This window comes from Stenella coeruleoalba, assembly GCF_951394435.1.
Source record: "Stenella coeruleoalba genome assembly, chromosome: 7".
NCBI classification, from domain to species: domain Eukaryota; kingdom Metazoa; phylum Chordata; class Mammalia; order Artiodactyla; family Delphinidae; genus Stenella; species Stenella coeruleoalba.
In genome coordinates, this window is record NC_137153.1 from 19,138,372 (window position 1) to 19,240,148 (window position 101,777).

Consider the following 101,777-nt stretch of genomic DNA (forward strand, 5'->3'; position numbering starts at 1 on the left):
TTTTAGTGACTGGAGACCTACAGGTAAGATCTTCCTAGTAGCGGACCCAGAGACACCCCTTCTAACTGTGAAACCTACCTCTGTGGAGAGATCTCTTCCCTCTCGGCACTGCCCCTCCTCCAGGGCGTCCCTCGGGGTTTGCTCCCTTCTCTGAGGCTTTCCTGGTCGCTTTAGGGTTTGGGACTAGCCAGCCTCTTGCCTGTAGGTCAGAGGGGGACGCTTTGCCCCGCCTGCGCCCGCACCTCGAAGGATCCCGACAGCTGCCACCAGGGGGCGGCATGAATCCCTGTTCCGGGGCTGACAGCGGACGCGGACCTTGAGAGAAGGACCAGAGTTGCGCTCCGGCTCCGCTGATGGCTGGGCTTCGCTGCCCTCTCTCCCTCCAGTCAGGTGACGCACCCACCTCCCCGTATCTTTCCTCTGGGCCCAGCCCCTGCAGGTGGCCAAGTTGACTCTGCTGATTTGGGGTTATCCCCATGCAGAGACACCTACAATTGAAGGGAGGGGGCATCTGGCTTGGCTTTTCAATGTCCCACATCTTTGCATTTGGGGAGGCTTTCTGAGCGGTGGTGCATCCTTCTGGGACCCTCAGAGCTCACCCGGAGCCCTCCCGTTCTCAGCTGTGAATTTGTGGGGTGCTGGGGCCAGGCGGCCGCCCTGAGGGGAGGAGCTGTCCAGAGTTCACTCAGTCGGCTTCGTGAGATTTATACGGTTCCTTCTGGCCGGTGACCACTCACCGCAAATTCAACTTTGAGAGCCGCTCACGGCCCAACAGCTCTGATGCTGTACTATGATTTAGTTTCACACTGGCCCAGGGGGACCGCCTTCCTCATCCTGCCAGCCGATTCCTTAGCTGAAGCCGGCAATCATTGTTCACTGTTAGAAGTACAGGCTCTGAGCCTCAGCGCCCACGATTTTTCCGAGTCCCCTGAGATGAGTTGAGTGTGTGCCAGCGGGGCTCATGCTACCTGAGGCTTGGACGTGAGGGCAGTGCTGGGAGAGGCGAGAAGCCAGTCAGTGGGAACCTGGACCAGCAGTGGCCAGGAGGAGACGAGGGAGGAGGGAAAAGTGGATCTGCATTGGCAATGCCTTCAGAAGCGCAATTTATGGCTTCAGTACACAGCTGGTACCAAAAGGACTCGGCAAGGAGAATTTTGGGGGGGGGGACCTTCAGGCATCAAAAGGTCTCAAATCAAAGGAAGAGTAAATTATATTCATCAAAAGCCTGATCCAGAAAGGGGATCCGGGTTCTCTGGTAATTAGAACGTCTATTTCCAGAACATTCTTTGGCCTCAGCATTCCAGGAATTGAAGTTTTACTGAACCTCAGGGTTTGGGGCTTAAGTCATTGCACTGTGTGTTCCTTAATGTCTGTACTTCTCCCCCTGGGGTAGATGTGAGGTGCGATAAAAGCACACAACAAACATGGCACTCCTGCATTGAGCGGAAATGTCATTTAAAGATTTAGAAAATAGCTCAAAAGTTTAAAACACAATTACATAATGAAATAGAATGCAAAATTCATAGATTTTATTTATTTATTTTTAAAATTACTTAATTTATTTATTTATGGCTGTGTTGGGTCTTCGTTTCTGTGTGCGGGCTTTCTCTAGATGCGGCGAGTGGGGGCCAATCTTTATCGCGGTGCGCGGGCCTCTCACTGTCGCAGCCTCTCTTGTTGCGGAGCACAAGCTCCAGACGCGCAGGCTCAGCAGTTGTGGCTCACGGGGCTCGTTGCTCCGCGGCATGTGGGATCCTCCCAGACCAGGGCTCGAACCCGTGTCCCCTGCATTGGCAGGCAGATTCTCAACCACTGCGCGACCAGGGAAGCCCCCAAATTCATAGACTTTAAAAATTAAATTCCAGCTATTGAAAATACAGGGCCTCAGGATGTACTTTGGTTTACTGGCACTGCCTTTCCTAACGTGCTATGCGACATTGGCCAAGTATCGTGACCTCTCTGAGCCTCTCTTTCCTCATCTGTAGAACATGGGAGTGACTCGGACTCCGCCATTTCCCAAGCCTCAGGATTTAGCCTGCCATGCTTTTCTTTGTATTAACTTCACCAATCCATCTCTTTCCTTATGTATCAGTCAGGGTCCTCCAGAGAAATAGAACCAATGTATATGTTTATGTCAGACTGATTTCAAGGAGTTGGCTCAAGCCTGAAATCTGTAGGGCAGCCCCACAGGCTGGAAACTCAGCCAGGAGCTCTTGAGACAGAACTTATTCTCCCAGAAACCTCAAGTGTTTGTTTTTAAGGCCTTTCAGTTGATTGCATGAGGCCCACGTACATTTTGGAGGGTAATTTCCTTTAGTTAAAGTCAACTCATGGTAGATGTTAAGTGTATCCACAAAATACCTCTTTCACAACAACACCTAAGTCGGTGTTTGATGAAACAATTCAGACTGTAGCCCAGTAAGTTGACACATACCTACTGTCCACACCTGGTGGCGGTGAGTGGGGCTGGTTTCATGGGTGCTTGGCCTGTGCAGTGCTCAGAAGGCCCCCATGCTTGTTTTAATGCTCTGCTATCACCCTCTTGAAATGCTCTTTTTTTTTCAGTTGAAGTATAGTTGCCCTCGTGAAATTCTTAATCGTTTTGTGCTGGGCCCTGTGAATTACACAGCTGGTCCTGCTGAAGGGGTAGCTCTTGGCCTCGAGGCCGTGGACTTAGGTCTTGAGCCAGCCTCTCTGGGGAAGTTGAGTCCAAGTGGACTGGCCAGGTCTCTGTGGCTGTACCATTTCCCTGACACTCCATTACACACTCCCTGGTATTGCTATTTAACGCCCTATGCACATAAGTCTTGTTTCCCTGAATTCGAATATACATTTCTTTACTTTTATTGGGGTAAAAATATATATAACATAAAATGTACCATTTTAACTATTTTTCAGGGTACAGTTCAGTGACATTAAGTACATTCACTTTATTGTGAAACCATCAGTACCAACCGTCCCCAGAATTTTTCATCTTCCCCAACTGAAACCCTGTACCAGTTAAACACTATCTCCTGCTCTCCCTCCCTCCCAGCCCCTGGCACCCACTGTTCTACCTTCTGTCTCTGCGAAGCTGACTACTGTAGGTACCTCATGTAATTGGAATTGTACAGCATTTCTCTTTGTGTGACTGTCTAATTTCACATAGCAGAATATTCTCAAGGCTCATTAATTGTAGCATATATCAAAGTTTCCTTCCTTCTTAAGGCTGAGTGATAGTCCATTGTATGTATATTCCACAATTTATGCAGTCATCCATCAGTGGACCTTTGGGTTGCTTCTACATTTTGGCAACTGTGAATAATGCTGCTATGAACATGGGTGTGCAAATATCTCTTTTGAGTCCCTGCTTTCAGTTCTTCTGGGTATGTGCCCAGACGTGGAATTGCTGGATCATGTGGTAATTCTATGTTTAGCTTTCTGAGGAACTTCCATACCATTTTCTACGGCAGCGGCACCATTTCATTACATTTCCACCAGCCATGCACAAGGATTCCAATTTCTCCAGGTCCTCGACAACACTTGTTATTTTCTGTTGTTATTATTGTTTTGATAATAGTGATCCTAATGGGTGTAAAGTGATATCTCATGGTGATTTCATTTTCTTTTCCCTAGTGATTAGTGATGTGGGGCATCTTTTCATGTGCTTGCTGATCATTTGTGTATCTTCTTTGGAGAAATGTGTATTCAAGTCCTTTGTCCATTTTTTTTTTAAAGGAAGTTTACCTTTTTTTAAAAAATTTTATTTATTTATTTATGGCTGTGTTGGGTCTTCGTTTCTGTGCTAGGGCTTTCTCTAGTTGTGGTGAGCGGGGGCCACTCTTCATCGCGGTGCGCGGGCCTCTCACTGTTGCGGCCTCTCTTGTTGCGGAGCACAGGCTCCAGAGGCGCAGGCTCAGTAGTTGTGGCTCATGGGGCCAGTTGCTCTGCGGCATGTGGGATCCTCCTAGACCAAGGCTCGAACCCGTGTCCCCTGCATCGGCAGGCAGATTGTCAACCACTGCACCACCAGGGAGGCCCGTTTGTCTATTTTTTTTTTTTTCTTTTTTTTTTTTGTGGTACGCGGGCCTCTCACCGCTGTGGCCTCTCCGGCCGCAGGGCAACAGGCTCCAGATGCGCAGGCCCAGCGGCCATGGCTCACGGGCCTAGGCACTCCGCGGCATGTGGGATCCTCCCGGACCGGGGCACGAACCCATGTCCCCTGCATCGGCAGGCAGACTCCCAACCAGTGCCCTTTGTCCATTTTTGATCAGCTGTTTGTTTTTGTGTTGTTGAGGAGTTCCTATATAGTCTGCGTATTAACCTCTTATGAAACATATGATTAAAATATACATTTCTGGATGCCAGGAACCTGTCTTAAGGTTCTTTTTTTAAAAGAGTAAATTTAGTTATTTAATTTTTGGCTGCATTGGGTCCTTGTTGCCACGCACGGGCTTTTAGTTGCAGTGAGCCAGGGCTACTCTTTGTTGTGGTGCGTGGGCTTCTCACTGTGGTGGCTTCTCTTGTTGTGAGCATGGGCTCTAGGCGCGTGGGGTTCAGTAACTGTGGCACTTGGGCTCAGTACTTGTGGCTTATGGGCTCAGTTGCTCCGAGGCATGTGGGATCTTCCTGAACCAGGGCTCGAACCTGTGTCCCCTGCATTGGCAGGCGGATTCTTAACCACTGCACCACCAGGGAAGCCCCTTAAGGTCCTTTTAATTCCCCCAAAGCACTTGGCACCTTGTAGATGTTCAACAAGAGCCTGGTGAAAGAATAGCCACAAAGTGTGGTAGGTCAGAGAAAGCTTGAAACTAAGTTTGCAGGAGGGATATGAAGAGCATTTTCCAGGCAAGTCCGAGACCCGTTACCTCTGGAAGGCAGTCGGGGAATCAGGGAGCCCCCTGCTCCCAAAGGATTACCTTGGAGATGAAGAGGAGGGAGCAGAGAGTGAATGAACTCTTGGCCTTTATTAAAAAGAAGGCAAGGAGAGTCCCACTCCCCAAACATCCCCTGGAATAGACACACTGTAGGTCGGGCTATGGGAGGTCAGATGAACAGGTGGACCCTCTGGACGAGGGCAGTCCCAGGGCAGGGGGCACGCACCTGAGCATCTGAAAGACCCTCGAGAGTGAAAGAAAGCAGAGCACAGAACACACGACCTCTGTGCCCAAACACATGCCAGGGGGACCCCTCCCTGAAAGGGTGGGCGAGGGATCCCTGGAGCTCCGGACACCCAACCAGCGGGTGGAACCTGTGAAAGGCTGAATCCTGACCTCCTAGACACACAACATTTGGGGGCTTCTCTGTCTTCTGGGAAACAGGATGTGGTGATTGCAGGCTTGGGCTGAAAGGATGCGGCTGAAGAGGTAAATGGGGATTTGGTGCTCTTCCTTACATGGGGTTCCTGTGAGGATGAGGGAAGTGGGAGCTGCCCGGATCCAGACTCCTTACTCTGGGTTAGAGCAGCTGTGGGCACCGTGGCAGAGCGCCCGGGGGAAGAGGTCTGTTCCCCATCAGGCCGGAGGGACGCTGAGCCTTCAACCTCATGGGAAGTGGGCCTGGGGAATGGGATGGGGTGGGCTCGACGTGTTTTCTGTTTGGGCTTCAGTAGAACACCTTCTCCAGATATGCATTCAGGAACATCCCCGAGGGGTCCAGCTTTTCTCGGATGGCACAGAACTTCGGAAAGGCAGGATACATTTTCTCGAAGTCCTTCCGGGTGCAGTTGTGGGCCTGAGGAAGCAACCAGATACAACAGGCCTCGTTCCCTGGAACCAGCATTGCAGCGGGGCTGCAAACAGGCCCCCACGTCTGGATGCCTGCATGTGTGACGCTGCTACCCCCAGGCACACACAAGCACATACGTGCACGCATTCATTCACATGCACCTATAATGTAGAGACCCAAAGAGGAGGGAGGAAGTTCTTGGAAAGTAAAGAAGGAAGGTGTTAAAATGCAGCATTAAACTTCCCATTCCCTTTGCCACCTGGCAGTGTGTGAGTGGAGAGGGCTCTGGCCCCAATTCAACTGCTACTTAGTAAGTAAGTCCCGTCACCTCTGAGAGACCCCTAGTTTCCTGTCTGTTAAATAGACCCACTGCCTTATCCTGCTCGTAGGGTTACTATGAGAATTAAATAAAATGAAAGGTGAGGAAGTTTTCTGAAAACTCAGAGAATTAGTCACTGGGCTGTTGGAACATGAATGCAGAGGGAAGATGGGTCTGGTTAGGGTCGTGGGGGCCCTCCTTCCTGTCACTTGCTCAGCCCAAGTTTCCCCACATCTAAGCCTTGGGCAGGCAGGGCAACTGGGAGGAGAGGCGCCCTCTGGTGGAAGCCTCCGCTCACAGCAGCTGCCCAGCTGACAACCCCCATGAAACATCCTACCTTGGCCCAGTGGGGCCTGCCCCCCACCTTCTTCATGATGGTCTCGTAGGCCAGCCAGTAGTCCAGCCGCGGCACGTCCTTGCCGTAGGGCCTGGGGAGGGGGCAGAAGGAGGTGAGGCCCTGTCTCTGCTTTGCAGGGTCCCACCCACTGTTACCAGGCACCTTGCCTGTGCCCTCAGGACATGGACAGCAGCGACCCAGCACCTTGAGGGCTTCTGCTCAGAAGGATTTGGAAAAGGTTTACATCCTCTTGCATATTTTTTAACTGGCCCCTGAAAGTTGTCATGAGTTTAAATAATTTTAAAGATTTGTGTGTGTGTATATATATATATATATATATATACACACACACACACACACACATATATATATGTATGTATATTTATACACTCATGTAGCTTGAAGATTTCAATTTTAAATCTAAATATTTTAAAATGTAAATTAAAAAAAATTAATGTAAAGATTACTTTAAGGATATATATATCTATATATATATATACACACACAGACACACACACACACACACAAACCTTAAAAATAAACCTTTATATCAGAATCCCCTCATTGATGTATGGAAAGCATGGCCATATAACCTAGTTGGTCAGTCCTGCAAAGTCAGATTTACTGACAGAAAAAATCGAAGTCAGAGCTTTAAACAATTCAAATGTTATGATGCAGCCTCATGGCAACTTTCTCACTTCTGAATTGACGTGCACAGGTAGGGATAAGATAGACAGACAGATGTGGATGAGGCCGGCTGCAAGTTTGTCCCTACATGAAATAAGCCGCCTCTCATTCAGTACGTGTTTCAGAAACTCTCTTCTGGCTTCGGGGACTCCCGCCAGGACAGCGCCTTCTTGAATTGGCCCTTGGGATCCCTTGAGTCTGGGGTTTTTTACATGCTGGAGAAATACAGCATAGTAAGATTCAGGCTGGGAGAGCGTATATTTGTCTTTTGCAAAGTCAGAGAAGGGCTATTATCAATGGGGGATGGGAAGGAAGGAAGACATGTCTTAGGCAGGAAGTTTTAGAAAAGAGGAGCTTCTTAAACCGTCCACGTCCATAAGCCTCATACAAGAGATTACTGCGCAACTAATCAGGAAAAAACGCAGTCGTGAGCTTAAAGTATCGGCACAGGGCCTGGTGGAGCCGGTTAAGATGGGCAAACGCATCCAGGCCTGATTCTCTTTTTGGTTGAACTGAAACCTGGCCTCAGAATCCTTCTCGACACAGTTCCAGGCTCTCGGAATCACTGACTAGGGCAGGCACATGAGATAGCATAGACTTGTCATTCAGTAATATCATCTTCACAAGTAGTAGCTACGCATATTCACATGAACATTAATATTACATATTCATTAATATTAATGACCACATTAACATAACATAGGCTAGAAAGGGTGGTCGTAGGAACTCGAAGGAGAGAAAGACGATTTTCCGCGGCCAGGATCAGGGAAGTCTCCCGGGAGAGGGTGGCATTTGAACCGGCCTTGAAAGCTGGGGAAGGAGAGGGGTCCCTTCGAAGCAGGGTGGCAGGGTGGGGGTAGGGAGCCCAGCCCCACCCTGCCCCCTCCGCGAGCTGCTCACCTGTACATGATGATGTTCATGTAGCAACTGTCGCGCTGGAAGCAGGGGCTCAGCAGGATGTCGTCCCCCCGGGTGAAGCGCACCTCCACGGGGTAGTGGGCCACCACCTTGGGGTGTGCCTCCAGCATGGCCTTCAGCTCCAGCAGGGCCTCCTTGGTCTTCTCTCTGCACTCGGCCCAGGGGGATGGAACCCAGACCTCAAGAAGGGGCCTCCTGAGCTCCCGTGAGGCTCTGCACGGCTTCCCAGCCTTGGGGGCCTCGGGGATCCCGGTCCCCAGGAGGCCCCTTCCTCATGGCTGCTCTCAAAGTCCTCCTCACAGAAGAGGAGACCTACCAACCGCTCCCAGCTCAGATCCCAGGGCCCCCGCCCAATCGGGGGCTCCCCTTGGGTCTCTGACCACAGCTGTCCCATGCCCCGGCCTCCTCTTCTTCAGACAGAGTCAGGTCACTCTGATTCCAAGACTTCTACTTTTTCTAATAGTCCTACCCCAAGAGTGTGGTGGTCTCAGCCCCTGAACATGGTAACAGAGGCATCCCTTAAGCCCTGGGCACCAACTCCCCCACCCCAACCTTTTCTTGGAGAGGGACAAAGAGGGGCAATTCAGAGAGAAAGCTGCAGTGATCTGGGCTACAGACCTAGCCTCAGTCCCGAGGGGGGTGTGTCCCTCGGAACTGAGATGCAGAGTACCAGCCCCCAGCCTGCTCCATGGACTCTGCCGACCGAGGGACAACGCAGGTGACAGTCTTTCAGAAAAACCAGATGCTGGCCAGCCTGCTGTTACCCGGCCGCATGGCTGGAGAGGAGCTGATGGGGAAAGCGGAGGGGATCCCCTGGCTGGTCTCCCTGAGAGTCACAATGGTGCAAGGGCACAGGATGGGGATTCAGAGCCTCCAGTTTGCCCCCCGCTAATAACAGGTAGAACGGGGAGCCTGGTTGGCAGTGTACGTGCTAGGGCAGATCCCAAGGGAATCTGTTTGTTGCCGACCCGCCCGCAGGCTGGCCCACACAGCCCCTACCTGGGGATGGCCCAGTCCTGCACGTGTTGCTTGAAGCGGCACTCGTAGGTGAAGATCTTGTGGCTGCGGTTGCAGTTTTCCTTCTTCCCATTGAACAGGAGCCAGAAGAAAAAGCGGTTGATCCAGCCCACGAGGCCTGGGAGGAAGGTGCTGGGGGCGCAGGGCAGAGGGGCCTGTGATCATCGTATTATCCAGCAGTGAGTGAGCGCCGGCTGTTTGCTGGGCGCCGGGTCGAGTCCTTTACAAACCAGGACTTCATTCTCCAAATACTCTGCCACGTACGCTTACCTACAGCCTGGAAATCCCTCCAGGGAATGTGCATATCGCCCCTCCATCACTCTCTCCATGGCTGCCCCGTGATCCAGTTATGGATTTTATCTCACATTTTATCCCTCTCTTCCCCTTTAATGACTAGGTTATTTTCAGGGTTTGGGTTTGGTGAAAAACCCAAACTGTGATTAAAAAAAAAAAAAACACGTAACATAAAATTTACCACCTTAACCATTGTTTAAGTGTACAGTTCAGTAGTGTTAAGTATATTCACATCGCTGTGTGGTGCATCTCCAGAATCTTGCAAAACTGAAGCTCTGTCCCCACTAAACAACAGCTCCCCATTGCGCCCTCCCTCCAGCCCCTGGCAACCCCCATTCTACTTCCTGTCTCGATGAATTCGACTACTCTGGGTGCCTCATAAAAGTGGAATCACACAACATTTGTCCTTTTATGTGTCTGGCTTATTTCACTTAGCATAATGTTTTCAAGATTCATCCACATTGTAGCATGTGTCAGGATTTCCTCCCTTTTTAAGGCTGGATCGTATTCCGGTGTACGGACATACCCCATCTTGTTTATCCAGTCATCCATCGGATACCTGTGTTGCTTCCACCCTTTGGCTGTTGCAATAATGCTGCTGTGAGCACAAGTGTGCAAATATCTCTTTGAAATCGTGCTTTCAGTTCTTTCTGATATATCCTCAGAAGTGGAATTGCTGGGTCATACGGAAATTCTATTTTTAACTTTTTGAGAAACCTCCATACTGTCTTCCCCAGCGGTTGCACCATTTTACATTCCCACCAACAGCGCAAAAGGGTCCAATTTCTCCACATCCTCGCCCAAACCTGTCATTTTCGGTGTAGTACCACCACATGCCACACCATCACAAAGGTCTTTGTACTTATATCCTTACCAGATTGCTGGGGCAAAGGGCAGGCAGATTTTAATTTCAGCAGGTTGCTGCCAGTTTAATTTCCATAAGGGCTGTAGTAATTCACCCTCCTTCCACACCTGGCCATCCTGGGAGGACTTGATTGCTGTAAGCGGCCAGTGGGGGCCAGTGGCCTAGCATGGGGGCTGGGCTTACGGATTCTTGTGTTTGGAAATGAGCTGCCCAAGGAATTGCAAAGGGAAGGCTCTGCGCTTCTTGGGCCACGAAGGAGCTGTCACCTGGTTTTCTGCTCTGGGAAACTCATTCACCAAGTCACATTCTTCCAAATGTATACTTACACACACACACAGATTAAAGTTCATTTTTTTTGTCTTTATAAAAGAAATCCATTTTCACTGTAGATGTGTTGGGAAGCCAAGAAAGCAAAATCAGCCTTCTCCTTGCTTCTCCTTCTCCTGCAGGGGTTGGGAGGGTGAAGGGTACACGCTGCAGGGGTTGGAAGGGGAGGAGAATGCTGTCTCTCTCAAGGCAGATGCTCTCTAGTGTCCCGGGCCAGCATGGCCATGGGGCAGCTCCCACCGGCCCCAGGGCACCAGGCTGTTCTCAGCACAGGAGCTGAGCTTGGCCCTGGTCCTGGCTGACGCTCCAGGGATCTGTTCCCGAGAAAGCCTGTCTCTCTGTCCTGGTCAGCCAGGGCCAACACCATCACCCCTACAGTTGACCGCTACTGAACACCTCAAGGACAGAGACCAAGCTTTTCGTTAGCATTTCCTACACAAATACTATGAGCCTCCCCTAGGTGCCAGGCGTTCTCTGGGGCTCTGAAGATTGACAGTGACAGGACAGACAGCATCCCTGCCCTCATGGGGCTACAGTGAGTCTGATCGCAAAGCAGCCATTAAGTCACCAGGTACCCAATCCATTATGTTAGTTTTCATTCCTGCATCCTTGGGCACATAGTTCAGCGAGAGGCCCAGAGCTGCAGGGATGAGGCTGAGCGGATGCAGTTTCCAGAAGACATGAAAAGGGGGGCCACATGGGCTGTGCTCAGAGGTCACGGAGCTCCCTCAGAGCATCCGCCCTGGCTGGGATGTGCCAACTGTGATTTACAGCCCAATTTATTTAGGTGCTCCCTGGGCCCGGACTCCACAGACACAAGCACATAAAGCTGCCAGGCTGCTGTGATGGAAGGGGAGAGAAGCTGGCTGGGCATTTTCCACTCTCACCCCCGATCCGTTATCTGATGGAGCGATGGCCTCTAGGTTGGACTCACCGTCTTTAAAAAGACACCAAAATCCTCAAGATAAAAGACTAGATGGCTACATTTGATAAAATTAAATACAGCTACACATCATAAAACACCATGAAAGTGAAAGATAAGACACCAACAGGGAGACCAACACACATAACCAACACACAAGGGAGACACCAACACACATAACCAGCAAAGGACTGGTGCTCAAGATACATGTAACTAAAGCTGTACAAAACACTAAGAAAAAAACAAGCCAATTTTTTAAAAGAACAAAGTGCGTAAATGGGCACCTCACAGAAGAGAAATCTGAAAGACCAATAAACTGAAAAGCTGGGCAGCCTTATTAATAATCAGGGAAATAAGAATTAAAAACCATAATGAGGTACCATAGCACACAAAAATTTAAAAGCCTGACAGGTCCAATTTTGTCCAGCTTATGGAGGACAGAGAATCTTACAGGGCTTGGCAGGTAACTTGGTATTACTACTTAGGAGAACAACTTGATCTTATAAAACTGAAGATGCTTATACTTGGTGACCCAGGAATTCCACTCATGATTATATACTCAAGACATCAGAAGCAAATTTCCAGAATGCTCACAGGAACGTTGTTTGTAATGGACAAAAAAATTCCTGGAGACAACCCAAATATCCATCAACAAGAACATGGATACATACATTGTGGTAAATGCGTACGGTGAAAAATGAATAATTACAGCTATTCATATCAACATGGAAAAATACCACTATCAAAGCTGAATTACCAATTTTTTCTTTCAGGATTCAGAAAACTACAGTATCAATAAAAGCAAGAGAATGATAAGCATAAAGTTTGGGGGGGTGGTTTACCTTTTGGGGGAGATACTGTGATCTGGGAGTTCCACCAAGAGGACTCCAATTTTACTAGTGTTGTCTCACTTCTTAATACGGTAGCAACAACAAGATGTGGGTGCTTACTATATTAGTCTTTATATTTTAAATTTGTGTTGCCTATATTATTTCCATGTATGAAACATGTCAAAAATCTTTATCTGATGCCATTCCATGTCTTGGCTGGATACAGAGTCACCACTCAAGGCCCCATAAAACCTTCCCCATCACTCATAGTTACGTGTTTGGTGGCAGACGTGGGGCCTGAGCCTGAGCACAGACTTCAGGCTGGGAAGGAGGTAAGAAACAGGACAATACGAAGCTTCATGACACCTGTGAGCCAGGGAGTGAGGCTTGGGCACTGGTATTTTTTAAAAAGCTCCCCAGGGTTGAAAACCCCTGCTCTGGACCCAGGAGACAGACCCAGTTTGCACAACTAAGTAGGATGTTGTTGTTCTGATGGACCACATCTGCAACAGTATATGGCAGGTGCTGGGAAAAGAGACACTTGCATTCCTACCTGATCCAGAGCAGGAACTCCAGTAAATAGAATCCAACAGCATAGTCCCAAAACCAGTTGGCTGAAGAGGAGGGAGGCTGGGAAGCAGAATTTGTGGTCAGTTTGGGGCCAGAGCTGAGTGTCTCCTTAGAAGGAGATGTGTCCCAGGAGAGGCTGTGTGTGTGTCCTGGGGGAAGGGTGACCCACCTGCCAGGATGATTGAACGCCTCACTTCCTACCGCTGATTCCCATGCCCTATCCCCTCGGTTTCATGCTTTTTGATATGTTCAGGTATTCGTGTATTTTGCACAAGACAAAACTGTGCATCTGTCCCCTCCTCTTCAGAGCCCACGGGCCGGGTGTCCAGCAATCATCCTTTATGAGCCCTACACCAGCCCCTTACACACAGTAGGTGTCCTGGCTTTTGCCTGACTTGTTCAATCAACATCATCCTAAGTGATGGTTTTGTTTTCTTCTGCTGAGAAGGTCACGGTGGGGAGAAAAAACCAAGGGTTTCTTCACCTGTACGGTTGGGGGTGGGAAAGATGGGGGTGCTGGAGGGAAGGTGGGATGTATTAGCTGGCTTCTGAGGTCTAGCCCAGCTTCCTAGGACTCAGCCTATCCTGTCCTGCCCACACCTCTGTCCCCTGTTCCCCTGCCCCACATCTAGATTGTCTCTTGACCTCACCCCTACGCATCCCTCCCCGCAGACACATGGACCCTTACTGGGCCCACCTTCCTTCTTCCTTCCACCCTCTGGCCTTTTGTGCTTCTCTCCTCAGGCTCAGTGATGCTCACCCTTGCTTTTCCTCTCACCTCTCACGGCTCATCAGCACGATAACAGGCGTCAGGCGCCCTGGGAGCTGGCGGGGGTGGGGGGTGGGGACGTGTGGGAATGGCGGGCTGTGTGTGAGGAGCGGAAGATGCCCCGGCTACCTTGTCGGTGTGGTCCTGGTAGATGACGCTGACATTCTCGCTGTGTGGGAACCAGAGGAAGCGGAAGTATTCGGATTTTTTCAGGTGGCTGTCCAGGTTGTCAAGAACCTGTCCAAGGCAGGAGGGAGGAACAGAGATTATATTGGTCACAGGACGACGGTGGGGATGCTGGGAGCCAGAGCCCACCATCAAAAGAAAATACCTGAACTTGTCCTAACATTGCCAAATAGCACAGAATGTGTCTTATAAGATGCTGGACGTTAACAATACCCACTTACAGGTGGACTTCCTTTAGTAACTTAGAGGACAAAAATGACCTCTCATTTGTTCTGGCTTGAGTAATTACTATCTAAAGTTTGGGCAAGTGCCTCAGTTTCCTTATCTGTAAAGTGGGATTAATAACAGTACCCATGTCAGGATTGTTATGAAGATTAAATGCATTCATGCTTAGAAAGTGCTTAAAACGGTGTCACAAGCTTGGCGAGCCCTGTACAGGTACAGGCTGCTGCTGCTGCTACTGTTACATTGTCATTGTCATCATCGCTCATCCCCACAAGGCCTGACATGTCGGGGGCCCTCAATGGAATGGACAGGAGAGCCTTGCTCGAATACGGCTCATCGTTTGCACACGTGGAAATAACATCACAGAGCAAATCACGTCTCCTTGACATCCATCAAGCTGATACAGGACAAGTTCTGAGCCAAAGCAGAGACGGATTTGGGGTTTGACAGGCAGCCGGGAGGGAGGGGAGGAGCAGTGGTCTTGGAGTAAGTTCTGGATTCAAGTCCTGGCTCCGCAGCTGCACGACCTTGCAGGAACCCCATCCCCTGAGCCTTGGTTTTCCCACCAATAACATGTGGGCACTTGTGCCGATGAAATGAAATAACCTATGCTGAAGCTTCCGAGTCGAGTGCCTGCCACGTGGCCTGTGCCCAGTGGAGAGTCTTGTTTCTGAATGTGAGCAATGCTGCCACACATTTAGGGCCCCGGCCCTATTCCCCACCCCCCGAGTTCTCAGCTGTGAGTCTCAGGAAGCCCTCTGAGGCCTCTGGGCAGCGTGTCTTCATCTGTAGAAACAAGACCTTAATAGTTTTCCTTCCTTCCTCCCTTCCTCCCTTCCTTCCTTCCTTCCTTCCTTCCTTCCTTCCTTCCTTCCTCCCTCCCTCCCTCCCTCCCTCCCTCCCTTGACTGTTGTGAGAACCAAGGGAGTTGATGGATGTGAAAGCAGTTGATAAGCCGTTAAACACAGCTTGTGATTTCCACATCTGATCAGGAAGGGAGGTGAAGCCAAGGTGAAGCGCTGAGATGAGCCCACCTAAAACTTCAGTTTGGAGCATCTGGGAGCAGTGGGGGAACTTTAGAATTCTAGATCCTTGTCATCACTTCAGGGAGGCCCCCTAACTTGTTAACCGATGCTTGATGGGGCCTGGGGGATACAGGAATGGGTTGCCTTCCAGTGACCCGGCTGCCATGCTAAACCTCCCCCGGCCCATGCCAGGCCCAGGCTGCCGGTCACCCTATTGCATCTCCGCATGTGTCTCTCCAGTCTTCCCTATAATCCGCTCCTGCTGCCAAGGACGGTGGCTGACTTAGCTGCCTTCTTCGCTCTCACCGGCCCTCTCGTACTAGCCTCATAATTTGCTCCATTTTTCATCTCTCCAGACAATGTCACAGGGAAGCATCCCAAAACACAGCTCAAAAATCCCCAGCAGCGCTCCATTTCCTACGGAATCGAGCCCAAACAGTTCAGGACTAAGAAGCCTCCTTCTACAGACACTGTCCGGTACCTTCACCACTGGCCACAAGAGACAGTGGAGCACCTGGAAAGTGTGGGATCTGAACTGAGATGTATTGTAATTTTAAAGCTCCATGTAAATCCGCCCCCCCCACCCCCGCCCCAAAGCTCTCTCTTTCCATTCTATTTATATCACATCCATCCCAGAAGTATATTACAGGTATTGAAGCATACATCTGTCTCTGAAATTCATCAAGCGTCTCCTACAGGTCAGTGACGATTTCATTCATATTTAGTTTTTCCCCAAGGGCAGAGATCAGCAAATTTTCTTTCTGTAAAGGTCCAGATAGTAAATATTTTAGGCTTTATCGTCTCTGTTCCAGCTACACAACTCTACCATGGTAGCGTGAAAGCAGCCACAGAGGATACATTAACAAGGAGTGTGGCCGTGTGCCAATAAAACTTTATTTACAAAAGCAGGCAGTAAGCCAGCTCTTCTCTGCGGGCCGTAGTTTCCCAACCCCCTGCGCTAGAGCTGCTAGCGTAGCTCCTTGGACACAATAAATGCGGGAGGGCCCTATGATTCCTTATTTGAAGAGGAGGGCCTTTTCTGCTGGGCTATAGACCTGGGGAAAGTTCAGGAAGAAACTCCAGAACCCTGTTACTATCACTTCCCTCCTGACTGGGTGGTGGACCCCTGACCCATCACCTGCGGGCAGAGCTGATTTTCTCCTGGGAGAGCAGGGAACACAGTCTGGGGCTTGGATGGAGGATGGGGCTAGGACACGAGAGAGCAGAAAATCCCCCATTTCCTCGTGTCCCAGCATCCAAGGCCACCCTATATTGCCCGGAATCTTAGCAGTAAATGTAGTGGTGCCCCTTTCTCAGCTCTGGAGACTGAGAGATGCGTGCCCAGATTTCCACCCCAAATGGAGTGATGAGAGCCACTGTCACATCACATTTTGTGCCTCTCTCCTGACCTCTGTCATTTCTTTTCCTCCCTGAATTAGAGGGACAAGGCATATCTTTTTCCCCGACACTAAACTCTAAGTTCCTGGAGACATGCACCACGCACACTCCAGCTCTGTACCCTCTGTGCTCCCTAACTTAGCGTGGAGTGGTGGCTGAAGGCTGGAGCCCATCCAAGGCCCATCCCATTGTGAGCTTAACTCTCTCCCTTCAGGGCCTACACACAATCCTATCTGGAGGAGGAGGGTCCCTAGGATCATGGATTTCCTCGGTCTGACCTGTGGTTCCTGGGAGCACCATCAAAGGGGTTTGGGCCCCAGAGGAAGTCTTCCTTGGCATGTTATTGGCATGAAGGGCTCTAGAGGATTCATTCCCCCAAAATTAGTGCCACTACTGAGTTGGTTCTTGGGACCTGGTTACCAGGCTCAAGAGCAGAAGCTGAGAGCTCCATGTCCCATGGCTGGGGGTTACCCAGTCATCAGCGAACGACCACCCAAGATAGTGGCAGGCATTGGGATGCTGCTGACAAGGCTGGTGTGTCCCTGGGACCAAACCTGCTTCCCAGAGTGTAGCGGGAGCGGGTGATGCAGGCAGCCAGCTGTACCCCTCACATCTCATTATGGTTGCATGGCATAAAGGGCAAAAGGCTGACAGCTATTTCCAAAATCCTCATGTCTTCCCACGGGCTGTGATTTCATACCAATCAGACTGCAAAGAGTCAGAAATGCTGAGACTGTCACGAAAAGCCATGAAGGCTGCCCTTTTCTTGGCCTCACTGCCCAGAAGCACTGATTCCGAACTCCCCCTTCCCCTCATATGGCTTTGAGCAACCTTCAGAAACCGTGTTGGGATGTAGTTAAGGACATCAGTCACGGGAAGCACGGAATTGCACCTGAGATGGACCACACACAGCATGGGTGGGAGGAGATGCGGAAAATCCCAGAAAGGGATGGATTTTCAATAAATTCTTGACCCACTGACCTTGAGTTACCTGGTATTGAGGTCTGTATTTTGTGGACCCTGGGGAGGTAAAAAGACCTCAGATAACATCCCTGCTCTCCAGAAACTGACCACCAAGCAGGAAGGAGGAGGGAAAACAAATGTTAAGAGGCTGAGCAAATCAGGGCAACCAGCATGTGTGGCCTGGAAAGTGCAGTGTCAGATTCAGAGTCTAGAATCTACCCACAGAGCAGGGATCAGTAGGTAGTGTTCTCTTCGAATAAAGCCAGAGGGAGGACGGACTGAGGGTCCCTCTCTCGGAGGCTATAAAGGGCAGTGGACTCAAGTGCTGTGTGTCCTTGAGTCCTGACAGCAACCCTGTGGGGACAGTGGTGCTCCTATCCCTACTGTATCGGTGAGGAATCCAAGCTGGGGCTGCGGGAGGGAGGAACTGTGCAAAGTCACAGCGGGTCAGTGGAGAGGGCGGTCTGACTCAGAGAGGTGTCACAGGCTCTACACTGCACCCTCGTGGTAGTGGTAGCTTTCCTGGGACTCTTCTAGAGCTCAGGCTGGAAGCCCCAGGATAGATACACGTGCTGGATGGGAAGAAGGAAATAGGAAAGGAAAGACACACAAGGGAAGGAAAAGTGGCCGAGAAGCTGAATCTTCAAACCCGCCTTTACATGCAGGAAGCCATCGTCACAGTCCTTTGTCCTGGCTTCCGGTCCTCTCCTCCAATGCCCTCCTGTGGCTCACGGCCAGCCCACCTGGAGTGCTTGGCCATCAGGGAGCCCACCCTCGTCTAGAGGGGACATGAGGCTGGGGGGCTGTGTGCATCTCGGAGCAGCTGCTACTTAGAGGCAAACGCTCGGGGCAGCGTGGTCTGCAGCCCCAGGGGAGGTGGGACAGCTTCCTAGACACCTGAATGGCAAGAAACTGGGAGCCGATGTCAACATATGAACCCAGGAAGGTTTACTGTCTTCCTATCGGTTCTCAGGAAGCTGCGTGCTCCTGGAAGTGAGGCCCCGTTATTTTTCCTTTTGGATTAGAAGGAAAACCTCCATGCAACTCAAGAGTGAGGAACAACTGGTCTAGTGACGGTTCTCCGATTGGTCCTCCTTCCTTCCTCTATGGGCTGTTTCCTCTTATACGGAAGCAGCCTGGGTCTTGGATCCCACCTCCATCTTACACTTCTTCCCAAGCATTCCCAGCCCCTTGAAGGGGCCCCTTAAAGACTGCTCTGAGTGGAGAGAGGGCAAAAGTGAACTGAATGTGGGCCGATTGACTGTACATACTGCCGGCAGTAAATGCCAGGGCTGTAAATGACACCCACCCTCTGTGCAGTCCTTATCTGTGGCCGGCGACTGGGGGCAGGGAAGGCTGTCCGTGAGCGTCCTGCATATGCTGATGCCGGGCCCGACAGAGACCTAAGCTGGGTGTGGGGCGCGGGGCGGCATAGCAGCAGGAGCCGCTAGTGGGTAGGGAGAGAATCCACGGGGGATCTGCTGACTCGTGGAAGAAGGGGAAGAGCAGGGTCTAGCCCCTGGAGGCCTTGCAGGATGGGCTGGGGTCCCAGGGGAAGGACGGGGCCTTCCCACCAGGGTTCACGCCCCTCCTTGGGGATAAGGGCCGAGAACGTCACCAGATGCTCCAGGGGAAAGAAAGAATAACGTAAGAGAGGACCCTCTGTCTCCAGGGCTGGGTGACGAGGTGCGGGCAGTTTTGTATCGAAGTGTCGCACTGTTTACAGAACGTCCGCACTGAAAAGGACCTCGGGGTTCACCTAATCTGACCCCACTTTTAAAAGACAAAGAAACCGGGGCTCCAGAAGTTTGAAGGACTTGGTCAAGGTCACACAGACTGAGCTGCACAGTCAGGCTTGGGGCCCTGCCTGCTTCCCCAGAGCCCTTACAATACACTCGTTGAGTGTTATTGTTGTGTAACTCTGTGTGTGTGTGTGCGCCCGGGGGCCAGTCCTACTTGCAAAAAAGAAGCAATCTCTTTATCTCTGGGTCAAAGTATTCAGCTTCGAAATGAACAAGTTCTGACCTAAGTGAGAGGCAGGAGAATAGATTCAACAACTAAGCACGTTAGCGCCCCTTTCTGGTTGAAGGGGGTCTCTGCCCAGCTCCCTTCTTTGCCTGAGATGCCCACCCACGCTTTAACCTGTCCACTGCTCCAGAGACCATTCTCACCGAGGTCAGCAACGGCTCCTGATGACCAGACCCTCGTGTTGATCCCTGATTCCCCACAGCGTTGGACTCCTGGCTGCTCTGTCCCGGACACTAAGTACTAAGGCTCCCTTCTCTCCTCCCCCAGACCCTCTCTCCGTGGGTGATCTCATCCACTGCCATGGTCAACCGCCCAGGGGGCTGTTGATCTCTGCTTTGGGCTGAAACGCACCTACCCCAAATTCATATATTGAAGCCCTCATCCTCAGAATGGGACTATATTTGAAGCTAGGGCCTGCCTGGAGTGAAAAAGAGGCCTAGATCTGCCCCTTAACGCTGGTCTGGGGAGGCAGACTGGAGGTGGCCCCCAAGAGCTCAGAGCCCGGGGTGGTGCCAGGCAGTCACATGGACCAGCCCCACCCGCATGGGGCTCCCTGGCTCAGCCATGCATCGTCATTGCCAAGCAATTCCTTCTGGGGCCAAAGCATCAGGCAGCTCATTTGCCAATACAGGTCCATGCAGGCTCAGCATTGATATTCTAGGGATGAATGCTGCGTCCCCTACAGGCATCCCCAGAATCACTTTCTCAGCCACCAACTGGGATTAAAGTTTCTGGGGTTAAAGTTTCACCAAACACCATGCCTCTGAGTAAAGGGCCTTGTGGATCTAAATCCTTTGCCTTGAGGTTTAATGCATTAGAAATTCCAGTGGTAAGGATTTTTAGACCAGATTCTAGGTAACAGTATTTTCCATTTGTCACTGACTAGGTACCATGGGGAACATGTTTTAATACTGAACTAGACACTTTGCAGGTGTTATCTGATTTAATCCTCAGATTCCATACTTTAAGGTAGACATGATTTACTGTGCTTTTAGATGAGGAAACTGAGGCTCAGCAAGGTTCAGTGGCTGGCTCAGGGTCACAGCGTGGAAGTGGTACTGCCAGCATTCAAGGCCAGGTCAATGTGGTCCCCAATCCCACCATAACCATGTGGGGCCAGTAGTGCTTGCATCACTGCCGACTCCATCTGCACAGAGGGTCTACCTGTATTGAGTGGTGAGGTGATTACGGAGGAACTCAAATGCCAAGGAACTTGGAACCATAGATTTGAGTCCTATAGCTTAGTGATCACCAGGGATAGGTCGATGCTTGCCAGGCATTTCAGGCCTACTCCATGCTACCCATCCATCCATCCAGTCATTCATCTCATTCATCCATCCATCCGTCATCCATCCATCCATCCATAATCCATTCATCCATCCATTCATTCATGCATCCATCCATCCATCATCCATCCATGTATCCATTCATTCATCCATTCATTCATGCATCCATCCATCCATCATCCATCCATGTATCCATTCATTCATCCATCCATCCATCCAGCTAACCAACATGGGTTTTCATTCATTCAGAAAAACACTGCTATCAATCAGAAGCTATCCTTTCTGCCCCCCATCATCCAGTTCCTCTGAGCTCCCCTGACCTGCTCACAAAGGGATACTGCTACAGTAACCTAGGGCCAACGAAGGTCTGGTGAGGTCAGCCCACTGCCCCATGCAGGGGGCCTACAGAGCCGCGGGGGCTCTCAGTGGTGCATGACTTACTAATACCCTCCATTTATTTTCTGAGGCTGAGCGGTGATGAAGGAGAGACAGTACCTCTGTCAAGGTTGAGGGAAAGGAAGTCTCCTGCAAGTAGAACTGGGGCACGCACTGCAGGGTGATGGTGAGGACGACTCCAAGGCTGCCCAGGTGCACCCGTGCCGCCTGGAACACCTCTGCGTTGCTGGACTCCGAGCACAAGAGAATGGTCCCGTCGGCCGTCAGGAGGGTCAGCGCCACCACCTGGCAGTGGGAGAAGAGCCACATTTCAGAACCCCTAGACTTTGCGTGATGCCCTCACTTCCCCGTTTGTCCTTGGAAGTGAGGCCAGGTGTCTCCTAGTCCCAGAAGCCCACCGTCATCTGGTCACAGGGAACTTTCCCAGCTGGGTCTCCAGTCACAGCCTGAGGGAGCCTCAGTCTTGGGGGAGGGAGGAAGGGGAAATGGGGAGAAGGAGGCTGTGTCTGGGTGGCATTGGCCCTCAGCCGATGTGGTTCCGTGGGACCCCAGTGGCTTGTCCTCCCACCACTGCCTTGGTCATTCTGTGGACTTCACACTCGGGACGCAGCGAGCTTGTCCTCTGCCGGAAGAAGTCTAAGATGACACAGGCTCCAAAGAGCCCTGAGGCCCTGGGTACAGGGGGCTTGTGAAGGCAAAGGGAGGGTGTGTGTGCATCCGGGGGAGAGCCGGCCCTGCTGTCCCAACACGCAGCCCGGGGACCAGGGTCCCCTGCAGGCTCTCTCTGCCTGTTGCCCCCCTGGGCACCGACTCGAGTCCAGCTTCTCATTTGGGGACCTCTCACTTGCCTCAGGAACTAGATTCCCCTACTTGGCCACACACAACTGGAAACCTCTGGTCTCTGCAAAGAGTGGGCTGCGCAGTTGAAGACAGGCGGTTATCATCAGTATCCCTGCCCTTGGCCCCCATTTCCAGAGGAATCCTCTTGCATTGCCTGTGGAAGTACTTTTCCACACTCTGCTACCTGCTCGTTTGGATGCAAATTGCTTTCGACATGTGCAGTTGGCGCCTGGGTGCTCAGGGTGAGAGAACAGATACAGCTGAACTAATTCTAATTAACGAAAGAGGAGACATTGGCAGAAATGGGGCACGGTGGCCCTCTGTGGGAGTGAGGGTGTCAGAATGATTTTTATAAAAATCAGACTTTGGGGCTTCCCTGGTGGCGCAGTGGTTGAGAGTCCGCCTGCCGATGCAGGGGACACGGGTTCGTGCCCCGGTCTGGGAAGATCCCACATGCTGCGGAGCGGCTGGGCCCGTGAGCCATGGCCACTGAGCCTGCGCGTCTGGAGCCTGTGCTCCGCAACGGGAGAGGCCACAGCAGTGAGAGGCCCGCGTACCCCCCCAAAAAAAAAAAAAAAAAAATCAGACTTTGTCTGAGATCCAGGGCAAAGCATGAGAGCTGCCAGTGAAACACTGCAGCTGGGTCCAGTGACAATAAAGGTGGACAGTGGTTCACCAGCTGTGTGACCTTGGGCATGTGACTTAACCTCTCTGTTCCCTCATCTGTGAAATGAGGAGAATAACCAACTCAGAGAGAGTATGTGACGCACCCAGCTAACTGCCTGGGATACAGTGGATATTAAATATGCCAGTCCCCTCCCGTCTCCTGCGTGCAGGGGCCCATGCTGCTCAGCTGAGCCTCCTCAGGGAAGTGGCCAGTAAATCTCATGTGCATTTTGATTTCTGGCCACTCAGAATTCTTTTCCATACTCTGCTGATCATTTTGTAGAAACTGAGGCAACCAGCTTGACCTCAGCCCTGGAGAGCAGACTAGGACTGTGGCCAAATCTTGGGAGGGGTGGTTTATTATCCTTCAGCCCCAGTTACCACTGGGCTCTCCTGGACGGTGAACCCCGCTCTGAGAGGGTAACGACAAGTCTACGCAGGGCTCTGAGTGCCTGAGAATCAGGTGCCACAAAACCTACCTTGCTTTGCTTCGTGGTCGAATGCCCTGGGCCTTTCCCCTTCCCTGGCTCACGGCATCCCCTCAGGATGCCTCTCCCTTGCCTGGTGATTCTCTGAGGCTTTTGTGCTTGAAAGAGGGGGGAGGAAAAGGACAAGGGCCACCAGTGTGAGTGCATAAGGTTGATGAGAAAGCAAAGTGCGGATTTAAGGGACAGTAACTCTGAAGTGGCTCCCCCTCGTGGTGTGTGAGAAAACAAAGTGAATCCTTGGAAAGTGCTGTTGGTCATTTCCTTTCCACCCCATGCAGCTCTGGACTGGAGCACGTGGGACCAGCTCCCAGAAGCCACAGTCGGACAGCACCTGCCGGGGTGTCCGTCTTCCTTAGAACAGAGGAGCCGTGCTCCTGGCTGGCTGACTGGGGAACACGTGAGCCATCAGTGCGGTCACGATGCTGAAATTTCTTTGACAGTGTAGTGTGGGCTCTGGAAAGGGCCTTGTCCTACATACAAACCCATCACAAACATGTACTGAGCACTAACTGTGTACACTCAGCTAAGCACCTGCACGCACTGCTGTTGCGATCATCCCCATTCTCCAGGGGAGCAAACTGAGGCAGCCAGAGGGAAGAGACCTGTCCCCTCCCTGGTCACACAGACAGTAGTCAAAGCGCTGAGAGGCAAAAGCCAAACCCCAGCACTTAGCAGTGATGTTCCGATGGCCAGAGGCCACATGGCCCAGAGTGTAGGTGGACTTTGGCAGGGAGGCACGCGGTGAGTTACGGCCAGCATGAGGGTCTCTCTCTCTCCCCCGAGGGTGAGCGGCCAGCCTCCACGGGTACCCCCCAGCAGCCTGCTTCACGGAGCCATAGCCTGGCCTGTTAGAAGCTCCTCCTAAAACTGAAAGTTAAAGGAGTTTGCCCCCCAAAGGGGTGGCTCCTGACGCAGGCGTCGTGAACTGTCATCCAGCCCCCTGGCATTGACACATGCTGTCTCATTGAACACTCTCCCTGGGTTGAGGAGTATTCTCCCCAGGTGACAGCTGAAAACAGGGATGTCCAGAGGAGTTAAAAATCTGCCTACGTGCTGCACACAGCACACATCAGGCTTAGGTCTGGGGCGCAGGTCTGAGCCCCAAACTTGTGCCCCAAACTGGGCTCTCGTGAAGTTTAAGAAATGCTTTTTGGTGAAGGTCAGGTGCGGCTCCCAGGCCCGCCTGTGCTGGGCTCCTTCCTGGCTCCTCCCCGACTTGCTAATCTGGAAAGTCCCCTCGCTTTGCCTGGCTCCTGCCTAAGACCTTTCAATGGGGATGGACCACTTTGCTCTGCTTGCCCTTTTCCCCAGGGTGGCCAGGAGGCTCCTGAGAGGCAGGGCTGCGTCAACATGCACGAGGGCGCCTTCGTCACTTATGTCTGCTGGAAACGGATGAGGGTTAGGGGAGACGATGTTTCTGAAGGAGCCCTGCCGAGTCTCCGTCAGAGGCAAGACTGGGTGGGTTTGAGGCCCTCATGGAGCTGTGCCGACACTGCCCCGGACTACCTGCTTGTCCAGCAGCCACGGTGCAAGGGGTGAAAGGGGCTCCGTCCCAACCTCCCCTCTCCCTGGCAGTCAGTGGCGAAGCAGATAGACTCACCTGGGTGGCTAGGATGCCGTGCTTGATCCCCGTGTTGTGTGTTCCGGACCCGATGACGCCAGCTGCAGTCACGTCTGACACGGCTCCCAGGCTGCAGGGAGGGGGAGGGACGAAGGGACCAGTTAGGCTTCCTGTGACAATGCCCCCTAGGGTTTCGGTGGGAGGCCCCTCAGAGCAGAATAGTTGACCCATCTCCTGCCTGGGAATCTCATCCCCAACTTACCACATCTTAGATCGTCTGACTCAAGCCAGCCCTTGTCTGTGGGCCGCGTGGCCCGTCAGATGAGCTAGTGGGGATACGGCTCAGCTCCGAGGGGAGGCCTGCCTGCCTGCCTCGGGCTTTCTGCGGCCTAGAACATCCCTTTCCTCCGACCCCCATCTGCCAGCAATATCTTCTCCACCAACCACAGGCCAAACGCTCCTACTAAGACTTCTCCAGCCCCAGCCTGTTGAGGCCTGTAGAGTCCCCATGTCAGAACTGTACACACAGCCATCCCAGGATGGTAGGAGGACGCAGGAGAAGGAGACCACGTCACCCCCTGCTCAGAAACCTCCAGGGTCCCCCGGGGCCTCCAGGATCAAGCCCGCACCCCTCAGCCTGGTGTTCCAGGCCCTGGAACAAATAATAAGAGGGTGCTGTGTGCACGAGGACCAGATTCCCAAAGGGGAATAAGACGCCTCCACCGGCGTGGGCTCTGAGGACAGGAATTAGCAAGATGTGCTCAGGTCTCAGGGTCCAGGAAAGACGGTGGGTCAGGAGTTTTTCAGAAATCTTACTTCTCAGGAGCTTTCTCTGAGACATCCCAGCCCCGTCTGAAAGGAGAAAGGAACCAGTGTTTACAGAAGGCCCACTGGGAGCCAAGGAGATTGGAGCCTTGCACGCTACACGACAGCTTCACGATAGCCCAGTTGCCTTGGTTCACACTTGAGAAATGGGCCCGGCCGGCAGGGCAGGGATCGGACCCAACCTGGCCCTCAGCACAGACCCAGGGCCCCAGAGGCAGGAGGGCCCTGGCTTCCAAAGAGGCAGATTGACAAGGATGAGAAAATCTAGCCTCGTACCCTCCTGCAATGGGACCTGGGGCGGCCCTGGTGAAACAGGAAGAGGAGGAAAGGAACCGAAGCCTCTTCCTTCCTCTGCCCTCACCCTTGCGTCACTCTTACCTTTTTGTCCACATTAGTTGGGTGACTTGGTGATATCACCCCTTGTGAAAATACCAGAATGTTAAAAGAAGACCACAGAAATCCTGTCGCAGGGAATGCCCCAGCGTGTGGACAGGCAGATGCGCGAAGACGTTCATCACAGCGTCATGAACGATAGTGAAGAACTGAGGACGACCACGTGCCCATGACAGGGCAGGGGATGGTTCACCAACCTGCAGTAAGTCTACCCTTGTCCATGAAGCTCACAGAGACTAACGAGCAACACGGAAATGGGCTTGGGACCACGTTAAAAGAAAGAGCTGATCTAAGTGTCCATTGACAGATAAATGGATAAGGATGTGGTACGTATATACAATGGAATATTACTCAGCCATAAAAAAGAATGAAATAATGCCATTTGCAGCAACATGGATGGACCTCAAGATTATCATACTAAGTGAAGTAAGTCAGACAGAGAAAGACTAATACCATATGCTATCACTTATATGTGGAATCTAAAATACAACACAAATGAACTTATTTACAGACCACAAGTGGACTCACAGACATAGAAAACAAACTTACGGTTACCAAAGGGGAAAGAGAGGGATAAATTAGGAGTTTGGGATTAACAGATACACACTACTATATATAATATAGATAACCAACAAGGACCTACTGTATAGCACAGGAAACTATATTCAATATCGTGGAATAACCTATAATGGAAAAGAATCTGAAAAAGAATACACGCACACACATATATGAAACTGAATCACTTTCCTGTATACCTGAAACAAACACATCACTGTAAATCAACTATGCTTCAATAAAAATAAATAAATAAGTAAAAGAAATAAGCTGGACAAACGTGAGGCCCTCAGGGAGGAAGAACTAGGAAGGAAGGATTAGACTTTAGTCCCCCGAGGGGTGGAGAGAACAAGGGGAAAGGTCACTTCCAGAGTCTGTGGAGCGAGACAGAGCCAGGAAAATGAAGGGGGAACCGACACTTACTTAGTAATTACTATGCGGGGCACCTTTGACTCACGCAGGCCTCTGAGCGCCCCTATTTCACAGCCCCATTTTCTAGATGAGAACTCTGAGGCCCAGAAGGGTCAAGGAACTTGAGTGACAGCTGGTACGAGGTAGAAGCAGGATTGCACCCAGGCCTGCTTCTGGAGCTGGGGTCTTCACCAAGCTGCTGTCCTCCCTCTTAGGAATAGCGCCTGTGTCCTGCTCCCTCTGGCTCACCACACAGTGGAAGCTCCGGAGCTTTCCAGCTGCGTGACTTTGAGAAGCACCTTTGCCTCAAGACCCTGCTTTCTGCATCCTTAAATGGGGCCTTCCTCCCAGGGACGATGATAGGATGAGAGAGGGCATCAAGCCACCGGCATGCGGCCTGACACAGCTCTGTGCTTCCCCCCAAGCCCCCAGCCACTCCCGAGGTCCCCACAGCATCCTTGGAGCTGCAGACCTAGGTGGCCCCTGGGATACACAGGACAGGACATCCAAACTCCCTTTGAGAGGCAGATGAGCCCTGTGCAGGCAGGTACTTGAGGAGGACTGGGTCCCCAGGGAGGACAGAGATACATCATGAACAGGGCACAGAGATGCTCCAGGGCCCAGAAGCTAAAGCCTGTGATTAACAGAACGTATCTCCTGCTGGTCCTGGAGATGTGTCCGCTAGCTGCGTACAGACCCCTGCACACTCCCACACCTTCCCTCTCCTGGGCTTTCACTCACGCTGCTCTCTCTGCCTGAATCCCTTCTCTCCTCTCGTTTTTCTGGTTCACATCAGGTCATCCTTTAGGGCTCAACCAAGGGGCCCCTCCTGCAGGAAGCCTGCCCTGATTCCCATCCATTCACACATTCCCCTGCCTGCCAAGGCTGAACACGGGCCCCCAAGAACACCACGGTGCCCTGAACACTTCTCTGGCATTGAGCCTCTTGCTTTGTGTCACGCTTGTCACTTCGTGGGTTTGTCTCCCCGCCTTGCAGGGAGCTCCTTGTGAGTGGGTCTGGGTTTTATTCATCCTGGCCTCTTCTGGGCCTGAACAAAGCCTGCACTTGGTAGACACTCCATAAATGTTTGAGTTGCCATGACCCTTGGAGAGGCAGAAACAGAATGGTTTTCAGAGTGAAAAAGTATAGTGATGCCTCAGGGCCTGCAATGAGAAAGCTAGGTGAATGGACCACCCACACTTGAAGACCAACCACAGGCTTCTATGGTGGCAATTTCCAGCTGTGAAGAGATTGCTACCCCAATATCCAAAATAATTCTGTCACTTGTTTCTAGTGGTTGAAGCCCCACAGTTAGACATTCACTCCTTTGGCTGCATTCAGCCAAATTCATTTCCTATTTCAGTGGAAACCTCCTGATATTAAACTTGAGCATTCACTGATACCATGTTTGGAAGGAAAAACAAGTGAAGCCACATATAGGTAAACCAGGAAGCCCTGTGTCTCAATCAGCATATGCTCTTCTGCTTCTCTGAGTGCTTACTTTGTATATCTTTCGGTTTGGGTTCATATAGTTTTATTCCAAGTTTTAAGAAAGGCTTAATGCATGGTTTTCCCATCCCTGTACTAGACTTTTTTAAATGCTAGCCTGTTTCTTTCTACTCTCACACAATAGCCCCTGAACACAGAGGATGGGGAGATGGGTACTCTGTGGGGGAGGAACAGGGGTCCAGAGAAACAGGTGCATCCTAAGAAGTGCTTCTCTTTGGCTCCTGACAGATGCTTGAGTGTCCAGCCAAGGCCAGGGCAGGGATCAGGGGCCATCACTGGCCCACCTGGGAATCAGGGAGGTGGCTCTTACTTGGACAAGGCCAGGCCGTGCTTGTCCAGCTGTGGGTGCAGGTCAGCCAGGAGGATGCCGGCCTCCACGGTCACCTGCTTCTTCTCCATGTCCACCTGCAAGAGACCAGCAGAGATTGGGATGAGCTAGGCCGTCGCTCAGTCCTTGTCCTGCAGTCCCGCAGGGCTGTGAGTACAAGCGTGTCTCCCGCTGCAGGCAGCCAAAGGGGTGCAGACAGAGCCCTAGAGTGCTGGGGCTTTGGGACTACTCTGCGTAACCCTTCTTTTCCCAGGGGAAAGAAATAAGAAGCAGGGAAGAGAAGGGATTTGCCCAAGTCACTGCGGGACTGGGAGAACTGTGCTGTGTCCTGAGACCCACCGCCCCCAACCATGGCTGCCCCGGGGGCTGGGGGAGGAGAAGTCTCCCTCCATTTCACAGCGAGGAGACTCAAGTTCAGGGACTTGGAGTCACTTGCCCAAGGTCACACAAACATCGGTGGCGGAACGGAGATGAGAATCCCATCTGTGCGACTCCAAAACACGCGTTCCATTGACCCCGGGCGCAGAGCCTGGCAAAATCAATTACTGGAGCGCAGTCCTCACTAATTAGCGATCAGAGTTAATTTCTGCCATGACTGATGTCTTGACTGGAACATTTTCTACGGGGTGGTGACCGTCAGCCTGAGCAAATCAGGAAATAAATAGTAGAGAGAAACCCAGAACCTCTGCTAGCACGGCTGGAGGGGAGGGTACCTGGCAAAAATTACAGCTCGGGGGAGCTGGCCCCGTCAGGTCAGGTGAGAACAGGAGCCCTCCTAACGGGCGGCACGCCTGCCAGTACTCTCACTCCCAGGCAGGCACCTGAGGTGGTGGTGGTGGGGCCTGAATTCATGGCTGAATTGCATGGACAGTATCCCAGCACAGGGCTGATGTCAGACCCCTGAGTTTGCGGCCCGCTCAGCTGCTGATCGGCTGTGTGACCTTAGGCAAATCACTCTCCCTCTCTGATCTTCAGTTTCCCCATACGTAAAACAAGTTAAGTGCAAAGGCTTCTGGATTTGTCATTGTGAGTCCACCTCTGGGGGCCTGACTTGCCATTCTTGTTCTAGAGAAGTGGAGAGGAGGCTCTGGCCGGAGGGGAGGAAGGACATCCTCTCCGTGGCCACAAGGGGGCGCACAGACCAGACGAGAGGCCTGAGCAAGCCCAGGCAGGACCCCGGGGAGGGGCGATCACTGGGGACCAGGAATTGGGGGGTCACCTTGGGACTCAGAGGTGGGGAGGGGATAAGGCCCAAGGGAAAAGGCTAAGGAGTCTCCGCCTGGACTCTGAGACGGAGACCATGGCTGCCCGGCATGGGGCCCAGCAGCGGTGGGGAGCCCAGGGCTCCTGGTACCTTGAGGACGCGGTTCATCTTGCCCATGTGGATCATGAAGCCGTCGGTGCAGGCGATGTCTGAAGGTGAGTGGCCACCGCCCACCACCTTCACCCGCTTGTTCTGCTGCCTGGCCAGGGCCAGCACCTGCTGAGGCAACGCCTGCGTCAGCCCCGGCCCAGGCCTTTCCCTGTGAGGCCGTGGGGCCACCCAGGCTCTGGGCCCCCAGCCCCCCAAGGCCCTGCCTGGCTGGAGGCCGCTGTGCAGGCCACTCCGGGAAAGAGCCAGAGAGACGGGCCGGAGAGCGAGTGGGAGGGAGAACCAAGGAAGCACCCCAAAGTGGGGCTCCTGGGTGTGCTCCCCGAGGCAGCTGGCAAACCTGATCACATTCTTCTCCTGGGCAAAACCTTTCAAAGGCACCCGGCACCTTCAGAAGAAGGCCCGTCTCCTCGTGTTGGCCCACATGGGCCTCAGCTGCCTCCCAGGGTGGATGAAGGCTCCCGGGGGCAGGGGCGGTGGCTTAATTTGACACCGTAGCCCCCCCGTGTCTACCCCGGGCCTGACGGGAATAGGCCGTCTCTAGTGACCTTGAATGAATAAAGAAATGAATGCATGGTGTCACTCAAAGGAATCCATACTCTTTCACCCTTGTGTCTGGGCGTGGAACAGCAGTCTCAGGATTTATACCTCGAGGGGTTCCGGGGTCAAGGAAGATTGGGAAATGCCCCATAGCACTTGTCTTCCACGCCCACCCCCACGCGCGAAGCACGTTTAAGGCTGCAGGTTCTACTGAATGTCGATACAATGAAGACATCTGTTTAACACCATCTCCCTCGCACTCCCTTGACCACACAACTATTTTTATTTCCCCCCCCCGCCCCCCACCAACCCTAACAGCTCTCCAGGGAAACACAGGCCTGCAGTAGCCTCCTCCTATTTGTAATTCACAGTCGTGCAGGCTAGCATGGCTAGAAACAGCCTTCACACGCAGGACATCAGCACCCCTCCACCCTCTCCCCTCAGCTCAGAATGAAGCATATTGCCTCGGCATTCAAGGCCCTCAGATCTGTTCAAAGCCACTTTGCCTCCCAGCCTTCCTCTTCTGCCCTCCCCTTCCCCCATGCACCCTCCGGCAGCCATGTCTGACGACTCTCCAGGTGTCCTCCTCACCTTCCTTCACCTCACACTGCCCTTGCCCAGCTCCCTGTGGAGCTCCTGTGCATCCTCCAGGGCCCGGCTCAGCGACCACCTCCCTTCATTCTCATGCATGAGAGGTTGGGGGTTTTGAATCCTGGTTTGGATCCTGGCTCTGACACTTACTAATATGGGAAAATTACAAAGCCTCTCTGAGCCTCAGTTTGCTCATCTGGAAAATGGGGGTAATAATCACTACCTCACAGGGGGTTGTGGGGATGGATGAGACCACAGATATGAAGCAGTGGTGCTGATCACTCAGTGGTGACAGTGCCGTTCCCACCACTCTCCTCCAAGTGCCCTCACACACACCTGTGCACAGACTCACACCCATGCACACACACACAGCATGAATTTCTCCCTTCTCTGTTCTCTGCTGGTGCTCGTGAAACGTCTGCATCCTCTGGGGTTAGTCACATGCAGCCTGTCTTAGGGGCAAGTCTTTTAAGGGCAGAAGTCGGGTCATGTCCATTCATTCATTCATTCATTCACTCATTCAACAAATATTCAGTAAGTGCTTCCTGTGTACAGGTCACAGGGCTGGGTGCTGAGGATAAAATGGAAAAGAAGACAAGCATGGTCTTAAATCCTTATGAGGGAGAGAGACAAAAGCATGCAAATGTTCATGTCAATGAAATCAGCGCAGGTTTTGAACATGCAATGAAAGAAATAAGCAAGGAGCTGAGATACAGAAGATGGGGAAATACTCAGATAAGATGGTCTGGGAAGCCTCTGAGGAGGTGATTTACTTTGAGACCTAAAGGATGAAAAGGAGTCAGTCTCATTAAAAGTGATGGGACAGGCATCCCAGGCAGTGGGAACAGCAAGTACTAAGGTACGGAGGTAGCGAGCCAGGGAGAGAGGGACCTTAGGGAGGCCGGAGAGACAGGCCCAGAGGATGCATGGCCTTGGGGTCAGGAGTTGGGGTTTTATTCCACAAACAATGAAAGCTTCTGAAGAGCAAGGAAGTAGCCCAATTCAACTTAGATTTTAAGAAAATTACTTTTGCTGATTGTGGAAAGTGCATTTGAGGGAGGTAAGAACTGAAGCTGGGAGATCAGGGGTGAGGCCATCACAGGCCACGGCATGTGAGGAAGCGATGGTGGCCTGGGCTTAGTGACAACAGTGCCGGAGAGAGGGAGGTGGGTTCTAGAAACTTCTGAGGCAGGACTTGCTGAGGTCCGATAAGGGACAGTGACCTACTTCCTGGCTTCTAGTCTGAGCAATCCGTGGTTGGTATAGAGTCAGGGAAGACTACACGAGGACAGGTTGAAAGCAAACATCAAAAACATCATTTGGGGCATGTAAGTTTGTGATGTCTTTGATGAAAGAAGTCAAAACGAATCTGAAGCTCAGAGAAGAGACCTGAGCCGGAAATAAAAATCTGGCGGTCATGGGCAGACAGCACAAGTGGTCACGCAGCAGCAGCGTTCAGCTGCCGCCGACCCCGTGGAGCTGTCACCCCACCGGCAGTTCTGGGCTGGGGATGAGGGTCTTAGCTGGGAAGCCCACCTCCTCTCTGGGGCTGGCCTGGTCCGCAGGGCCCAGATGGAGCTGGAGGTCCAGCGGCTCGACCGCTGTGCGCCGTGCTGAGATGGACACTCACCTCTCTGATCTCCTCCACGGACGTGGGCTGGTAGTACATCTCCGGGTAACAGCCATAGGTCCTCGCCCAGTTTTGGAATTTGACTCCTTTGTACCCATGGACCTGTGATAGGACAAAACCCGGGTCACCACCAGTAAGTGGTCTAGGGCTGCCCTGACCCCCATCCCACTGTCCCAACATTGTAGAGATGGGAGGCTGGGGCCACGGCGCTGAGCCACTGGGAAGCTCAAACCCACAGTGGAAGCTCTAAAGCCGTGCAGCCACGTGCGGGCTTCCTGCTACGATCTCCCTTGACCCCCATGGTCAGCGCAGCAGATCACGCAGAAAACTCGGCCCCTCCTTCGGAGAAGGGGGCCTACATGAGATCAGGGGTGCAGCCCTGGGAGACAGCACAGCAGCGTTTCCTGGCCTGGAGGCCACAGCAGAGAGCCTTGGGGAAAAGACTCCCGTTTGTGGGATCCCCGCTGTGGGCTGGGCACTGTTCCGGGGTCCTCCACATGTCATATCTCTCCGCATGTCACACCTTATTTAGGCCTTACAATAAAGCCACGAAATAGGTAATATTACTCTCATTTTCAGGAGCAGAAACTGAGGCCCAGAGAGGTAGAGTAACCTCCCCGAGATCACAGAGCAACCAACGAAAGACACAGGAGTCCAACCCCGGCCTTCCTCTTCCATCCCTTCCCCAGCACCCCAGTGGCTCCCCAGAGCCGCGAGTCCATTCAAGAGCTTCCCCGTGGCCTCCCAGTAGCGCCACACCTGCCCTCATTTTGCCCCCCCAAGCCGGGTTCACAGGCCCAGCCTGGATGCGGACCGGCAGGGCTGAACGGCTGGCCACGTGGACCTACCATGGCTCCAGCGGTGGGTCAGTGGCCTTGGCGGACTCCGGACTCCTCGTGGAGCAGAGCACAGGGCAGCGGGGTGCGGAGGCCAGGCGGAGCGGGGGGCTGGAACCAGCAGCGCGGTGACGGTGACCGCGGGAGCTCAGGGCCGACTCTGCAGCTGCAGCACACAGAGGGGCTTGGGGCCCGGCAGAGGTGGATAAACAGTGTGACGACAGGCTCCACCCAGACAAACAGCAGTTTGGCCTGCCCCCTGCCCCGGGGCTCCTCTCAGGCCGCAGGGTGGGCAGGCAGCGTTTACAAGGCGGCTGCTCTCTTCCCGAAAGCTGTTGAGCTCTGACACCAAGTACAGCATTCTGGAGCCGGAGGACCCCCGGCCTCGAAACTGGGTCCTTAATGCCGCAGGTCAGGGGAGGCTGTGACATGGGGGCCCGCGTGTTAGTTCATTTGTCAGAGCTGGGGGAGGGATGCACCAGGCTGCCCATCGCTATAGGGAGACAGAACGGGATGCTGGTGGCTGTAGCACGGGGGCGCGGGGGACGGGGTATGGGGGGGGCGGACGAGTGACACTCGGACCAGGCAGTCTTCTAGCTGAGGTCTTCCTTCCCCAGGCCTTAAGGCAGGCAGACCTGGGTTCCTCTTCCATGCCTTGCGGGTTAACCTCTGTGAAGCTCGGTTTTCTCTCCAATAAAGTGGTGGCACTTTTGCCTAATCCTCTGGGTGGACATAAAGGTTAGAGCAGACGTCTGAGGAGCCCCGGGACACCATCAGCGCTGGAAAAGGTTTCAAGCTCTTGCATCTGCCCCCAGCGTTGAGCTTTCGGTGGCAGGCTCCTTGGGACGTCCCTGTCCACGTCACCACCCCTTGGCTCAGTGCCTGGCACCGCACCAGCCTCTGAGGCACGTTTGTGCAATGAACAGATTAATCAGTCACTGAGCATCTTGGCATTCGATCTCTCCAAGCCAAGAGCTGGGGTCTAGCGGGAAGCGTGAGCAACAGCTCCAGCGTTTTGGAGGCGAGGCCGGGCTGGAGGATCGGAGCTTGGGGTCAGATATACACAGAAGAAGTTCTGGAATGGGGGTTGGGGGACACCTGTGTCCCCCAAACGAGGATCTTCTCCAGCTGCCGGGTGCATATGTGTGTGCGTGTGTATGTGTGTGTGTGCGTGATCACACTCCCCAACTGCAAGGTTGTGTGCTGAGGGGGAGTGGTAGCCATGTGCTCCCCACAGGGAGATCCCAGCTAGTGGAGATGCTGTTGTTTATGATCGCTTAGCAGCAGCTCAACAGCAGAGAGGGAAGTCCCAGGTACGGGTGAGGAATCTGCAGAGCTCAGGGCCACAGAAAGGAGCCGATGTGGCACAAGAGCTGGGACCTGTGTTACGGGCTGAATCGTGTTCCCCCCACCAAGTTCCTAGGTTGAAGCCTTAACCCCCAGGACCTCAGAATGTGACTGTATTTGGAGATAGGATTTTTAGGGGTAAAGTTAAAATGAGGTCATTGGAATGGGCCCTGATCCAATATGACTGTGTCTAAATAAGAGATTAGGACACAGACACAAACGGAAGGCCAAGTGAGGACGCAGGGAGAAGGCGGCTGTCTACACGCCAAGGAGAGAGGCCTCAGGAGAAACCAACCCTGCGACTGCTTGGCCTTAGACTTCCACCCTCCAGAGCTGTGAGACCACGAGTGTCCGTTGTTGAAGCCACTCAGTCTGTGGTTCTCTGCTGTGGCTTCCTGCAAGCCCCTGTGCTAGGGTCTCCACCAAGGACTTCATGCGGGAGAAGAACAAGCCCTCTCGCCTCTGCGCTGCTTCCCTCGGGCTTCCCTGGTGGAAGTCAGGGCCAGGGTGCTCCAAGGCTGCCAGCTCCACCACCCGAGGGCACCTCCCCACAGACTCCCTGCCTGGGAGAGGCAGGCCTTGGTAGGGGTGCAGTGGGGAGGCCCAAGGGCTGAGGGGTCCCTCCTCCGAGTTGGAAGGGGGTCCAGGGGCTGTGGCCACCAGATGGGGTGGGGTACGCATCATGCCAGGAGGGCAAAGAGGCCCCTGGCAAGGAGGGGAGGGGACAGCCCGATGCCACCCCAAATAAATAGCTTGCTTCCCGCTCACCCTCAAGCCCTGTCCGACAGCTTCAGGCGAAATGTACCCCGTGCCCACCCACAGATGTTCCTCTGCAACTACAGAGGAAGCCAGTTTTTCTCCTTTGGGTGAATGCATTCTGAGGCAGGACATTCCAGAAGCTGGATGCCATGGGTGTCGGTGGGCCTGGACTGTGCCCCCAGCCTGCCTGCAGGCTCCCTTCCCTCCTCTGCTGAGATTTCCTGAAGCCTGGAGTCACCCAGCAGGCTTGCTTTCTTCACCCTGTGCTACCACCCTTGCATGGAACGCTTCCTCTCTCACCCCCAAGCCAGTCGTATCACTTTTATGAATCGCCTTTATGGAAAAAAAAAATAAAATGACATGAAAAGAAATATAAAGATCAGCAAAAATGATGTCTATCAGTTAATTGAATCTGCCTCGCCACCACCTCGTGGTTGAGGTCAATGGTATATTGCTCATTTCTTCTTGTCTGAAGGACTCAGCTTGTTCTATACTTGCTGAGTCTTAACTTTTTCAAACATTTGTTGGCAAGGGAAATTAATGTTACCATCTCGATGGCCGCTGAAGCTTCTTTTAAAAATCATTTCCCCTCCTGTGCTTATTAATCAGTGAAAACGAGTCCTTAATATACAATTCGTACATGGTAACTTAACACAGTTAAGTTACCTGAAACACTGTGAACATTTAGAAGAGTGTTTAATGTTTTCTGATCAGTAGATATACTTCCTAGTCCCACTCAGCCAGCTCATTCTCTTTAAAAAGGCTGATGGGGCTTCCCTGGTGGCGCAGTGGTTGAGAATCTGCCTGCCAATGCAGGGGACACGGGTTCAAGCCCTGGTCCGGGAAGATCCCACATGCCGCAGAGCAACTAGCCCCGTGAGCCACAATTACTGAGCCTGCGTGTCTGGAGCCTGTGCTCTGCAACGAGAGGCCGCGATAGTGAGAGGCCCGCGCACCGCGATGAAGAGTGGCCCCCGCTTGCCACAACTAGAGAAAGCCTCGCACAGAAACGAAGACCCAACACAGCCATAAATAAATTAATTAAATTAATTAAATTAAAAAAAAAGGCTGATGGACATATATACACTACCAAACTTAAGGTAGATAGCTAGTGGGAAGCAGCTGCATAGCACAGGGATATCAGCTCAGTGCTTTGTGACCACCTGAAGGGGTGGGATAGGGAGGGTGGGAGGGAGGGAGCCGCAAGAGGGAGGAGATATGGGGACATATGCATATGTATAACTGATTCACTTTGTTATGAAGCAGAAACTAACACACCATTGTAAAGCAATTATACTCTAATAAAGATGTAAAAATAAATAAATAATAAATAAATAAAAATAAAAAGGCTGCTGTACTGAATGTAAAATAGTTGGCTGGTGGGAAGCAGCAGCACAGAACGGGGAGAGCTACTCGGTGCTTTGCGATGACCTCGAGGAGGGGATGGGGGGGGAGGGAGGGAGGCTCAAGAGGGAGGGGATATGGGGACATGTGTATGCAGATGGCTGATTCGCTCTGTCGGGCGACAGAAACTAACACAGTATTGTGAAGCAATTATACTCCAATAAAGATCTATTAAAAATAAATAAATAAAAAGGCTTCTGTAAGGCATAAAGTTCATTTGTTGTCATTCAACAAATGACAAAGCTGGATGGCAAGGTTTAAAGCATCCCCTGCTTCTTAGGGTTCCCTTCCATCTCAATCCAGGATAACTGATGGAGACACTGACCAAATAATACATCTCCTCAATCTATTCCAATGGCAACCAAGACCACTGTTTGGGGCTTTCTCTGGATTCTTCTTACCTTGATTTGCATAAACAAAGACTCGTTTTTGTCTTCCAAATTCTGATACAAGCCAAACAGTCACACAAGCTCCCCAGTGCTGAGGCGTTCCGCCCATCCATCTTGGCAGCAACTTTATGCAAAACAGTAAAGGAACTACATACAAAACAGAGGTTAGGTCCTAACCCAGGTCCTTTTAAAATTGGAAGTAAATTTCTACTTGATTAAAAAGTGAGTTTATGACCTGCAGAATGGGAGAAAATATTTGCAAATCATATAATGGATTAATATCCAGAGTGTATAAAGAACTCCTACAACAACCAAAGCCCAACCCTGATTTAAAAACGGGCAAAGAATGCCCACTTCTCCAAAGAAGATATACAAATGGTGAATAGCGCATGAAAAGATGCTGGTCACTTAGTACTAGGGAAATGCAAATCCAAACCACAAAGAGATGCCCCTTCAAACCCATTAGGATGGCTATTACCCAAAACTCAGAAAACAACGAGCGACAGTGATGATGCGGAGAAACGGAAACCCTCGGCATTGCTGATGGGAATGTAAAATGCTTCAGTCCGTGTGGAAAACCCTACCGTGGAGAGAATTCCCGTACGATCCAGCAATCCCACCTCTGGGTACGTACACAGAAGAACTGAAAGCAGGGCCTTTAAGAGATACTTACTTGTACACCCAAGTCTCAACTGATGTATGATTGGATCAACAAAATGTGGAATATACATACAACGCAATATTATTCAGCCTTAAAAAGGAAGGAAATTCTGACACAGGCCACAACATGGACGAGCCTTGAGGATTTCAGGGGCTCAGAACGAGCCTCCCCAGAGTGTGTTACTTTTGCACGAGGAGCTAAAGGCAATAGAGCTCCTGTGGGTTCAAGAGAAACTACTGCTCCTTCCTCAACTACCTACAAGAAGTTAAATTGGGGATTTTTCCCAGAAAAGAGTTATTACCGGAGATAAATTCTGTCTGAGTGGCACCATGTATATGGCAGGGCAAATACCTAAGTACCCAGCATCTGCTCTTCCTTTTATCATCCTGTGAATGACCCTCCTGTCCTTGGAAGCCCCAGGCTCCTATCCCATTCCTTAGCTCAGGGGGGCACATATACCTCATTTTACTTTTCTCTCTCTGACCCTCTCACGTATGTAGGGTTCCCGTTATGTGTAAAATTAAATTTGATCTTTCCTGTTACTCTATCTCATGTCAATTTAATTCTTAGACCAGCCAGAAGAACATAGAAGGTAGAGGAAAGTTTTCTTCCTCCCTGACAGGATCTTACACTAAGTGAAATAAAGCCAGTTACAAAAAGACAAATACGGTATGAATCCACTTATATGAAGTAACTAGAGGAGCCAGATTTATAGAGACGGAAACTAGAATGGGGGTTTCCAGGAACTGGGGGATGGAGAAAAGAGAGTTAGTGTTTCATGGGGACAGGGTTGCTTGGGAAGATGAAAATGTTGTGGAGATGGATGGTGGTGACGGCTACACAGCCATGTGAACGTACTTAACGCCACTGAGCTGTGCACTGAAAAATGGTAAATTTTAAGTTACGCAAGTTTGACCACAACTTTTAAAAAAGTGAATTTACAGGCATAGGGGTATCACTGGTATTCTTTCTAAAGCAGGTACCAGCCTCAAAATCCAGGAAATATGTATGGAAATAAGACAAAATGTATTTAGGTAAACTGCCAAAATGACTACCCATACCTTATCAATATGAAAGCTGTAAAAACCTACAGTATCTTTAAATGCTTCAACTGTGTTATTAAAACAATTATCGCATTTGTCTCATGAAGCAGAAGCGCAGTGACATACCCTCGTGGTTTATCCAACGGATCCTAGGGAAGACGTGCAGATGTCTAGAATCTGGATGTCTTCTCCTGAATTCAGTGGTATCGGCACACACGCCAACAGTCAGAGAGCTACCGACGCTTGGGACGGTGAAAAGACTCAGACCGTTGGCCATCCATCTCATGAAGCAGGACATCAAATACTAAGCATTTGAAACTAACTCATTTACCCATTCAAAACACCAGGCATGCGCTGGGCTAGGGTCAAGGATGAATCACCTAGACAGGCAGGCTCCAATCCCAAGAAGCTGACAGTCTGGCAGAAGAAACAATTAACAATTGGGTGCAGCGGCCAACACTGGGGAGAAACTTCCACAAGTGCCAAGAAAGTATTTTATGTGTGGCCAGATGGATTCCTTTGAACTGCGAGGCATGACATTTCCCACCCAATTCTTGTTGCCAAAACCTTTGAGCTTCTGACCTACATATTTTAACCATTGTTTAGTTTTAATTTGTGCTCATGGTAATGTCAGTGTGAACAGTGGGCCTTAGAGTCACTTCCAGGCCTAAAACCGTGGGTTCGTTATACCCCAAGAGAGACAGGAATAGCTTTTTGTCGCATGTTCTAAATAGATGCATTTTTAGAAGATATTTCTCCTGGAAACCTTGGACCCTGCTAGTTGACAGCCACCGGGTGTGAGGACAGAACCTGGGAATGATCTCAGCTCCCTGGAGGGAGCTCTATGATCTCACTGATATGTGGGTGGGGTCTTCCATGCCTCTTTTAAAAAGCTATTTCCCTCTGCAGAGGTAAATACACTTGTTATTTATGCCCTTTGTAGTCTGAAATAAAAATAACATTTTAAAATCAAATCAATTTGAACATACTTCAAACAACTTGTAGTTAACAAGGCATCTGAAAAGTATTTTCGGGAATGACCTAAAGACCTTTTCCAAAGGAGCGTTTTTTTTATGACCCTTAATCTTGTATGACTGGTGATATTTGTGTTGCAATGCTACGAACTAGATTCGTCCGGCCCTTATTTGCCGAAAGAGTAGAATTTCTGAACATTTTGAATGGTTTACAGAGATTACTGGGTAGAATACTGGAAATGGAGACAGGCCGAATAGGTTTGCCTACTTGTGCTTCTTCAGATGAGAGATGTTCTAAGATTCTTGTTTCCTCCAAACAGTTCTGGACAAATAAGTCTGGACACACGCAGTTAGTGAAATAATGTTAGCTGGCTCCTGTAGTCATTCCCCCAGAGCACACATTTGCTTTTTAAATGAGTCCTTTAATTCTCTGATCCAAAAGGGAGGAGGTGGTGGTGGGCTGGCTGGAAGTTTAAAGCCCTCAGAAGCCTCATCCTGGGATAAACCGGAAATTTTATGGCTAATACTTCAGTAGCACTTCCTGTGTGCCAGGCACCGTTCTAGGGCCCTGTATGTATTCAATCATTTAATACTCACGACCACCTATGAGTTTGGTACTATTAATGTCCTTTTCTAATAGAGGAAACTGAAGCACAGTGACCTCTTTCTCGAGGTCACTCTGTGGTCAGTGGCCGAGCAGGGATTTGATCTGGGTAGTCTCACCACAGATTTAGGAAAGAAAAGAGCTTTTGGTAGAAGGAGCTCAGCCTGCAGAACCAGACAGCATGCATCTGAATCTAGGCTCTGCCCCGCACTAGCCAAGTGACCTTGGGCAAATTATCTGAACCTCAGTTTTCCCATCTGTTAAATGGGAAGGATAAGAGTTGGTCAGTGTGGGGCTCCAGGCACACAGGGGTATTTAAGAATGATCGCTGTTAACATTTCTAAGCTGCCCCTTGCTTTCTGCACATACCCGGACATACGTACCCTTTTCTGCCTGGTTAATTTACATTCATCCTAATTCAGAATTCAGCCTGGAGACACCACCTTGTCCACAAGCTTGCCCTGCAGAAAGAGCAGCGAGGGAGGTGAACATAGATTGGTGAGCACACCATGCCAACAGAGCAGGGAGACAGGGCACATGGCCACGCGTGGCTCGTGGCCACTCTATCCGGTAGCACAGAACCAACCATTTCAATCGTGTCAGAAAGTTGCACGGGAATATAAATTGGTGCAGCCACTATGAAAACAGTATGGAGGTTCCCCAAAAAGCTAAAAATAGAGTTGCCATCTGAGCCTGTTATCCCACTTCTGGGCATATATCTGGAGAAAACTATAGTTTGAAAAGACACATGCACCCTATGTTTGTTCCGACACTATTTACAATAGCCAAGACATGGAAGCAACCTAAGTGTCCATCAACAGATGAATGGATAACGAAGATGTGGAATATTAGCCATAAAAAAGAATGAAATACTGCCATTTGCAGCAACATGGATGGACCTAGAAGTTGTCATACTAAGTGAAGTAAGTCAGAGAAAGACAAAAACCATATGATATCACTTACATGTGGAATCTGCAATATGATACAAATGAACTTATCTACAAAACAGAAACAGACTCGCAGACATAGAGAACAGGCTTGTGGTTGTCAAGGGGGAGGGGGGTGGGGGAGGGATGGATTAGTAGTTTGGGATTAGCAGATGCGAACTACTACATATAGAATGTATAAACAACAAAGTCCTACTGTATAGCACAGAGAACTATATTCAATATCCCGTGATAAACCATCACGGAAAAGAATATGAAAAAGAATGGATACACATATGTACCTGAATCACTTTGCTCTACAGCAGAAATTAACACGACATTGTAAATCAACTATACTTCAATAAAATAAATTAATAAAAAAAGAAAGTTCTACCAGACAGCACTGTCCCAGATCATGCAGACTCGTAGAGAGTCAGAGCAGAGGAAACAGTGTTCACCCAAACGCGATACTTTCTTAGAACAATCACTCTGCTTTTCTCCCAAGAACTCAAACAGCACTAAGCCAGTTTTCTTCATTTTATTGCATAAAGGAGTTCCCGTCTCTGCTGAAAAGCTTCTAAATTGCTGATTTTGCATCATCAAAACGCTGACTTGATTATCAAAGAGAAATCACCCCCTGGCCATCCCATTCTGTCCCCCACAGAACACTAACCATCCTTAGACATAAAGCGATACGTTTATACCCAGAGGATTAATCACATGTGATTATTCCTATATCTAAAATTATGTCAAATCTGACTCATTTCATTTAGAGAAAATCACTCTTTGCTGCAAACCCCTTGAGAACAACGCTGCTGGTTTTGAGAGATGCGGGTAAGGCCCCATCCGGGTACCAGAGAAGCGCCCCAGCAGATGCAGCGGTTGGACTGCCTGCTGGCGGCTGACACACGTCACACCCTAAAGCTTCGACACCCCCGGTGGGTCGCTGGCGTCGGTCTCCAGCCACTCAATGAGGATCTGATTCAACTCTGTGGGCCTGGAACGGGAACAGAAGGCAATTCGCATCTGTCTGGACGCACTCCCTCACTCAGGCCAAGGCAGGGGTGGTAAAGCAAGCGGCTTATTGGAGGCGAACGGGGAGCCCTGACGTCCCCCACCCAGGGACCGCCATCTCCTTACTTCTCCATCTGTGTCCAGTGTCCACAGTCCTTAATATGACCCCTTTTCAGGTGAGGGATCTGGAAAAAAACCCCACCCGAAAAAGTAAATGGCAGAAGGCAAGTTCTCTGCTCCCGGTGGGCCGCCCCCCTGAAAACCCCGCGTGATTTAGGAAGGGAATGACCACTGATCAAGCTCCTACTGTGTGCTGGGTGCTCCACATGCGCTGCCTTATTTATCTTTTCATTATATACATTTATTTATTTCATTTATTTATTTTTGGCTGCATTGGGTCTTCGTTGCTGCGTGCGGGCTTTCTCTAGTTGTGGCGAGCAGGGACTACTCTTCGTTGCGATGCGCGGGCTTCTCATTGCGGTGGCTTCTCTTGTTGCGGAGCACGGGTTCTAGGCACGTGGGCTTCAGTCGTTCTGGCACGCGGGCTCTAGAGCACAGGCTCAGTAGTTGTGGCTCACGGGCTTAGTTGCTCTGCAGCATGTGGAGTCTTCCTGGACCAGGGCTCGAACCCATGTCCCCTGCACTGGCAGGCGGATTCTTAACCACTGCGCCGCCAGGGAAGTCCTGCCTTATTTATCTTTGACCATGATCCTTTGGGTAATATGAAGGCTCAGAGAGGTTAGGTAACTGGCCCAAGGCCACACAGAGAGTGGCTGAGCTAAGATTCAAATTCAGGCTGACCCATACTCATCACAACAGACTGTCTCCCTCCAGAACCATTAGGACTTGGCCCGTTCACAGCCTGGAAAATGGCGGGTCGAGCTTGGCTCTTGCCCTGTAGCCATGACTGCGTCCCCTTCCCACGTCGCCTCCCTCCTCCCTGGTGGTCTGCACGCAGGGCTGTTCAGTCTCGCTTTTGGCGCCTGAATCCCCAAAGTGGGTCACAGCCCTCCCCGGACTGGCTCCACCACCCACACAGGGCGTCCTTGGCAACGTGCCTTGAATCACGCTCTCTCCACCGCACTGGATGATGCTAACTAACAAAGCCACGGCCAAGGGCAGGCGAACGCTCTCAGCAACCAGCCAGGATACGCGAGCCGTCACGGGGACCCCACCTGCAGGCCTCCCAATCCCTACCAAGCCCCACGCTTTCAGCAGAGTGTGCTTCCAAAACACAGGCTTGATACCCATCTCTCCACCTCAACGGTCCCCTCACCCATAGGTCCACACAGCTCAGCCTGGCCCAGTGGGCTCAGGATAGCCTCCCAGCCGCACCCTCTGACCTCTCTCATCCATCCTCACCTCTCAACACCCTGTCTCCTCTCCCGTTCTCTCTCTGCCGGGCAAGGCTTAGGAGTTCCTCAAGGCCAGAGGCAGTGGTCAGCACCTCTGTGAAGCCCTCGCTCCCAGCTGGGCCCTTGTCCACACAAGCCTCCTGCATATGGGGTGAACTGCTGGACATGACCTCCTGTGGGGTGGGGTCTGCACCTCATTCATCTTTACCGCCCTGGTATCTAGCACTGTCCCAACTCATCTAAGTGCACAGGAAAAGCCCATGAAATGAAAGAATGAGTGAGTGATGAGAGATTGCATCAGTGAAGGGGAAAGGAAGCAGCAGTCTTTTTTCGTTTTCTTTTGGCCACACCGTGTGGCATGTGGGATCTTAGTTCCCTGAAGTGTGGAGTCTTAACCACTGGACCACCAGGGAAGTCCAGGAAGGAGTGGTCTTTTTTTTTTTTTGCAGTACGCGGGCCTCTCACTGCTGTGGCCTCTCCCGTTGCAGAGCACAGGCTCCGGACGTGCAGGCTCAGTGGCCATGGCTCACGGGCCCAGCCGCTCCGCGGCATGTGGGATCTTCCCGGACCGGGGCACGAACCCACGTCCCCCGCATCAGCAGGCGGACTCTCAACCACTGCGCCACCAGAGAAGCCCCCGAGGAGCAGTCTTAATCGCTGCTCCCAACAAGGCGACAGTGATGCTGCTGAGGAAGCCCTCGTCAAGCGAGCGGTTCCCCCGAACATCCCACTCTTCATCCTCTGGGACGCCTGCGCCCTCCTCCAAGAAGCCCCGATGGCCCCGAGCAGGACCATCGCCTTACCCAGTCCTCCATATGCTTGGACATCTCAGGAACGAGCACGAAGTCCTTCTCCGCGGTGACCATCAGGGCCGGCACCAGGATCTGGGGAGGGATAACGGGAAGGAGAAGCAGCCTCCACGCTCAGGCCCTCCCTCACCCGGGCGAGGAGATGTTATTTTGACACCGCGGGGCCTCCTCCACTATCAACTCCCCCGCAGAAGACCCCTCAGCACCACTGTGGTCTGGCTTTGTTTCCGCCACGTGCTTTGCGTGAAGGAGGCACCAGTATTACTAAAGATCTGAAAGGATGGCGTGCGAGATTAGAAGGTGTGTATCTTGCTCTCTGCCCCTGGTTCCCGGCATAGAGCCCCTGAAACCCTTGTAAATCCCTAAGTGATGAGAGCACTCCTGTTCCAATGAGGTGACTCTGGCTGGGCTCCTGGATGGGGGCTGGTCACCAGGAAGACAAAGCCATGATTAGACACTTGGGATTTTCAGCTCCCTCCTTCCCCCCACGTCTGGAAGGCGAAAGGGATGAAATGGAGTTAATAATTGATCGCGTCTACGTGAGGAAGTCTCCATAAACATCCACATAACCCCAGTAGCAAGGAGTTCGGAGAGCTTCTCGGTTGGTGAAATCCACACCAAAAGGATGACACACCTCAGCTCCACAGGGTCAGAGGCTCCTGGGCGTGGGACCCTCCCAGACCTCACCCTGTGGATTCCTTCGTCTGGCGGTTCATCTGTGTCCTTTACCAAATCCTTTAATAAACTAGTAAACGTGAGTAAGTGTTTCCCAGAGTTCTGTGAGCCACTCTAGAAAATTAATAGACCCAAGGAGGAGGTCCTGGGAGCCTCCAATTTACAGCCAATCAGTTGGAAGCACAGGTAACAACCTGGACTTGGGGTTGGCGTCTGAAGCGGGGAGCAGTCTTGTGGGACTGAGCCCCTAACCTGTGGGCTCTGACGCCGTCTCCAGGTAGCTGGTGCCAAAACTGAGTTAAACTGCAGGCCACCCAGCTGGTGTTGCAGAGAACTGCTTGGTGTGGGGAAAACGCCCACACATTTGGAGACCAGAAGTGCCAGAAAGAAAGCGATTTGTGTGAAAGTAAAGGAGACACACAGGAGGAAAAAAATGGGTTTTTCTCATACAGATGGATTCAGCCACGTATTGACCACACAGGTTGTGTGTGTGGGTGTGTGTGGGTGTGTATAAGTAAGAACACGCGTGTGGTCCACTCTGTGTGACTGATATTCCTGACACCAAACAGGTGGCACTGGGAAGGAGGAAAGATGCCCTTAGATGGAGATCAATATTCCTTTTCTATGAACTGAATAGAATATTCAATTGAATAGAATATTCACACTCTGCCCTTCACAGGGGCAGCCAGAGTGTGACTGGGCCAGCCTGACATTACAGGCAGGAAAGGGACTTCACTTTTTGTCTACTGATGCATGGGGCACCGCAAGGTCGAGAGAACCTCCTTTTACTCTGTGTTCTCAAGCTACCATGACAATTTCCAAATGTCCTTCACTGTCCCTGGGTAAGGAATGCTCACCGTTTTTTACCTACAACACAGAACTGTGCGCTTCTCACTGCGCCCCGTTCACCAAGGGGTGAAGACCCAGTGGTGGTTTTGTGGCTGAAATGAATCCTGAGGCTGCTGTGGGGGTGGGATGGACACTCTAGAATGTTGCAGGTGAAAACGTAAAGCGGTGGCAGAGGCAATGGGAGGAGGTGGGAGAGGAGGAAGATCTGGAAGGAAACTGCAGAAGTGGGGGGTCCCCAAACCTACTGCCACCGGGGCTCACCTCTCCGAAGACTTCAATCTCGTCCCTCATGCTTTGAGAGAGTCTGCCAATCAAACTGCAGTTTTGTCATTTTTGTCCATCAGATTAGAGTGATGATAGGCTAAAGAGCATTAATTAAACCATTACTACGTACTAGGCACTGTTCTAACTCAGCATCTGATGTGCGTCAACCCACTTTATCCTTACACAGCTCCTGCCTGAGGTAGGCACCATTCTTGTCACTTCCATATTAGCGGCCATGGAGAACAGAGTGGTTAAGTGCCTTGCCCAAGGTCACACAGGGCACAGGTCCCACATCCCAGGCCGACTCTCTGCCCAGCCTGCTCTGAACCACTGTTTTTATGCTCTACTGCCTCAAGACCTAACCCTGTGAGGTCAGGACCTCGCCTGTGTCATCTGCACCATTCCTGGCATATAGAGGGCCGATCATTTTTGACTGAATCAAGAAGATGGCCAGGGCTACCAAGTGAGCTGAGGAACGTGAAAATGCAATTTCCCTTACGTTTTTAATGTTCTGAATGTAAACCAGGGACCCCATGACTCCCTTTGCAGACCCAGGGGTTGGAAACCTGTCTTCTGCTTGACAAACAAGGAAACTGAGACTTGGACTGACTTGGTTGAGGTGAAACAGAGGTTACAGCCCCATCTCTCTGAGAGCACGTAATGTTCCTCTGTGAGCCAGGAGCTTCATCCTTGTTACCTCTGGGAGTTAACTGGACCACCTGCGCCCGGAGCCAGGGCACCGCCGGGAGACCTAGGCGGTCCAGACCGCTGCTGCAGTCACCTGGCAGACCCCTGTCCCCACCCTCTCCCCACCCTCTGCCGTTCCAGGAGAAGCAGCAGCAAAAGAGGTCCTAAGAGGAAACCCTGCAGCGCAGGCACCTCCAAAAGCAGCCGGCCTGTCTGTCCACCCCTGGCTCTGACCCAGCGGCCTATCCGTTGGGTCCATGGATGCCCGAAGGGTGACTCGTTGGGGAGGAGAACAGCGCTGAACTCACCTTCCTTCCCAAGCCTTTGCAGCCCCACTGCCAGTTCCTTTCCATGTTTCGGTACCAGTTTAGAGGTCCCCTGGGAGGGGCGGACGAAGGAATAAAACAAGGAAAGCTTTTAGTAGACGCTTGTGCTACAGACCCCACCAGCAACCCGCTCGGCATAGAGCCAGTCTTCCCAGGAAGAGCAAAGGCTCCTGCAGGGCGAAGAGAACAGAGCCCAGGATTCACACCCCGGTGCCCTGCGTGCCTGCCAGGCTTTATCGAGCACGGCCTGGTGCAGGCAGAGCGCTGGGCTGAGGGCTGATGTTCTCTGAAGTGGGCATCCAGGGACACACAGAAATCGGCCCCACAGGACTCTCCATTTTCTCCGGGGACTGTCTCAGAAGACGGGGGTGGGGGAGCTTGGTTTAGTGCCCTCACCAACCAGGGCCACTCCCCTGTCCCAGGGAGCCCGCAGAAAAGGGCCACCGGGAGGTGCTTCCTCCTAATGTGACATCAGGAAGTGATGCCGAGGTGTCTCCTCCGGACAGGTAGGGTGGCTCCAGGGCTGTACCTGGAGCACTGTCCCAATCCTCAGGTGTGGAATGGGTTGGTGCTGTCCAGCCCTTGAGGCTTCCTGTGAAAGGGAGGGCCCGGAGAGACCTTGGACACGTCACGTGCCCTTTGGGACTTCTGATTTTCCCTCCTTTGCAAGGAGGGGTCGGATCGGATTGCCTATATGTTCCCTTCCAGAGAACCTCTGTCCCCCAGTCTAAGACTCTTAAATTGTCCCCCACTTCGGGTGGGGAGGGGGGAAGAAAGGAGATGGAGACACTGGGGTCTAAAGGCCACCACGGGTGTTCACGGCCAAGGTCGCCACACTGTGAACTTGTGGGCTGGGCTGACGAAGGCGGTCCTGCTGTTGGGCTCCTTCTGCGCCCCTGGGTCTGAGTGAGGGATGGGGGCGTGAGGAGAGAGGAGGAAGATGGAAACGTGGTGACCTGCAGCGCCCCTGAAGGACTCACGAGCTTCGAAGATTTGCAATACCCAAATACGTGAAGGGACACGCAGAAAAGGGGCTGTTAAGAGGGACTCTCAGTGATCTCAGGGCAGGGCCCTGAACCGCAGCATAGAAACAGACCTGAGAAAAAGGAACGGAGTCTGGCAGAGACTGCAACATGGGCGGACCAGAGTGAAAGGAGCCACACACGAAGGACCACACAGCGTACGACTCCGTGTGCATGAAACATCTGGAAGAGGCAGCTCCAGGGGGACGGAGAGCAGATGGGTGAGTGATCAGACCTGGGGGCCCAGGGGAAGTGGGGGTGACCGCGACAGGGAACAGAGCTGCTTTCTGGGAGATGAAAACACTTTAAAACGGATCGTGGCGATCCATAAAATGTGTCGTGACGGCGCAGCTCCATGAAATGACTAAAAACCATTGAACTGTACACTCTCAGAGGGTGAATTCTGTGGTATGTGAGTTAGAGCTCAGTAAAGCTGAGCCTATAACCACCGCCCCCCCACCGAATATGTATGCAGTTTTTGAGGTGACGTGGGGTTTTTGTGTTTTTCTGAAGTAAGAACTCAGAGCTGTCATCTGATCCTCACAGAGGTCACCACTGAAAAAAAGTTGAAAACATCTGCTCTGAAGGGGCCCCTAAGCATAAGGGAGAACAAGCTGAACTCTCCAAACTAGAGCAGGCTGAGCATCGTCAGATAGTGAGCCTCCCGGCACTGGAGGCATTCAAGCAGAGGCTGGCCAGGCTTTCACTGGGACTGAGCTGGCACTGGGCCTCACCCTGCACTGCGAGAGCAGAAGAGCCCCTGTCTGCCCACCTTCTCTCTCCTGTGTTCTCCTGGGGTGCTGTTCTCTTTACCTGAAACCAGACTTCTTGAACTGCTGAACGTAGAACTGGATGTCCTCCTCGGTGACCATCTTGCTGAGGCTGGGCTCCCCTGGCGTACTCACAAAGAGTCCTCCTACAAAAAGCCACTTGTTTCCTCTCCCACCCCCTGGGTCAGGTGTCCAAGTTCCAATACCTGAGACCCTTCACCACCTCTGCTTCTTTTATTACTGCTCTCTGTCTCCCCAAGAGACTTGGGCTCCCGGAGGGCAGTGACTCTGACTCGTGCTTGTGGATACCTGCCCCTGCCTCACACCAAGTGTGCGCTCAAAACTTTTGAGGAATGAAGGACTGAACGATTGACTACGTGAATAAGTAAAGAGGTGGAAGGAGGGAAGGGGGAGGTGTTCCTGACCAGTGAGAGGAGTGTGGTCTTTAGGCTTGGAGGAGTTTAACTCCAGCCTGGCCACTCTGGACAAATTCTGTAACTCTTCTGAGACCCATTTTCCTCATCTGTAGAATAGAGATAATAGTGAGAGTTCTTACGGATGTCACGAGAAATATAAACTATATTACTAAAGGGGGCTAACCCAGTGTCTGATGCACACAGTAGGTGCTCAAACAAGTGATAGCAATCATCATTATTAATAAAAATACAAGGGAATGATGGCAAAGTCACAGGCTTGGGGTCAAGCAAGGTTCTGTGGGAACAGTGCCGGATCCAGGAGTCAAGGGGATGAGCGCCAGTCTGCTCCCGGCTCTGGCTCCTCACTTATATCCAAACTGGGAGGGAGAACAGGGGCTGTCTTCATGGGATGGAACTGAGCCTGATGGAGGGGAGGCCAGGGCACTAAGACAGAGGAGACCTGGCTGGGGGTCTGGCCTAATTTCCACTCTGCCTGCACCAGGTGACCCTGCAGAGGTCAGTTCCTCTCCTGGGTCTCTGTCCTAATCAGTAGAGGGTGGATCTGCCCTGAAGAGCTCTGAGAGTCCTCCAGGCTCTGACTGTTTAAGATCTTGAATCCAAAACGTCATGGGGGAGAGGAAGCCAAGGCTGTGTGGTCAGCCCAGGGTTAGGGTGAGTGCGATTCACCAGCGGGGACCTACGTTAAGCAAGTCAGGGCTTAACTAGTTCAGGGCGGGCAGGTGGCTGCTTCTGCCCACAGCTGGCAGATGGAGAAACACTCGTTTAACGTTCGGCTGGTTCCCGTCATGGCCCTCCTGTCTCCATTCCCTCCTGAGAATGTCTCTTACCCATTTCACAGACTCTGTTCGTGGTGAGGAAAGTCTGGAGGGAGAAAAGTTAGAAGGGATGTCATGGGTCAAGCAAAGGAAACATGCAGGAACGGGGCATCTAAAAGCCCTACAAGTGCCAGCAGACTATACAGACATGCTAAATGCCCAAGAGAGCTAGGCGGGTCCTGAGCGGTCAGAGCAGAGGCAGCTCGCAGCCAAGGTCCAAGGCCAAGCCTGCTCCTGGGTGCTGGCGGGTCTTGGGAATGTAAGGACTTGGGTGTATCAACCAGTGGGAACAGGAGATGAGACCTCAGGTCAGATGCGAAGGTAAAAGTGAGATCCTCCCCACCCCTCCACGGTGAATCCGCTCAATCTGGGGTCCTCAGTTAAAGGGTGGACTAGAGAGAACCCACCCACCACGACAGACGGATGTCAAAGGAGGTGGTCCATTCAGTTTGGTACTAAGAGGAGACCAAAAAAAAGCTCCCCTGGGGATTCACAGCCACAAGCCTGCCTTCACACGTGTTTCTGTTTGAATCCACACTACGAGATCTGGAAACCCCCACTAAGTGAAGTAAACAACAGCAAAAGTGAGCTTGGGCTGGCAATGCCACCAGAAGGCCTGGCAGGAGAAGCAAAAGCTAAACCGCCCAGAAGGGCCATCTCCTCCATCTCAGCTGGAGCAGGTTGGAGCAGAGTAAGCTCTGCTAAAGAGGAGCTCACAAACCCAAATTACAGAGCTCGCTCCCTACCCTGCCCCACCCCCGGCACATATACACTGAAGCCCCATTGCAGGAGACAGCAAACAGTAAAACGAGACTCTCCAGGAAGACCAAATAATAGAACTTGCACAGAGAGAGAATGAAAAATGAGTCTGCTTCAAATGACTAAAGACCAAAGAAGGAACTGAACAACAAGAATAGAACAAGACTCTATTGAAAGAGATCAGAAGGCTTTGAAAAAGAACCAAATGTAACTTTCAAAATTAAAGATGGGCTGAACTGCAGATGAGACATGACTAAAAGACGAATGATACACCAGAAGGTAGACCTGAGACCAATTTCTTACAAGCAATGACAGAAGCTTCTAGAAGAAAATAATTGTCAACCTAGAATGCTATAGTCAGATAAACTGTTCTTTGGGATTGAAAGCAAAATAAAGATATTTTCAGGCCAAAAAATTATGAGTTTACTGCTAACAGACTCTTACTGAGAAAACTACAAAAGAAGGTACTTCAGTAAGAAAGAAATTTGAACTTAGTATAAAAGAGTGAGGTGACAGAAGTGGTCAGCAAAGAAACTGGCAAAAATCAGGCCAGCTAAGTAGGCACTGACCAGATACAGCAACAGCAACAGTGACTCCTAACACGTAAGACAGGAGGGTGGGGTTACCGCGTTAAAGCATTCTAGGCTCCTGTGGTTGTTCAAGAAAAGGGTTAGAAGCATCAATTAATTCTGCACTTTGATAAGCAATTATCCATATGAAAATGGTAATAACAGCAGAATTTCTAAACTGTCACCATTATAATCCTTCTTTGATCTGGGTTTCATAGCCCTACTGGTGTGTGACAGAGAGGACAGGACCTTTCCTCATTAATGAAGGGACCAGTGGAGTGAGGACCCTAACTACAGAAGTCAAAGAAAAGAAGGCAAGTTGCTTATTCCCAGACCCTGACATCCCCTATCCCCCCATCCTCCCAGGGAAGCCATCTGGGGATCTGCACCCCTGCAGCTCCCCCTTCCTGCTTACCCCCCACCCTGCCTCCCACACCCCTCACCTCATCACTTGCTCTGAAGAAGCTTCTGAAAGTCCGATTCAGGTTCTGTTCCAGTTCAACCTCCGCCACTCCCTAGAACAACCAAGAAAGCAAAATGAAGGACTCAGCAGAGATCTTGGAAACTGATCTGACCCAAAGCCAGAAGCTCCCAACCTCTGTCCCATCCAGCCCAAGTTTCATTAGAAGTGCATGAATTTGAATTTTCATATTGAAACACGTTTTTTTTTTAAAAGGTTTGAATAAAATATGAGATGCTCACAGTGGTCCCGTCCACCCCGCCCCACACCGGGGAGGTGGGTTTATGGCTGCTGCTTTCTTTTCTGTTTATCTAAATCCCTACAGTGGGAATGTATTACTTATAATAATCACTTTATTATTATAGGCTGGGGAGCCTATAATAATAAGAGTATGGCAGTGTATGGTGGTCCATTCTGGCTGCTATAACACAATACCATAGATCGGGTGGTTTACAAACTCAGACATTTATCTCTCACAGTTCTGTAGGCTGGGCAGTCCAAGATCAAGGCATCAGCAGATTCAGTATCTAGCGACAGTTTGTTTCTTGGTTCATAGATGGTCATCTTCTCACTGTGTCCTCACATGGAGGAAAGCACATGGAGGAGAGCTCTCTGGAGTTTCTTCTAAAGGGCACTAATCCCATTCATGAGGGCTCCACCCTCAAGAACTAATCATCTCCTCAAGGGCCCACCTCCTAATACCATCACATCAGGGTTAGGATTTCAACACACGAATTTGGGGGACTCACAAACACTCAGTCTAGAGCACAGTGCTGGCCTACTTTCTTCTCCTTTCCAACTGCTCACCTGAACCAGCTAAACTGAGTTGCAGGATGTTTTCTGAAGGGGCGCCCTACTTTCTCAGCTCTGTGGTTTAACGTATTGTAACTTCCACCAAGAGCACCTACTTCCCTCAGCTTGGCCTTCAAGAAGCCTTCAACACCTGTGCCAAATACTCTCTTCTCCATGAAGCCCTACCCTCCCCCATCACAGTAAAACAGCTCAGCTCTTCCTGGATCTCACAGAGCCTTTCATGTCCTCTCCATGGTCCACCCTGAGAGCAGGCAAGCTCCTACTCATCTTCTTCCCCAGGGCATCTGCGACTGGTCCTGGATGGAGCAGAGGCTGAATGTATGTTTGTTCCTTTCCTCCGAGGAATGTTCCCGCAGAGAAGGGTCCTGTAAGCCAGGTCAGCAAAGTGTTCTGGTGGCCAGCGGCCCTCAGACCCTGCACACTTTAAGAGGTCCTGCTACCCTGCACTCATTTGTTCTGCACATGGCACGTCATGAGAGCTCTGGATCTACGAGACAGCAGCACTGCAGGCAAGGAAACATTTATCATCAAGCAGCGCTGGATCTGCAGTTCGAGATTTTCTGAAGCAAGCAATGCTGGCATGTGAATTACAATCCCCTCACATGTGTAAGATTCCATTATGACAGAGAATCAATCGTGGCCTTCAGTTACGTGATGAATGTCGAGGCGAGAAACAGCCGTGGAAGGCAGTGCATTTTACGTGCTCCATAAACGCCCGGCGCGTTGCCACGGGTCATCGTTCTTATTTATTGAGAGCACTCCCTAGCTGCTGTTCATGAGCTTGTGATGTGTCTCAGTGTGTGGAGGAATCTCCACGAGTCCAGAGGTCTGGACTGGCTGCAGAGCTCAAATAGTACTTAGAAGAGCAAATGAATGTCAAAAGGGTCAATAAAAAATCAAAGAGAGCCCAAAGGTAGATAAGTCTCTCTCCCCACGTGAAAGCATGTCAGATCGACAGGGATGAAGAGGACAAAGGTGAGGGCCAGAAAGCGGAGAAGATAAGAGCATTTCTACTCTGGTTGTGTGCCCTGCCGATACCATCGGACGCTCTGTAATTCATAGAAGGTGATACCCTATTTTTAAGTCCCACAGACCAATGACAAGCCTCCCACCAGTCCAGCTGGATAGGGTTCCTCCCTTTGTGCTCCTGATCACAGGAATTAAAGGATGAACTTTGGAATCCAACAAACAAGGCTCCAAGCCCCACCACTACTACTTATTAACTGGGCAACTTAATCTTCCAGAGCCTCAGTTTCCTCATCTATAAAATGGGAGTTTTGTAAGGATGATAGGAGATAATGCCTGTTTCTGACCATGCCTGGTAGATACATAGGAGGGAGGCCAATAAATGGTGATCATTGTTATTATTATTATCTCCATCGTTAAAGTTATCTAGTTGCATGAGAACTGTCTATTTTGGGATCTGGTCCCCTCACGAGCCTGTGAATTTCTTAGGGACACACACTGTATCTTACGCATATTTTTATTCCCACTGTGATAGCACGGTAATTGCAGGTACCCAACACAGGCTAGAAGGTTGGGAAGAAGAGAGGGGAAAAAAGGAAAGAATGTGAGATAAAGACTTTGGTGGGGGGTGACTTCTAAGCGATCACGTGCATTGTGGCTTTTATTTTCTTGCCCTCCATTGCAAGCTCACACTCATCAAAGAGGGGTGAAATAAAATGCATATTTTGTGGCAGGACAAGAAAAATTTAAACATAAAAAAAATCTTCTCTGCCCTCTGGCCTCCTCTCTCCCCTCCACTGCGCACTGCGTACCTGCATTATGCATCGACCAAACCTCCCCCATCAGCAGAAATACCTGCTCAACCGTAAAGAGCAACATTCTCCCAGCATCGACAAGACAACTCCTTAAAAGATAACATTCCTTCCTGATGTCGTAAGGGGCCACGATGAGCCATGACCCACTACTTGTCAGATTGTGTAAATTGTCAATAATACATCATGTAATACACAGCCCTCTGTCTCAAAACATGTAACTGCGTTTTGACCTCGAACAGGCAGAACAGCTCTCAGAACCTTCTGAGAGGCTGTCCCCGGGTTATAGCCCTCAATTCGGCTCGAACAAAATTTTCCATTTCTGTCTTAGATCGATGGATTAAGTTTTTTGTCGCAAAGGTAATTCTCCTCCGGCTTGAGGTGGAGGGGAGCAGTAAGCCTACAGAACTCTGCTCAATGTTACGTGGCAGCCTGGATGGGAGGGGAGTCGGGGGGAGAATAGATACACGTATATGTATAGCTGAGTAGCTTTGCTGTGCACCTGAAACTATCACAACATTGTTAATGGGCTATACGCCAATATAAAATAAAAAGTTAAAAAAAAAATGAACGAGTCTGCTCTACTCTTACCCCAAAGCTATCACCTGGGCAGGCAGCTCTAGGTTCTAAGGAAAAACTCCTAGAACAAAGCCTTTGGAATTCCATGAATCCTGGAGCTTTGTCTCAGAAGACTCTGGGGCTGTTTAAGGAGAAAGACTTCCTAAGAGTCAACACGGAGCTCATGAAGGATTTGAAGTATAAGAAACCAACCTTGGAGCTTCCCTGGTGGTGCAGTGGTTGAGAGTACGCCTGCCGATGCAGGGGACGCGGGTTTGTGCCCCGGTCCGGGAAGATCCCACGTGAGCCATGGCCGCTGAGCCTGCGCGTCCGGAGCCTGTACTCCGCAACAGGAGAGGCCACAACAGTGAGAGGCTCGCGTACGGCAAAAAAATGGAGCAGGTGGTGCTGAAATTATCCAGCTGATTCTATTTGTCTTTGCTGCCCAGAGCTGCCTCCTCTTCCCTTTCTTACTACACAAATGCAAAGGCCATGATCCCTTCTCTGAGAAGAAAAACACAGCTTTTGATCTGAGTTTCCACCAGACTCGGCAAATTCACAGGACAGGAGAGTAAACGTTGGCCAAGAGTTCAAAGAGCTCAAGGAGCTGGATCTTAACCTGCAGTTTGTCTAAGCCGCACCTTGAGGTGCTCAGCAAACTTGAGCAACAGTTGGAAGGGCTGGGGGCGGGCTTCTGGACCCCTGAGTGTTCCTGGACACGGCCTCCAGGCTGGAGAGCGGTGCGGAAGACGGGGTGGGGTGGGAGGAGGGACGGGAAGGAGGGGCTCCCAGGGCCCACCCCTGATCAAAGAGTTGCTCTATGTTATGTTTTATTCATTGGCTTGAATTCAGCTAACGTTTAAAGCTATCATCCCTGTGAAAACCATCCAACGAGACCATCCTTTTTCTGATGAGGAAACTGAGGGCCATAGATAGGAAGGGACTTGGCCAGTCCGTTTCCTCACCAAGAGGGAGCAGACAGGCTGGCGGGACACCCCCCCCACGCCCCCCGCATGGTTTCTCCTTAAGACCCAGCTTGATGCCCATCCGGACCAGCCCCAGTTGCTGGATTCACCCAACCACTTCCTGGGAGCCTTTTAGTGGCCAGATGACTAATTTGAATATCGAACATTTCCCTGCCAAGAGGCTTTGTTCTAAGAACAAAACCATCCGCCAACAGCTACCACAGACCAATAAAGGTACCGATTTTTCCACAAAGACTGTAACAACCTTTGAAATGAAAATCCTTGCTCTACTAGGACTGCAATTAAGTAAGCATCTTTCCCCTGAGGTCCCTCCTTCCATCAAGACCTTGAGCTTATCCTGGTTTGCTCCTCCCCTCTCTGCTTCGATGCACAGAGCACACAAAGAAAGTCCAAACTCCCTCCAAAGTGTGGCTTAAGAGGAGGTGTGTGGGCTTTGAAGTCAAACAAGGCGAGGTCAACATCCTGACCCAGTCACGTACCTGATCTCAGGCGAGTGAGGGAGGCTCCCAGAGCCTCGGCCCGCTCAGCTGAAAAGATGGGAAAGAACGCCACATACTGTTGCGAACAGAACCACCTGGCCCAACAGGCACTCAAAAAGCAGTAGTTGCAACCCAAGTGTCCACCAAGGGGAGAATGGATGAACTAAAAACTCACACAACGGGATATTATTCAGCCTTAAAAAAAAAAAAAAAAAGGAAATTGATACACGCTCCAACATGGATGAATCTGAGGACGTCCTGCTGACTGAAATAAGCTAGACACAAAAGAAAAAAATACTATATGATTCCACTTATATGAGGTACCTGCAGTAGTCAGATTCATAGAGACAGAAAGTAGGTGGGTGGGTGCCAGGGGCTGAGGGAGGGGAGGATGGGGCGTTAGTGTTTAATGAATAGAGTTTCAGCTCTGCAGGATGAAAAGAGTTCTAGAGATGGATGGGGTGATGGCTGTACAGCAGTATGAATGGACTTAATGCCACTGAACTGTACACTTAAAAATGGTTAAGATGGTACGTTTTGTGTGATGTGTATTTTACCGTAACTTAAAAAATAATGAAGAAAAATAATTTTTAATGAGCTGAATTCTGTTGATACATACCCTAAATGTAGTTTGATCAAAGGTAATACATAGTGAAACCACTACTTCCCTTTTTCTATCTCCTATAACTAATACAGCCTAAAAGAAATAAAAAGCAGTAATTCTCAAAGTATATTGTCTGGAGACCTTTGGGGGGCCCTGAGGCCCTTTCAGGGAATCCATGACGAAAAACTTTTGTAACAATACTAACATGTTACATATCCTCTTTATTCTCATAAGCGTACAGTGGAGTTTTCCAGAGGCTCCAAAAACATGTGACATCCCAACAGACTGAACGCAGAAGCAGGTAGGAGAATCCATCTGTCTCTATTAAGCCAGACATAAAAGAGGTTCGAAAAATGTAAAACAATGCTATACTTCTCACCAAATTTTTAAGGAAAATAAAGATTAAAAAAAAAATAAAAAGATGTTATTTATATCAACATGGGCACATTATCCTTTTTTAACGAATCGACAGTTTTAAATTTCAGTATCTCGTATGGTAAATACCAGTAGATATAACCCACGTGAACTAAAGCTCTTTGAGGTCCCTAATAATTTGTAAGAGTGCAGAGGGGGCCTGGGATCAGAAAATCGCAGAATCACTGTTAAAAGGGAACCTGAGCGAGATAGTCAATGCCCTGCGCGATCCCCTCCAGCCACTCTTGAGTGGAGCCAGCTGCCCAGAGGTCTCTAATTCACCGAGAAGGACGGCTGCCCGCCCATCACTACCTGGGAGGTGGCTGGATCACCCCCCTCCTCGGGGCTATGGTCGTTGTTCTCGAGGTGTGGCTCCAGGACCTCACCAAAGAACTGTGACTCCTTTGGCCCCATCAAAAACCTACTGACTCTGAACTCTGGAGGGGGCGTCCAGGGATCTATGTCATAATTAGCCTTCCAGGTGATTCTGAAGCACACTGACATTTGAGGTTCATCGGACTAGACGGTCACAGAAATTGACTGAGAATCACAGAAGACAGCTGTCAGAGCTGGGAGGTTATGCGCACGGGGGTCACCTGGGGGACCTGGTTAAAAACGCATATTCTCATTGGGCAGATCACAAAGGGGGCCGGTGAGTTTGCATTTCTAGCAAACTCCCAGGTGACACTGATGCTGCTGCCCGCCCCCTCCCCGACTCCGCACCTCACCTGAAAGCCCAGGGCCATCCAGTTCAGCAGCTCTTAGCCTTTACCGAACTGCTAAGGTTCTGATGAAAGTTAGGGGCTCTTCCTGGAAAAATGCACGCGCCTATTAAACTCTGGGGGCAGTTTCCAGATGTTCCAGACCTTCTGAAGTTCACCTAAAGGATCACTGACTCTTTTGTTACCCTCTCTTTCTCATCTCATGACATTTAACCCTGAGTTAAGGGGTTTCATAAGCATCTTCAGTCACTCGTCCCCTCAGGCTGGCAGCCCCTTCTCTCTCAGATCCCCCCACCCAAATCCTACTCACCTCCCTGGGTCCAGTTCAAATGCTCCTTCCTTTGCTGAAAGGTAACTGTGTTTTCTTGTGGGCTCCCAGAGTAAGCTGGACCTCCATTACAGTCCTTTCTGCTGCCTTGTTCCCTGGGTGTCTCTTACGTGCCTGTCTCCCCAAGAGCTGTTTAAGCCCTCAAAAGTTGTCACTCATCTCTAGATGTCCCCCGAAACTGGCACACAATAGATGGTGCAGAGCTACCTGCTGGATGAACCAGTTCTTTACAATTGACACTGGTCGAAACATTTCTGACATTTCAACAGGTTTGTCAGGCTCCAGCCCTCCCCCCAGTTGCGGGCCACCTGTGTTTTGCAGCAGTTAGGAGTCTTCTTACGAATGTCCAATTCAAAAAGATAAGAAAGAAAATGGAAAAAAGAGGTGGAAGAGAAAGAAACGGGCACACAACCCCACGCCCTCCCTCTCCCTCTGCTGCATGTGTGGTACCACAGCAGTGGGAGCCAGAGTGTCAAGGGCCCGTCGTAACCTATCCACAGGGCCTGGGGGCTGGGCCAGGGGAGGAGGCAGACAGGTGAGAGCAACTCTGACGCATGGGGCACTCGAGGTGATGGCACAGCTGGGCGGGGTCGCGTCCTCTGGGCACACAGAGGGCAGTGGGAGGGGGTTGGGTTTTGGGGGCTGGGGACCAAGCAGAGCCAGAGATTGAGAAAGGGTCAGCTAAGAGGTGACAGGGACCCAAACACCTGCTTCACAGTTTTATTTGGGGCTGTTTCCTTCCCAATCCCTAAAGGCTGAGGCAGCTGCCACTCAAGAACCTAGAACCAGCACTTCATTTCTCTCCCACCACCAGATGCTTCTCACCAGTCTGAGATGCACCTGAGTGATTCAAACACCTGGGAAAGGGTGACAGGCAGTGCATCGCACCTTGGTCTGGGATGCTGACTTCTAGTCCAGCCGAAAGAATGAGATGGGGGCCCCCTACGATAAGCGTTAAACCTACAACAACTCTTTATTAATTCCGACATCGACTACAAACTTGGGGCTGCTTTCCGGGCCTTGCACAAGGACACGTCCTCCTTCCTGTCCCATGAGCCCGGGTCTCCTTCCAAATAAGTCAGTTTCTCACAGTCCCCACCCTTCACCCTCATGGTCCCCACCTGTTCCAAGCTGAACTGTGTCTCCCCCAAATTCCTATGAAGTCCTAACTCCTAGTACCTCAGAACGTGACTGTATTTGGAGGTAAGGTCTTTAAAGAGGTAATTAAAGTAAAATGAGGTAATTAGGGTGGGCCTGATCCAATGTGACTGGTGTCCTGATAAGAAGAGGAAATCTGGACAGGGACACACACATACAGAGGAAATGCCATGGTGAAGACACAGTAAGAAGAGGGCCATGTACAAAGCAAGGAGAACCGCTTTAGAAGAAACCAACTGTGTAGACACCTCGATCTCGGATTTCTGGCCCCTAGAACAGTGAGATAATACATTTTGCTGTTTAAGCCCCCCAGGCTGTGGCACTGGGTTATGGCAGCCCTAGCTGACTAATGTACCATCTAAATCATCTTTCTCTCTCAAGATCAAGGTTACTTCAAACTAATTCAAGACACTGTGGTTCAATTCAAGCCAGAGGAAGCTCTTTCGCTGTCCACACTCTGGGCTGTGGCAGTGGGGCTCTGGCCTCAGTGGAGGGTGTGATACCCAAGCATCTTGTCATGACGTTGCCGGAGGCGCCTGGTGTCTTACTGAATGAGTCAGATTATTGCTTGCATCAAGAAGTTCCTCTTCCAAGCCACCATCTTACTAATTAAAATCATTCTTGGAGAAGAGTTACTCGCCAAATCAAAACTGGGATGGCTGTGACCCTCGCTGGCAATGGTACCTCCTATGAGCAGCAGACGAGCTAGGGCTGGATGAGGGGTGTGATGAGATGCTCTCGTGCTCTTTGTCAATTAATCTGATCTATTCTTCTCTCTTTGGAGTGTTAGGAAACATCTTTTATCCTCTTTGGAATTGCCCAGACATAGCTGGGCGTCGGGGTCCAGGGCCCACGAACAGAGGAGCAGGTACCCTCCACAGATGAGGGCAGCTATGGGGGGTGCAGCCAGGCCAGATGCTGCTGTTTCAGTGAATCCAGTGAAAGGAGGCAGCCACACCCATCACACATCATCCAAACCCCAGTGGGCATCTTTGAAAGGCATCTTGAGCTGTGGCACATGGGTGACACCTAGAAACCTTGAACGCCTCTCAAAGGATGCTTGGGGCCTGATGCAGGGCTTTTAGGCTCTGCCACTCTCTGTAATCACAGATGTCACTCCTCAGCAGAGATATCAAATCCCTGGCGGGAGGCCAGGAGCTGTCACCACCAAGAGGTGGGTTTCACCAGCCTCTCAGCCAGAGAATTGAGAAGAAGCGGCTCCAAAATAGAGTTCAGCCCCCATTTCCCAATTTCAGAGAAGCAGGGGAGCCCCACGCGCCAGCCCCACCCCCCAATCCCCTTATCACCCCAAATACACACACAGAGAAATGCACCGTCAGCCGGGAAGGACCAGCCCCGCTCTGGCGCCAGCTTCACCTGAACCCATCGGTGAACTCACTTCTCATTCAAGCCACAGAAAATTCAAGGGGACAGAGATAAGTCCGATCAATGGGAAGAAGGAACGAGGAAGGCAAAAGAAGAACAAAAACCTTGCTGGGATCATTGCCCCAAACTTACTGGTTCCTGGAAGTAGAGCTGGTAATCAAAGGCAGGATTGGCTTTGATTCTCTCCATTGGGGACACTTTGGGATTTGCTGGTATGAAGGGAGTATTCAAGCTGGCCACTGCCCTGTGGAAAGAAGAGGTGTCAAGACACAGACCCCATAAGAAGACAGTCTGTAAGGACCAGAAAGGACCTCACGTGTCAGAACCCAAGCTCAGAGTGGGAGAGTGCTACACACAAGATCTCACACCAGCAGTGCAGGGAGAACGGGACCTGAAACCATACTTCTTGACTCTCCAGCCCAGTGTGTGTGTTTTGTTTTGTTTTTTTTTGCCACTAAACTGCAGTATTTCTCACCTACTTGCCTTCAACAAAGACACACGCACGTTACGTGCAGTATATCCACCTTGATTACAATACGTGAACAGTACAATCTTTCTCTGGTTTGTAAAAACACAGTCATTTCTTCCTTCCTTCACTCTGTGTTGAGTGTAATTCCACGCCACATACTAGGGGAGAGAAAATATAAAACCAATACTCCAAGAGCTTATAGTCTAATAAGGAAGGCTAGTCAAATACACCCATGACTATATTATGAGATAGACTGCAAAATGAGGCATAGGAATTCCTACAAAATACCACAGGAATTCAAGGAGATAAAGGATTTCTAGGTTTGGGCATCACGGAAGACCTTATGGAAGAGATAGCATTTGAACTTGACTTTTACAGGTGGGGGAGAGGTGGGGAGGGGAACCAATACCTGCAAGGGAAACATCATGAGGTCGCCTGAGCCAGTTCTAGAATAAGGCAAAGCTTGGGGTTGAGTTTGATGGAGCGAGGAGTCTACAGGGCCAGAAGCCAAGTGGTTAATGGGGCATCTTGGGAAATGAAGCCAGAAAGGCTCGTGGGACCGGGAACATGAAGGGCCCTGAGTCTGGACTTGAAGCTGCAGAAAACCAAGAAAGCCATGAGGGCTTCTGGGAAGAGGTGAGAGTGGATGGAAGCTGCAGTCAGGAAGTGATGTATCAAGCAGCGATCCATCACGTGGATGCACAGAGGGGGAGAAGCCAGCAGACGACTAGTCATCCTGAGGGGAAGAGGATGGCAGCAAAAGGAATAGAAGAGAGGGTGAATTGGAGAGACCACACAAAGGCAGAACTGATAGAAGTTAGCCAGGACTACATTGAGCCTGGCTGGTCGGCAAAGAATTCCGTATCCCACGCTTACCCTGTGGAAACTTGTTCCCAGAAAAGAAACAGATATATAAAATAGGAGCAATGGGATAATTAGGGCAAATAAAACAATCAGTGGAAGGACTGGTGAGGCTTAACCAGCACCAACCAATAGAAATATAATGCAAAATAAATATATATATATATATATATAAAATGCAAGCCATATATATAATTAAAATTTTTCCAGTAGCCAAATTAAAACCAGTAAAAAGGAACATTTAAGATTAATTTTAAATATTATTTAATATTAATTAACTTAATATTAATTTTAAATTTAATGTTAATTTAATATTTAATCCAATATATCTAAAGTATTAATAATTTCAACATGTAATCAATATTAAGAATTCCTAATAAGATATTTTACATTCTTTCTTTCATACTAAGTCTTTGGAATCTGGAAGGTATTTTCTACTTACAGCAATCTCAATTCAAACGGGCCACATTTCAAAAGTTCAACAGCCACGATTAGACAGTGCAGGTTAGGGTACAAAATAAGTTATACTGATGCCTGTAAGTTCCTAATGCTACCACAGGGAACCTATTTTAAGCATTACTTAAATCACACGTCAAGAAATTCTAGCTTTTACTAAATATTCTGAACAGAATGGGGTTTTCTTTTTAATCGCTTTGACATATCATTTATCCCATATATAAAAAAATCATCACTAAACAAGATGATAATATATAAATGCTGCTGCCAACTGCATTAAGATGAAGAAAAAGCTGAACCACAGCCTCCTTCTGGCAGCAGCGTCTCCAGGTGATTGTTAAAGAAAGGATATAAAACAAACAAGTGAATAGACCCTGATTTTAAATAGGTTCCCAAAGCTTATTTCAGTAGAAAGGCAAAACCAAGGATTCAAAGAAATATTCCACATTAAATGTGGGCTTTTTTTTTTTCTTTCATTCATTGTCTGGCTAGAAAGGCAGAGATTTGTGCTGTTAGCAATATCCTTAAATAAAACATGCTCCCAGACCCAGAGATGCGGGGTCCCATCCTGGACAGCCCTGCGAGAGGGTCTCAGCTCCCTCCCGCCCTCCCAGAAAGGAGGTAACAGGGCTGCTTTGATGAGAGCAGGCGTAGAATGAGCAACTACTCCAGAATCAACAGCAGGCAGGGTGGAAACAGCACAGGAGAAGAGGAACGGGAAACCAGAGCACGCCCGCATCTCGGATCTGATGTTACTCTGCACAAAACCTCATTTGGCTCACGTTAAATCTTTTAAAATTCTCACAGGAGAACTAGATTAAGTTTAATAAAACAACAACAAGTGGAGACCATATGTTGTTGCTCTATTTCTTTTTGTTCCCTTCAAGGAGCATCTAACACAGCCTGCAGGGTAACTTTTTGGTGAACTTGATTCTTAAGAGCTTTCTTATCTCACTTTTGAATGACAGAGAGGACAGAGAGAGAAGCTAAAGAGATCAAAACAGCGTGCAAAAACTTTAAAAATACTTTAGGAAATGTGTGATTCTTTCTGGTCTTTGAGATCATCCAACCATTTGAGCTGGGCTTGAGCTGAACAAAGTTTCTCCAGCGTTTCCATTCCTATAACCTCAGCCAAATAAAAAGTAACTGGATTAGTTAGGGAAACACAGATGGCTGCTAAGGATGTCGTTTTAATTAATTTGCTAAGATCCGAGGCTGAAATGGGAGGTCAGACAGGCTTTAACTGCAGTTACCAGCTCAAATGGCGTGTGGCCACAAAGACCACCTGACTCTCCAGGTTCAAAACCCATCACCTGAAAGCTCCCACTTGTGCCCTGAAATGTCATTCTGAGAATGATTATGAGTGATGTGATGGCGATCATGACATATCATTCCAACCTGACATCTGTTTTACTGTATTTTGCAGGTTGAAGAGTCGGGTAGGAGTGACCATTACCACTTTGTGGTTGAAGATACCAGGGCCTAACGGGTGAAGTGATTTGTCACGTAGCCGGTTCAGGGTAAAAGTGAAAGCCACATTTTCTGACTCTGACCAGGGCTAAAGTGTCTCCTGGCACTCAGTTCTATGACTCTGACATCCCCTGCTGCCTCACTTCCTCCCTTCAAAGCCCACCCTCATTCTCCTGCATTCCCACTGGCTACACAGGCCCTGAATTATTCGTTGCATTACTGGTGATTGGGACAGGCCTTGTGCCCAAGACATTAGCTCATTAAACCCTCCCTACTTATACACCAATGAGCTAAGGAGCTACGGTGTCACCTTCCCAGGTAATAACCTATTGTTTTCAAGAAGTTTTCTGGAATTCAAGACCTGAGGAAGGAGTCTAGGGAATTCAAGTCCAGTCTGACCCAAATTCTTGATGTCCGAGGTCTAATTACCTCACTCTCTTGGGGTAGAAAAGAGCCATATTCCACACCAGCATGCCACCCCAGTCGTGGCCAATGAACACAGCTTGAGCGATGCCCTAGGAGGACAAAGAAGGGGGCCGAGTGTGAGTAGCTTTCCGGGACAGGAGAGGGGATGCTGAGAGCCGGAGGCCTGGGGGCTCCCCTTAGGCCTAACCGCAGCAGCAACGCCCAACACCCGCCCTCTTGAAGCCTCTGGTCCCATGTACGGGCCCCGCCGACCCTGCACACAAATGGCTGGCCTCTTAAATCTTCTCAGAAGACTGAGGCCATTGGCCATGAATTCCCTCTCTACCTTCCCACAAATCAAACTTTGTTTCACTTCCATTCCTCCCTTCTGTCTTCACGTTAGAATGACACCGCCCCTGCCCTCCGTGCTCATCTTTCACTGAGTGGTTATTAATCTGTTCCCCATTCTTTCGGATCTTTTCTACACGCCTCAGAAGCATCCTTTACCTCCCAATTTCTCCCTGCGCCTTCCTCTCCTCTGCTGCTGTAACCACGAGCGACCACAGCTCCTTTCATGCAGGATCTTCTGTGTCACAGGCCCTTTATCTGGAATCCTCCCAGTAACCTTCGAACTCACATTTTACAAATGAAAAGATGGCTCACAGGGGGTGGGTGACTTGCCCAGGCTGCACGGATGGTAAATGGGGGAACCGCCATTCAGACCCAGGTCTCCTAACCTAAACTAGGGCTCCCTCCTCTATGCCACCCGCTGGGCGCTTTAGGGCCTCCGATCCGCCCCGGCCCCACCACCAGCTGGAAAGGAGCTGGCAAGGTGGTTCCTTGCCTCAGCTCTCTGCCACACTCCGTCTCCTGTGTTCTCCCGCTTTTCACAATGGTTTATATCAGGTGCCTCCCTAACAACCTTCCTAAGTCCCTCCAGTGGCTTCTTCCCTGCTACGCCCAAGTCCACTGAAACGTCTCTCTTTAAGGCTACTAATCACTAATAATTTTGTTCCCCTCCTGGTTCTCATTCTTCCGATTGTTCTGCAGTGTGAGTGAAAAAAATGCTGCCTGGCGTATCAGTAAACAAAGGATGTTGCAGCCACCAAGTCACTGCAGTCACCCCGCTGGTGAACCCTCAGGGAACTCAGGATGGAGACAAACAGGCTGCCCACTGCCAAGCCCTCAGTCACTGCAGCCACCCTCAATGGGGCACCCGGAGGGGATTCAGGATGGAGAAAAGCAGGATACCGGCCCCAGCTAGCAGAGGTGCATGTCGAAGGAATGATTTCTATGAGCCCAGACTCTTGCACCTTCCAATACAGAGAAAAATGCTAAATTCCTTAACTTGAGATACGTGGTTTTCTTTAATTAAGAGTAATCTTTTGATGTTCCGACTACCTAGACTTTGTTGCAGAAACTACTATATATCCTGCCTCCTCTCTTACCTCTCTGGAAGCAGTCTCAGAGCTATCTGAGATGCTGTATCGGGCTTACGTCCTCAGTTTGTCCACCAAATAAAACACAATTCTCAACTTTTAGGGTGTGCTTTTTTTTTTAGTCAACAGCAGCATGAGGCATTTCCTTTGAAACATTCTTCCCTGGGCTTCTGTGAAACTCTGCTTTCCAGACTCTTCTTACTTCCCTGAGTCTACGACTCCCTCTCTCTACCTCTCACTTGGGACTATTCCATGGCTCAGCCTTCAGGCCTGTCGTTGGGGAGCTCATCTCCTCCAAAGGCTTCAGGCACCACCTCCAGGTGGCAAATGACCACCTCATCTGGTCACCCAGGTCATCCAGGTTGGCCCAGTCTCCTTCCCACATATCCTAGTCATGACTGGGCCGGGGACAGACACCTGACCCAGCTGGCCAGCAACCACAGAGACTCCCTCTCAACCATCAGAATAAGAGACGTTCCCAGCCAGTTGGAAATCTTCTAGAAAAAGTCAGGAGTGGGGCGGCCACACTGGGCCTTAGCTATCCCCATCACACTCAAAAGTTCCAAAGCCAGTTCCACAGGACTGAGAATCTGCAGAGGATGGGACATGACATTGTTACCGCACGTCCTACACCAGGCCCTGCTGTAGATCTGGAACTCCTTCGTCATCTCAGCCCCCCTGTACTGTCACTGTCCTGGCTGGGCCCTCTGCCCCCTCAGCCATGCTGCGGTGTCTCCCTTCTGCCACGTGACCTGACTGAAGGTGGCAGAGGATGTACCTGAGTCTCAGAAGAGTGTGTGTGCTCTGCGGCAGTGTATTCTCAGATGACCCCTGTTGATCGTTTTCATTGAGTTTGACATTCCAAACCATGTTAAACGAAGACATTAGATTTTAAATATGTCAAAAGGGATGGAAGTTTTAAGAAGCTGGGAAGTATTAGCCTATCGGATGTTTCCCAACCTTCTTCAGCTGGCACTAAGGCTCTTCATCTGGCTTAAAGCCAACAGAGACATTCTATCCCCTGGAAGATGCTTTTCATGAAACAAGAACCAAACCAATCTCACCTCTATATTCTCCAAACCTGTCTTTATAATCCCTTCCGGCCCACCACCCCACCTTCCCCCTCCCATACCACTCCCTTCAGGGCTCTAACAGCTGACACCTTCAAAGGTCACAGCTTTTCTTTAATTGCCCACTTCCAAACAGAATTCTCCAAAGAGATGAGTTCAAAATAATTACTTACCAACTTATCCAGGAAGGTGACCATGTCCTAAGAAAGAAAACACACACACAAAATCAGAACTGTATCCATCACCTCAGCGGCTTCGAGGTTAGAATTACTGTGTTTGCCTTGGTTACAGTCTGAATTGTGTCCCCCACCTTCCCCACCCCACCCCCCCACGAAATTCATATGCTGAAGCCCAAACCCTAACCCCTGGTACTTCAGAATGTGACTCTATTTGGAGATAGGATCTTAAGTAAAGATGTGATTAAGTTAAATGGGGTCATTAGGGTGGGTCCTGATCCAATATAAGACAGAAGATTTGGACACAGACACAGAGGAAAGACAAGAACAACAAGAGAAGCCACCACAATGAGAAGCCTGTGCACCGCAACGAAGAGTAGCCCCTGCTCGCCACAACTAGAGGAAGCTGGCACGCAGCAACAAAGACCCAACTCAGCCAAAAATAAATAAATAAACTAATTAATTAATTTAAAAAAAAAAGGCAACAGCAGATATGTCCAGAGGGCCAGACTGCACGTCCCTCCTGGCAGCAGTGGCATGAGAGCAGAGTACGAACTGCAGTGGCTGGAGTCATGGCGGGACAGGCATTTAGAAAGTTTCTTCCCTTCTTTGGCCAAGCATTAGTTGAAAGAAGTGCAGCCAAACCTGTATCCAAAGGAAGCATTATGCTTCCAGAAAATACTCAAGGAAAAGTATTGCAAGCAACAGTAGTTGCTGTTGAATCGGGCTCTAAAGGAAAAGTTGGAGAGATTCAACTAGTTAGCATGAAAGTTGGAGATGAAGTTCTTTTCCCAGAATATGGGTGCACCAAAGTCGTTCTAGATGACAAGGATTACTTCTTATTTAGAGATGGTGACATTCTTGGAAAATACATAGACTGAAATAAGTCACTATTGAAATGGCATCACCGAGGCTGCCCATTCCACTGAAGTTCTGAAATCTTTTCATCATGTAAATAATTTCCATGTTTCTCTTTTATAATAAACTAAGGGGAAAAAAAAAAGCAAGCACAGATGACAGGTTCCATTGGTGAAATTACACACATATTTTTTTAGAAGGAGGCTCACAGTATTGGTGTAATTCACTTCAATCATTTATTTTCATCTTCCCCCCCGAAGAGAGGGGAACAATTATTGAATGGTGTCAGGAGGTCTTTTGAACCCTCTGTTATATGGACTGAATGTCTGTGTCCCCTCAAAATTCCTATGTTGAAGCCCTAATTCCCAGTGTGACTGTATTTGAAGACAGGGTCTTTACAGAAGTAATTACAGTTAAATGAGGTCATGAGGGTGTGGCCCTGACCTGATAAGATTAGCGTTCTTATAAGAAGAGTCCCAGAGAGCCGGCTCTCTCTCCCTGCCATGTGAAGACAGTGAGAAGGTGGTCACCCGCAGGCCAGGAGAGGGTGCTCACCAGAACCTGACCCTGCTGGCACCCAGATCTCGGAACTGTGAGAAACACATTTCTGTTGTTTAAACCACCTGGTCTGTGGTGTCTTGTTATGTCAGCTTGTTATGTGTACATTAGTCAGCTTGTTATGTCAGCCCAAGCTGACTAATGTACTCACTAATGGGGAATTTAGCTGAGGGTTTCCCAGAAATCCTATAATGTGCAAAGTGAGGTTCCCGATAAGGAACCAACAGACTGATGTAAGAGGGTCTCTAAGGGATGAAGGGTGCAGAATTGTGGTCCAGCTACAGTGGTTGAGGTGAGCTGGGACCCCCATCAGTGAGAGAAGCGATTAAGGAGGAATGGGGGAAATTAAATAGGTGCAGGGACGTCTTTACCTTCTCCTTCTAGGACCCCCAGCTGATGTTGTCCAAACCACTCCCTCAGCACTACAGTTTTATTCATAGCATCTCTCTGCTTTCTTCTTTCTTTATTATTCCTTTAACTTTGGGGTTCTCAGACTGGCTCCTCAGACTTGTCCGAGCACGGACAAGCTCCCCTTATGAGACATCAAGCCTGCATGTGGGGCCTGATGGGGTGCTCCAGGCAGAGATGTGACCCTCCTAGATGAAGGCTTTCTGTAATTTTAGCATAATCACTGGCATCGCCAGTTTTCTGGCCAAGCGGGAGGCTGTTTCTTCCTCTCGGTCCCTCCAGCCTTTGCTTTTGCTCCAGGGCTGATGGAGGTTTGGGTGACAGTCTCTCCTCACCTCAGCCTTGGCCTTCCCCTGCAAGCTCTAAGGTGAGGGTCCCTCTCCCCGATGGTGCGCATGCCTATCTTAGAACAGGAATGCCTCTGCAGTCCCCAGTCCACACACTAACTCCCTAGGTCTGGCCAACAATGTGTTTACCACAATAAAGTGATTTTTTTTAATTCTCAGAAGGGAAAGGTGATATGGTGGGGTAGCTAAGAGCAGGAGCATGGGAGCTACTACAGGGTTTAAACCTGGCTCTACAAGCTGTTGACCTCAGGCAATTACTTAACCTCCCCGTGACTCAGTTTCCTCTTCCATCAAATACTTAGAAAAGTACTTGATATACAGTCAACAACGGCTATTATTTCAAAATACTTCGACTTTCAGAAAGAATTTGTACCCAAATGTTGTGAAATGCTGCTTTCCTGGGATTTAAATGAACACCCACACTTCTGTCTTATATCAATGAAAACACAAGGATGGAGAAGAAGTTACAGATGTTACCCAAAAATCCTTCTTACGTTGCATAACACTTCCATGGAATATTCTTCTATTTCTGCAATTAAAAATAAAAGAAATACACTTAATTTGCATGTTTAAAAATTACCAGAAAACTAAAAGAGCCCCTTTGGCAAAAAAAAAATATCTTATAAAATTCTTAGGTTGATATAGTCTGCTTGTTTATTTTTGTTGTTGTTGCCTGTGCTTTTGGTGTCATATCCATGAAACCATTGCTAATACCAACATCATGAAGCTTTTCCACTATGTTTTCATTTAGGAATTTTAGTGTCAGGTCTTCAGTTTAAGCCTGTAATCCACTTTGAGTTGTTTTTTGTGGATGGTGTAAGGTAAGGGTACAATTTCATTATCTTGCATATGGATATTCAGTTTTTACAACACTATTTGTTGAACAGACTGTCCTTTCCCCATTGAGTGGCCTTGGCACCCTTCTTGAAGGTTATCTGACCAGATACACAAGGGTTCATTTCTGGACTCTCTATTCCATCGGCGTGTATGTCTGTCTTTATACCAATACCATACTGTATTGATTACTGTAGCCTTGTAATGTATTTTGAAATCAAGAAGTATGAGTCCTCCAGCTTTGTTCTTTCTTAAGATTGATTTGACTATTTGTAGTCTTTTGTGGACCCATATGAATTGTAGAATTGTTTTTTCTATTTTTGTAAAAAATGTCATTGGGATTTTGATAGGGATTGCGTGGACTCTGTAGATTGCTTTGGGCAGTATGGACGTTTTACCAATAATAGCAATTCCAGAAAAGAAAAAGAAAGAAAAACAGAGAAAACAGGAGAAAAAAATTTTCAAAGAAATAATTCAAGAAAATTTCCAAGAACTGAAAGTTAAATGTACCCAGAAAAGTAGATGAAAAAGACCCATATCATAGCACAATATCATAACATTTTAGAACACAACAGATAAAGATCCTAAAAGTCTCAAGGGTAAGGAAAAAAGGTACCATGGCACTGGAATGCTGTATAGCAACAAGGGAAGCTAGAAAATACTAGGACAAAGGCTTCATAATTTTAAGGGAAAATAATTTGTTACTTAAAATCTACTGCCAAATGATCTGAAATTTATATACAAATGATCTGAAATGTACATATATGCATTCCAAATCATTGCACTTGGCTTTAGAATTAATGTTATGTATAATCTTTGACAACAGTTAACATGTAAATTATGTTTTTATTTAAAAAAAAGAGTCATAATTAGGGTATGACCATAAGTCCCAGTTTGTCCAGGACAGTTTTAGTTTATGTGTTATTATTAATAGTTTCTCTTTTAATAGTGTTGTAGTTTGAATGATAAATTATATTACTAAGTAATGCCCAGGGGATTCAGGGAAGATTGCAGTTTAGATAAATAAAAATAAACATTTAAATAATGAAATTAAAAAAAAAATACCTTAGATGTCTTTCCTGAATATTTGGACTGAAGTCCTTCCTTTTGTCTAAAATGCTTCTGCATTGTTCAAGAGGCAGTGAGGAGCAGCTGAGTCGACACCATGACATTTAGGGAACAACCATGGAAGCACATCTCTGTCATGACAGGCTGAGTGGCCTGGTGGTGGCCTCCTGAGCGACTGAGAGCCCCAGCCCACGTCAGCGGGCTTCAAACTCAACACGACAGGCCTGACATGCATGCAGCCGAAGCAGCTCAGAAAAGGGGTGGTGATGCTGCTGCTTGGCTTGCTAAGCTGCTAAGAGCATCACTGGCCACGGAAGGACCAGCGGCTCTGCTGCACACCTGGCTGCTTCCCATCCCTGCCTCCACCCAGGGTTCTTAAAGGTTTGGGGCTGAGGATCCCTCTGAAACGGATAAAAACAATGGACTCCCCCCTCCCCAAGGAAAATGCTCATAGACCCACACATGTTCTCAAGGGTTCACAGGTCCCTGACACCCATCCTTGGACAGACTCCCACTGGGATCCGCAGACGCTGGGTTAAGAATCTGGCCTATGAATTACCATATGATCTAGCGGTTCCACTTCTGGGTATATACCCCAAAGAACTGACAGGAGGGACTCAAAGAGATATTTGTACACCCATGTTCATAGCAGCAGTATTCACAGTAGCAACCCAAGTATCCATCGATGGATGAATGGATAAACAAACCGCGGTCTATACATACAACGGAATATGATTCATCCTTAAAAAGGAAGGAAATTGTGACATATGCTGTAACATGGATGAACCTTGAAGACATTTTGCTAAGTGAAGTCAGTCAGTCGCAAAAGGATAAATACTGTATGATCCACTTAGATGAGGTACCTAGACTAGTCAAATTTATAGAGTGAGAGAGCAGAAGAGTGCTTGCCGGGGGCTGAGGGGAGGGAGAATGGGGAGTTATTGTTTACTGGGTACAGAGTTTCAGTTCTCCAAGATGAAAATAGTTCTGGAGCGGGACGGTACCTCCTACATCCTGTATCCTCAATGACTAGCAGGAGACCCCCTTGGGGCACAGGCCGTTGGGTTTCTTGAATTCATTCAGAGTATGAGGAGGAGAGACCTCTGGGGCCCAAAGTGCACAGACACAGACACTGCAGGAGCTGCGAAGGGAGGGGGAAGTCAGACCCCCTAGAAGGGCTGCCTGCTCTGACCTGGGACCAGGGGAAGACAGTGCAGTTGGAGAACTCAGACAGTCAGAAGGCATGACCAACACCGACAGCTGTAAAACAGCTAACCCACCAGAAGGAGCAGATGACTCTCCGTAGCCTTTCATGTCCACCGCTAGTACCCGGAAGCCCGCCTGGGCCAGAGCAGGGATCTGGAAAAGAAACAATTCAGACCCTCTCCAGTGTGGGTTCATCAGTGTTTTGCTGACGTCACCTCTTTGCTTCCTTCTATCTCCCTGTTATTGTAAATGGTTCAATTCAAAGTGCCACGTGGCACTACCTGGTGTCCTCACCATGGGGCTGGAATGAGCCCACCCGGCTGCCATGGATGGTCGTAGGGTTTGTGCCCTGCACCTAATGCCACACCTGACAGAGCACCTTTCCTAGCCAAGACCTTGCAGATTTCTATATTCATTACAGAGATGTCCCAGCAGGTGGCATAAAGCATCTTGAGGAAGTACGCTTTTTTTAATCTGCAAAGGTGGCATATAGGCTAGCACAGATCTGAGCTCTGGAGCAATCTCCGGCCCCAACATTTCAGAGATATCGTGGTCATACTTGGGAGATGATGCTCCACAGTAAGGTGTCAGCTTCTTAATGATATTCCAGGTTGGCTCACACCATCTAGACACTTCTCTCCCCTCACCCTGACTGGGGCGTACTTCCCCCAGTTTCCCTTACCTGGTACCTCCAAGAGAACCAGCTCTCCGGAAATCCATGGCAGAGGCATACGGCAGGGCCAGAGCCCAGCTCCACAAAATGCAGACACATCCCAGGCTGTAGAAGAGAGAGGTGAGCGGGAAGTGACCTCAGTGCAGGCCGGGAGTAACCAGGCACCTCTTCCGCAGATCGCCCCGGGCCATTTCAATACGTTGCCAGATCGTGCCTGACCCAGCTTTCTCAGCTAAAAACCCACCAATGTTAGAAGAAAATGTCTGAGAAGAGACACGTGATCGAACTGTGCAATAAAAACAGGCAGTTTCACTGGAACAAGAGCCTGAAAAGAAGATCATAATGTTGGAAAACAAAACAACTTGGCCTTCCTCCCTAAGAGGCCCTCATACTGTCAGAGTTTCTGCTGTCATTTGACATGTTTTCCACACTTTAAACTGGGGGCTGATTTTGTACAGGGCATGGTATTCACATGAAGGTGCAGAATACCATGATTATTTCATTAAAAGCTGTTTAGCTCTTGAATATGAACATTTTTTCCAGCTTTGCTATACTTCCAGTCCTTTGTGGGCTACGTGGGTATGGCCAAGACTGCCGGGGCCCAATATCCACCTTCTTCTCTTCTCCTTGCCTCCTGCTGGTATTTTCCAGGCCTCCCCCAACCTTCCTGCAGTGGCCGCGTGACTGGCCAGTGGCATATGAGCAGAAGAAATGTGTGCCCCATCTGGGCCGTAAACCTCCCGCGCACCTGGTTCTCCCTCTCTTTTCCTATCTGCACCTGAATGGACTGGGCCTTGAGGACGGAAGAACCTGCAGAAAGAAGGAGCCTGGGTGCTTGAATGACTGCGAGGAGAGAGCCTACTCCCAACCCACATGGGATTGTGCTGCAAGCCAGAAACAAACCTGGAGTCAAGCCACTGAAAGTGTGGGGCTGTTTGTTACAGCACTGAGCCTACTCTGACTATTACAGGGGGGTCTAAGCAAAAGAACTAAAGCAATATATAGTCAAAGTACCCTATTTTTCCCCCAAAGTACTTTATCTCTAACTTTCTAGTGGAAACAAATGAGAAAAATAAGCTTCACGTTATAGAAAGCCACTTGGAACAACTCTATTTCGCTGCATCTCACACTACTCCAAGCTGGCGTTCCAAACCGGAAGTTTCATTCACAATTCCCAACAAGCTATTTCGCTCAAGAAAACATCGGGCTGACATTTCACAAACCCTTTCTTGGACTACAGTCTTTTTTTTTAATCAGAATATGTTCTCTAGTCTTCCCTTTAGTACTTGGCAAAAGGAGGGACTTGAACTTTAAATTCTATGCTCCTTTATACTGAAAAATGTTATCGTTCTGATGTCCAATCAAATGATCCTACTCCGCCTCTGTCCTCAATGGATCTTAACTAGAAGGCTCGTTCTTGCTGCTAGGTATTTGATTCAGCTGAGTAGCTCAGCAAATGCATGCACTTTCCCATCCTTTGAACAGTGTGCTCTAAAATTGCCGTTAAGCCAGAAAACTGAAAAGACCTGTTATCAACGCACTCGGAGTTGCATTAGCATCAAGGCAACAGCACTCCCAGAGCCTGGGCTCCCCAGAGGCCACTGCCCCAGCCCTATAGTTTTGGGGTGAGGGCAGAGGAAGTGGTTAGGCAGCTCTGATCACACTCCTTCAAGGTCAAATGGGGAATCTACTGAAACTGGCTGGATACGCAAGCATCAGGATTATGAGAGTAACCCTGTCTGTAGGATTGGAGAGGCAGGGTCACAGCCCAGACAGACCCCAGCCCCAGGCAAAGAGCCCCTTACTCGGCATCAACATTAGAGACGAGGTCTGAAGGGGGCTTATGAAACCTTATGAAACTGGTCCAGGAGCACCCAGGGTTCTAAGTGCAGCCACGTTGACCAGAAAAGCCCTTTCTCGCTATCCAAATCCCACACATCCTCTGATGCTCACTTCACCACTGAATCTCATCCCCCGCAATTACAGTCACTTTCTCCACCCCCTTCAGAGCCCATTCTGAGCGCTTGAGCCACTGCCGTTAGGGCCGCATCCTGTGATGTAACTGCAGGGAATGCTACCTTGGCAGAATGCAGGCCATACAATCCTTGAGGTCACAGAAGACCTCCATTCATCTAGGTATTTCTCTCTGTGCCTAGCAAATAGCAAATGCTCACTGAACATCCATGGGGCTCTCCTCCGGGGCATCAGGTCCTCCCCAGGTCCCAGACCTGCACAGCTCAGGACACCAGCTCCCTTCTTTATGAAGCACGAGGTACTACCCCCCGTGATCAACACGGGTTATTTCAATTAATCCTTACAAGAACACTGAGGGGAGGTATTATCGCCATCTCATTATAAAGCTGTGTACACTGGGGTCCAGAATGATAAGAAATGTGCCCACGTTTGCCAACTTAGTAAGTGCCAAAGCCAGGATTCAAACTGGTTCCACCCGGCTCCAAAGCAACTGCTGAGTTTTGTTTTGCTTGGGAGCTAACCCGTAGCTTTAGGTCCTGTCTTAGTTAAATGGCCACAGTGACAAATGAAGAAAGATCCCAAAGTGAACCTGAGAAGATGTTTTAAAGCCCTGCTCTGTATCCCGGCTGGGTGAGGAGTCAGGGCCTCTCTGCACGTGGCCTTGGTCTTGCTGCAGCCCTGACCCCTGGGCTAATGACTGGGCGTTTCCCTCTCTGTATCTGGTGCCTCCCTGCATCCCTATCTGGCCCGTGCCTGACACAAAGGAAGGGCCGATAACACCCGATGGATGAAATAATGAAATAAAGTGCCAGACATGCAGGCTGTGGGGACAGAGCAAGGCCCCACGTGGCCTGTTGTTCCGTGGGAGTCTGACCACATTGGTCCGCGTCTGCTATTGATTTTTTTTTTTTTAGCTTCTTAAATTTTCATTTATTTATTTTATTTTTGGCTGTGTTGGGCCTTCGTTTCTGTGCGAGGGCTTTCTCTAGTTGTGGCGAGCGGGGGCCACGCTTCATCGCGGTGTGCGGGCCTCTCACTGTCGCGGCCTCTCTTGTTGCGGAGCACAAGCTCCAGACGCGCAGGCTCAGTAGTTGTGGCTCACGGGCCTAGTTGCTCCACGGCATGTGGGATCCTCCTAGACCAGGGCCCGAACCCGTGTCCCTGCATTTGGCAGGCGGACTCTCAACCACTGCGCCACCAGGGAAGCCCTGCTATTGATTTTTGAGGAATCATACTTGTGGGAAATACCATTTCCATATACATGATGGACGTGTAGCTACCCTTGAGATTTCACAAACGTCTCACAAGTCGTTTTAGGGTGGCTGGTTAGAGAGACTCAGCTGCTGATGAGAGAGCGCTGACTCACCTTTATGGGCACGTACCCATGGCTCACGGTGCTTGGATCGCAGGGGATTGGTCGGGGGGCTGCAGTTTGGAGAAGCTGAAAGTAAGAGAGACACAGTGAGGCAGATGGCTCTGCTTCCTTCCACGAGAAGGCCTCAGAGTGAGTTCACAAAACTCCGTAAGACAGCCCCTGGGTCTTCCTGAGTCCTATGGGTGACTGACCAACCCAGCCCCCTCTCCTCTAGGGTCAGTGGAGTCCGGTGACTGAGTTCTGGCCAACAGGATGCAGACAAAGAGCATGGCCTATGCCATTAGAGATGATCATACTAAGTGAAGTAAGTCAGAAAGAGAAAGACAAATACCATATGTGTGATCTCACTTATATGTGGAATCTAACATATGGCACAAATGAACCTACCTACAAAACAGAAACACACTCACAGACAGAGAACAACCTTGTGGTTGCCACGGGGGAGGTGGGGAGGGAGAGGAATGGATTGGGGATTTGGCGTTAGTGGATGCAAACTATTACATTTAGAATGGATAAACAACAAGGTCCTACTGTATAGCACAGGGAATGATATTCAATATCCTGTGATAAACCATAATGGTAAAGAATATTAAAAATGTATTAAAATAAAATTTAAAAAAAGAAGAGCATGGCCTGACCACCAGAGCTGTGAAAATCCCTACATGATTCTCTATATTCTTTTCCCCCTTTTCATCTGGTGTTCGGCGTGACCTCGGAAACCACCAATAGAAGACGGGGGTTCTCCATCAACCTGGGTCCTAGAATGGCTGTGAGGCAAGCCCCTGGCCACCACCCACTGAATTTCACATCTGCGAGGAATAAACACCACTTGCTCCCAAACACTGAGATTTTGGACTTTAATGAATATAATTCTTCTCTAGGGCAGTTCCTCAAGTGGTCACCCAGGCTCATGGTGGACACAGCCAGGAATGCCAAGTTCACAGAGCAGTCATCCCATCATTACATGACTCTGTTGAAGGGTTTCTTCTTCAAGTTGGCCAAAATCGAACTCTCCGGGCCTTGTATGGGTCAGCTTGGGCGGCCACAACACTGTGCCGCAGACTGGGGTGCTTAAACAACAGACATTTATTTTCTCACACTTCCGGAAGCTGGAAGTCCAAGAAGGTGCTGGCAGGGTTGGTTCTTCCTGAGGCCTCTCTCCTTGACTTGTAGACGGCCGTCTTCTCCCCGTATCCTCACATGGCCTTCCCTCTGTGTGTGTCTGTGTCTTAATCTCCTCTTCTTATAGGGACACCAGTTTTAATGGATTAGGGCCCATCCTTATGACCTCATTTTACCTTAAATACCTCTTTAAAGATCCAATCTCCAAATACAGTCACATTGTGAGGTCCTGGGGGTTAGGGCTTCAGCATATGAATTTGGTGGGGGAGATGCAATTCAGCTGATGAAAGCCTTCTGCCTGCCGGCCCCAGTTCTGTCCTCTGGAGACCCAGGGGGGTCAGGTTACCCATCTTTGTCCATCTCGGTAAACAGGAAAATTCCTGAGCAAAGGATCCTTAAGAAGCTTCCGTAATGTACTGGTGTCGGTTTCCTTGAGACAGAAATGACAAAGGACAGGATGCTGAGCACATATAAGTGGGCCTTTTGTGAACAGCATCATGTTGGTGACTCCCACCGTTTGACTTCTCATCTTTAGTCCTAAAGGTGAGACCTAAGGAAGAAGCCGTTCTCTTCCGCTACCCAGTTTTCTGCCCTCTAAAATGCGGAGGAGCAGGCTATGGAATTCACCTAATTCGAAACACGGAAGAGTCTTCCTGGGCATCCTCAGAGGTTGAGATAGGTGGGCGCCCACCTCTGTGGCGTCTGGAGAGGACCCAGGGTGTGGCCCGTGGGGATGGGCAGCTGGGTGCCTCTGACGGCAGTGAAGGAGCCCAGACACCCACCAGGGCCAGCGTACCTGGGGTCCTTTATCTGATGTGTCCCCGACTTCCTAGGTCACACACCAGGGGATGTCCCATTGGTTCTAGGGGTGGGGAGGGTGTGGGTTTCCTATCTAATGATTCTGCCATGTGTTTGTCCAGTTTATAAAGCCCATTTATGACTGATTCCCACAGCCTTCCTGAGAGACAAGAGGCGCTTCTCCTCTGTTTAAAAAGAAATGATTATCATTTTTCCTTATACCTTCCCCATATCCCTGAGGAAAAGGTAGGTGGGACAATGGCTCACTTTCCCAATTTTATAGGACAGGTGTCTGTGGCTCAGAGGTAATGAGGGGAGGAACCTGGTAAGTGGAACCGGCAAAAGGATGCTCCAATTCTAAGTTTGGATGCTTTCTTCTCTGCTGCACAAGACCTCCAGGCTTGCAGAAGGACAAATCAAGCTTGGGTGAGATGCTCTAAGGTTGTAGAGTCATTAGATATATGTTTTAATTTATTTGTTAAAGACGAAAAGTCAGCTGTTCCCGTTATGGGGGCAAAACTGTGTGCCCTCCAAATGCGTCTGCTGAAGTCCTAACCCCCAGGACCTCAGAATGTGACTAATATTTGGAGAGAAGGTCTTTAAGGAGGTGATGAACCTTAAATGACGCCCCTGTAGTGGACCTACTGGAGACAGAATCCAATCTGACTGGTGTGTTTACAAGAAGAGACACATACAGGGGAAGACCGTGTGAAGACACAGCAAGAAGCCTTCAGAAGAAACCAACCCTTAACAACTTGCTCTTAGACTTCTAGACTCCTAGAGAGATTGCTGTCTCAGCCACCAAGTCTGTGCTACTTTCTGGCAGCCGTAGGAAGCTAATATAGTTCCCTTTGGAAAAACAGTGTGATGCCTTTTACGTCAATCAAGTGTATGGGCTCCCGCACCTCCTTTCCCATCATACTGACACAAGCAAAGCATGGCCTACAAAAGCCTACGAAACTGTCACTCCCAGACTCAGTGGGATCAGTGATCTTAGGTAACATTACAAGAACAAGAGCTCTGGCACAGCAGGCTAATCCCATCAGCCCCCAGGGGCATTATTACGGGCAGCCCAGCCTCCCGGGCTTGGGACAGGTTTACTTAGGAGCCTTCCCTCTGACTGCCAAGAGGGTGTGACCCAGGTGGAGCTAAACCACTACATCTGAGTGCAAGCAGCATGACCAGGCAGAGCAGAGAAGCACTGGGGCCCCCCTCCACACCCCAGGGGCAAACCCAGCAGCTACATTCTCAGTATTTACTCTGAATGGGTGGCTTTGAAGGCCCCACTCTAGTCTTGGTCCTCTGAGTCTGACCAGTATAGATTCTTGCTCTCAGAGTGTCCTTTTCCTGTTCACTGACTGCAGAGAAGGAAACAGGAAGTTCTTCATGGACATCATGCTGATTGCACTAAGGGTAACGGTCTCCCACCGAGGAGCTCCCTACCGGGAACCACACCGGGAGCAGTGAACGCCCTCACTTGTTTTGTCGCTTGCGTACCTAAACACAGATGAGTGACAGGAAATCTGACTCAGCGCGGACAGAAAGTTACCTGCACCCCGGTTACTTTCTCCAGCTCCCTCAGGGCAGTGTCAGTGTCACGGACGAGGATGGTGACCATCCCCAGGTCACGGGCCGGCTTCAGATTAACCTCGAAGTCATCCAAGAAAACCACCTGAATGCAAAGAGCATGGATACTAGCATCACTTCTACCAAAGCAAAACTCATGCACAAGGGCCACTGGCCAGAAACACGTTAAAGTGAGAACAGCGGTTGAGATTAAGAATTAATAATCTCACAATAAGATTGATTGATTAGAGATTAAGAATTATTTTCTTCTCTCCATGTAACTCTTTACTCTTAAAATTAAAAACATTTAATTCCATAAACATAAACACACAGATGGATATACATGTTCACTGAATTCTGAAACTGTAAAAAGATTAAAGAAGAATATAAACTTATCAGGATGACATTAAAATTCATCTAGGAAAATGCATGAATAGACCCCCCAAAAAATGTCTGGAAAAGAACTATAATAAAGTCAGATAATAAAACAGAGAGTCGAGGAATAGACTCATATCCAAATTTTAGTTTCTAATAAAAGTGTCATGCCCAATTGGTGAGGAAAAAGATTATTTAAAAGATTATTAAATTATTTCAACAGTTTGGGGGAAAAAGTGGGTCCTTCCTTCACTTATTCCCCAAATAAATTCTGAATAGATCAAAGATTTAAATGTCAAAAGAAATGATCCTTAAAAAAAAAAAGAAAATCCTTAAAGTTGTAGAAGAAAGCATGGGGCAGTTATTTATAATCTTGGATTAGGGCAGGCCTGGTTGTCTAAGCAGCTCATCCAACCTAAAAGCCATCAATGAAAAGACATTTATTTATATGCATACTAAAATTCAGAGCACTGTTATAATGCTTAATCAGGGGTCTGAGAAGAGCAGAAGCAAAGTTTGAGAGGAGAAGGGAAGAGTTCTGGGATTGAACAGGTAAGGATTTCCCTCTGATCAGCTTGTGGGTGAAGCAGGGTTAACAAGAAAGGGTCAGAAATGCCAGAGAAAGGAATTTCATCTTGGTCCAAAGGCCTTTTTGGAGATTGGAGTAGGGAAACACAACAAAAACAACATTTTAGACTAGATAATCTAGAGACGGCATGAAGACAGAATTTAGGGGTGCGGGGATACCCCTACAAGGAGAGTTCTGCAGTACTGGAGCCCATTCCTGCCCAGCCTTTGGTGGGGTGACCCTGACCAGCCTGTGTCTTGGGCAAGTCTCCCAGGGTCTATGTTTCTTTTAGGTAAACTGAGGCAGCTGGTCTGGCAGCTTTTGACAATACCTGTTTTAACCAAGGTCCTGTAAGAGCCACGGAGAGGAGCCAGATGCCCACCTCCGGTAGAACTTTCTAGGTTGAAGTGGTGGGTAAAAGCCCTTCAGAAGTCCTGGCCTGGGAGAAGTGGCACCTGCCACTGGACATAGGACCACCCTGCCAGGTCCCAGGTGTCCCCCATCTCTTCACGCCTCCTCAATTTTTCTTGATTGCAATATCTCTAGAACATTCTTTTCGACTGAAAGGCAGTGTCTAGGTACCTCATTGGGGCTGGCCTTCAAGACGTCCAGCACGAACTTGTAGATCTGAGGGTCAGGCTTGGCCATTCCGATCCTGCATGACTCAATCAGGAAATCGAAGTGCGGCCTGAGCTCACACATCGTCTGGGCCAGGCTGCCTCTCTGGGTGCTGTCATCCAGCCAGATGTTGGTGAGGATGCAGGTTGTAAATCCTGAGTGAGAAGGTACCAGTGAATAGACCAGCTATAGAACTTTGCTCTGAGAAGCTCCGGGTATCCCACAGGGGGCCCCCAAGACGGGGCCAGGCGGGGTTCTGCTCACTTACATCAATCTCCTGATGTCTGGCTTCTAAACTGACAAGTTAGAAAAGCACCATCGTTACCCATAAGCCCCTCCCGGCGCAGACGCTAGAGCCTCTAACGGTGTGCACCAAGGGCTTTCAGATGGAAACACTACATCCCTTCATTTCTTGCAATCGTAGAGCAAGAAGTTGTGATATTCGTCAGCTCATTGGATCAGAGTTTTGACATTCATCAGCCCATTCGATCCTCACACCTTTGGGGCAGGCAGGGCAGATCTTACCACCCCACTTTTACCAGCGGGAAAATGGAAGCTCAGACACATTTTAAGCTGCCCAGAGCCGCAGAGTGCAGGCAGAGCTGAGGCCGGCCCAGAATCCCACCTTTGGACTGCCACTCCAACCCTCCTCTCAGTCTACGTTACTGCAAACTCTGCTGGACCACGCTTCAAAACACCTGCCTTGGCAGAGATGGTGCTCCCATTTCAAAACCAGAGGAATGTAAACAGAGACAGCATTATCCCCTGCCTAACCACACAGGACAAGAACCGGGAGGTGCTGGAAACGAGACAAGGATAAGTCAATGGCCAGACCCTTTCCATGTAATATGAGTGGGAAATATGTCTCAGACACAACCAGGTAAGGCTACTGATACGTGGGGAGGATGACCTCAAACATGCCTGTGACGAAGAGCTGGGCTCTGCCACTAAATAAATGTCTATTCAAGGAAAATCAAGTGAAGGAATTACTAATACATATGAGTATAAATGTGCCTGTCATTGAATTCAATGCACATTTGGATGTATTTTGACCTGACCCTCCCAAGGGTTCTCGTGTGGTTGGGTCAGAGAATGGCCAGTCTCAGATCCTTACCCTTCTTTTTGAGAGTGAGAGCTGCCTTAAGCATGGGGTCGTTGACCTTTCTTGCTGCAAGCGCCTTGCCAAAGATCTGATTTATAGAGAAATTCTCAGGGAGGCAGATTCCAGAGTCCTCAGAACATTTCCTGCAGTTTTCTTCCATGAATGGCATCCACTGTGAAAGTGAATTGATGAGGGATTGTCAATTGGTGAAACCACTTGGAAAAGCTTAGGGCAGCATTTACTAAATCTGAACACATGCATTCCCTGTGATCCAGCAATTCCACTCCTGGACACATACCCAGTGGAAATGTCCACATATGTTCACCAAAAGACATGTACAAAAATGTTCATAGCAGTACTTTTCCTAAGAACTGCAAACTAGAAACTACTCAAATCCCCCTGTTAGGGCTGAACTGGGTCCCCTACAAATTCATGTTGAAGTCCTAACCCCCAGGACCTCAGAATGTGATTGTCCTTTGGAAAGAGGGTCTTTAAAGAGATCATTAAGGTAAAATTGTGGTTCTCCAAGGACAATGGTGCTTCAAGGACAAAGGACGACCCTGCCTGTAAAAGTTGCAGCGTTACACCCCCAACAGGACTCTTACTCGCTCCCCTTACCGTGTTGTGATGGTTACGAAATTCCCTGAGCCCACCTGGGCAACGCCCACCTGGGCAACAGGACCTGGCCCAAATAAGGAAAGGCATCTTGCCTGTCCCACTCCACCCTATAGAAGGAAGGTATATGTGCCTCGACCAATCCGTAAATGAAATTTTCACCTCAGACCGTTCCTTTGTTTTCTGGCTATAAAAACTGATCAATAGCACATGTTTGGGCTCGACTCTCCCAGACTACTAGGAAGTCAGCCGGCCCACTGTTCAGGCAGCCACCCCTCCCTCTAATAAATTCTATAATCTTTACATTCTGCCTTTGTGTCTGGAAATTCTTTTCCAACCTGCATTGGGACCACGACAAAAATGACGTCGGGGGGCCCTAATCCAACCTGACTGGTGTCCTTATAAGAACAGGCGATTAGGACACAGACACACACAGAAGAAAGAATGTGAGGACACAGAGAGAAGTCGGCCACCTAGAAGCCAAGGAGAGAGGCCTCAGAAGAAACCAACCCTGCCAACACCTTGGTCTTGGGCTTCTAGCCTCCAGAGCTATGAGAAAATAAATTTTGTTGTTTAAGCCACCCAGTCTGTGGTATTTTGTTATGGTAGCCCTAGCAAACGAATACACCCATTAATAGCAGACTGGATTGTGGTATATTTATACACTATCATAGTAGCACTCTTGTCTCGTATATAATAGTCCCGAACTAAAAATTACCCAAATACCCATCAATAGCAGAATGATAGAGAGCCCAGAAAAAAACCCCACGTGTCAATTAATTTATGACAAAGGAGCCAAGAGTACACGATGAGGAAAGAACAGTCTCTTCAATAAATGGTGTTGGGAAAACTGTATAGTCACATGTAAATGAATGAAATTCATACCACTTCTCCCTTTCCTTACCTTCCAACAATATTACTGCAGCTTTTTTTTAATTGATTCACGCTTCAGTAATGTTTATCCCCAATGGTATCATTACAGTTTTCATTCACGAGTTGCCAAAATATGTGTGTGTGTGTGCGTGTGTGTGTGTGTGTGTGTGAAAGACAGAGAGTTTTAAAGTGACCACAATTCACTACACTCCCCACGCTAAGACCACACTTGTCTTCACTGGAAAGGTGGGCTTTGCTTTCTATTATGATGGGCCCCAAGTTCTCTGTTAGACTGATAGGTGGCTGTAATTCATAAATTAAAAAAAAAACCAGACTGCTTTATCTGTGTGCTCATAGAGTAGATTCTCAATAGCCTTTCTTCTCCGAGGCACTAATTGAGAATTCAAGTGGTTTTAGATCCTGATTACTTTATTTAAAAATAATCTCCAACTATACTTCAATTTTAAAAAATCGAGGTTGTAGTAACAACAATAACTACTATCTATTGAGCACTGATTACGTGCCAGGCACTGTGCTAAGCACTTTTCAAGCTTCATAACAACCTAGGAGACGGAGCATCTTATCGATCTCATTTTACAGGTGGCAAAACTGAGACTCTGAGAGGTTCTGTGACTTGCTGTGCTCACGCGTCTGTAAGTGGGAGCTATGCTCCAAAGCCCGACATCAGATTCCAAAGTCCACCCATCTTATAGTTGGTAATTAACAAAACTTCCCCTGACCCAGTAGCCCTTGTCTGATAATAAGTACTCTAAGGATGACTACTATCAAGAAAACAGAAAATAACAGGTTGGCAAGGATGTGGAAACACTGGAAACCTTGTGCACTGTTGGGAGGAAAATGTAAAGTGGTGCAACCGCTATGGAAAACACTATGGTGGTTCCTCAAAAAATTAAAAATGGAAAACTACCCTATGATCCAGCAATCCCACTTCTGGATATATATCCAGAAAAACTGAAAGCAAGATTTCAAACTTATATTTGTACACCCATGTTCCTAGCAGCATTAGACAAGGTGACCAAAAGGAGGAAGTAACCTAAATGTCCATTGATAGATGAATGGATAAACAGAACGTAGTCTATCCACACAATGGAATCTCATTCATCCTTAAGAAAGAAGGCAATTGTGACACATGCTACAATATGGATGAACCTTGAAGACATCATGCTAAGCAAAATAAGTCAGTCACTAGAGGACAAATATTGCATGATTCCAGTTATATAAGAAATGTATAGTACCTAAATAGAGGCAGAAAGTTCAGTAGTGGTTGCCAGGGGTTGGGGAAAGGAGGAATGGGCAGCGTTGTTTAATGGGTATAGAGTTTCCGTTTTGCAAGATGAAAAGAGCTCTGGAGATGGACGGTGGTGTTGGTTACCCGGCGTGAATATACTTAACACTACCGAATTGTATACTTAAAAATGATCAAGGTGGTAAATTTTATGTGATGTGTATTTAACCACAGCTTAAGGGGGAAAAAAAAAAAAAAAGCTACTCTGGCTGCTGTAATTCCCTGGCATAGATCTTCAAGGGCTTGGAAATTTCCTAATCACTGGGGTGTGGCCCTCTGCTTGGATCAAAGAGACAATAGACAATCTGAAATGTCTCCAGCCCAGTCTTGTGAGTTAAGCGTTATAAGGGGTAAACGGGTGAGGCAGACATGGCCCTGCCCTCACGGAGCTTACGGTCAGCAGGGGAGATGGGTGTGTAGTTACAGAACACCTTCTCAAGGGGGTCTATGAGGGGTCGCCACACCTGGGAAAATGTGATCTCTCCCTTCATCATGCGGGCGCTGGAACCATCTGGGCCTCCTTTCACGAAAGCTCCATTCAGAAAGCCACTGCAAGACACAAAGAAGCATCAGGAACGTTCAGATGACTTCATCACAACGGCAGGTAGGGGACAGACACCTTGATTTTGGACTTCTAGCCTCCGGAACTGTTGTTGAAGCCACCCAGTCTGTGGTCCTTCGTTCTGGTAACCCTAGGTGATTAATACGCCTCAATTCATATCCATCTCTTATATGTGGTCCTGAGGAGTAGCAGACATAGAGAGAGCAGCTCATTGCCTTCTCGCTTCCCTACATTACAAAACATAAGGTCCCATTCCACTTTCTTGATCATTTCCCACACCCAGTGGTGGCTGAGCTACCCCAGCATGGCTGGCTGGGTGACACCAGCCATATAATGGATGGCACGTACCTGGCACGCACGCACAACTCTGAATCCCTGGCCGACTTTAATAACCCATCGCCACAGCCTATACCACTGCATCCAGACACTGATTTACGATCCTTCTTAGTCCAGTGTCCCAGGCAAATATTTACAATGGACTGGAATCGGCAACCCAGTTAAAAGTATTTACCATTCCCATGTTAAGAGAACAAATATCTGGGAGTTTCGTATCTGATAACAGTCAACAACCTTTTACCTGACTAAGCCTCTTGCAGGTAACAATAATCAACTTTAGACAAAACATTAAAAAAATATATATCCCGGGCTTCCCTGGTGGCGCAGTGGTTGAGAGTCAGCCTGCCGATGCAGGGGACACGGGTTCGTGCCCCGGTCCGGGAAGATCCCACATGCCGTGAAGTGGCTGGGCCCGTGAGCCATGGCCGCTGAGCCTGCGCGTCCGGAGCCTGTGCTCCACAACGGGAGAGGCCACAACAGTGAGAGGCCCGCGTACCGCAAAAAACAAAACAAAACAAAAACAAAAACAAACAAACAAAAAATATATATATATATCCCTACTATCTGTACCCTTGCTCCATTTTCCAGCATCAGCAGTGGCTTTGGCACATCTTTGCCATCAGTTGTCTTTTTTAAAAAAACAGCATTGTTAAATTATGCTTACATAACAGCCAATTCACATGTTCTCAGTGTACGATTCAATGACTTGTAGTAATTTTACAGAGGTGTGCAAATATCACCACATTGCAGTTTTAGAGCATTTCCATCGCCTCGAAAAGATCCCTCGTGCCCTTCCCCAGCTGCCGTCCAATTTCTAAGAGCAACATACAGTTCAACTCAACAGTCTTGCACTGAGGACCGAAGGCATCAAGGCATTGTGCCAGATGCCGTGATATAAAGATGGAAAAATTTGGATCTATTCTTAGGGAGCTCACAGGAGAACAAGGGAGGCAACATATAAACAAATAACTATTACACAGTGGGTGAGTGAGATGGAAAAGCAAAGGGAAAATTGTTTTTTCTGCCTGAAGATTAGGGGCTGATAAAAGAAGGGAAGTGAAGGAAGAATACAGCTCTAGAGGAAGGAGATGTCAATGACTCTATAGGACAAAAGCAGGCAGTATTTTTTAAAAAGAAGCAATTTGAGGTAAGTTGTTGCCATTGGAAAGCATGACTTTCAAATTTTAAGGTTAATAAAAGCAGTGAACAGTGAAATGGCTATTACAGAAAATGAAATTAGTGAATCAGAAGACCCACCAAATTTTCCAAGAACAAAGAGTAAAATGATGAAGCAATTAAAATTAATGTGCAAAAAGATAAGACCTATGGAGGCCAAGTTCCTTCAATAAACAAGAAAAATCACAGAAGGAAAGATCAGAGAAGCGATAGTCAAAGGAATAAGGGGAGAAGATGTCTCTGGGCTGAAGAAAAATCTGAGCTCTCAAATCAAAAGTGTTCGCCAAACACGAGGCTAAATTAATGAAAAAAGAACCACAGCAGGTATAGGGTAGGGAAATGTTTCAAATTCCTGGGATAAGAAAGTATAACAGACAACATTTTGTGTAGAAAAACAGATTATACACAAAAGAAAAACAATTCAGACTGATAACAGCCTTCTATTCTGCAACTTTAAATGTAAGAAGATTGTGGAGTAATACTCAGGAGACACTGAGATAAAAAGATAACAAGAAACAATACGCCCCAAATCCATCCACAGACAACTTACTTTATGTCCAGTGAGGTCCTTTGTTTTAGAGATCTTGGTTGATTTCAATAACTGACCAGTTGGGTCATTTGGTTTTTTCTCTTCCCATGCTTTAAATTCCTGCTCTGGTTTTAAATTCGCCAATAAAGAGTGAGCCCACAAAACCACAGTGGCCCCCACCATGATCCCCAGTAAAAGCAGAATTCGGGCCCATGTGCTCACTCTCTTTCTCCTCACGTCCTCACTGTGTGGCCCTAGGAGTGCTGTGTGATTTCCAGGTCTTGTAAGTAACAAACCTTTACTTTTTTCCCTGATGACTACTCCTGAAGGGCGTCTCGCAGTCACAGTAAGAACCACAAGGGCTGGTCCGACCACAGCGTTGATTATTCATAAGCTGAGAACCACACAAACCACTTTCAGACAGGTAAAACTAATACAATTGTTTGCTATCACGGCTTTCCTGGAAAAAAAATTCAAGAAAGACTTCTAGTCAACTTAAAGATAGATCAAAATAAAAATCTTGAGGACAGGAAAGAGATGGTTTAAAAGAAATGATAACAAACAATTGGAAATGAAATTTTTTTAAAATATCATTTACCTTAAAATTAAAAAACAAACGAACAAAAAAAATCTAATGAAAGACGTGTACACTACGTCTTACACTACACTAAAAACTACAAAATTAAGAGAAATTAAAACCCTTGAAAGAGATTAGCGGGGAACCTTCAAGATGGTGGAAGAGTAAGACGCGGAGATCACCTTCCTCCCCACAAATACATCAGAAATACATCTACACGTGGAACAACTCCTACAGAACACCTACTGAACGCTGGCAGAAGACCTCAGACCTCCCAAAAGGCAAGAAACTCCCCACGTACCTGGGTAGGGAAAAGATAAAGAAAAAACAGAGACAAAAGAATAGGGACAGGACCCGCACCAGTGGGAGGGAGCTGTGAAGGAGGAAAGGTTTCCACACACTAGGAAGCCCCTTCGCGGGCGGAGACTGCGGGTGGTGGAGGGGGAAAACTTCAGAGCCACGGAGGAGAGCACAGCAACAGGCACGCGGAGGGCAAAGCGGGGAGATTCCCGCACAGATGATCAGGGCCGACCGGCACTCACCAGCCCAAGAGGCTTGTCTGCTCACCCGCCGGGGCAGGCAGGGATGGAAGCTGAGGCTCGGGCTTCGGTCGGAGCGCAGGGAGAGGACTGGGGTTGGCGGCGTGAACACAGCCTGCAGGGGGTTAGTGCGCCACGGCTGGCCGGGAGGGAGTCCGGGGAAAAGTCTGGACCTGCCGAAGGGGCAAGAGACCATTGTTTCGGGGTGTGTGACGAGAGGGGATTCAGAGCACGGCCTAAATGAGCTCCAGAGACGCGTGCAAGCCACGGCTAAAAGCGCAGACCCCAGAGACGGGCATGAGACGCTCAAGCTGCTGCTGCCGCCACCAAGAAGCCTGTGTGCGAGCACAGGTCACTATCCACGCTGCCCCTCCTGGGAGCCTGTGCAGCCCGCCACTGCCAGGGTCCCGGGATCCAGGGACAACTTCCCCGGGAGAACGCACGGCGCGCCTCAGGGTGGGGCAACATCACACAGGCCTCTGCCGCCGCAGGCTCGCCCCGCATCCATACCCCTCCCTCCCCCCGGCCTGAGTGAGCCAGAGCCCCCGAATCAGCTGCTCCTTTAACCCCGTCCTGTCTGGGTGCAGAACAGATGCCCTCAGGTGACGTACACGCAGAGGCGGGGCCAAATCCAAAGCTGAGACCCGGGAGCTGTGAGAACAAAGAAGAGAAAGTGAAATCTCCCCCAGCAGCCTCAGAAGCAGCGGATTAAAGCTCCACAATCAATTTAATGTACCCTGCGTCTGTGGAATACATGAATAGACAACGAATCATCCCAAATCGAGGAGGTGGACTTTGGGAGCAACTGTAGACTTGGGGTTTGCTTTCTGCATCTAATTTGTTTCTGGTTTTATGCTTATCTTAGTTTAGTATTTAAAGTTTATTATCATTGGTAGATTTGTTTACTGATTTGGTTGCTCTCTTCTTTTTTTAAAATTTTATAAATATATATTTTTCCTCCTTTTTCTCTTTTTGTGAGTGTGTATGGGTACACTTCTTTGTGTGATTTTGTCTGTATAGCTTTGCTTTTACCATTTGTCCTAGGGTTCTGCCTGTCCATTTTTTTTTTTTTGTATAGTTTTTAGCACTTGTTATCACTGGTGGATTTGTTTTTTTGGTTTGGTTGCTCTCTTGTTTCTATTTTTTTAATACTTTTTTCTTTTTAATACTTTTTTCTTTTTTAATAACTTTATTTTATTTTTCCTTCTGTCTGTCTGTCTTTTTTTTTTTTTCTTTCTCCCTTTTCTTTTGAGCCGTGTGGCTGACAGGGTCTTGGTGCTCCGGCTGGGTGTCAGGCCTGAGCCTCTGAGGTGGGAGAGCCTAGTTCAGGACATTGCTCCACCAGAGACCTCCTGGCCCATGTAATATCAAACAGTGAAAGCTCTCCCAGAGATCTCCATCTCAACGCTAAGACCCAGCTCCACTCAATGACCAGCAAGCTACAGTGCTGGACACCCTATGTCACACAACTAGCAAGACAGGAACACAACCCCACCCATTAGCACATAGGCTGCCTAAAATCATAAGGTCACAGACACCCCAAAACACACCCCCAAAAAACACCTGGACATGGTCCTGCTCACCAGAAAGACAAGATCCAGCTTCATCCACCAGAACACAGGCACCAGGCCCCTCCACCAGGAAGCCTACACAACCCACTGAACCAACCTTAGCCACTGGGGACAGACACCAAAAACAACGGGAACTATGAACCTGCAGCCTGTGAAAAGGAGACCCCAAATACAGTAAGTTAAGCAAAATGAGAAGACAGAAAAACACACAGCAGATGAAGGAGCAAGAAAAAAACCCACCAGACCAAATAAATGAAGAGGAAAGAGGCAATCTACCTGAAAAAGAATTCAGAGTAATGATAGTAAAGATGATCCAACATCTTGTAAATAGAATGGAGAAAATACAAGAAACGTTTAACAAGGACCTAGAAGAACTAAAGAGCAAACAATGATGAACGATACAATAAAAAATTAAAAATTCTCTAGAAGGAATCAATAGCAGAAGAACTGAGGCAGAAGAACGGATAAGTGACCAGGAGGATAAAATTGTGGAAATAACTACCACAGAGCAGAATAAAGAAAAAAGAATGAAAAGAATTGAGGACAGTCTCAGAGACCTCTGGGACAATATTAAACGCACCAACATTCGAATTATAGGGGTCCCAGAAGAAGAGGAGGAAAAAAAAAGGGACTGAGAAAATATTTGAAGAGATTATAGTTGAAAACTTCCCTAATATGGGAAAGGAAATAGCCAAGTCCAGGAAGTGCAGAGAGTCCCATACAGGATAAATCCAAGGAGAAACACACCAAGACATATTAATCAAACTATCAAAAATTAAATACAAAGAAAAAGTATTAAAAGCAGCAAGGGAAAGGCAACAAATAACATACAAGGGAATCCCCATAAGGTTAACAGCTGATCTTTCAGCAGAAACTCTGCAAGCCAGAAGGGAGTGGCAGGACATATTGAAAGTGATAAAAGGGAAAAACCTACAACCAAGATTACTCTACCCAGAAAGGATCTCATTCAGATTCGACAGAGAAATTAAAAGCTTTACAGACAACCAAAAGCTAAGAGAATTCAGTACCACCAAACCAGCTTTACAACAAAGGCTAAAGGAACTTCTCTAGGCAGGAAACACAAGAGAAGGAAAAGACCTACAATAACAAATCCAAAACAATTAAGAAAATGGTAATAGGAACATACATGTTGATAACTACCTTAAATGTAAATGGTTTAAATGTTCCAACCAAAAGACATAGACTGGCTGAATGGACACAAAATCAAGACCCATATATGTGCTGTCTACAAGACACCCACTTCAGACCTAGGGACACATACAGACCGAAAGTGAGGGGATGGAAAAAGATATTCTATGCAAATGGAAATCAAAAGAAAGCTGGAGTAGTAATTCTCATATCAGACAAAATAGACTTTAAAATAAAGACTATTACAAGAGACAAAGAAGGGCACTACATAATGATCAAGGGATCAATCCTAGAAGAAGATATAACAATTGCAAATATATATGCACCCAACATAGGAGCACCTCAATACATAAGGCAAATACTAACAGCCATAAAAGGGGAAATCGACAGTAACACAATCATAGTAGGGGACTTTAACACCCCACTTTCACCTATGGACAGATCAACCAAAATGAAAATAAAGAAGGAAACTCAAGCTTTAAATGATACATTAAACAAGATGGACCTAAAACTGACCATTTTAACCACTTTTAAGTGTAGAGATCAGTGCCATTAAGTACCCTGTTGTGCAACCATCACCACTATCCATCTCCAGAACTTCTTCGTCTTCCTATCTTTACAACCTAAAATTTTGAACCCATTAAACAATACTCCTGTTTCTCCCTCCCAGCCATCATTTTAAATCAGATTATATTGCATACATTTTGTATCCTCCTCAATCATCCAGAAAACATTAGTTGTATATGAAATTTAATCTTACACTGTTTACTATCATCGTTACTAGTGATTTTTGCACACCTGAACTCTTGAGACTCAACCATTATATCTAGAATTCAATCGTTGTTCCCCAAAGGGAATCTTCACCTACTGAATACATACATTCATAGCTAATAATGTACAGCTGACCCTTGAACAACACTGGGGTTTAGGGCACTGACCCTCTGCAAAAATCCCTGTATAACCCATAGTTGGCCCTCTGACTACGTGGTTCCTCAAAATCCTTGGATTTGACCAACCTCAGATAGTGTGGTACTGTAGTATTCACTACTGAAAACAAACAAAAAAACCAATGTACTAGTGGACCTGAGCAGTTCAAACTTGTGTTGTTCAAGGGTCAACTGTATTAGGCAAAGGAGCTGGAAGCAGCAGATTTGTCTCATGATAAAACTGGAAGCAAAGTAATCTACCTGCCTGGGGAAAGTTCTGGTGAGAGTGAGCACGAGAGGCTGGAAGGAAGGATGGTTAAGTAACCTGGCTGTGGCAGTGTGGGGCAGAAATGTTATTATTGTTTCCACCCCAACTGGCCAATAGCAGATGGGTGTACTGCGATTCAATCCTGACACTACCTGTCCAGAGTTAGCACAGACCCCACAGGTTGAAGGCAAGTCTTCCACAGACCTGCCCTCACGTCAGACACCAGCTGCAGTCTCAGGGGTTCTCCAGGCCACCCATACTTCTGACCATCTGGCTACAAATTTGGGGGTTCCCACAACCCTCCAGTTCTGATAATTCACTAGAACAACTTACAGAACACTGAAAAGTGTTACTTACTTTTAAGTTTTACTATTAAGTTTTATTTTAAAGAATACACAGGAGGCAAGGTCTGCGAGGGCGCACAGGGCATCGGGGCCCTCTAGCCATGAAATCAGGGCACATCATCCTCCTGGCAAATTGATGCGGTCACCAACCAGGAAGCTCCACTGAGCCTCAGTGTACAGAGATTTTACTGGGGCTTCATTAGGCATGATTGATTAACTCATTGGCTACATGTCTGAACTAAATCCCCAGGGTTCTCCCCTCCCTAGAGCTCTGGCAGGTACAAAGTCTCAAACCTCTAATCACAGAGATGGGCCTTTCTGGTGACCAGCCCGCATTAGGAAGCTCTGCAGAGCCTCCCACCAGGTGAGTAACCTCATTAGCACAACAAAGACACACTGATCGCTCAGGAAATCCCAAGGGTTTTTAGAAGCTCTGTACTAGGAACCCAGGACAAACACCAGACAAATTCATCATTATATTGATAGGAAAAACACAGGTAGCAATGAACATGTCTGCTGACAGAAAAGATTATGTTAATAGTAGGAGTTACTATATATATGCATATTAAAAAAACAAAAGTAATCTTAAGGAGAACGAGAAACAAAATGTATCAGTAAGAAGACTAGAAACAAGATGTTTCCCCAAGGGAAGCTGGAAGGAAAGAACTTGATCAACCCAACTAAAGATGGGAAAAAGAAGGGAGAAAAAAAGAAGTAGCAGAAGAGATGGTAAGTGGAAAACATAAATCATGGCAGAAATCACGAATTCCTAGAAACCAAGAAGAAAGTGACAATCCAATACAAAAATGGGCAAATGGTATAAACAGGTAAACACCAAAGGAAAAAATACAAATAGCCAACAACAATGAACAGTGGAGAGGAAAATGCAGACTGATACAAGGTAATGTTTTTCCTTCATCTGACTGGCCAAAGTTTAAAAGGGTTCTGACTTCCCCGGTGGCGCAGTGGTTAAGAATCCGCCTGCCAATGCAGGGGACACGGGTTTGAGCCCTGGTCTGGGAAGATCCTACATGCCGTGGTGCAGCTAAGCTGGTGAGCCACAACTACTAAGCCTGCACTCCAGAGCCTGCAAGCCACAACTACTGAAACCCGCATGCCACAACTGCACCTAGAGCCCATGCTCTGCAACAAGAGAAGCCACCGCAATGAGAACCCTCTGCACCGCAATGAAGAATAGGCCCCGCTCGCTGCAACTAGAGAAAGCCTGTGTGCAGCAATTAAGACCCAACACAGCCAAAAATAAATAAAGAAATAAATTTATTTAAAAAAAAAGGGTTTAAGAGAACCATCTCCTCTGCAGGGAGGATCTGGGCTGGCCTTCTCATGCAATGTCGGGACAGGTACAGCATTTTTTGAACAGCTTGGCAGGATCTGTCAATATTTTAAATGTAAATACATACACTTTTACTTGGCAACTCCACTTTTAGAAAACTACCCTACAGAAACATTAGTGACAATATTTGTAACAGTGACAACTAACAAATAAATAAATGTCCACCAACAGGGAAAAATGGTTAAATAAATTACAGCACTTCCGTATTGTGGAATACTAAGGAGTGGTTAAAAAGAGCAAGGTAGATCTATGTAAATGGACACAAAAGATATCCAACTGTCGAATGAAAGCTAAAATTACGTAAAAAAATGAAAACCTAGAACAATATATGTTCTATGATTCTATTGTTTTTTTTTTAACCTACTTGTCTACCAATCTACCTACTCTATGCGTAAATGTGTCTGTAAATTCATATAAATAAGTGACAGGCTGACGATCCCTTATTTGAAACCTCAGAACTACGTGAGTTTCAAAAGTCAGAATCTTTCCGATTGTTAAGGTAAAATGGGGGCTATACCACACATTAAGTACCCTCTCCAGGAGAGCCTGCAGCAGCCTTCATCATCAAACTCATTAATATGTTTACAGTGAGATGTGTGACTATTTACAGTAGCAGGATAGATAATGGTAAGCCTCATGCTTGTTCAGATCAGACTTGCTACCACATGAAGACAGGTCGGATTTCACTGCCCCAAAATTATGAAACCAAACAAACGAAACCCTTGGTTTTGGATAAATGAACTATGTGTCAACTAAGATGATATCTGGGATGGGGAAAGGAACAAGCAAAGGTGAAGAGGCACTGACCTTTCCTGTTCTACATTATTCTGTTCATTTGAATATATTCATAATAAGCATGCATTTCTGTTATCAGTTGTCAAATTAAAACCCATATGTAAAATTAAAAATGAGGAAAGATGCTTCAGAGAGTACAGAGAAGCCCAGAGGTGCAAAGAGCAACCCCAAATCTGGGAACTGCCCCAGAAGCTCCTGGAAACATTCAATAAATATTTCCTGAAACAGCACACAGGATATGAGTAGGAAGTTCTGCTTCTCAAATACTCTTTCTGTATTGGCTGGTCACTCGTTTCTCGTGCTCAGAAAACGTTCACTGAGCATTGCATATGGCAAGCACCTCAAGTTCTAGCGTCAACATTTTTGAAAGAAACTGACACTTCAATCATTCCAAGGGTTCAGTCAGTCCAGTGGTGCCAGGCAGACCGTCCACGAGGCTGGGTGAGAAGGCATTAAATGAAGCACACGATGACTGTCTACAGGTCAGATCTGGATCTCAGGGAACCATCCTGGTTCCTCCAGATCACGTCAGCCTCCGTTGCCAAGGCACCACCATCGCCAAGGCACCACCGTCTCCAGCAAGCACACCCTCCGCGGCCTCTGCTCTGGAGGACCGCAGATGAGACTGGAGCTCCCTCTCCCTGCCTCCCCTGTGTGATGCTGGAGGAATCTGCATCCCTCTGTTTCACCCCAGGTATTCGACAATCTCTCCACTGCTGGAGTTCAGCACAGCCACTGGCCCCCGCACCACCTTGTCCTCAGGCAGGTATTGACAGATGTCTGGGCCCTCACCCCCTAATCCACTCTCAGCTTCAACACCAGCCTCACAGGCTTCCTCTGTCCTCGGCTGGGCCCTGCAGCCTGGATTCTTCATCTTCATCTTCGTCTTCCATGCCAGTGACCCTGCAAACTCCTAGCTCAAGAAGGTCTCGTCTGCTTCCGTTCCAGTCTCCACCAGGCTTCACCATCTCTCCACACTGTTGCCCCCTCCAGCTGCCAAACTCTCAAATCTTAAACTGGGAGCGGTGGCCTCTTTCCTCTTGCCAATGTCCTTGATCCATCACAGCAGCTGATTGTGAGCAACAATTATTTTACTACATCTCCACCCCAGCTCAACTCAGAGTCAACTGCTATCAAATTAGGTACGTGCTCAGCCTGACCTTCGCGTGGTGCTACGATGCAGGCCCAGCCAACTTCCTCACTTCCCTCTCATGCCTTCCCTCCTGTCTGGCTAGGCTGGAATACTCAGTGTTTTGTGAACTCTCCTTGCTTTCCACCTCCCAGCCTTTGCTCACCTGGAAAGTCCTCCCTTCACATCTCTCCTCATCAGCATCCTATCAGTCTTCTCAGGGTCTGCCTCTGGTTCCTGATTCCCCCTGATCAGACCTCATCTCTCCCTCCTTTGAAGCAACTAAGAACTCTGTACCTCTCATGGCACTGCCTTCATTTTGAACTATGGCATCTGTGGATGTCTGAGTTTTTATACCAGATAGCAAGCAAGTTGGAAATGCCCGGTGCAAGGTAGGCCCTTGAGGCTCACTGTCTGAATTCACACCTTCATGGTTAGTTCACAGACTCCATAGGCTAATAAGGTCAAAGTCACAGACTCTGACCTCCTGGGGTCAGCTAGGTTTGCTATAACCTGTTTATGGCTTCTGGGAACAATCGTGACCGTGGTCACAGGGAGAATGTGTGAGTCAGTGTCACACTAGATGAACGAAATATGCCCAAAAATCACTCTGAATGTGCATGAGACTTTAATAAAAAGATGTATCAGGAACACAGTTACCCACCCACCTTACACGTCATCTAATCTAACTAGCACAAAAATTTCTAGGGGAGGTGTTTTCTTATTTTAAGACTAACACTAAGGTCTCAGTTGAGTTGACTAAGTCAGGTTAAGCAAGGTCACCCAACGCTAAGTGTTAGAATTGAGATTTTAACGTGGGTCTGACTCAGAGACCAGTGCTCTTTGAAATTCCCCACATCTGTAAACTTGTACACTTGTGACCTGTGTACTCACAAATATACTCTCAAGTATATTCACTGGTATACTCACAAGTATACTTGTGACTTATATATTCACAAGTCACGTTCACTCCCACATTGACGAGGTCACAGGTACAAACATATCTCATATTGTAGCTTACTCTCTTTTTATGTCTTTTAAAAAAAATAAAATTTATGGGCCAAAAAAAAATAAAGTGAAACACCGTGGTTAAAAGAGCTTCCAGGAAATGCAATCAAAACCATAGTGAGGTATCACTTCATATCTGTTAGAATGGCTATTATCAAAAAGACAAGCAATAATATGTGTTGGCAAGGATGTGGAGAAAGGGAAACCTTTGTACAGCGCCGACTGGAATGTAAATTGGTGCAGCCAGAGGGATATTTAGGTATATTTCTTCCAGGCATTTTCAACATGTAGCTTTTTTCCATACTTGAAAAATAGTTTTTCCATAGTTTCCATGTTGTATAAACAGTTGTACACTCTGGTGGGTTAGTTTTTTTGCACTTATTATAACAGATATTTTCTGATGTCACTGAAATCTCTTCCTGAACGTCACGTTTACTGGTGATGCTTCCTTGTCTACCATTTTCCAGTGCTTAGGCTTTGGGGCCGTTTCTGGTTTGCTGTTATAATGTGCAGGGCACAGGACTTTTTTCTCTAGAAACCTCAGCTTAGGTCTTTAAGATCCATTCCATTACAGAGAAGTAAGCGGGCAGCAGTCAGCTCGCGGAGCAATTTCTCTTACTTTAAGAAAAGCTTTCAGGGTCTTCCCTGGTGGCGCAGTGGTTGAAAGTCCGCCTGCCGATGCAGCGCACACGGGTTCGTGCCCCGGTCCGGGAAGATCCCACATGCCGCGGAGCGGCTGCGCCTGTGAGCCATGGCCGCCGAGCCTGCGCGTCGGGAGCCTGCGCGTCCGGAGCCTGCGAGGTCGGGAGCCTGCGCGTCGGGAGCCTGCGCGTCCGGAGCCTGTGCTCCGCAACGGGAGAGGCTACAACAGTGAGAGGCCCACGTACCACACACAAAAAAAGAAAAGCTTTTAATATAAAGGTCAATTTTGGAGTCCTCAGAGAGATTTAAATAATCAGCATTCAGAAAGACAGTGGATCTAGTTACACACACTGGTACTTTAGGGTCGAGTAATTGTTTTAACCTTTCACCTAGCGCTCTCGCCCTACAGCAATCTGAAACCAGGGCTGGGAGTCCCGAAAGGCAACTTCTCCCAGGGGTCGCGCTCCTGCCGCCCGGACACACCCGCGCAGGCTTCTGAGTGCGGGCAGCGGCCCGGGTCCCCTTACCTGGGCAGCGCCAGCTCCTCCTCCGCACGGTCCCAGGAGCTGGCGAGCGAGGGCAGCGCCAGGACCCCGTCCAGGTCGAACACGGCAGCACGCAGCGCCATGACTGCCTGCACCTCAGCCTTCCACCCAGGTACAGGCCGCTGCGAGGAGATGGACGAAGGCCGGGGCGCGGGACCAGAGCGGCGAGCCGACGCGGCCTCCCAAGTCGAGTTCGGCCCCGCCCAAGCCCCCTGTCCTGGCCCCGGCTCCGCCCCTGCCTCGGCTTCCGCCCCGCCCTCTGTTCTGGCCCCGGCGCCCCCAACCCCCTTGCCCTGGCCGCCGTCTCGCCCCCTGTCCCGGACTTGACCACGCCCCACAGCCGCCCCAACCCCTTGTCCTGGTGCCGCCGGCGTTTCGTCCCACCGGGCTTCACTTGATGTACCCGCACCCACCGCGGCCCGGGCTCCATCTCCACCGCCTCCCGGCGCCTGGACCCTGGGGCTAGAATCTCACTTCCGCCCGGAGAGAAAGGGGGCCTGAGAAAGAGCCAGAGGCCACAGACCCTTGAGAGAGAGAGAGAGAGAGGCCAAAAGTTTCTTCATTAAATATTTGGATCCTCTATATTCGTTTTGGTTGTCATATCTAGTAAAGTAATAGCTTTGTTGCCCTTCTTTTCTAGATTCTGTACATATAGTTACAGGTCTGTCACTATCCTGACCATGAGCCTCTAGTCACACTCTTCTTTGTCAAAGCAAAATGTATTTCTAGAATAAAATATCATGCTCCAGGTATTGTATGCCAACCCAGAATACGTCCATCCCAGTCTCTTGTGAAATGAAGTTTAGAAGGAATAAATGTGAACTATGATTACCCCTTTGTACAGCCTTCTTGTACTAATGCTGCCTAAAAAGGTTTGAGCTTTGTTTTAAACCACACTCTTGGCTCATTTGTGTTTCTGGAAAACCTAAGCCTTAGGAGTGTCCGGGCTGTGCTTGCAAATGGGTTGTTGGACTCTTTGTGCCTTTGTAGTCAGCTCCATGAATTAAAACATACTCCTGGCCTGATGTTCCAACTTGCCATGAGCACAGCTCAGGACATAGGTGCCGAAGACCTCCCTCCCTCCTTCACAGTGTCATCTGTGAATTTACCCAAGATATTTTCCCCCTTTAGCTAGAAGAGATAGATACCTGCTGAAATCAAGAAAGACTTGATCTACCAACCATCAATCTGATCGACAAGACAAATGAGTCTGCCTTGGGGTGTCTTGTTCTAGTGAACCAGGACCACACCTGCTTCTCTTGCTTTATAACCTCTTCTGGGATTGTGCCTGAGACAGTGTTTTCTGAGATCCGCTCCTGAGAAGCAGGAAATAATTAACCACCCCAAATGTTGTAGAAATAACTGAAAAAAAAATTCGATATTGCACCTGGACGACGCTGGGTGACCTGTTTCAGAACACTTTCAGTGGAGTTTTTGGAGATAGACGCTAGATTACCCTAGATTTGAAGACTGAGCCAGAGTTAAAGTGAATACATACAGTAGTCACTCAAGAAATTGGTGATCTCTTACCTCCACACTTGCATATGCAATTTCTTATTCAGCACCTCCTCATGAATATCTCATAGGTTATCTCGAATTTCTCATGACTGAAACAGAACTCTGGCTGCATTCCCACCTCCCAAGCCTGCTCCTGGTCTTACTAAAGGGCCTTCCCTTCCAGTTGCTCAATTCAAAGAACTTGGACCCCTGGTTTCCAGCTAGCCCCTGTGTCCTTGAACTCAGTCCCAGTGGTGGCCAGCTGATTGGGGCAGAGGTGACAGCTTCCACATCCGTGGTGGTGTTTTTCTGGGAGACTTTCTTAAAGGCCCAGTCTGAGGCTCACTATGCCATTCTTTTCAAAGATTTTGCAGGTTCCTAGTTTCCTGTATTCAATCTCTCCCTATTTAAATTAACTAGAGTGATTTCTGTTGCCTGACTGGGGCAGTACTGTTTAGGAATACATGTATGTGTTTGTAAAAT

General features: G+C 48.9%; 3 protein-coding genes across 7 annotated transcripts; 1 reads left to right on the forward strand and 2 right to left on the reverse strand.

Annotated features, from left to right (window-relative positions):
- Window positions 1-4,433: 4,433 nt before the first annotated feature.
- Window positions 4,434-33,102, reverse strand: LOC307188586 (L-gulonolactone oxidase). Of its 2 annotated transcripts, XM_079925906.1 has the most exons (11): window positions 32,778-33,102; window positions 29,999-30,124; window positions 28,627-28,721; window positions 24,663-24,753; window positions 21,168-21,353; window positions 13,691-13,798; window positions 12,776-12,852; window positions 8,967-9,116; window positions 7,950-8,114; window positions 6,363-6,453; window positions 4,434-5,712 (listed from the first exon to the last, which is right to left on the reverse strand). In XM_079925906.1, exons 1-11 carry the CDS (start codon window positions 32,955-32,957, stop codon window positions 5,584-5,586), a joined length of 1,398 nt encoding a protein of 465 aa, XP_079782032.1. In that variant the 5' UTR covers window positions 32,958-33,102; the 3' UTR covers window positions 4,434-5,583. The 2 variants fall into 2 exon arrangements, with proteins under 2 accessions (XP_079782032.1, XP_079782031.1); XM_079925905.1 differs by lacking the exon at window positions 4,434-5,712 and having other exon boundaries at window positions 6,226-6,453.
- Window positions 33,103-33,602: 500 nt separating this feature from the next.
- EPHX2 (epoxide hydrolase 2) lies at window positions 33,603-100,183 on the reverse strand. Of its 4 annotated transcripts, XM_079925901.1 has the most exons (19): window positions 99,780-100,183; window positions 86,812-86,896; window positions 83,566-83,725; window positions 82,416-82,606; window positions 80,874-80,996; window positions 77,396-77,470; window positions 74,065-74,160; window positions 73,457-73,535; window positions 70,769-70,803; window positions 68,101-68,127; window positions 65,443-65,528; window positions 61,890-62,001; window positions 52,515-52,586; window positions 50,756-50,789; window positions 49,535-49,637; window positions 47,682-47,751; window positions 44,893-44,973; window positions 42,861-42,919; window positions 42,039-42,717 (listed from the first exon to the last, which is right to left on the reverse strand). In XM_079925901.1, exons 1-19 carry the CDS (start codon window positions 99,878-99,880, stop codon window positions 42,639-42,641), a joined length of 1,668 nt encoding a protein of 555 aa, XP_079782027.1. In that variant the 5' UTR covers window positions 99,881-100,183; the 3' UTR covers window positions 42,039-42,638. The 4 variants fall into 4 exon arrangements, with proteins under 4 accessions (XP_079782028.1, XP_079782027.1, XP_079782029.1 ...); XM_079925902.1 differs by lacking the exons at window positions 42,039-42,717; window positions 42,861-42,919 and adding an exon at window positions 33,603-33,797; XM_079925903.1 differs by lacking the exons at window positions 42,039-42,717; window positions 42,861-42,919; window positions 44,893-44,973; ... (4 more) ...; window positions 61,890-62,001; window positions 65,443-65,528 and adding an exon at window positions 65,934-66,104.
- Window positions 68,430-69,208, forward strand: LOC307188587 (10 kDa heat shock protein, mitochondrial-like). The gene has a single exon (XM_079925907.1). It carries the CDS (start codon window positions 68,676-68,678, stop codon window positions 68,982-68,984), a length of 309 nt encoding a protein of 102 aa, XP_079782033.1. The 5' UTR covers window positions 68,430-68,675; the 3' UTR covers window positions 68,985-69,208.
- Window positions 100,184-101,777: the final 1,594 nt, after the last annotated feature.

Coding starts and splice junctions, on each gene's coding strand:
- LOC307188586 (XM_079925905.1), bottom strand. CDS start 32,957: ATGTTGGGACAGTGGGATGGGGGTCAGGGCAGCCCTAGACCACTTACT. Junction 21,354..24,662: donor ACGGCATCCTAGCCACCCAG/GTGAGTCTATCT, acceptor TCCCACTGCCAG/GTGGTGGCGCTGACCCTCCT. Junction 6,454..7,949: donor ATGAACATCATCATGTACAG/GTGAGCAGCTCG, acceptor CCCCCTCCCCAG/GCCCTACGGCAAGGACGTGC.
- EPHX2 (XM_079925901.1), bottom strand. CDS start 99,880: ATGGCGCTGCGTGCTGCCGTGTTCGACCTGGACGGGGTCCTGGCGCTG. Junction 86,897..99,779: donor GAGGAGCTGGCGCTGCCCAG/GTAAGGGGACCC, acceptor TGTGTCTTGCAG/TGGCTTTCTGAATGGAGCTT. Junction 68,128..70,768: donor CCATGGAAGTGTTATGCAAC/GTAAGAAGGATT, acceptor TTTCTTTCTTAG/GACATGGTCACCTTCCTGGA.
- LOC307188587 (XM_079925907.1), top strand. CDS start 68,676: ATGGCGGGACAGGCATTTAGAAAGTTTCTTCCCTTCTTTGGCCAAGCA.